Source organism: Somniosus microcephalus, chromosome 3, assembly GCF_052327205.1.
Source record: "Somniosus microcephalus isolate GS21.2 chromosome 3, FLI_Smic_1.0, whole genome shotgun sequence".
NCBI lineage: Eukaryota > Metazoa > Chordata > Chondrichthyes > Squaliformes > Somniosidae > Somniosus > Somniosus microcephalus.
In genome coordinates, this window is record NC_140989.1 from 59,591,358 (window position 1) to 59,735,536 (window position 144,179).

General features: G+C 47.3%; 1 long non-coding RNA gene across 1 annotated transcript; it reads left to right on the forward strand.

The window, feature by feature from the left end:
• The first annotated feature begins 46,490 nt into the window (after positions 1-46,490).
• Positions 46,491-106,579, forward strand: LOC147121089 (uncharacterized). Its single transcript, XR_015076443.1, has 3 exons — positions 46,491-46,631; positions 89,573-89,671; positions 105,013-106,579. It is a non-coding gene; the product is annotated as an uncharacterized LOC147121089 (long non-coding RNA).
• Positions 106,580-144,179: the final 37,600 nt, after the last annotated feature.

Sequence of the window (144,179 nt, forward strand, 5' to 3'; positions counted from 1 at the left end):
CACCAATGGGTGAACGATTATAATCATGGATACTCAAGAGGGCGGAATTGGGGAGCGCAGATATCTCGGGGGGTTGTGGGGCTGAAGGAGATTACAGAGATAGGAAGGGGCAAGGCCATGGAGGGATTTGAAAACAAGGATGAGAATTTTGAAATCGAGGCATTGCTTAACTGGGAGCCAATATAGGTCAGCGAGCACAGGGGTGATGGGCGAACGGGACTTGGTGCAAGTTAGGACACGGGCAGCCAAGTTTTAGATGACCTCAAGTTTACATAGGGCAGAATGTGGGAGGCCAGCCAGGAGTGCATTGGAATAGACAAGTCTAGAGGTAACAAAGGCATGGATGAGGTTTTCAGCCGCGGATGAGCTGAGGCAAGGGCGGAGACGGGCGATGTTACGGAGGTGCAAATAGGCGGTCTTTGTTATGTTGTGGATATGTGGTCGGAAGCTCATTTCAGGGTCAAATATGATACTAAGGTTGCGAACAGTGTGGTTCAGCCTCAGACAGATGTTAGGGAGAGGGATGGAGTCAATGGCTAGGGAATGGAGTTTGTGGCGGGGACGGAAAACAACGGCTTCAGTCTTCCCAATATTTAATTAGATAAAATTTCTGCTCTTTCAGAACTGTATGTCGGGCAAGCAGTCTGAGAATTTAGAGACCGTGGAGCAGTCGAGAGAAGAGGTAGTGAGGTAGAGCTGGGTGTCGTCAGCATACATGTGGAAACTGACGCTGTGTTTTCGGATGATTTCGCCAAGAGGCAACATGTAGATGAGAAATAGGAGGTGGCCAAGGATAGATCCTTGGGGGACACCAGAGGCAACGATGTGGGAGCGGGAAGATAAGCCATTGCAGGTGATTCTCTGGCTATGATTAGATAGATACGAATGGAACCAGGCGAGTGCAGTCCACCCAGCTGGATGATGGTGGAGAGGCATTGGAGAAGGATGGAGTGGTCAACCGTGTCAAAGGCTGCAGACAAGTCAAGAAGGATGAGGAGGGATAGTTTACCTTTGTCACAGTCACAAAGGATGTAATTTGTGACTTTGATGAGAGCCGTTTCACTACTGTGGCAGGGGCAGAAGCCTGATTGGAGGGATTCAAACATGGAATTGCGGGAAAGATGGGCACGAATTTGGGAGGCAACAACACGTTCAAGGACTTTGGAGAGGAAAGGGAGTTTGGAGATGGGGTGGTAGTTTGCAAAGACTGAGGAACTATTACATATAAACTATTTCTTCTGGTGGAGGAATCCAGAACAAGAGGGCATAATCTTAAAATTACAGCTAGGCCATTTAGGAGTGAAATCAGGAAGCACATTTTCACACAAAGGGTAGTGTAAATCTGGAATTCTCTCCCTCAGAAGGCTGTGGATGCTGGGTCAAACTGAAATTTTCAAGTCAGGGATCGACAAATTTTTATTCGGTAAGTGTATCAAGAGGTATGGATCAAAGGCGGGAAATAGAGTTGAGGTACGGATCAGCCACGATTTCATTAAATGGTGGAACAGGTTTGAGGGGCTGAATGGCCGCCTCCTGTTCCTATGTTCCTATGTTGCATGGCACTGTGAGACCATAGAAAGAGGAAGGGAGAAAGAAAATAATCAATTCAGTACCGCCATCTTCCAACCACGAGGCCATGCACAGACACTGGAGACTCCTCGGTGGTATTTGACTCACTTCTCCATGGGGGATAGTTATGGAGAGATGCAGGTCTAACTCAATGAACTATTCTATGATGATTAAAGAGTGGTTTCACCCATGCAAATTAGCATATATAAAAACCAGAAGCATTTAAATGTGACATCAGAACTCATGTACATGTTAGGGTGAGGCAGGACATAATATCATATGACGCAAAAAGATTGCATGAGAGTTTGTATCTCTGCCTTCATAATCAATGACTGCTTTTGCCATGCGTGAATACATAAGAGATGGCATAACTGGCATAACTACAGATGCACTGTGACAGTAAGAGAAACACTTCCACAAGCTGAAATATATGCAGTTTCAATATTCTTCCACCCTTTAAATCTTTCTTTATCCACGAACGCAGTATAAAGCCTGCTTTATGATTCACAATATACAGCTTTAAAAAAAGACTCCTCTGTGATAAAACTGAACATCTGAAATATACTTTGCAGTGTGGTAACTGCTGTAAAAGTACATAATGACATTGAAAGATGTAAACTTTTATAAATTACAGTGAAATACATACATAGTTTGCCAAGTAATTTTATGCTTGGATCAGGATTTCCATATAATGGGAATGAGTGAAAGGGATGCATTGGAATTCTATGCTTGGATAAAGATTATGCTTGAATCGCATCGGCATCTATCCAGGTGCCTCTTTTTATTATTTTTTATTTTAACAGGTTTTTGGCCTGATGCAGGTGTTTTTCATTAGCGGTAGTTGACCCTTGGATTATTAACTTTCTGCTTTCCTCAAAAACCTGTACAAATATGGTCTGAAGCTGAATGGAGTTATTGTCATGCAATATTTGAAAGTGGGGCACATACACCCACTGGTATTATAAAATAAAATAACAAAGTATATATTGTAAATCAAATTGCTGAACAATGGCCAAAGTTCTCAGTTTTAAAGAAGTAAATGTGAAATTATTGGTTATCAAGAGAGTCGTTATACTTGACTTAATTTGTAAAATGTTTTTGCTACAACATTTAAATTTTTCTTATGAGGGGCTGGAAAACAAAGCAGAAACCAGCGTCAAAAGGCTTTAAACTCCATTTTAATGCAACAGTTCTCTATTCAAAAGATAGTCTTCAGATAGCGTTTAAAAGATATTCTTTAGTGAAAGAAAGTTCTTGACCATCCGTCTGCATTGGTATGTTTATATGTGAACTCTTTTTTTTGCCCCCTTTTTTGTCAGGCGCAACATCTGACACAAATTAATCTGCAGGCCCTCAGAGTTGGTTCCCATCCGCTGCTGCAAAGCATTAGAATTGCTGATGATGTTTTGGCCCTTCCCCCCTTGAGCAGCATAAAAGCAAGAGCCGAGCGGAATACTGAGGCTGCTTACTTTTTCTTCCTTCTATTATTCAGACTATTCACCCAGCAGTTCAATTGGTCTGAAAGACACAGGGGAGATTGAAAACTCTCCACATCACCATAAAGGCCTGAAATTAGTTAATTAATGTGAAGGCCCATTATGCATGTTTAACATATGAATGAGTGAGTGGGTTGACTTAGTTACAGAGCAGGAAAGAAGTGAGGATATTTGAGGTCTGCTCTGTAAGAGGAAAGGAATCTGGAACAATGAGGACATTTGTATGGGATTTGGGGAAGAATTTTAACAGAGCCCAGAGACTGAAATTAAATGAGGCATTAGAGAGTGCGAGTGGACTTGTGCGTAGATTGGCACCAACTGTAAAGCAACTCAGTTCAGTCTGCCAAATTTCCTTAGTATTTTTAGATTTAAATTGCTCCAGAAAAACATGTTAAATAGGGATAGCGATCTCTCCGCTGAAAATGGGAAAACGAATAATGGCTGCAAACCAATTTAGAAAAATAAAAAGCCCTCATTGTTTTAAACTATTCTGGCAGAGCTATTGGATATTATCTTCCAGAAAATCCTATACATTTTTTTTAACATTTCACAGATAAATTGCAACAATATTGACTGTTCTCCGGTTAGTCTATGGGGTTAGGCATTAATTGTACATTTTTCTGTCATCTGGCTCTCATGGTGAGTTGAAGATACCAATCTCTTTATTTCCTCTAGAACACCAGCTAACTTAGGAGTGTGGGACTTTTTAGTTACACAGCAAAACGACAGGCAAAACATTGTTTTTCTGTTTGGCTATTTTATGGTGCGGTCAGACTGCAGATCAGAGAAACCTGGAAGCTGGCCTCAGTCTAACTCTCAATGGGAAATATATTTTATCTGGTGGATTATGGGTGCTCGATCAGAGCTGATATGAGCCCTTCAGGTTGGCAACTTGCCGGTTCTGATTCGGACTGCTGGCAGTGCAATTTGTAGGTGTTTTCTTTGTCGAATTAAGAAAGAAAGACTTGCATTTATATAGCACCATTCACGACCTCAGGATGTCCCACAGCGCTTTACAGTCAATGAAGTATATTTTGATGTGTAGTCACTGTTGTAATGTAGGAAATGCGGCAACCAATTTGCGCACAGCAAGCTCCCACAAACAGCAATGTGATAATGACCAGATAATCTGGTTTTGGTTTATTAGTTGAGGGATGAATATTGACCAGGACACTGGGGATAACTCCCCTGCTCTTCTTCGAAATAGTGCCATGGGATCTTTTACGTCCACCTGAGAGAGCAGACAGGGCCACGGTTTACCGTCTCATCCGAAAGACGGCAGCTCCGACAGTGCAGCACTCCCTCAGCACTGCACTGGAGTGTCAGCCTAGCTTTTTGTGCTCAAGTTCCTGGGGTGGGACTTGAACCCACAACCTTCTGACTCAGAGGTGAGAGTGCTACCAACTAAGCCACAGCTGAACCACAGCTGAATCAGAATTGACATTTTTTAAAAATGTGTTCTCGGGCTATGGGCTGCATTTAATGGCCATTCTTACTTACCCTAAGGGTGGTGGTGGCCTTGAAACGCTGTAGTCCCACAAACAGCAATGACCAGGTAATCTGTTTTAGTGATGTTGGTTGAGGGATAAATATTGGCCAGGACACAGGGACAACTCTTCTGCTAATACTCCTTGAATTCACTGTTCACAGAATGTGCATTTCTACGTTGACCGAAACTCTAGAAAAGCTTAGCTGGTGATATTGTCAAGACTCTTTTTACTTTTTTAATACATGCCATAAATGGAAGGCACAATAAAATGTTTTGTGTGTTATGTTTAAATCGTGGATTGGTAACAGTTCTGCCTTTAGAACTGGACCGTCTTCATTACATCTGGGTGCCACAATTCCTGGTTTGACAAAAGGGCAGAAATAATGTGTTGTGCCTGGGTGGTGGGGGCTGAATTTGCTGCAAAACTCAGATCTGCTGGATTTCCACCCCAGGTAATTGTATAAATACGTGAAGGAGAAAGAAATTGCAGGGATATGGGGAAAGAGCGGGGGAGTGGGACTAACTGGATTGATCTTTGAAAGAGCCGGCGTAGACTTGATGGGCTGAATGGCCTCTTTCTGTGCTGTACTGTTCTTTGATTCCAAGATTCTATGAATGCTACTTTCAAATTTGGATCAGGTGGGCGGGCATCTGTAGGCAATTTAGGAGTGTGTCTGGGTGGCATTCCTGGGCTACCCCGGGGGTTTCACCCAGTACAACACCTGATAGACCCAGCTCCCCGGATCTCTTTATATTACAGTACTACTGCAAAAATCAGGGAAATTGTTGGGAAACATTATACCAATTGGGGAGAAAAAGGAGTCTTGACAATATCACCAGCTAAGCTTCTCTAGGCTCTTCTGGAGACCACGTAACTGATAAGTAGGGCCACTGGTTTATGGTGGCTGAATAATTCAGATTATATTCTTATTAGAGGATTCCATGATTTTTACAAGTGTCTTTCACAATTCCATTAATTTGTCTGTCTTACCTATAATATAGACAGGGACTCTATTTCCTATATTCAGGGCAGTGGTTTGCTGAAATAAGGTATGGGTGCACATTTACAATGTGTAAAATTGCATTTTTAATTGGATGCTTGGATAACGTTACCTGCCAGGGACTATATTTAGTAAAATAGAAGGCTTGCCCACATTAAAAGAAAGAAAGACGTGCATTTTTATAGCGCTTTTCATGTCCTCAGAATGTCCCAAAGCGTTTTACAGCCAATGAAGTACTTTTGAAGTGTAGTCACTGTTGTAATGTAGCAGCCAATTTGCGCACAGCAAGCTCCCACAAACAGCAACGTGATAATGACCAGATAATTTGTTTTAGTGATTTTGGTTGATGGGATCGTTTACGCCCACCTGAGAGGGAAGATGAAGCCTGCAAAAGACAACAACTCTGACAGTGCTGCACTCCCTCTTCTTCTTCTTCTTAGGCAGTCCCTCGGAACCGAGGATGACTTGCTTCCACATTAAAAATGAGTTCTCAGGTGACTGATGAGTCCAATGTGGGACCGACAGTCTCTGTCACAGGTGGGGCAGACGGTGGTTGAAGGGGCGGGTGGGTGGGGTGCTTGGGTTGACGTGCGCTCCTTGTGCTGCCTGCGCTTGGCTTCCGCTTGCTCCTGGCGAAGAGACTCGAGGTGTTTGGCGCCGTCCCGGATGCTTCTCCTCCACTTTGTACAGTCTTGGGCCAGGGATTCCCAGGTGCCGGTGGGGATGTTGCACTTTTTCAAGGAGGCTTTGAGGGTGTCTTTGAAGCGTTTCCTCTGCCCACCTGGGGCTCTCTTGCCGTGTCGGAGCTCCGAGTAGAGCGCTTGTTTTGGGAGTCTCGTATCGGGCATGTGGACGATGTGACCCGTACATCGGAGCTGATCGTGCGTGGCCAAAGCTTCGATGCTGGGACTGTTGGCCTGAGCGAGAGCACTGACGTTGGTGCGCCTATCCTGCTAATGGATTTGCAGGATCTTGCGGAGGCAGCGTTGGTGGAATCTCTCCAGTGCTTTGAGGTGACTGCTGTACATGGTCCATGTCTCTGATGCATACAGCAGGGTGGGTATTACTACTGCTCTGTAGACCATGAGCTTGGTGCCGGGTTTGAGGTCCTGGTCCTCAAACGCTGTCTTCCTCAGGCGACCGAAAGCTGCACTGGCACATTGAAGGCGGTGTTGGATTTCGTCATCGACATCTGCCCTTGTTGACAGTAGGCTCCCGAGGTATGGAAAGTGGTCCACGTTGTCTAAGGCCTTGTCATGGATTTTGATAATCGGGGGGCACAACTGTGTGGCGGGGGCAGGTTGGTAGAGGACCTTTGTCTTACAGATGTTTAGTGTAAGGCCCATGCTCTCGTATGCTTCGGTGAAGGTGTTAATGATGGTTTGGAATTCGACCTCCGAGTATGCGCAGACGCAAGCGTTGTCTGCATACTGTAATTCGACGACAGAGGAAGGGACGACCTTGGATCTGGACTGGAGGCGACGCAGGTCGAACAGTTTCCCGTTTGTTCTGTAAATTAGCTCCACTCCAGCGGGGAGCTTACTGAGGGTGAGATGGAGCATTGCACTCCCTCAGTACTGCACTGAAGAGTCAGTCAAGATTTTCTGCTCTAGTTTCTTGGGTGAGAATTAAACCCACAACTTTCTGACCCAGACGTGAGAGTGCTGCCTCTGAGCCACAGCTGACACCCTATGATCAGAAAAAAAAGCATAAAGAAGGTAAAACGTCACTGCTCGCGTGGTGGGGGCATGCAGTGTTAAAGACACACAGCTGCACAGAGGTCACAAAGGCTGGAGAGTGAATCCTGCCCATGTGCAAATGATTGAAATGCATCAATTGCTTAAAAATAAAATTGAGTTCCTCTTTAATACTGAGAAAGATGTTTCAGATTTGAAATATACTCAAAGGTGTAGTACATTATACGCCACGGAGTCCAAAGAAATGGATTCAAAAGGGGACAGCAAAATTGGAAATGCTGGAAATCCTAAATAGAAAAACAGAAGATGTTGAAAATACACTGCATGTCCATCAGCATCTGAGCCAGAATGTTAGGATTAATGTTTCTCATGGCCTCACTCATCAGAACTGTAAGGAGATCATTAAATAGTGATCACTGGAGGTGATTTTCTCTGTCCTTAGGTGTACGATTTCACTAGAGCTACCACCCAGAATAAATCTTCCTGCGTTTACTTATGATGTCACTACACGTAGCGACTAGAGGAAACCATCTCCAGAGGAATGGGTGATCTTTCCCTTTCCTGGCTCAGGGTACTGAAGCCAATTGTTGTACAGCTACCATTGTCCTGGCTGCAGTCAGCTAACCCAGCACAGACTAGGGCTTCAGCCTGGGATTTTTGTGGTCTGTAATGGCTCAGTACTGCACTGTGAAGTGCATTTACCCACTGACCAATCAATGCAGATAAGCATGCTTTAATGCGGCCTCACTAAAAGACAGGCCTCAGCATTTCAGTAGAGAGTAATTGTTATCAAGACCATTGTGTCAGCTGTGGCTCAGTGGGTAGCACACCCGCCTCTGAGTCAGAAGGTTGTGGGTTCATAGTCCCACTCCAGAGATTGAGCACATAAAGCTCAGCTGACACTCCAGTGCAGTGCTGACGGAGTGCTGCACTGTCGGATGTGCCATCTTTCATATGAGACCTTAAACTGAGGCCCCGTCTACTCTCTCGGGTGGACGTAAAAGATCCCCAGGCAATATTTTGAAGAAGAGCAGGGGAGTTATCCCCAGTGTCCTGGCCAATATTAATCCCTCAAACAACATAACAAAAACAGATTATCTGGTCATTATCACATTGCTGTTTGTGGAAGCTTGCTGTGCACAAATTGGCTGCTGCGTTTCCCACATTACAACAACAACTTGTATTTATATAGTGCCTTTAACATAGTAAAATGTCCCAAGGTGCTGAACAGGAGTATTATAAGACAAAAAATTTGGCACCGAACCACATAAGGATAAATTAGGGCAGGTGACCAAAAACTTAGTCAAAGAGGTATGTTTTAAGGAGCGTCTTAAAGGAAGAAAGAGAGGTAACAAGGCGGATAGGTTTAGGCAGGGAATTCCAGAGCTTAGGGCCTAGGCAACAGAAGGCACGGCCACCTAAGGTTGAGTGATTATAATCAGGGATGCTCAAGAAGGCAGGCAGATTACAACACTCCAAAAGTACTTCATTGGCTGTAGAGCGCTTTGGGACATCCGGTGGTCGTGAAAGGCGCTATATAAATGTAAATCTTTCTTTTCTTTCTTTCTCTCTTTCTTTCTTTCTTTCTTTCTTTCTTTCTTTCACGTAGAAAAACATTTCAATGCACTTCACAGAAAATAATTGGACAAAAATTGACACTGAACCAAAGAAGGAAATATTAGATGGGGTCATTGAAAGTTTGGTTAAAACGATGGTTTTCAAGGAATGTTTTAAAGGAAGAGAGGAAGGTAGATAGGCAGAGAGATTTAGGGAGGGAATTCCAGAGCATAGAGCCTAGGCAGCTGAAAGCACAGCCACCAATGGTGGGCCGAAAGGTGGAATGATGCGTAAGATATCCTTCTGTTCAAATCCCTCCATGACCTTGCTCCTCCCTATCTCTGTAACCTCTTCCTGCCCTACAATCCTCCAATTCTGGCTTCTTGTGCATCCCGGATTTCCTTCGCCTATCCATTGATGGCTGTGCCTTCATCTGTCTCAGCCCTAAGCTGCTGAATTCCCCCCTCAAACCTCTCCACCTCTCAACCTCACTCTCCTTCTTTAAGATGCTCCTTAGACCTACCTCTTTGTCCTAAAATCTCCTTACGTGGCTCGGTGTCAAATTAGTCTGATAACACTCCTGCAAAGTGCCTTGGGACATTTTACTATGTTAAAGGATTTCAATGTAAGCAAATGTGAGGATAGAACAGGGTACTTTCTAAATGGTGAAAAGCTAAAAACAATGGATATCCAAAGAGACTTGGGGGTCCAGGTACATAGATGTCATGAACAGGTACAGAAAATAATCAAAAAGGCTAATGGAATGCTGGCCTTTCTATTTAGAGGACTAGAGTACAAGGGGGTAGAAGTTATGCTGCAGCTGTACAAAACCCTGGTTAGACCACACCTGGAGCACTGTGAGCAGTTCTGGGCACCACACCTTAGGAAGGATATATTGGCCTTGGAGGGAGTGCAGCGTAGGTTTACCGGAATGATACCCGGACTTCAAGGGTTAAGTTACGAGGAGAGATTACACAAATTAAGGTTGTATTCCCTAGAACTTAGAAGGCTAAGTGTGATCTGATCAAAATTCTCAAGATACTAAAGGGAACAGATAGGGTAGATAGAGAGAAACTATTTCCGCTGGTTGGAGATTCTTAGACTAGGGGGCATAGTCTAAAAATTAGAGCCAGACCTTTCAGGAGTGAAATTAGGAAACACTTCTACACATAAAGGGTGGTAAAAGTTTGGAACTCTCTTCCACAACAGCAATTGATGCTAGATCAATTGTTAATTTTAAATCGGAGATTGATAGCTTTTTGTTAACCAAAGGTATTAAGGGATATGGGCCAAAGGCGGGTATATGGAGTTAGGTCGCAGATCAGCCATGATCTCATTGAATGGCAGAACAGGCTCGAGGGGCTGAATGGCCTCCTCCTGTTCCTATGTTCCTATAAATGCACGTTGCCATTGATATAAATGCAAGTTCTTTCTACCGACCATAGAGCACATATACCAGCAACGCTGTCTACGGAGGTCACGGTCGATCATCAAAGACCCTACCCACCCCAGCCACAGTCTGTTCGCCCTCCTACCATCTGGGAGACGCTACAGATGCATTCGCACCCGTACGACCAGATTTAAGAACAGCTTCTTTCCCAGGGCTGTCATCCTACTGAACTCCACAAATAAACTCTAAAGCCTGCACATCTGCCAATGCACTTTATTATGGTCATATTTATGTTAATATACTACAAGCCAAATGTATGTTGAATGTTTAAATGTCTTAATCCAAATGTACACTCTCGGGAGCCGCAAGCCTATATTTTGTTGTACTGCACTTGTGCACTAACAATGACAATAAAAGTTGATTTGATTTGATTGATTTGATGCTTGGCTATTATGCTGTCAAAGTTCAATAGTCTGCCAACACTCACTTTCCAGTTGAATGAGGACTGGAGAGCTACCACCTTAAAGGGAATTACCACCTGCACAAGTGAAGGGCTAAGGTGAGAAAATCAAAAGGAGGGTCCGAGGGCACAAAACAACAGCTTTGATTGAGAGATCAGTCCTAGTGAGTACTATTTACTGATCAAGTGATTACATGGGTGTGAATTCAATAGAATTTCACTTTATGCTGTGGTTTTTTGAAAAACGCTACCCGTCTTTTATTTAGCGACTTTAGAGTTGGAGCCCATTATGGAAATATTTCAGAGGTGTGAAATGCAATTCTGCTTTGTCATGTCAGAAATAACACTTACATCAGTTTTGCAAAATTATCTGTTGTACCCACAGAACAATGATAGCTTCCTTATCAGATCTGTATATATTGAAATGCGTAAATGCAAATAGGTTAACAGTCGACACCCAACGACAACCTACCTCAAACCCTTTTAAACTAGAGATTAGGTTTTATTATGAAAATGTCAGCAACTGTGAAGTCAACAAATTGAAGCCACAGTGGACGGAGTAGCTATTTTTTTGTTATATCCATGTTGTGTCCTCTACTGTATTTTGTCTCTAAAGTCACCTTTGGCCAGGAATTCATTGCAAACAGTCTGCAAAGGAAAAGCTTCCTTGAATGTCTATGCAAAAGAATGGGAGTTTCTCACTTTTGATTTATATATTTCTCCATCGCTCCAATTATCTCCCAGCTCTCCTTACTGCAGTATGATTCCATTGGCAGGATAGGCGCACTAACGTCAGTGTTCTCACTCAGGCCAACATCCCCAACATTGAAGCTTTGACCACGCTTGATCAGCTCCGATGGATGGGTCACATCGTCCGCATGCCCGATACGAGACTCCCAAAACAAGCGCTCTACACAGAGCTCCGACTCGGCAAGAGAGCCCCATGTGGGCAGAGGAAATGCTTAAAAGACACCCTCAAAGCCTCCTTGAAAAAGTACAACATTCCCACTGACACCTGGAAATCTCTGGCCCAAGACCGCACAAAGTGGAGGAGAAGCATCCGGGAAGGCGCTGAACACCTTGAGTCTCTTCGCCGGGAGCAAGCGGAAGCGAAGTGCAAGCAACGCAAGGAGCGGACGTCAACCCAAGCACCTCACCCACCCGCCCCTTCAATCACCATCTGCCCCACCTGTGACAGAGACTGTAGGTCTCGCATTGGACTCATCAGTCACCTGAGAACTAATTTTTAATGTGGAATCAAGTCATCCTCGGTTCCGAGGGACTGCCTAAGAGAGAGAGAGAAGATGATTCCAGAAGCACCAACTACATTCCAGTACCTCACCCCAATAGCCATTCTTCACACATGGGCCTTCACTGTACTATAGGAAGGTTTTGCAATGGTGACGATAACACAGAGATGACTTTGATCCTTTATTTACTCGTAGTCCACACACATGCACTTTCCAGCAGCAGTCAATGGGCAGTGATCAGGAATGGGAATCATGGCTGATTTCCCCCCGTGCTGTAGCCCATGGGCACTGAGGAAATTGCTGTGTTCGTACTGCCACCTCAGGTGCGAAAAAAGGAACTGCATTTATATACTGCCTTTCCTTCAAACTTTTCCTAGCCAAATCTCCCTCCAGGTTCCCTTCTGTCCTAGCTCTGCTCCTGCATAGTTTTCTAGTTTCTCTCCTATTTCCCCCTCCATGCTCCCCCCCCACCCCCTCCAACCCTTCCTCAGCTCATCCTGTCCATGAGACCCACCTCCTGCTCTCTTGACCACATTCCCACTAAATTGTGGACGACCCAACTTACCTTTCTAGTCCCCATACTAGCTGACATTGTAACTGGTTCACTCTCCTTGGGTATTGTCACCCTCCTTTTCAAAACTGCTGTCATCAGCTCCCTCTTCAAACGATCCTGTAAAGTCTGTGGGTTGTTTAGTTAATTAATACACAGACTACCAGAGTAACTTAAAACAGGACTTTACTATTCGAAGGTCAGGGCAAATCTGCCCAATAAATCCTGACACAGCACTTATATACCGGTGTGGTCACCGTCGGTATTACAGTATACAGAAGCCAACAAAGTAGTGCAACACCTAAAGTAGTTCTCTTAAAGGTGGACGGTTACATACAATAGTTCTCTTAAAGGTAGACGGGTACATACACTACAATCCTCCCTTTTTAGCTTACAACATACTGATTCCCCATTAAACATACATTATAACATATATACAACATTATGCAAGACAGTTCACAGATTCAGTCTCTCTGGAGGTTTCCGGACTCTGTCCGGATAACGCCTCAGTGGTGTCGTAACACCCGACGGGGTAGTAGGTGCTTCTGGCAAGGTCGATTCGGCTTGAAGGACAGTGTCAGGTTCATCTGATTCCAGTTATTACCAGATCGGAGGTAGGTGTTCTGGGTATCTCTGTCTCAACATTAACCGTGTAAGGTCGTGGAGTAGGTTGGCCATTTGTGGCTGACCCTATGATCTGGTCAACATGGTGCCTTATTATACTATCCCCAATGTCCACCGTATACATCAACGGCCCTAGCCTTTTTCCAATAGTTCCAGGCTGCCATTTCTCGGTACGGTAGTCCCGGGCCAAAACTTGTTGACCTATCTGAAAAGATCTAGTTGGCCTTTCATTCATGCCCTGGAATTGCCGGTTCTCTACGTCCCTTCTGACGTTTGGCTTAAGCAAATCCAGCCAGCATCTTAGTCGTCTATTAAAAAACATCATGGCGGGAGTTTGATTTGTGACCGCATGTGTTGCATTCCTGTACGCCAACAAGAAGCTATCCACCTTATGTTGTAAGTTAATGGCTTCATTACCCATGGCCTTTATGGCCTTCTTGAAGGCCTGGACAAACCTTTCAGCCAATCCATTGGAGGCGGGATGGTATGGGGCTGACGTGTAGTGCTTAACCCCATTGCTCTTTAAGAATTTCTTGAATTCTTCGGACACAAATTGCGGTCCATTATCAGAACAGATCTGTTCCGGCAGCCCATTCCTAGCAAACATGGTCCTTAACACTGTGATGGTTTTTTCCGTGGTGGTGGTGGACATCTTTATTACCTCCGGCCACTTGGAGTGTGCATCCACCGCTATTAGAAACATTGAGTCCATAAATGGACCAGCAAAGTCGATGTGTACCCTTTGCCAAGGAGATGAGGGCCACTCCCATGGATGCAGAGGAGCCTGTGGTGGCGCGTTTTGGACCTTCTGGCATCCTAGACAGCTCTTAGTGATTTCTTCAATGTCCCCATCAATGCCTGGCCACCACACAAACGCTCTTGCTAGGTTCTTCATTTTCACTCCACCCAGATGTCCCTCATGCAGCTCCTTTAACACCTTCTGTTGAAGTTTGGGTGGAATCACCACTCTAGATCCACACATCAGGGTTCCTCGACACACTGACAGCTGTTCTTTTCTCTGCGAAAATGCTGGCAGCGTTGGTTCGCCCTGTGCTGGCCATCCCTCCACCGTTAAATCATAGACTCGTGAGAGAGTCGGGTCATTTCTTGTTTCGTTTTCGATCATCGAATTTGTTACTGGTAGACATTCCACTATGGATGAGTGGAACATCTCTACCGGGTCCACTGTAGTCGCTTCTTCTACTATCAGCAATGGCAAGCGCGATAACCCATCAGCATTTCCATGCTGTTTGGACCTTTTGTATTCGATGTCATATTGGTGTGCCCCAAGTAACACGGACCACCTCTGTAACCTTTGCGTTGTCATGGTGGAAACGGCCTTGTTAGGGTTGAATATGGACACCAACGGCTGGTGGTCTGTCAGTAATGTGAACTTCTTGCCCTGCAGGTAATGATTGAATTTCTTTACGCCCCACACAAGGCTGAGGGCCTCCCTATCTATTTGAGCATAATTTCGCTCCGCGGAGGTCAATGATCGGGACGCGAATGCCACTGGCCTTTCCGAGCCATTTGGTAACTTGTGTGAAAGTACTGCTCCAATTCCATAGGGGGAAGCATCACAAGCTAGACGAAGAGGTAACGTTGGGTTGAAATGAGCCAACACTTCTTCAGAGGTAATCAACGCCTTGCTTCTGCGAAAGGCCTTTTTACATTCCTCACTCCACTTCCATGGTACTTCTTTCCGCAACAGAGCATTCAGCGGATGCAGCACCGTGGATAGATTCGGCAGAAACTTGTGATAATAATTAATCAACCCCAAGAATGATCTTAACTGTGATACGTTTTCTGGAGCGGGGGCCTTCACGACAGCTTCTATCTTGTCAGGTGACTTGTGCAGCCCCTCTCGGTCAATGACATGACCGCAGTACGAGATCCGTTTTTGGAAGAACTCACATTTCTTGCGATTAACTCGAAGGCCATATTCCTTCAACCTAGTGAGCACCAGTTTCAAATTTGTGAGGTGTTCTTCCTCGTCTTCTCCCGTAATCAGGATATCGTCTAAGTAACACTGTGTGCTTGGAATTCCTTGTAATACCTGCTCCATGGCCCTCTGCCAAATTGCTGGAGCCGAAGCTACCCCAAAAACCAGTCTATTATAACGATACAAGCCTCTGTGTGTGTTGATGGTGAGGTACTGACGCGACTCTTCCTCGACTTCCATTTGTAAGTATGCCTGTGCCAGGTCTATCTTGGTGAAGTGTTTCCCTCCAGCCAACGAAGCAAAGATATCTTCAATCCGCGGAAGCGGGTATTGTACCGTGTGAAGCACCGGATTCACCGTGATCTTGAAGTCTCCGCAGATGCGGACCTTCCCCGGTCCCCCTGGCTTGTTACTTGGTGAAGACTTCATGACGGGAACAATGGGCGTGGCCCACTCACTCCAGTCCACTTTTGACAGTACCCCTGATCGTTCAAGTTCTTCCAGTTCTGCCTCCACAGCAGGTCGTATCGCGTAAGGTACCGATCTGGCTTTGAAAAATTTTGGGCTTGCATGTTCTGCAATCTTAACCTTTGCTTTAATTCCTCGCAGTGTTCCCAGTCCTTGCTGGAATACCTCTTTAGCTTCGTCTAATATTCTGGACAACCGTTCAGGTTTGACATCTTCCTTTCCGGAATCTACCGTCATGGTGTTTAGTGAATGCCAGTCTATCTTTATTTTCCTGATCCTCTCCCGTCCCAGAAGTGGTGGACCTCCCTCAGGCAACACATACAGGTCCATCCTTTGGTGCTCTTTGTCCTTGTATCTCACCTTGACTTCTATCTTTCCGATGGGGTATACTTTGTGCCCCGTGTATGTCTTCAATACTAGTTCCGTATCCCGTAGGGGAATATGCTTGAATAACTTTTTATAATCATGCTTATTCATGACCGTCAACGCCGATCCGGTGTCCACTTCCATTTTCACTTGGACTTTTGCAATCTGTAGTGTGATCCAGATAGCTTGTCGGTCAGCTTCATTGCTCACATTGTGAATTCTCAGACTATCCAGTTCCTTGCAGTTGGAGTGTGAGTCCGAATTCTGTTCTTCCGGACTCTTCCTAGTCACCTCATGTACCTTTCTGTACCTCTTTTGTGGTGACTCATTATTGTTGGTCTTCTTTCCTGACCGGCATGCCTTAGCTATGTGACTGAGCTTGCCACATTTCCTACATTCCTGGTTTTTAAACCAGCATTGGTTCTGGTCGTGTATTGTCTTCCCACAATGATAGCATTTCGTTGTACCTGAAGTAATTTGCTGCACCCTGAGTGCCGCTGCCTTTAGCTGCATTTCCGCCGTTCCTTTCGCTGCGGCTTCGTTCGATGCAGCAATAAGGACAGCCTTCTCAAGTGTAAGATCGTTCTCTTCGAGCAGTCGTTTTTGTGTTTCTTCCTTTGACATTCCGCACACGAATTTGTCTCGCAATGCCTCTGTCAGATTCCCTCCAAACTGGCAGTGTTTCGCTAGTCTACGCAGTTCGACCAAGTATTCTGCGTTGCTTTCGTCTTTCCTTTGCGTTCTCGCATAGAATTTGAATCGTTCCGCCAACATCAACGGTGTGGGGTTCAAGTGATCCTTCAGAACAGTCACAATATCATCGAAAGTCTGATCCGCCGGTTTAGCTGGTGCTAGTAGATGCTTCAAGAGCCCGTATGTCTTCGCGCCCATCGAGTTTAGCAAGGTTATAGCTTTGTCATCTTCTTCTATTTTATTGGCCTCACAATAGATCTCAATGCGTTCCACATACGTGGCCCAGTCTTCTACCTCGGAATTAAAATCGTTGATGTTACCACGCTTAGGCATCTTCCTCTCTTCCTGATAACACCACGAATTATTTCTTTAAATTTTCTTTTAATTTTTTTTCCCCAAGATGGCGGTTCCCGCAAAAATGGCGGTTTCCCGTGCTTATCTTCTCTCCCCGCCCACTTCAATGGCAGTTTCCCGCTTCTGTCTTCTTCCCCGCCTAATGGCGGCTTCCCGCGTTTCTTCCCTAGCGGGAGGGGTACACTTTCCCCACGGGCGACCGCTGCTGGCTTTCAGGTTCACAGCCTGCGCGTCGGCTTCAGTGCTTTCCCTTTTCTCGGCAGGGCAACCGGCGCTGGGTACACCCCGTTGACGGCGAACAGTTTCAGCCGCTGGGCTGGCTCTCGCTCAGTTCCCCTTGCTCGGGCTCTGTCTCTCTCCCGCTCGCTCGGCTCTACCGGCGCTGGGTACCCCCCGTTGACGGCGAACAGTTTCAGCCGCTGGACTGGCTCTCGCTCAGTCTCCCTTGGTCGGCTCTGCCTCTCCCGCTCGCTCGGCTCCCAATCGCGCCTCCCAGCCCTCTCGCAGTCCGGAGCTTCCCTCCCCGGCTGCGGCTGAGTTTTTATATCTTCCTGCGCCTACGCTCCCGGTCGCAGCGCTTCGTGGCTTCGGTCGCTGCCCGGCCTTTTTCGCCGGTCGCGGTCTAGCTGTCTCATGACGCCGTTGCGTCCCCAGCCTGTCTGTACCGCGGCTTCCTTGCTCCACGCTGCCCCAGTCTCAGCGCCTCTGGGCCCGACTTCTGTCCGGCTCCTTTCCCCCTCGACCGTGGTCGAGTGCACCGCCCTTATCCTCCGGTTATTCTTTTTACTTTTCCCTTACTCACAGTCGCCGTGGCCGGCTTGCTTCTCGTGCTGATCGGCTCACTCCTCACCGTGGCAGAAGGGACAGTCAGTGCCTATTGCTGATGGAAGTCTTTGTCTCTGAATTCTTCCTCCTTTCCAGCTCTGCAGACTCGAGTTTTCTCCCAGCAGAATGACGAGGGCGGTTGCCTCTTCTCGACGCTCGTTAACTGCTTCGGAAGTATTGTTGCCGCAGGGTACGATCGGACTCGTCGCCACTGTAAAGTCTGTGGGTTGTTTAGTTAATTAATACACAGACTACCAGAGTAACTTAAAACAGGACTTTACTATTCGAAGGTCAGGGCGAATCTGCCCAATAAATCCTGACACAGCACTTATATACCGGTGTGGTCACCGTCGGTATTACAGTATACAGAAGCCAACAAAGTAGTGCAACACCTAAAGTAGTTCTCTTAAAGGTGGACGGTTATATACAATAGTTCTCTTAAAGGTAGACGGGTACATACACTACAGATCCAACCTAGATCCCTTGCATATTACCAACCCACCTCTGCTCTCTAAAGTGCTTGAATAAGTCGTTGCCTCCCAAAGCCATGCCCATTCTTCCCACAATCCATGTTTGAATTTCTCCAATCAGGTTTCTGCCCTGCCACAGTACTGAAACCATCTCTAATTAAAATCACAAATGACATCCTCTGTGATTTCGACCCATGGTGTATTTTCCCTGCTCATCTGCCATCATTAACCGGTCAGCCAAACCATTTTCTTCCTCCACCTCTCCTCCATTGTCCAGCTAAGTGGGACTACCCTTGCTTGGTTTCACTCTTACCTATTCAATCATAGCCACAGTATCCCCAGCAATGGCTTCTCTTCCTGCCTGCACACCATTACCGCTGGAGTCCCCCAAGGATCTATCTTGGCACCCTCCTCTTCCTCAGCTATATGCTGCCCCTTGGCAACATCATGTGAAGACACGGGGTCAGCTTCCACATATATGCTGATGAAACTCAGGTCTACCTCTCCAGCACCTCCCTTGACCCTACACTGCTTTTGTGCTGTCAGACTGCTTTTTAAACATTCATTTCAGGATGTGGGCATCGCTGGCAAGGACTGCATTTATTTCCTGTCCCTAGTTGCCCTTGAGAATGTGATAGTGGGCATTCTTCTAGCGGTTTCATACAACTGAATGGCTTACTAGACCACTTCAAAGGGCAGTTACGAGTCAATCATATTGGTGCGGAACTGCAGTCACATATAGGCCAGACTGGGTAAGGATGGCAGATTTCCTTCAGTAAAGGACATTAGAGACATAGCCCTGATATTTATGGGAAAGCAAGGAGGGAGCGGGGGCACGTGTCACAGAATCATAGAAATTTATGGCATAGAAGGGGGCCATTCGGCCCATTGTGTTTGCGTCGGTGGAAAAAGAGCTCTCAATAGCCTAATCCCACTTTCCAGCTTTTGCAGTTTACAGCACTTCAAGTGTATATCCAGTACTTTTTAAATGCTATGAGGGTTTCTGCCTCTACCACTCTTTCAGGCAGTGAGTTTCAAACCCCCACCACCCTCTGGGTGAAAAAAGTTCTCCTCAACTCCCCTCTTATCCTTCTACCAATTACTTTAAATCTGTGCCCCCTGGTTATTGACCTCTCTGCTAAGGGAAATAGGTACAGTTCTTCCTATCCACTCTACCTCGACCCCACATAATGTTATACACCTCCATTAAGTCTCCCCTCAGCCTCCTCTGTTCCAAAGAAAACAACCCCAGCTTATCCAATCTTTCCTCATAGCTAAAATTCTCCAGTCCTTGCAGCATCCTCATAAATCTCCTCTGTACGCTCTCTAGTGAAATCAGATCTTTCCTGTAATGTGGTGACCAGAACTGTATGCAGTACTCTAGCTGTGACCTAACTAGTGTTTTATACAGTTCTAGCATAACCCTCCTGCTCTTATATTCTGTGCCTCGGCTAATAAAGGAAAGTATCCTGTATGCCTTCTTAACCACCTTAACTACCTGTCCTGCTACCTTCAGGGATCTGTGGACAGGCACTCCAAGGTCCCTCTGTTCCTCAACATTTCTCAGTATCCTACCATTAATGTGTATTCCCTTGCCCTGTTAGCCCTCCCCAACTGCATTACCTCACACTTCTCCAGATTGAATTCCATTTGCCACTTTTCTGCCCACCTGACCAGTCCATTGAAACCTTCCTGCAGTCTCCAGCTATCTTCCTCACTATCAACCACATGGCCAATTTTCATAACATCTGCAAACTTGTTAATCGTGCCCCCTACATTGAAGTCTAAATCATTGATATATACAACAAAAAGCAAGGGACCTGGTACTGAGCCCTGTGGAGCCCCACTGGAAACAGCCTTCCAGTCACAAAAACACCCGTCGACCATTACCCTTTGCTTCCTGCCAATTTTGGATCCAACTTGCCAATTTTCCTTGGATCCCATGGGCTTTTACTTGTTTTAACCAACCTGCGATGTGGGACCTTGCCAAAGGCCTTGCTAAAATCCATGTCGACTACATCAAATGTGCTACTCTCATCAACCCTCCTCATTACCTCCTTCAGCGGCTAGGGAACCCTGAAAATACCGGGACCACCAACTCTGGCCTCTTTTCCCTTTGCGTCACATTGCTGGCTCTGCCTTGAGCTGTCTGGGCCCCATGCACTGGAATTTGTTCACTAAAATCTTTCGCCTTCCCATATCACGCTCCGTCTTTAAGACCATTCTTAAAACTTTTGATCAAGCTTTAAGTCACCCTTCCTAGTATCTCCTTCTCTGGCTTGACATCCATTTTGTTCTAATTATGTGTCTGTGAAGTGCCTTGGGACATTTTTCTACATTAAAGGCACATTATAAATACAAGTTGTTGTTGTTGTTTCACATCCTCAGGATATCACACAGCGCTTCAAGACCAAATAACAACATTTGAAGTATAATCTTTGCTGCTTCATAGGCAAACATAGCAGCCCACTGGGCGCAGCAAGGTCCCACGAACAGCATATCTGAGAATGGCATCTCTGACTATGCTGCAGTCGCTCGGTACTGCACTAGAGTGTCAACTTCGATTACAGCCATTAATACCCATGGGGGCTCTCCCAATCATATGCCGTAACTTCTGTGGAAGATGCAAAGAAACCCTAGAAAAATGGTGTAGCAGATGGGTTTCCACAGATCTTTTGCCAAAGTTACAACAGACGATCAGAAGAACACCCCCACCCCCACCCCCGGAAATTCAGCCCTTATTTGCACATGTCCTAGATTGCAGCCTGAAGCCACACTTTATAACTCAGAGGTGAAAGTGCTACCGAATGAGCCAAGCTGGCAATTGCAGCTAACTTAACAGGGATATATACCTGACAGGAGTGGCTCAGTTCTACACCAGGTGATGCACTTAACAACTGAGGCATAGGGGAAGCTCCTTTTATTTTTTTTAACTGGTTTGTTTTACAAGAACAGTCAAACCATCTGAAAGTAGTTAACTATTAAACCACTACAATGAGCTGTGATGGCAAAATCTGGCCTCAATCTGAGGGCTCTCTGGGACCAACTTGCTTTCTATTGGTGCTTTCAGTTACTCATGCTATCAGCTTTCGTTGTGGACTCTCTCCTGCTTTTTCAGTTCAGCCTCCAGGAATATTTTTACAAATTAGAATTAAAGTATAACATATTTTATAGAAACGCACCAAAAATCAATCTTTGACATGAATACATATACAGACGGCTTTGAAGGTTTTGACATCTAATATGACAAATGTCTTTAAGGAGGGTTTTATATTTTAAAAGCGCAGTGATGTGGTTATATTTCAGCTGTTACATTTTATTTATTTTCTTTTAATGTACGTTAATTTTGTTTTTGGAGTGCACCCCAGGCCATAAATCAAACAGTAGGTCAAAGGCCATTCCACAGTGCTTACAGACAATCAGGCTGTGCAATCCTCATGTGGTTTCTCCAGAAAGGCCAAGTTCCATGTGTAGGGCTCTTCTGCAAATAAAACCTCAACTCTAGGATGCGACTGAGAGCTGTGATTTGCACTCAAACGCTCCAGCCATTCACAAGACTACTCAGGAATGTGCACAGCTATAGCATCGGCTCCCTCCCCCGCCCACAATGCTCAACTTTCATTGTATAAGCTTCTTTTTACAGCCCTTCAGTATGTCACTTGTAAAAGAAAAGTAATTGAACACCACTTGGAAAAAGAAGGGTAAAAGGAAGTGGTGCATATTTCATAGGCTGATGGTTGTCAGATGTAGTCCAGTGCATAGTTCAACCATATGTATTGAAACACTGCAGTCTCAGCACTTTAACCAAAATGATTGCACAAACTCTTTCATGGGGTAGTTGCTGTCAAATCTGCTTAAATCTGAGGCACGCAAAACCTTTACAATTCCTTCTCGATTTCACAAATGTTATTGTTACTATTCTCTTATATGAAAATCTGGACATAATTATCTTTTAGATTTGTTTATCTCAACATATTTATTCAAGATATTTGACCGAGGTAAACAAATCAGAATGGGCACCTTTTATTGCATTGGATCCCTGGGTGCTGCGGCTCAATTAAAGGGATGGGTAGAGTCCACAGCAGCCTAGATTGTAGGTGGAAATTTAAAAAACCCCACAAATGCTGAATATCTGAAATAAAAATAAAAAATGCTGGAAATAAACAACAGGATCAGCCTGTATTTGTAAAGGGAAAAAGAAGATTCAGATTTTGGGTGTGTGCCCTTCATCAGAACTCGATTGTAGACGGGCTGTAGAAGGAACATCTTTATGAGGCAAATGGTCTTTTCTGGCTTCGTACCATTCTTATGTTTAGAGCAGCAATCTTGTCAGAACACCATATCTTCAAGTTCCCTTACATGTCGCACACTATTGTTGCCGGGCCAATCCTGACCTACCATCATTGTGGAAGTACCATCACCACAAGGACTGCAGTGGTTCAAGGAGAAGGTCCACCACCACCACCAACAACTAGGAATGGGCAGTAAATGTGGCCTTGTCCGCATCTCCCACATCCCAAGAACAAATGTTTAAAAAACGGTCTCAATTTTGTTCCCTCCGCTCTCGGATGTTCTGCCTCTTCTTGGTGGGGTACGAGACCTGCCTGCCCTCTGGTATCTTGCCCAAGCAGCCATTTTTCATGGATCAGGAGGGATAACCTTGCTTGATTTAGACTTCTCAGCTCAGGAACACTGAGACCAATTGTAGCACCCTACTGTTGCCCCAGTTGAGATTAGCTAATTAAGTGCAGGCCAGGGATTGAACCTAAGACCAGACCTTCCTGATCTCTATGGCTCAGTTCCACAAGGGATATGGGGATAGTGCAGGAAAGTAGAGTTGAGGTAGGAGATCAGCCCATGATCTTATTGAATGGCGGAGCAGGCTCGAGGGGCCGAATGGCCTACTCCTTTTTTAAATTTGCTTATGGGATCTGGGCGTCGCTGGCAAGGCCAGCATTTATTGCCCATCCCTAGTTGCCCTTGAGAAGGTGGTGGTGAGCTGTCTTCCTGAACCGCTGCAGTCCGTGTGGTGAAGGTACTCCTACAGTGCTGTTAGGTAGGGAGTCCCGGGATTTTGACCCAGCGACGATGAAGGATCGGCGATATACTTCTAAGCCAGGATGGTGTGTGCCTTGGAGGGGAACTTGGAGGCGGTAGTGTTCACATGCTTCTGCTGCCCTTGTCCTTCTAGGTGGAAGAAGTCGCAGGTTTGGGAGGTACTGCCGAAGAAGCCTTGGCGAGTTGCTGCAGTGCATCTTGTAGGTGGTACACACTGCAGCCATGGTACGCCAGTGGTGGAGGGAGTGAATGTTTGAGGTGGTGGATGGGGTGCCAATCAAACGGGCTGCTTTGTCCTGGATGTTGTTGAGCTTCTTGAGTGTTGTTGGAGCTGCACTCATCCAGGCAAGTGGAGAGTATTCCATCACACTCCTTACTTGTGCCTTGTAGATGGTGGAAAGGCTTTGGGGAGTCAAGAGGTGAGACACTCGCCACAGAATACCTAGCCTCTGACCTGCTCTTGTTGCCACAGCATTTATGTGGCTGGTCCAGTTAAGTTTTTGGTCAATGGTGACCCCCAGGATGTTGATGGTGGGGGATTCGGCAATGGTAATGCCATTGAATGTCAAGGGGAGGTGGTTAGACTCTCACTTGTTGGAGATAGTCATTGTCTGGCACTTCTGTGGTGTGAATGTTACCTGCCACTTATCAGCCCAAGCCTGAACGTCATCCAGGTCTTGTTGCATGCGGGCATGGACTGCTTCATTATCTGAGGATTTGTGAATGGTGCTGAACATTGTGCAGTCATCAGCGAACATCCCCATTTCTGACCTTATGTTGGAGGGAAGGTCATTGATGAAGCAGCTGAAGATGGTTGGGCCTTGGACATTGCCCTGAGAAACTCCTGCAGCAATGTCCTGGGGCTGTGATGAATGACCTTCAAACTCCACAACCATCTTCCTTTGTGCTAGGTATGACTCCAGCCAGTGGAGCGTTTCCCCCCCGATTACCATTTACTTCAGTTTTACTAGTGCTCCTTGATGCCATGCTCGGTCAAATGCTGCCTTGATGTCAAGGGCAGTCACTCTCACCTCACCTCTGAAATTCAGCTCCTTTGTCCATGTTTGGACCAAGGCTGTAATGAGGTCAGGAGTCGAGTGGTCTTGACGGAACCCATACTGGGCATCAGTGAGCAGGTTATTGGTTGAGTAAGTACCGCTTGATAGCACTGTCGATGACGCCTTCCATCACTTTGTTGATGATTGAGAGTAGACTGATGGGACGGTAATTGGCTGGATTGGATTTGTCCTGCTTTTTGTGGACAGGACATACCTGGGCAGTTTTCCACATTGTCGGATAGATGCCAGTGTTGTAGCTGTACTGGAACAGCTTGGCTAGAGGCGCAGCTAGTTCTGGAGCACAAGTCTTCAGCCCAACAGCCGGGATGTTGTTGGGGCCCATAGCCTTTGCTGTATCCAGTGCGTTCAGCCGTTTCTTGATATCAGGTGAAGTGAATTGAATTGGCTGAAGACTGGCTTCTGTGATGGTGGGGACCTCAGGAGGAGGCCAATATAGATCATCCACTCGGCACTTCTGGCTGAAGATTTTTGCAAACGCTTCAGCCTTGTCTTTTACACTCACGTGCTGGGCTCTGCCATTATTGAGGATGGGAATATTCATGGAGCCTCCTCTTCCCGTTAGTTGTTTGATGGTCCACCACCTTTCACGACTGGATGTGGCAGGACTGCAGGGCTTTGATCTGATCCGTTGATTGTGGGATCGCTTAGCCCTGTCTCTAGCATGTTGCTTCCACTTTTTACTGTAGCATGCACGTAGTCCTGTGTTGCAGCATCCCCAGGTTGGCACCTCATTTTTAGGTACGCCTGGTGCTGCTCCTGGCATACTCTTCTACACTCCTTATTGAACCAGGGTTGGTGGTAATGGTAGTGAGGGATATGCCGGGCCATGAGGTTACAGATTGTGGTGGAATACAATTCTGCTGATGGCCCACAGCGCCTCATGGATGTCCAGTTTTGAGCTGCTGGATCTATCCCATTTAGCACGGTGGTAGTGCCACGCAACACGATGGAGGGTGTCCTCAGTGTGAAGATGGGACTTTGTCTCCCCAATGACTGTGTGGTGGTTACTGCTGCCATGGACAGATGCATCTGCGACAGGTAGATTGGTGAGGACGAGGACAAGTAAGTTTTTCCCCTCGTGTTGGTTCTCTCACCACCTGTCGCAGGCCCAGACTTGCAGTTACGTCCTTCAGGACTCGGCCAGCAGTGGTGCTACCGAGCCACTCTTGGTGGTGGACATTGAAGTCCCCCACCCAGAGTCCATGGCTACGCTCATTGCTTCTGCCAAGTGGTGTTCAACATGGAGGAGCACTGATTCATCAGCTGAGGGAGGGCAGTTGGTGGTAATCAGCAGGAGGTGTCCTATGCCCATGTTTGACCTGAAGCCATGAGACCTGTGTCAATGTTGAGCCACTCTTCCTGACTGTATACCACTGATGCCGCCACCCCTGGTAGGTCTGTCCTACCGGTGGGACAGGATGGTGATGGAGGGGTTTGGGGAACATTGGCTGAAAGGTATGATTCTGGGAGTATGACTATGTCAGGCTGCACTCCCAAATTTGGCAGAAGTCCCCAGATGTTGGTGAGCAGGACTTTGCAGGGTGTGCCATTGCCATGTCCGTACCAAGTGATCCATCCAGTTTCATTCTTATTATGTTCCGTAGCAGTTAGTTACAACTCAGTGACTTGCTAGGCAGAGGGCAGTTAAGAGTCAAGTTGTGGGTTTAGAGTCACATATAGCCAGACCAGGTAAGGACAGCAAATTTTCCCTTCCTTTAAGGACATTACTAATACTAGCTTTATTTATTTAATTAACTGAATTTAAATTCCCCAGCTGCCATGGTGGGTTTTGAACTCAGGTCTCTGGAGCATTCGTCCAGGCCTCTGGATTACTAGCCCAGTGACATTACCACTATGCTGCCGTTCCCTGCTCCTCTTTTTTTATAGAAGATAGGAGCAGGAGTAGGCCATACGGCCCCTCGAGCCTGCTCCGCCATTTAATGAGATCATGGCTGATCATCCAAATTCAGTACCCTGTCCCTGCCTTCTCTCCATATCCCTTGATCCCTTTTGCCTTAAGAAATATATCCAACTCCTTCTTGAATATATTTAATGAATTGGCCTCTACTGCCTTCTGTGGTAGAGAATTCCACAGGTTCACCACTGTCTGGGTGAAGAAATTCCTCCTCATCTCTAAATGTCCTAAATGGCTTATCCCTTATCCTTAGACTGTGACCCCTGGTTCTGGGCTCCCCGGCCATCGGGAACATCCTTCCTGCATCTAGTCTGTCTAGTCCTGTTAGAATTTTATAAGTTTCAATGAGATCCCCTCTCATTCTTCTAAACTCCAGCGAGTATAAGCCCAATCGACCCAATCTCTCCTCATACATCATTCCTGCCATCCCAGGTATCAGTCTGGTGAATCTTCACTGCACTCCCGCCATGGCAAGAACATCCTTCCTCAGATAAGGTGACCAAAACTGCACACAATACTCAAGATGTGGTCTCACCAAGGCCCTGTACAACTCAGATTCATATTCAGATTCAGATTCAGATTAGATTTATTTGCCATATGTAACAAGTACAATTGAATGCTTGTTCCCCGTAGGGACGCGTCAGCTATACATACAGCGCCGCGTTCAGAATCAATACAATGGCTTCCCGTGGCAGTGGGAGCACAATGTCCCTCAGCCGCTCCGTCCTCCTCTTCACCGCGGCCTCCTCCTCACTGTTGCCGGCTCCACGTGCGGTGGCCTGCTTCTCCCGCTCTGGCCACCATGTCCGGCTCCCCTCCTCCCATCTGGACTGCGAGTTACCCGAAATGGAGCTGCCGGCCGACGTGCTGCAGCATGTCATGAGTCTGCTGCTACTGCTCGTTGCGCTGCGCTCCTCTGCCCAACTCGCCGAACACATCGTCGGAATGTGAATGCTCCAATGTGGCCTCCTCTTCACCGTCGCTGGCTCCACGCTCCACGGCCCGGGGCCTACTTCTCTCTCGTCACGGGTCCGGATCTGGCTGCCATGCTCGGCTCCCCTCCTCCCAGTCGTAATTCCTTCCCGCCGAGGAGCTGCCAGCCGATGTGCTCCAGCGGGTCGGCTTGGCTGCTGCTGCTGCTCACCGCGCTGCACTGCCTCTGCCCGACTCGCCGAGCACCTCGCTCCGGTTGCGGGAGCGAGCGGCGAGAGTTGGCCGCCCGAAACAGGGAGAGCGATCTCAGCACCGGACCGTCACGGCCGCCATCTTGACTGCAGCAAGACATCCTTGTTCCTGTGCTCAAACCCTCTCGCTACGAAGGCCAACATACCATTTGCCTTCTTAACCGCCTGCTGCACCTGCATACTTACCTTCAGCGACTGGTGCACAAGGACACCCAGGTCTCGTTGCACTTTTCAATTTCAATTTCAATTTCAGTTTTATTTGTCACATAACCAAATACAAGTGAAATCCAGTCAGTGAAATGCTTTTTTCTTAACGAGCCGAGCGCACCAAGCAGCAAAGGACACTTAGCTGCCTGGTACGCACGGAGCCCGCAAGGACGGCAGCCATCTTCATCGGCGCCATCACAATAGGGTCCGCTCTCGCCTCGCTCCACCTTTCCCGCACTCCTGCGCGACAATCTTCAGCCGCCGTGGTACCGACGTCCCGGGGCCTGCTTCTCCCTGGCTCTCCTTCCACCTGGTCTGACCTCCGAGCCTCCCGCGGTGTCTGACTTTTTCACATTCGCTTCCCCGTTTGGGACCCTCCGCAGCTTTTTCTTCTTGAGGATTTTCACGGCCCTCCTGCAGAAGGTCTCAGAGTCCAGCATCTCCTTGACTTTGCCGTAGGAGCCCTCGCCCAGGAGGTCGCCCATTAGGTACTTCCCGATGATTTCGGCCCTTTTCTTCCTCGGCTGGTAGATCACGTCGGTGGAGTCGATCCTGTGGATGAAAGTGTCCACTCCCATGAGGTCGTTGTCACTGATGTAGTCAATGACCTCGTCCATCTCGAGATAGTCTCTGACAGCCGCCAGGATCAGCTCGGATTCCTCGGGCTCCTTTGGCTGCTGTTGTTGCCGTTGCTCCGCTCCATGCAGCATCGCCTTCTCCTTCTCCCAATCTATTGCCATTCAGATAATAATCTGCCTTCCTGTTTTTGAAGCCAAAGTGGATAACCTCGCATTTATCCATGTTATATTGCATCTGCCATGCTTCTGCCCAATCACCCAACCTGTCCAAATCATACTGGAGTTTCTTGGCATCCTCCTCACAGCACACACGCCCACCCAGCTTTGTGTCGTCTGCAAACTTGGAGATATTACATCTAGTTCCCTCGTCCAGATCATTAATATATATTGTGAATAGTTGAGGTCCTAGGACCGATCCCTGCGATACCCCACTAGTCACTGCCTGCCACTCGGAAAAAGACCCATTTATTCCAACTCTTTGCTTTCTGTCTGCCAACCAATTCTCTATCCAAGTGAATACCTTGCCCCCAATCCCATGTGCCTTAACTTTACATGCTAATCTCTTATGCGGGACCTTATCGAAAGCCTTCTGAAAGTCCAAATACACCACATCCACTGATTCTCCCTTGTCTATTTTACCAGTTACATCCTCAAAAAATTCCAGTAGATTAGTCAAGCACGATTTACCTTTTGTAAATCCATGTTGACTTTGTCCAATCCTGTCACTGTTTTCCAAGTGCCCTGCTATTACATCTTTTATAATGGACTCTAGCATTTTCCCCACTACCGATGTCAGGCTTACGGTCTATAATTCCCCATTTTCTCTCTAACACCTTTTTTGAATAGTGGGGTAACATTAGCTACCCTCCAATCCATGGGTACTGATACAGAGTCTGTCGAATTTTGGAAGATGACCAGCAATGCATCTACTATTTCTAGGGCTACCTCCTTAAGTAGATTATCAGGCCCTGGGGATTTATCGGCCTTCAATCCCATCAATTTCCCCAACACCATTTTCCTACAAATACTGATTTCTTTCAGTTCCTCCCTCTCATTAGACCCTATGTTCCCCGACATCTCTGGGAGGTTATTTGTGTCCTCCTTTGTGAAGACAGAACCAAAGTATGTATTTAATTGGTCTGCCATTTCTTTGTTCCCCGTTATAAATTCCCCTGATTCTGACTGCAAGGGACCTACGCTTGACTTCACCAATCTTTTTCTCTTCACATATCTATAAAAGCTCTTACAATCAGTTTTTATGTTCCCTGCAAGCTTACTCTCATACTCTATTTTCCCCTTCTTAATTAATCCCTTTGTCCTCCTTTGTTGAATCCTAAACTGCTCCCAATCCTCAGGTTTACTGCTTTTTCTGGCCCATTTATATGTCCTCTCCTTGGATCTTATGCTATCCCTAATTTCCCTTGTTAGCCACGGTTGATAACTGCTGTGCCCTTATTGCACGCTTCTCTAATTTCCCTTTTAATGCCATCCCCAACCTCCACATTACTGTCTGGAGGTCTATATACCACTCCCACTAATGTTTTCTGCCCCTTGGTATTTCTCAGTTCAACCCATACAGATTCCACATCATCAGAGCTAATATCCTTCCTTACAATTGTGTTAATCCCCTCTTTAACCAGCAATGCTACCCCATCTCCTTTTCCTTTTTGCCTATCTTTCCTGAATATTGAATACCCCTGGATGTTGAGTTCCCAGCCTTGGCCACCCTGGAGCCATGTTTCCGTAATCCCAATCATATCATATTCGTTTACCTATATTTGCGTAGCTTATTCATCCACCTTATTACGAATGCTCCTCATATTAAGACACAAAGCCTTCAGGCTTGTTTTTTTAACGCTCTTAGACCTTTTAGAATTATTATTTACTGTGGCCATGTTTGATTTAAACCCTTGATTTCTCTGACTGCCACCTTTGTTTTTCTCCTTCCTGTCTTTTGCTTCTATCCTTGTTTCCCTTTCCTCTGTCTCCCTGCTCAGGTTCCCAACCCCCTTCCATTTTAGTTTAAACCCTCCCCCAGAGCACTAGCAAACACTCCCCCTAGGACATCGGTCCCAGTCCTGCTCAAGTGCAAACCGTTCAGTTTGTACTGGTCCCACCTCCCCCAGAACCGGTTCCAATGTCCCAGGAATTTGAATCCCTCCCCCTTGCACCATTCCTCTAGCCACGTATTCATCTGAAATAGCCTTCTATTTCTACTCTGACTAGCACGTGGCACTGATAGCAATCCTGAGATTACTACCTTTGTTCTTATGCTATCAGAATGAGCCATCAGGAGAGTACTTTGTAAGTTTTTTTTATTATGTTTCCATTTATGAAGGTGTAAAAGTGTCGAAAATTCAGGCCTTCGCCGATACTGAAGCCAATGTTGATGTGGTATCTGCCCTAGGGTTCCAAGGAAATACAGAATAGTTACAATTAGATGGTAACATCCCAGTAACCTCGACCTGACCAGGGGTTGACGTACTGAGCCGAACAGACCAGGCAGGTCCCATCATGTTACAGATAAAGCCCACAGTCTGCATGCTTTGGATAATGACAACTTCAAGGCAATGGCAAGAGAATGTCTTACTTTAGATCACATTAGACTGTAACCAGCATGATATTTGTTATTAATGCACTGCATAGCCTGAGAAAACCAATGAATAAAACTTAGCCTTTTAGCTAAATAAAATTAGTGACATCTGAAACCAATTTATTTCGATAGCACAAGAAAACTTACTGCTGTTAAATCTATTTTGTGTTTAATACTATAATAGTTTTTTTACTGTTAGAGAGGCACACAGAAATGTTAAGAGAAAAAGCATGTAGCTAAACCTGCATTTGGTCACAAAGTAGGGTCAAATGTTCAATCCAATAACATCCAATATGGTGGTTATTAGAGGTAGTGGGAAATTATGTCATGCATGAACTATGTGCCACAAAATTAAAACACGTGGCCGAGAACAGTTATCTGTGCATTTCAAATGAATACAGGATGCACTGTCTTATGAATAAGCTTTTGTAGCATGGTTGCTTCCAGTTAACCACATACCTGTCTCAACCTTATTTCTGATCCAAGAAAGAATAGAATACCAGTATATCAACTCACAGCCCATCCATTCCCATTGTAAGTAACTCCTGGTCTCATTATAAGGAAGTCTATACAAAATCCAGATCCACATGTTAAGTGTTCCCCAATTATATGACCAAATACTCAGTGCACTAAATACAACCAATCTGCTGACAAATGTTCAGAAGCTGCTCATTTTTGTGTCAAATATATATTCAGTACTTTCTGTGGTGTCTACTTTATTTTTAAATCACCGAATGAGGCAAATTCCTCAAATGGCTCCATGGGTTAAGATCACGTATGATGCTGAGACCAAGGGCTCGATTTTTATTTCCGAGGCGGGTTGGAGTCGGGTTGCGTGGTGGGCGGAATCCGGAGCCGCTTCCAGCGGGATCAGCTGCTAATGTCCGATTTTGATTTAATCAGCTTGTTGAGTTCATTGGGGTGCACTGGTCGGTCCAATGAGTGCGATTGGGTCGGCTGGCCGCCTCTGGTGACGTCATCATAGCAGCTGGTTTTAAAACTGCCATCCAGCCTGAGCCTTTCTCTTCTGGATTCTGATAGTCAGTGATATTGCTCCAACCACAATGACTTCTTCCAGAGGCAAGGCAGCTCTCGATTTAATGATGAGTCCCTCCATGCTCTTGTGGATGCTGTCAGAGGGCGCAGGGAGATTCTCTTCCCTCCGGATGGCCGGAGGAAGCCTCCTTAGCGACCAAGGCAGCCTGGCTGTGCATTGCTGAGGAGATCAGCGCTAGGCCCATTTGTTCACACTCATGGATCCAGTGCAGGAAACGGTTTAATGATCTTGTGCGAACATCAAAAGTGAGTATCCCATCACACTTACCTTCAATTTGCTTCCCTCCTCTTCTCATCACCAGCACTCGGTGTTATAAGCCTGCTCCTTCACATTCCACCTTACCCTTACTTCCCTTGCACCCTTACCTTTCCATCTCTGTCTCTGTACTGAATCACTTCAGCGTCCTGCCTATGCACCCCTCACACTCGCTCTCACTGTCATGCAGTGACAACAACTAACAACACACAGGGAGCTAGCTTCCTCTTGGCACCTCACCCCATCTTCGTCTCCCTCAAAGGTTCAATGGTAGGGATTCTTCACACTCACTCCATCACTGTGGTTGAAACTCTGCTTGTGTCCCTCCTTGCAGGAAAAGAAAGCCCACAATAAGAGGGAGAGAGCACAGACAGGAGGTGGTACACCAGCCCTAGCAACCTTGACAAGTGCTGAGGAGGCTGCACACGAAATTGTTGGAGGTGGCGAGGATCTGGAAGTGGGCGATGGAGAGATGGGCACACTAGAGGAAGCTGGTGACATAATAGAGTTTCATCCCTCTCATTGGCATTTAGTGATTGACTGCAATGGCATATGATGTTCATAGAGAATCATGTTGTATCATCTGCACAAAAGGCTGTGTCTGTTGCATCAATATCAGATGTCTAAATCATGCCTTTACTCCCCCACAGGACCATCGAACGCTCCCATCCCCACGATCCAGGACGAAGAGCCAGACAACTCCTCAGAGGAACCTGAAGCCTCTGAGGGACCAGCGTCACCAGGACTCAGCGCACCCAGCACCAGCGCAGCAATGCACACCTCGGTGGGGCCCTCGCGAGTTAGAGTAGTGTTGCCACCTGGTTTATCACAGCTCACAAGTGAGCATCAGCAGATGGTGGAGACAGCGATGGCAGTGGAGAGTCCTCCTCAGTGGTCGCAGGACTCTCCTAGCTCTGCTGAGCTGCATGCAGATGCTGTGCCTCTGGGGTCATCCAGAAAAAGAGCGTTTCGGGAAATACAGGAACAAGTGCAGGAGTCTCTGGAAGGGTTTGCCTGCAAGGTTAGTGCAAATGTGGATAGAATGAAGGAGTCCATCTGTAACATCAGCACTGCCATAGTGGAGGCAATGGCTCATGAACGCACCACCATGGATAGGATGGCAACCTCCATGGATAGGATGGCAACCTTCGTGGAAAGGCTGGCTGCCACCATGGAGAAAATAAGTTTCCAGAGTCAGGAAAACATGGTGAATGTTCAAAATAGAATGACATCTCTGGAGGAGCGATGGGCAGCTATTGAGCAGAGAGACCAGAGCTACCTGGTCTTCAATGTGATGAGGACTGCCACTGCAGAATTGGGTCCTCATGGCCCCCCTGATGTGCAACAAGGTGCTCTCCAGCCAGCCAGCACTGAGGTGTGGCTGACCCATGAGAGGGATGTTGTTGACAGGACACAAGGAAGTGTGGGCTCCTCTCAAAGCACTCTCACGACCATGCCACTGCAGAGCCCTCGGTCAGAGACCCACTTTGCTGAGACAACTGAGATGGCTGTTTCAGCCCCTGCACAGCCGCAGGAAGAGCAGACTGTTGAAGAGCCCTCCCAGACTCCCAAACCCAGAGGACGCCTGCCAAAGGCGTCTAAGCTGGCGCAGCATCCTAGTCAGCAAGGTGCCTCTATATCTGCTGAAGCCACAGGGGTAGCACCACGTAGAAGCACGTGTAAGAGAAAGATTAAGCACATATAGTCACAAGGGGACTCACGTGGGTGTTTTGTCTTTTTTTTCTGACTGTTATTGGTTTGTGATGCTTTTGTCATGTGGTAAAGAAAAATTATGGCAAACAGTGGATTGTGTGGCCTGTGTGTTATGGGAAATGGCAAAAGCGCATTGAGGGCTCAGGGCGACTTGCTTTTGTAATGATGATAGTAAAAGTGATAGGAAATAACAGGGTATAGCAGAGATTATGTATGGCGTTGGACTAATGTCGCCTGCAATTACAGAGCCATATGGTAGCCACCTATAGTTGAAGAGTAAGCTTATGCGAATGTGGCACAGCAGTGCGCATACCCTGCTTGACAGGCAGCAGTGAGCTGGAGGGATGCTGCATTGGTCACAACAGGGCACGCAAGGCGCCCCTCATCCTCCTCCTCCTCCTCTTCCCAGGAAGATCTGCGCTGAGTCATGTGGCTGCTACTCCAGAAGAGAGGACATAAATTTTTCTCATCCCATTGCTATAGATTTCATTTGAGTCAACAAGCTTGCAAGTGCACAGACGAAGTGGCCTGAAATTATTCCATTCAGGTCACACTGCAGGTGGGTGTCAGCTTGAACATTCACAAGGTCAGTAGGTGTGCAAAAAAATGCTGGAAATCTGAAATAAAAACATAAAATGCTGGAAATGCTCAGCAGGTCAGGCAGCATATGTAGAGAGAGAAACAGAGTTAACATTTCAGGTCGATGACCATTCTTCAGAACTGGAAAAAGTTGGAGATGGAACAGGTTTTTAAGCAAGTGTAGGGGCAGGGAAAGGGGAGAGGGGAGGAAAGAACAAAAGGGAAGGTCTGTGATAGGATGGAAGGCAGGAGAGATTAAGAGACAAAAGGGGTGATGGTGCAAGGCAAAAGGAGATGGTAATGGGACAAGTTAAGAAACAAAAGATGGCTCTAGATGAAGTGTAAATGGCAATGACAGAATGATCAACAGCTGCCATGTGAGAGAGAGAAAAAAATGGGAAAAAAAAGATAGGGGCAGATGTTCTGGTCTAAAATTGTTGAACTCGATGTTGAGTCCAGAAGGCTGTAAAGTGCCTAATCGGAAGATGAGGTGCAGTTCCTCGAGCTTACACTGAGCTTTATTGGAACAGTGCAAGAGGCCGAGGACGGTGAGGTCTGAGTGGGAGTGGAGCGGAGAATTAAAGTGACAGGTGACTGGAAGCTCGGGGTCACCCTTACAGACTGAACGGAGGTGTTCCACAAAGCGGTCACCCAATCTGCGTTTGGTCTCCCCAATGTAGAGGAGACCGCATCGTGAGCAGCGAATACAGTATACTAAATTGCAAGAAGTACAAGTAAATCATTGTTTCACCTGGAAGGAGTGTTTGGGGCCCTGGACAGTGGGATGGGAGGAGGTAAAAGAGCATGTGTTGCATCTCCTGTGCTTGCACGTGAAGGTGCCGGGTGAAGGGAAAGGGGTGTTGGGGGTGATAGAGGAGTGGACCAGGGTGTCGCGGAGGGAGCGGTCCCTTCGGAATGCTGAAAGGGGAGGTGAGGGGAAGATGTGTTTGGTGGTGGGTTCACACTGGAGGTGGTGGAAATGGCAGAGGATGATATGTTGAATGTGAAGGCTGGTGGGGTGAAAGGAGAGGACAAGGGGAACCCTATCATGGTTCCAGGAGGGAGGGGAATGGGTGAGAGCAGAAGTGCAGGAAATAGAACGGACACGGTCAAGGGCCGTGTCAACCACAGTAGAGGGGAATCCTCGGTTGAGGAAAAAGGGAGACATGTTGGAAGCACTAGTATGGAAGGTGGCATCATCAGAGCAGATGCGGCGGAGATGGAGAAACTGGGAGAATGGAATAGAGTCCTTACAGGAAGCAGGGTGGGAGAAAGTGTAGTCCAGGTAGCTGTGGGAGTCAGTGGGCTTATCGTGAATGTTTGTCAATAGCCTATCCCCAGAGATGGAGACAGAGAAGTCGAGGAAGGGAAGGGAAGAGTCGGAGATGGACCATGTGAAGGTGAGGGAAGGGTGGAAATTGGAAGCAAAGTGAATGAAATTTTCTAGTTCAGGGCGAGAGCAGGAAACGGCACCGATACAGTCATCAAAGAGGTGAGGGAGGGGACCTGAGTAGGACTGGAACAAAGAATGTTCCACATATCCCACGAAAAGGCAGGCACAGCTAGGACCCATGCGGGTTCACATAGCAACACCTTTAATTTGGAGGAAGTGAGTGGAGTCAAAGAAAAGTTGTTCAATGTGAGAACAAGTTCAGCCAGGTGAAGGAGGGTGGTGGTGGATGGGGACTGGTTGGGCCTCTGTTCAAGGACACTTCAAACTACCCTAGGTGCATGGGTGTGTATGTGTGCGGGCCAGCTATAATGCTCCCTGAGGACAAGTAGCTGCCAACAGTTACAATCTAGGCCGGCACATGAGGAACATTTCCCTGGTGGAGGAACTGGGCAGCTGCTTGTTTCAGTATGAGTCACCACCTTAAGGAGATGAGGCAGAAAACTGGGAGCGAATTTCTGCTGAATGAGTGATTAAAAGGGATGTGGTAAAAAGTTTTTTTGCAAATTTTTTATTTTTATCTGCAGTTTGTCAAACTCCTGATCCAAGCAGAATCTTGATTCAAGTATAACATTTCTTGGCAAAGTAGTTCTGTATTTATTAAGATCCAACTGTATAGTAATTGAGGAGGGATGAAAGGTTTGCACGAGGCACAGTCTAATTCTCTGGATAGAGATATTCTGGTACCTCACCAAAATGGTTATTATTCATGTGTGAGCAAGCTGGCAGGCCAACCAACAGCTGGGCTCGATACTGTCCTCACCTGAAATCTATATGTGCGTACTTCCAGCAGAAGTCACCAGATAATAGTGAGGTAAAAACAGAACATGCTGGAAATACTCAGCAGGTCAGGCAGCATCTGTGGAGAGAGAAACAGAGTTAACAGGCTGGATTTTCACTGAGGAGGCGGGAAGGAGGCAGGACTACAACTTTCAGGGTTGTAGTCCCGCCTCCATCGAGTTATAGCCAACCCACGCGATTTTAACTTGATTGACCTTGTTGAGCCCGCCCAGAGGGCTCAGTAGGCCAATTAAGGGCCACCCGGCAAGAGGTGACATCACAGATTGATATTTCATCAGTCAAGACCTTTTGACAGATGAAATATCAGCGTTTCACAGCTGTTTGAAGCTGTCAAACACTGACAATCTGTACTCTAAGTTAATTCCTTCCTCTCAGGATGATTTAGAGATCTCTCCGGAACAGAAAGCTGAATGCTGCAATTTTTGACAGATCGCGGCCATTCTGCTTTCTGCGCCGGTGAGATGAGGGACTCCCGAGACCTGAAGGAAGGAAGGCTGTAAAGGTAAGTAAAACTTCTTTAAACACTTTAAACACACCAAACACACTTACCTCTTCACTCATGCACCCATCACTTACCTGAACACCGGACATCTTGACCCCTCCAAGCCCTTCAGCCCGACAGTCCACCTCGCTAACTTGGCGTGGTTTGGAGCCATCGGGAATCCCACATTTCAACAATGAAAATAGGGATTAGGCTAAAAACTGCCTGTTAACTACCTGTTAACAGGCAGTTAATTGGCACTAATCCCCTTCCCGCCTCGGGGAGGCAGGTCCCAGTGCGGGTCGAGTACCCGCCTCCTTTGAAACTGGCATGGAGGCGGGTTGGGGGCGGTATGGGGTCGTGCCCCCCGATTTCGGGATTTTAACCCCCCACACGCCTCCAATCCCGCCTCCCCAGCCCAATGAAAATCCTGCCCAACGTTTCAGGTGGATGGCCTATCGTTGGAACAGTAGTGAGGATTGGGGATCCCTTCCTAGCCATGGGGTATTGGGACCATCTGTAGTGCCCCCACTGATGGTCTGGCTGAGATCAGCTAACCACAGTAAAGGAGGAGGAAGTAGAGAAATTGGATAGGATGAAAATAGATAAAGAGCAGGTACGTAAAAGGTTGGCAAAGCTCAAAGTAGAAAAGTTACACGGTCCAGATGCGATGCGTCCTCAGGGAAGTAAGGGTGGAAATTGCGGAAGCTCTGGCCACAATTTTCCAGTCCTCCTTAGCTATGGGAGTGGTGCCAGAGAACTGAAGGATTGCAAATGCTACACCCCTGTTTTTAACATGGGAGAGGAATAACCCCAGCATCTACAGGCCAGTCAGCTTAACGTCGGTGATGGGGAAGCATTTAGAAACAATAATCCGGGTCAAAATTAATTGGTGCTTGGAAAAATATGGGTTAATAAATGAAAGGCTTTGTTAAAGGCAAATCATGTTTGACTAACTTGATTTGAGTTATTTGCAGAATTAACGGAAAGGGTTGACGAGGGTAGTGCAGTTGATGTGTATATGGACTTTCAAAAGGCGTTTGATAAAGTACCACATAATAGACTTGTTAGCAAAATTGAAGCCCATGGGATTAAAGGGGCAGTTACTGCATGGATACAAAATTGGCTAAGGAATAGAAAGTACTGAGCGGATGTTTTTCAGACTGGAGGGAAGTGTACAGTGATGTCCCCCAGGGGTCTGTGTTGGAACAACTGCTCTTTTTGATATATATTAATGACCTGGACTTGGGTATTCAGAACATAATTTCAAAGTTTGCAGATGACACGGAAATGTAATAAAACTGTGAGGAAGATGCTAACAGATTCCAGGAGGACATAGACAGACCGGTGAAATGGGCAGACACATAGCAGATGAAATTTAATGCAGAGAAGTGTGAAGTCATTCATTTTGGTAGGAAGAAGGAGGAGAGGTAATATAAACTCAATTGTACCATTTTAAAGGAGGTGCAGTGACAGAGAGGCCTGCGGGTGTATGTACACAAATCTTTGAAAGTGGCAGGACAAGTTGAGAAGGCTGTTAAAAAAGCATACGGGATCTTTGGCTTTTGGAGTACTGTGACCAATTCTAGGCACCACACTTTAGGGAGGATGTCAAGGCCTTAGTGAGGGTGCAGAGGGGATTTACTAGAATGGTACAAGGGATGAAAGACTTCAGTTATGTGGACAGACCAGAGAAACTGGGGTTGTTCTCCTTAGAGCAGCGGGGTTCTGACGAAAGGTCATCGACCTGAAACGTTGGGGTCGATTTTCATTAAGCTGTCTGGAAGGAGGTGGGACTACAACTTTCGGGTTTTAGTCCCGCCTACATCGACGTCCGGCCAATCCACGCGATTTTCCCTTGATTGACCTTGTTGAGCCCGCCCAGCGGGCTCAGCAGGCCAATTAAGGGCCACCCGGCAACAGGTGACGTCACAGACTGAAATTTCATCTGTCAAGAGGTCTTGACAGATGAAATATCAATGTTTCACAGCTGCTTGAAGCTGTCAAACACTGACAGTCTGACTTCTACACAGACTCAGTTAGACCTGTCACCGGCAATGAAAGCTGAAGGCTGTTACTTTTGACAGCTCGCAGCCATTTTGCTTTCAGTGCCGGCTGAGTGATGGACTCCCGAAACCTAGAGGAAGAAAGGCTGTTAGGGTAAGTACAGGTAATTTAAACTTCTTTACACACTTTAGACACACCAAACACACTTACCTTTGCACTCATGCACCCATCACTCACCTGAACACCGATATCGCGATCCCTCCAAGTCCTTCAACCTGACGGCCCGCCTGCTCTAACCTGGTGTGGTTTGGAGCCGTCAGGAATCCCACACAACACCCCTCAAAATAGGGATTAGGCTAAAAACTGCCTGTTAACTACCTGTTAACAGGCAGTTAATTGGCACTAATCCCTTCCCGCCTTGGGTCGGCGGGTCCCAGTGCGGGGCGGGTACCCGCCTCCTGTGAAAGTTACGTGGAGGCGGGTTTTGGGCGGGATGGCGTCGGGACCCCTGAATTCGGGATTTCCCCCCCCCCCCCACACGCCTGAAACCCCGCCTGACGGCTCCAGGAAAGTCGACCCCGTTAACTCTGTTTCTCTCTCCGCAGATGCTGCCTAACCTGCTGAGTATTGCCAGCATTTTCTGTTCTTATTTCAGATTTCCAGCATCCACAGTATTTTGCTTTTGTGTTAAGGTTAAGGGGAGATTTGATAGAAGTGTTCAAAATCATGAAGGGTTTTGAAAGAGTAAATAAGGAGAAGCTGTTTCCAGCGGCAGTAGATTTGGTAACCAGAGGACACAGATTTAAGATAATTGGCAAAAGAACCAGAGGCAACATGAGAAAAATATTTGTTATGCAGTGAGTTGTTGTAATCTGGAATGCACTGCCTGAAAGGGTGGTGGATGCAGATTCAATAATAACTTTCAAAAGGGAATTGGATAAATACTTGAATGGGGGAGATTTGCAGGGCTGTGGGGAAAGGGCAGGGGAGTGGGACTAATTGGATAGCTTTTTCAAAGACACGATGGGTTGAATGGCCTCCTTCTGTGCTGTATCATTCTAAGATTCGATGATTCTATGAACCCATCAGAGTCCAGGGATCTAACCTGGGACCTTTGACCGTTGGAAAACTTCAGAATCAGCCTCTGATAACCAGGTATATGTGCACAAATCTACCAGCTGATATGCAGTAAATAATGCACACTATGTGTGCTTCTATGCATGTGAAGGATAAATGTAAATATGACATATAGGAGTTGCCCAGCTAAGAGCCAGCATGAGGAAGTAAAAGTTAGCCTCGGTTTTGTGCCCTCCAACACTGCTCACTATTATTCTGATTATGCTTCTGTGAAGCTCCTTGGGATCTTTCTCAATGTTAAGTGTGCTATATAAATACATATTATTGTTGTTGTTATCCAGTACACCCTTTACACCCCTGCTAGAAAGTGTCTGTACGTGTGGACTTAGGAAGAGAACAGGATCGGGCACAATTGTGATGTCCTGTGCAATTGAGTGGTACATTGACAATCATGGTCTAGGCTTAGACCTGAGTAGACCGGAGCAGTGACGGCAGTGAGGAGGCAGAGTATAAATTGAGCACGAGGCGCAGAGAGAGCGCAGACTAGAGCAGCGACGGCAGTGAGAAAGCAGAGTATAAATCGAGCAGGGGGCTCAGAGAGAGCACAGACTGGAGCAGTGGCGGCAGTGAGGAGGTAGTGTATAAATCGAGCAGGGGGCTCAGAGAGAGCACAGGCTGGAGCAGTGGCGGCAGTGAGGAGGCGGAGTGTAAATCGAATGGGAGGCCCAGAGAGAGCACAGACTGGAGCAGTGATGGCAGCGAGGAGGCGGAGTATAAATTGAGCGGGAGGCCCAGAGAGACTGTAGACTGGAGCAGTGGTGGCAGTGAGGAGGCGGAGTATAAATTGAGCGGGAGGCCCAGAGAGACTGTAGACTGGAGCAGTGGTGGCAGTGAGGAGGCGGACTATAAATTGAGCGGGAGGCCCAGAGAGACCGTAGACTGGAGCAGTGGTGGCAGTGAGGAGGCGGAGTATAAATTGAGCGGGAGGCCCAGAGAGACCGTAGACTGGAGCAGTGGTGGCAGTGAGGAGGCGGAGTGTAAATCGAACGGGAGGCCCAGAGAGAGCACAGACTGGAGCAGTGATGGCAGTGAGGAGGCGGAGTATAAATTGAGCGGGAGGCCCAGAGAGACTGTAGACTGGAGCAGTGGTGGCAGTGAGGAGGCGGAGTATAAATTGAGCGGGAGGCCCAGAGAGACCGTAGACTGGAGCAGTGGTGGCAGTGAGGAGGCGGAGTGTAAATCGAACGGGAGGCCCAGAGAGAGCACAGACTGGAGCAGTGATGGCAGTGAGGAGGCGGAGTATAAATTGAGCGGGAGGCCCAGAGAGACTGTAGACTGGAGCAGTGGTGGCAGTGAGGAGGCGGACTATAAATTGAGCGGGAGGCCCAGAGAGACCGTAGACTGGAGCAGTGGTGGCAGTGAGGAGGCGGACTATAAATTGAGCGGGAGGCCCAGAGAGACCGTAGACTGGAGCAGTGGTGGCAGTGAGGAGGCGGACTATAAATTGAGCGGGAGGCCCAGAGAGACCGTAGACTGGAGCAGTGGTGGCAGTGAGGAGGCGGAGTATAAATTGAGCGGGAGGCCCAGAGAGACTGTAGACTGGAGCAGTGGTGGCAGTGAGGAGGCGGAGTATAAATTGAGCGGGAGGCTCAGAGAGACCGTAGACTGGAGCAGTGGTGGCAGTGAGGAGGCGGAGTGTAAATCGAACGGGAGGCCCAGAGAGAGCACAGACTGGAGCAGTGATGGCAGCGAGGAGGCGGAGTATAAATTGAGCGGGAGGCCCAGAGAGACCGTAGACTGGAGCAGTGGTGGCAGTGAGGAGGCGGACTATAAATTGAACGGGAGGCTCAGAGAGACCGCAGACTGTGTAACATTTGCATACTGAATTATCATTGGCCCGCAGGCATCTGTAAGGAATACCTATTATATGCACATGTGATCACATGCTGAGTTGTCATTGGCCTGCAGGCATCTGTAAGGGGTCCTAACTCCATCTTGTCCCCACTGTGCTGTATGATTGAGATCACAGACCTGATGCTTCATAAAAGAGTTTAAACTGTAATACTCCGTTGTCCTGCAATTAATTTTTTTTGTACAAAGTGTGCAAAACAAGACAGACTGGAGCAGTGGCGACAGCGAGGAGACAGAGTATAAATTGAATGGGAGGCCCAGAGAGACCGCAGACTGGAGCAGTGGCGACAGTGAGGAGACAGAGTATAAATCGAGCAGGGGGCTCAGAGAGACCGCAGACTGGAGCAGTGGCGGCAGTGAGGAGACAGAGTATAAATCGAGCGGGAGGCCCAGAGAGACCGCAGACTGGAGCAGTGGCGGCAGTGAGGAGACAGAGTATAAATCGAGCGGGGGGGCTTAGAGAGAGCACAGACTGGAGCAGCGACAGCAGTGAGGAGGCAGAGTATAAATCGAGCGGGAGGCCCAGAGAGACCGCGGACTGGAGCAGTGGCGGCAGTGAGGAGGCAGAGTATAAATCGAGCGGGAGGCCCAGAGAGAGCACAGACTGGAGCAGCGACAGCAGTGAGGAGGCAGAGTATAAATCGAGCAGGAGGCCCAGAGAGACCGCGGACTGGAGCAGTGGCGGCAGTGAGGAGGCGGAGTATAAATCGAGCGGGAGGCCCAGAGAGACCGCAGACTAGAGCAGTGGCGGCAGTGAGGAGGCAGAGTATAAATCGAGCAGGAGGCCCAGAGAGACCGCAGACTGGAGCAGTGGCGGCAGTGAGGAGGCAGAGTATAAATCGAGCAGGAGGCCCAGAGAGAGCACAGACTGGAGCAGCGACAGCAGTGAGGAGGCAGAGTATAAATCGAGCAGGAGGCCCAGAGAGACCGCAGACTAGAGCAGTGGCGGCAGTGAGGAGGCGGAGTATAAATCGAGCGGGAGGCCCAGAGAGACCGCAGACTGGCGCAGTGGCGGCAGTGAGGAGGCAGAGTATAAATCGAGCAGGGGGCTCAGAGAGAGCACAGACTGGAGCAGTGGAGACAGTGAGGAGGCGGAGTATAAATCGAGCGGGAGGCCCAGAGAGACCGCAGACTGGAGCAGCGACAGCGGTGAGGAGACAGAGTATAAATCGAGCGGGAGGCCCAGAGAGACCACAGACTGGAGCAGTGGCGGCAGTGAGGAGACAGAATACCTCCAGTGAAAACAACAACAACAAAAGCAACAACTGCAAAACAGCTAAAATGATGTCACAACCAGGGAAGGAGCTGATTGGTGAGTAGCTGGTAAGTCTTTCTAGTTTGTTTTTAAGTTTTAAGTTTATGCCTGCTAAGTTAGTTAATAGTCTGTTAAGTAGAGGCATGGCAGGGCAGCTCAATCACACAGAATGCACATCCTGTGCCATGTGGGAAATCCAGGGCGCTTCCCATGTCCTGGGCAACCATGTGTGCAGGAAGTGTCGTCAGCTGGAGGAGCTCGAGCTCCGGGTTTCGGAGATTGAGTGGCAGCTGGTGTCACTGCGGTGCATCCGCGAGGCTGAGACCTTCGTGGATAGCATGTTTCAGGAAGTGGTCACCCCGCAGATAAGGAGTGTGCAGGCAGAGAGGGAATGGGTGACCACCAGGCAGAAGTGGAGGACCAGGCAGGTAGTGCAGGAGTCCCCTGAGTGCATCTCGCTCTCCAACCAGCATTCGGTTCTGAGTACTGATGGGGATGATGGTTCCTCTGGAGAGTACAGCCAGAGCCAAGTCTGCAGCACCACGGGTGGCTCAGCTGTACAGGGGGGGAGGAAGAAGAGTGGGAAAGCAATAGTGGTAGGGAATTCGATAGTTAGGGGAGCAGACAGGCGTTTCTGTGGCCGCAGACATGACTCCAGGATGGTATGTTGCCTCCCTGGTGCCAAGGTCAAGGTTCCCACCGAGCGGCTGCAGGACACTCTGAGGGGGGAGGGTGAACAGCCAGAGGTCGTGGTCCATATCAGTACCAACGACATAGGTAGAAAGAGGGATGAGGTCCTGCAGGCAGATTTCAGGGAGCTAGGAAAGAGATTAAAAAGCAGGACCTCAAAGGTAGTAAACTCTGGATTACTCCCAGTGCCACGAGCTAGTGAATATAAAACTAAGTTAGATGTTAGAAGGTATGTTTTTTCCAGAGAATAGTGGCTGCCAGCTCATGTGGTGAACGGCAATTCGCTGAATTCCTTCAAGCGAGAGCTTGACCTATTTGTTGCTTTGGCGGAGATCACCTCATAGAAGAGGTAGATACTGTTTTAACATTAATCAGGTCCAGGGTGGTCTCCTGGACTAGCTTCAATTGACCAAGGGTGTTAGAAAGAGATTCTCCAGGTTTTGTACCCTAATTCGCCTGGATTTTTATCTGTTTTTTTGTCTCATCCAGCAGATTGCATGACTTCTGGGTGGGGTGGAGAGTGTACGTATTGTGATGTACCAAGCATCGCAGTTTTGTGGGACAGGCTGGATGGACCAGTAGATTTCTTCCCTGTCCATCATTTTACATATGGTCTTATGTTCGTGTGTAACACCACAACAGTTTTTCTCCTGGATAATGAATGACTCAACCGATGACATTCTTTTTTATTCAATTATTTTCTCTCCTATTTTCTCTCCTCTCCTTGACTCCTTCAGCAAGTATTATGTCGCAGACAGCAACCGCTTTCTGGTACCTGCTTACCCAAGTGGCTACTATTCACGTGGGAGCTTTAATAGTGAGTGTTGGCAGGCTATCCAACTGCGGAGGGCATCACATCCATTCCTAATCCTGTCCTCACCCAGCATTTGCACGCGTGCACTTTCAGTAAGAGTCGCTGTATCTGGATTGGAACCCTGGATAGTTTTCCTTTCCCTAAACCATAGGTACTATAGCTAGTTGTAACACCCAGGCTGAGGCCAACTAGCGGAGCACTGGATCGCACTGGATGTCTTGATCTGTGCGTCTGAGACGTGGCCTTTTCCTGTAGCTGTCAGAATAGTTACACGCTCAGCATTTCTAATTAAAAATCCAAAAGCTGAAATCCTCCAATGGCTCAACAGCGTTATCCAGTGAGTAGCTGGATCATACAGACCAGGAAAGTTGCAGGTTTGTTCCTCGGTCTGTACTGATTTAACTGATTTCAGCCAGGGCAGCAATAGGGGTGCTACAATTGGCTTTTTGTTACTGCAAGAAGGAGGGGAAAATCAGCCAGTGTTTCCCCGCCTCCTGATTGCTATCCTGCAATCCTTGCTGGAAGTGCGCACGGCTGGACGTTGTATGAATGCAGGAATGGTCGACTGTGGCCATCTTGCCGCATTGACCGTTGAGACTCACACGAATAATGACCCCTTATGTAACCTATTGAAGGGCAGCTGGTTGCCCCAGAACCATTCTTTGTGTCCTTGTGCACCAGTCGCTGAAGGTAAGCATGCAGGTGCAGCAGCCGGTTAAGAAGGCAAATGGTATGTTGGCCTTCGTAGCGAGAGGGTTTGAGTATAGGAACAAGGGTGTCTTGCTGCAGTTGTACAGGGCCTTGGTGAGACCACATCTTGAGTATTGTGTGCAGTTTTGGTCGCCTTATCTGAGGAAGGATGTTCTTGCCATGGAAGGAGTTCAGCGAAGATTCACCAGACTGATACCTGGGATGGCAGGAATGACGTATGAGGAGAGATTGGGTCGATTGGGCTTGTACTCGCTGGAGTTTAGAAGAATGAGAGGGGATCTCATTGAAACTTATGAAATTTTAACAGGACTGGACAGACTAGATGCAGGAAGGATGTTCCCGATGGTCAGGGAGTCCAGAACCAGGGGTCACAGTCTAAGGATAAGGGGTAAGCCATTTAGGACAGAAATGAGGAGGAATTTCTTCACCCAGAGAGTGGTGAACCTGTGGAATACTCTACCACAGAAGGCAGTAGAGGCCAATTCATTAAATATATTCAAGAAGGAGTTGGATATATTTCTTAAGGCTAAAAGGATCAAGGGGTATGGGGAGAAAGCAGGGACCGGGTACTGAATTTGGATGATCAGCCATGATCGCATTGAATGGCGGAGCAGGCTCGAGGGGCCAAATGGCCTACTCCTGCTCCTATCTTCTATGTTTCTATGTTTCTATGTTTCATTCCTCAGCAAAGAGTCAACCCTGTCAGGAGAGAAAGGGAGTAAATTGGCACGAGAAAGAAAAAAATAAACAGCTTTATATCACTGATGTTAGGAGAAACAAAACTTTTCATCAGTCTGATCTAACAGGCAGGAAGGCTGCAGGCCTCACCCACAGCTGAAACATGGCAGTAATTTAACTCTGCGGCTATTGTCTGCAGTTAGGTTTGCTTATTGATGGTGTTTCCTCCACCATATGATTTCCTGCAGCAGGAAGTGATGTCAAAGTACAGACGGTGGTGGATGTTTACGAGTCAATGGGGTTGTTTTGAAATTTCAAAAGATGTTGTGAGCAATAGGTAAGTTGTACGTTTTAAAATATTAAATAGAAATGTTTCAGTCCTGGTATACAACAGAAGAAAATATAAATGGCTAGATTTACAGGGGTTAAAATCACTAGGAATCTTCTAAACGCTGCTGAAATTATTTTGAAATGAGAGGCCTGCCCAGCTCTCAATACAGTTGTTGGCAGCTTGCATGATTTGTAATTGTACGCAAAAGCACCATGTGTGATTTATCAGCCCTTTTGTCGTGTGTAAGTGAAGACTCCAGAGGGTACAGATGATGGATCCATAACCAACAGGGAATGTCAAATAGGTTGTCTAATTGGTGCTAGAGCTAAGACACAAGGAGTATGCTGAGCAACCAGCACAGGGTTGCACTCTGTGGGGGTCATTTGAACTTTTATTGGAATGACAAACGGGTGATCGTGAATCGGCTGCCTCTTTACACTTCACTTGAGGAAAAGAAAGCCGGGTGAGGTGTAAAGTGGGCTGCCCATTCGCTATCACCCATTTTTTGCCCGGCGATAAAAGTTAAAATTGCCCCGTCTGTTCAAACTTATGTGTTAATATTTAAATGGTATATTTCCCTATTCTCTATAAGCTCATAATTCTACATATAGTCTTAATAAAAAAATATAATTCATCAAATTGAAACTTCCATTTTCAATATACTGTTTAAATGCAGCATAAAATCTGAGAGGAAGTGTGTTATGAAGGTGGAACACAACACGAACTGATGCATCATAAAGTGCAACACCAGAGTTTTCATCATTTATAATCATATCAGAACCCCTCCCTATCTCTGTAATCTCCTCCAGCCCCACAAACCCCCCGAGATATCTGCGCTCCTCTAATTCTGCCCTCTTGAGCATCCCTGATTATAATCGCTCAACCTTTGGTGGCCATGCCTTCTGTTGCCTAGGCCCTAAGCTCTGGAATTCCCTGCCTAAACCTCGCCGCCTCTCGACCTCTCTTTCCTCCTTTAAGTTGCTACTAAAAACCTACCTCTTTGACCAAGCTTTTGGTCACCTGCCTTAATTTCTCCTTATGTGGCTCGGTGTCAAATTTTTTGTCTTATAATACTCCTGTGAAGTGCCTTGGGATGATTTATTACATTAAAGGCACTATATAAATACAAGTTGTTGTTGTTCTCTAAATCATACCCCACAGAGTGCGTTGTAGTCTGTACGGTTGTGTCCCAGTACACACAGGGGCAAGTTCCAGCAGGAGACCTTTTAGACTCTTCCAGCAGCTCTATGTGTAAATGCATTGCATCGTGCAATATATAATTGAGGTCCAAGGCTTGATTCCTTATCTATACCATGTTAGGTGGAAGGCTGCTACAATTCTAATCAATATTCCCAAGCTTAGGAGAGGAAAAATTAGACAAGGTTCCTGCTTCTGATTAATACTCAGTGAACCCTGCTGGAAAGTGGCCCGACTGTGGAAGAGAAGAGGATTGGGTTTTTCCGCGATGTCCTAATATCAACCATTCACCAGCTAGGCTCAAACATGAAGAGTAGCCACTTGGGTGAAGTACTCGAGGGTTGGCAGCGTGCGTGGAATTGTCTGCCAACATGAATCCATGCCTTCAGAAGAGGATGGGTAAACCAGAAGGAATGTTGGTTAAAAAGAAAAATAAACTTGTATCCTCGTTGGGTCTCCATGCCATGTTTGGGAGTTTTCTAATTGCTGCTTGAAAGAGTTGAGTCCACGATTAGTTACTCAGCTGAGCCTGCGTTTTCCACAAGTCAGGAAGCTAGCATGATGCATTCTACAGCTTTGTGATAATGTATTGTTAAATATAGGGGCATGCAATAGGAAGTGCGAACTGGGAACTATATTGCCACGTGCATGGAATTAGCACATAAGGCAAAGATTGCCATAAGTAAAGAAAGAAAGAAAGACTGACATTTATATAGCACCTTTCATGACCTCAGGACATCCCAAAGCGCTTTACAGCCAATTAAGTACTTTTGATGTGTAGTCACTGTCGTAATGTAGGAGACATGGTAGTCAATTTGCGCACAGCAAGCTCCCACAAACAGCAATGGGATAATGACCAGATAATCTGTTTTAGTGATGTTTGGTTGAGGGATAAAAATTGACCAGGACACCGGGGATAACTTCCATGCTCTTCTTCGAAATAGTGCCATGGGATCTTTTATGCGGGGCCTCGGTTTGACACCTCATCCAAAAAGACAGCACGTCTGACAGTGCAGCACTCCCTTAACACTGCACTGGAGTGTCAGCTTAGATTTTGTGCTCAAGTCTGTGGAGTGGGACTTGAACCCGCACCTTCTGACTCAGATACAAGAGTGCTACCAACTGAGCAATGGCTCAGTAAATATTGCATAGAAGAGCTATGTGTCATACTTAAAAGTAATAAAACTTCAGACTGCCACTTTTGGCATCAACACTCAAAACTGCTAGTTTTTTTTCTCATTTTGGCAATAACAGCAAAATAAACTAGTTTTATTCTAAACATTCTCTTATTCAAAGGTGCTGAGAAGTTGGAGTTTGCTGCTGTTAAAAAATGCTAAGAACAAGGATTTTACTGATTCTTTCAGTTTACAAAGGCCTTAGACATTGCTTACAGCATTTATCTCTTTAATATTTCAAGAAAAGTTAGCATTAAAAAGGACCCTGAATGACTGGTACAGTGCTACAACTTGGTCACCTCATGTATCCATTCTCTTCTTACTTGGCATCTTTTTCTCATCTCTGAAGTATCTTGGCATATTATGGCCTAGAATTCGGCCACACAGTTCATGCACTAAACTACCTCCAATATGGCGGTCAGGAAGGGTACATTTATTACCAGCCAGAAGTGTGCCACCTGCCCTATTGGTAAAGGCCAAAAAATTGTCGTGCGGTGCCCATGCCTGAAATAGGCATTAGCCTCTTTGCACATGCAAATAAGAGACTTAAATGAGGCATTGTACTTGGCGGGTTGTATTCACCAGCACATTGGGCCTTTCTGACTTCCTGTGAAACTCAGAGCACCATTGTGTTGGCACTTTTGAGTTACTTTACGCATCAAGTACATGGTGAGCCCAGATATTCTGGAACACCTGGCAAGTGCTGTTAGTAAAGTTTATTCACATGTTGCACTTACCTATTATTTCATTATCTGTCATGATGGACTCTCAATTGCCTACCACTCGGCCTAAACTGCACTATTGATGTGCACAACCATTTCACAGTGTCCAGTTGATTTGGCGGTGTTATCTTGACTATGGGTGTTACACTGGAGCTAGCACAATGCAAATCCATCATGTTGCGTAGGGTTTGTTCCTGTCGGCACAGTTAAGAGTATTACTGTGAACTGCTCCAATCACTTGTTTTCTAAACAAACTGCCTGGCGGGATACAATCCATACTGACCAGGAGCATCTTGGGTTTGATAGTGGCAGAAAAGCTGCTGCACTTTGACTTCAATGTGCCTAGGCTAGGGAACGGAAAATCACCCAGGATCTCCACTCTTGATCAGTTTTTAGTAAACCCTTCTGCAAAGTGCATTGATGCCTTCCATGAAGACGAGCAAGCTGACATTTACTTGGGTAGAATTTCTGCTTGGCCAGTCCCGATCGTAGGCTGTAATTTCGGCGGATGATTGGCTAAAATGCCAGAGAAATGGCGCAAGTGCTGGTTAGTGTGTTTCTCTGGCGTTTTCGCTGATCATCTGTCGAAGTTATGGCAGAAAGTCCAGGTGACTGTTTATGCTCATATATAAAGAATGGCAACTTTGGAACTGCAGGGTGTCTCACGCCCATGGGACTGTACCTCAGCAGGAGTCACTCTTTGCAAAAGAGGTTGAAGGGAGGAAAGGGGTGTAAAACTGACAAAAAAGAGCCTGGGAATTTCCCCAGCTGCACTTGCTCTGCTGCCATAGCTTTAGAAATGAGCCAGGGTTTGTACTGTCCAGTGCATGTGCATGGACATTAATACCCCTGCAAACGGCTACAGTCTTGTCCACAGCAGGCCACGACTCCGATGGTGATGATGCTATGGAAACAGGGAGTAAGTCGTCTTACTTTTCAAAAACGTTTCTGGCCTATACTGGTCTTTGGTGCTGAAAAACTGCACAAAGCTAGGCCACGAGCAATATACATTATTTCAAGTGTTAAAATGACTGAATACCGCCGACAGTGAATTTAAATATGTAAATCTAGGCCTTGCCACCCAGACCAGAAAGCAGTTGGGATTAAGACCATACCTTTTTATTTTGGTGGACAGTGAGCTCTCTGCCACTCATCCAAAAGTAGGCCTTTTAAAGTAAGCTCAGCTGTACCTGATTAAGTTTTTTTTGCTGTAGTGTTCCCAACCTGGTTCTCATTTAGTAAGTGTTCCGGCACAGGAAATTACATAATGGCCTTTGATGCGAGCTGAGATGTACCTGATTGGATTCTCCTGCAGTAGTGTTCCCAAAGCTGGTTCTCATTTAGAAAGTGTTCTGGGATAGCAAACCACATCATGGCCTTTGACATGAGCTGAGATGTACGTGACTGAATTTTCTTTCTATAACGTTTCTAAACTTGTTCCTGGTTTATCAAGTGATTTAAGGCAGAGAATAAAAGATATGCTGTAAATTATGAAATGATGTAATGATAGCTTCTTCAATGCAGGGTTAATTCTACAGGTGAAACACAATATGATTCAAATAATTGGGTTAGTGGAATTTGCAAGTGGAAAACACATTCAGAAAATTTCCTGTGCAGATTTTTACTTACGTAGTACATTATATTCCACTTTCATTAAATTTTGTTAACTATGTAAAATAAACTTACTTATTCGTAGCGGAGCCTTGGCTTGCTATAGCAACCAGCTTTTCTGAAATAGGACAGTCATTAAGCATAAGTTGCTATAGCTGCAGCTTGTGCTCACTAGTGCTGAAGAAAAGAGTTTGAATTTTTGTTTCAATTATCAATAGTTCATGGAAAAGTATGTGGATAATTCCATTCTTTGTACGAGAGATAACAACTGTCTATTACATGGACATGATCGCATGTGTTGTATAAAGTGCTTCTATTGGGAGGTTTGAGAATTCAGTCATTAGTAAAATTATTCCCAGAAAATGCCATGACCTACAGCTCCTAGATAGCGACAGGAAAAAAAGCCTGAAATAATTTAAGAAACAGCTGGATGCCTTGATGGGAGACTAGGCTCTTTGTGTATGGATGCCAGGATGGGGCAAATGACCTTCCTTATCCATATGTATGTATTTTGTGATCTGAAGGTCAAAATATGTCTGGGTTTCTGATACAACAACAACATGCATTTATATAGCTTCTTTAAATAGAAGCATTAAAAAAATGGAAGTTGAGCCAAAGAAGGAGTTATGAGGAGTGGTGACAAAAACCTTGGTCAAAGAGGTGGGCTTTAAAGAGGGTCTTAAAGGAAGAGAGGGAGGTCAAAATGCAGAAGGGTTTAGGGATAGAACTGCAGAACTTGAGGCCAATGCGGCTGAAGGCATGGCTGCCAATAGTGGGGTGAAGGGAGGGGGGATGCATAAGAGGGTGGTATTGTGCTTAATGGCATTTCAAGGGATTTTTGAGCTGGGAGATTACTTGCTTCTGTCTTGTTTTGCCCTATTCGTCCGGATTAAGCTCTTACAGTTTATCATGGGTGACAAGTTTGCTTCATTGCTTTGCATGGAGGATGAGTTGGAGAAAGAGGAGCAGCAGCAGCAGCCTCAACAACCAGGACAAGCAGCAGGCGGGCCTGTTAGAAGACAGCAGGTGAGGGGGGCTGCTCATAGAAGAGCTTACCCAGCCCACAGGGCCTATTGGACAAGCATGACTTTCCATGATACGACTGAGGAGCACTGCATTAGGAGGCTGCACTTCACCAGGCAGGTTGTCACTGATCTATACAGCCTCCTGCAACAGGACAAGCTGCCTGCTGGCCCAAGTGTGCCAGTGGCTGTCAAAGCCACCACTGCTCTTAAACTTTCTGCCTCAAGCTCCTTCCAGTTTTTTACAGTGGACATCACCCACGCCACCCAGTCTGCAATGTGCAGCTTCATCAAACAAGCCACTAATGCCCTAATTGTAGGGGAAAACCAATACATCATCTTACCCATGGACACCAATATGTAAAATCAGAGAGCTCTAAAATGGCTGGCTTTCCTTGTATCCAGGGTATTATAGACTACACTCATGTAGCCATCAAGTTATTAGAAGACAAGTCAACAGCCAGAAGATCTATTACTCAGTGTGTGACCACTGCAGAAGGATAATGCAAGTCTGTGCCAATTTCGCAGGCAGCTGACACAATGCCTTCATCCGGCGAAACTCATCCATCCCACACTATTCCCTCCTTCCAGGAACATAAGAGAATCTAGGAGGAAGTAAAGGTCCAGATGCCTGGATAGGCCTCAGAGCTCCCTACATGTCCCACACAATGTACGTTGCATCTTTGTAGTGTACTGCATGCAGCACAACATGGCAATACAGAGAGGATTGCAATTGGAGGAGTCAGAGCAAGAGGAAGAGTCATTATCTGATGAGGAAGACTTGGATGAAGGTGAGGGAGAAGCAAAAGAATCACAATGCATTGCAGCCAAACCGGCCAGGGGTCAGTTGATAGAACAATGCTTTCAATGACCTGCTCATTCCCCTCTCCTGAAAAGTTACATAAAGCCCCGCTGCATTAACAATCCTTGTCTCCCCATTAATCAACAACATAAATAACAACAACTTGTATTTATATAGCGCCTTTAATGTAGTAAAACGTCCCAAGGCACTCCACAGGGGTATTATAAAACAAAAAATTTGACACCAAACCACATAAGGAGAAATTAGGGCAGATGACCAAAAGCTTTTTTTTAATTTGTTCATAGGATGTGGGCATCACCGGCAAGGCCAACATATATTGCTCATTCCTAGTTGCCCTTGAGAAGGTGGTGGTGAGCCACCTTCTTGAACTGCTGTAGTCCGTGTGGAGAAGGAACTCCCACAGTGCTGTTAGGGAGGGAGTACCAGGATTTTGACCCAGCGACGATGAAGGAACGATAATATACTTCCAAGTTAGGATGGTGTGTGACTTGGAGGGGAACTTGGAGGTGGTGGTGTTCCCATGCGCCTGCTGCCCTTGTCCTTCTAGGTGGAAGAGGTCGTGGGTTTGGGAGGTGCTGCCGAAGAAGCCTTGGTGAGTTACTGCAGTGCATCTTGTAGATGGTACACACTGCAGCCATGGTACGCCGGTGGTGGAAGGAGTGAATGTTTAAGGTGGTGGATGGGGTGCCAATCAAGTGGGCGGCTTTGTCTTGGATGATGTCGCGCTTCTTGAGTGTTGTTGGAGCTGCACTCATCCAGGCAAGTGGAGAGTATTCCATCACACTCCTGACTTGTGCCTAGTAGATGGTGGAAAAGCTTTGGGGAGTCAGGAGGTGAGACACTGCCTCAGAATACCCAGCCTCTGACCTGCTCTTGTTGCCACAGTATTTATGTGGCTGGTCCAGTTAAGTTTCTGGTTAATGGTGACCCCCAGGATACCGATGGTGGAGGATTCAGCGATGGTAATGCCATTGAATGTTTATTGGAGATAGTCATTGCCTGGCACTTGTGTGGCGCGAATGTTACCTGCCACTTATCAGCCAAAGCCTGAATGTCATCCAGGTTTTGCTGCATGTGGGCATGGACTGCTTCATTATCTGAGGAGTTGCGAATGGCACTGAACACTGTGCAGTCATTAATGAAAATCCCCATTTCTGACCTTATGTTGGAGCGAAGGTCATTGATGAAGCAGCTGAAGATGGTTAGGCCTAGGACACTGCCCTGAGGAACTCCTGCAGCGATGTCCTGGGGCTGTGATGATTGACCTCCAACCACCACAACCATCTTCCTTTTTGTTAGGTATGACTCAGGCCAGTGGAGAGTTTGCCCCCCAATTCCCATTGACTTCAGTTTTACTAGGGCTCCTTGATGCCACACTCGGTCAAATGCTGCCTTGATGTCAAGGGCAGTCACTCACACCTCACCTCTGGAATTCAGATCTTTTGTCCATGTTTGGACCAAGGCTGTAATGAAGTCTGGAGTCGAGTGGTCCTGGCAGAACCCAAACTGGGCATCAGTAAGCAGGTTATTGGTGAGTAAGTGCCGCTTGATAGCACTGTCGATGTCACCTTCCATCACTTTGCTGATGATTGAGAGTAGACTGATGGGGTGGTAATTGGCCGGTTTGGATTTGTCCTGCTTTTTGTGGACAGGACATACCTGGGCAGTTTTCCACATTGTCAGATTGATGTCAGTGTTATAGCTGTCCTAGAACAGCTTGGTTAGAGGCATGGCTAATTCTGAAGCACAAGTCTTCAGCACGACAGTCGGGATGTTGTCAGGGCCCACAGCCTTTGCTGTATGCAGTACACTCAGCCGTTTCTTGATATCATGTGGAGTGAATCGAATTGGCTGAAGACTGGCTTCTGTGGTGGTGGGGACCTCAGGAGAAGGCCAATATGGATCATCCACTCGGCATTTCTGGCTGAAGATGGTTGCAAATGCTTCAGCCTTGTCTTCTACACTCACAGAATCACAGAATCACAGAATCCCCACAGTGCAGATAGAGGCCATTTCGGCCCATCGAGCCTGCACCGACACATATCCCACCCTATCCCCGTAACCCCACGTATTTAATCCCCTAACACTAAGGGTCAATTTATCATAGCCAAATCAACCTAACCCGCACATCTTTGGACTGTGGGAGGAAACCGGAGCACCCGGAGAAAACCCACGCAGACACAGGGAGAATGTGCAAACTCCACACAGACAGTCGCCCGAGGCCAGATTTGAACCCGGGTCCCTGGCGCTGTGAGGCAACAGTGCTAACCACTATGCCACTGTGCGTGCTGGGCTCCACCATTATTGAGGATAGGGATATTCATGGAGCTTCCTCCTCCCGTTAGTTGTTTAATAATCCACCACCATTCACAACTGGATGTGGCAGGACTGCAGAGCTTTGATCTGATCCGTTGATTGTGGGAACGCCTAGCTCTGTCTATAACATGCTGCTTCCACTTTTTAGCATGCACGTAGTCCTGTGTTGCAGCTTACCCAGGCTGACACAGCATTGTTAGGTGTGCCTGGTGCTGCTCCTGGCATGCTCTTCTACACTCCTTATTGAACCAGGGTTGGTCCCCTGCCTTGATGGTAATGGTAGAGTGAGGGATATGCCGGGCCATGAGGTTACAGATTGTGCTGGAATACAATTCTGCTGCTGCTGATGCTCCTCATGGATGCCCAGTTTTGAGCTGCTAGATCTGTTCTGAATCTATCCCATTTAGCACGGTGGTAGTGCCACACAACACAATGGAGGTTATGGGGCTGGAGGAGATTACAGAGATAGGGAGGGGTGAGACCATGAAGGGATTTGAAAACAAGGATGAGAATTTTGAAATCGAGGCGTTGCTTAACCGGGAGCCAATGTAGGTCAGCAAACACAGGGGTGATGGGTGAACGGGACTTGGTGCGAGTTAGGACACGGGCAAGCGAGTTTTGAATGACCTCAAGTTTACGTAGGGTAGAACGTGGGAGGCCAGCCAGGAGTGCGTTGGAATAGTCAAGTCTAGAGGTAACAAAGGCATGGATGAGGGTTTCAGCAGCGGATGAGCTGAGGCAATGGTGGAGACGGGCGATGTTATGGAGGTGGAAATAGGCATTCTTAGTTATGCTAAGTGGCTAGGGAACAGAGTTTGTGGCGGGGGTCAAAAACAATTGCTTCGGTCTTCGCAATATTTAATTGGAGAAAATTTCTGCTCATCCAGAACTGGATGTCAGACAAGCAGTCTGACATTTTAATGGCTGTGGAGGGGTCGAGAGAAGTGGTGGTGAGGTAGAGCTGGGTATCATCAGCGTACATGTGGAAACTGACACTATGTTTTTGGATGATGTCGCCAAGGAGCAGCATGTAGATGAGAAATAGGAGGGTGCCAAGGATAGATTCTTCAGGGACACCAGAGGTAACAATGCGGGAGCGGGAAGAGAAGCTGTTGTAGGTGATTCTCTGGCTACGATTAGATAGATAAGAATGGAACCAGGCGAGGGCAGTCCCACCCAGCTGGACAACGGTGGAGAGGCGTTGGAGGAGGATGGAGTGGTCAACCATGTCAAAGGCTGCAGACAAGTCAAGTACGAGGAGGGATAGTTTACCTTTGTCACAGTCACATAGGATGCCATTTGTGACTTTGATGAGAGCTGTTTCAGTACTGTGGCAAGGGTGGAAACCTGATTAGAGGGATTCAAACATGGAGTTTCAGGAAAGATGGGCATTGATTTGGGAGGTGACAACACATTTAAGGTCTTTGGAGAGGAAAGGGTGGTTGGAGATGGGACGGTAGTTTGCAAGGACGGACAGTCAACGCTTGATTTTTTGAGGAGAGGGGTGATGATGGCAGATTTGAGGGAGAGGGCGACAGTACCTGAGGAGAGAGAACCGTTACCAGTATCAGCTAACATGGGAGCCAGAAAAAGAAGTTGGATGTTCAGCATTTTGGTGAGAATAGGGTCGAGGGAGCAGGCAGTGGGTCTTATGGACAAGATGAGCGCGGAGATGTCGTGAGGGGAGATCGGGGAGAAACTGGAGAACGATGCGAGTTCAGAGCTAGGGCAGGGGGGAACCTGAGAGTAAGTTTGGCCCGGTGGACTAGGGGAAGGAAGGCAAGTGGCAGAGGCAGCTGAACGGAGAGACAAAGAAGTCTATGAGCTCCTCACACTTGTTGTCGGAGGTGAGGGTGGAGGAGACAGGGGAGAGGGGTTTAAGTAGATGGGTTAGCAATAGAGAATAGAAGCTGGGGTTTATCTTTGCATTCCAGAATGATTCTGGAATAGTGAGCAATTTTGGCAGATGAGAGCAGGACCCAATAATGCTTTATGTGGTCCAGCCAAATCTGGCGGTGAATGGCTAAACCAATTGTCCGTCATATCCGTTCAAGTCTGTGTTCCTTGGACTTAAGGGAGCGAAGATGAGGGCCGTACCAGGGGGAACAGTCAGAGTGAGAGAGAGTAAGGCCTAGAAATTCAGTGGGCTGCGCCACCCGTTAGCAGCTTAGGAGGGCACTTAGTGGGTTGGATGCCACTGCCCACTCCTCCCGCTAAATTTAGCGGTGCGCTAATGGCGGTGCTAGCCATTAGCGCTGCGCCGCGACCGATGACGTCATCGGTGTGCACATCGTCCCGCTACCGCCCTGATCGCGAAAATTAGTAGCGCCCCCTGCTTTAACGCTGGTCGCTATTTGCGACTGGTTCAGGGGGGCCTACCTGCGGCGGTAGAGGCGCTGAGGTGCGGGGTGGCCATTTTTTTGCTGGCCGCCTGCCAGCACCTCTCTGCGCTGCCATTCCCGGCCTCCTGCGCCCCCCCCCCCCCCGTGGAGTGCCGGCTGTGTCCCAAGAGCCCGGCACTTCTCCTTGGTGCCGGGCTCTTTTGCCGGCACTTGCGATCGTTGCCCGCACTGCAGCAGGCCCCTCCCCTTTAAGAAGGGGAGGAAGGCCTGCAGTACCGCAGCGCGCCATGCCGCAGCGTGTGGCGCTGCGGCATGTTGCGCTGCAATCTTCAGCTGCAGCGCCCCAAGAGGGATGCGGGGCGCCTCCAGTAGCGCCGCGCTTCCCTCTGGGGCGCTCAAACTGAATTTGCGGCGGGTGGCCGCGACTACTTCCGGGGCGGTACTTCTGGCACCCAGGTAAAGCTGGTGCCCCAAATGGGGCGCCACTGAATTTCTAGGCCTAATTGTTTTAATAGGGACTAGGGCATCAAAAATGGTGGCGAGGGTGTGGTTGAGCATTCCTGTGTTAAAGAACATTGAAACCATTCAGTCAACTTTTATATGAATGACAGACTGACAATGCAGACTCAGAAGCTGCTATGCAAAGATCCTGCAGACCAAAGTGCCAAATGTGGGCAAGCAGACTGCAGGAGATGAGTGGTGCCTTGAAAACCTTTATCTATTCGATGCACCAGTCTCTCCAAGGTAGAACCCAGAGTCTGGAAGGCAGCCATCGAAGCTTCCGCCATAGCTACAAAGGCTGGTAACATCGAGGGCTCGGCTGTGGCATCCCTGGAGCTGGCCATATGCGCCAAGGTAGAAAGCAGAGTGGTGATGCCATGTGAGATAATAGCACACAAGCTGGAGGTGGACTCCTCCAGAATTACAGCCATGCTGCTGAAATTCCTTGACAGGCCTTCAAATGCCTTGTATAATTGCTTGTGTGAGGCAAACAGTTTTCTTTTCAAAGCTGGACCCCTGAAGGCTGCATCTCTGCCCATCTTATCAGAGCTGGTACAGGACCTCATCCTCCAGCGAGCTAACTCCTGGGCTGTCCTTGCCACCACTATCTGCCCCTGCTCATTAATGCTGGGTGTGTCACCACATGCAGACCCCTGTAATTCAATCTCTAACCCACTCAGGGTGGCAATTTCTGTGCTGATTCTTGGGAGGGATGATGGTGTCTCGTCAGAAGGATTGTTCTCCTCCAAGGTGTCTACTTCTGGAGGCTTTTGCTGCTGGAGAAGGATCTAGAGGAGAAAAAACAGGGACAAAAGCGAGCCAGCACATTGGCTTCACAATGCAGCTTGAAGTTGTCAAACTGACTGAATGTGCGTTCATCTGAGGTACATGAAGGGATACTAGTAGTAGTCAGAAACCCTGTTCAGATAAACCCACAGCCTCAAAATCTCCAGTGTAGACAGCTCTTGAGGGGCCACTTGTCTAAAGAGCCTGCTGCTCCAGCTCGGACAAGATCATAATGCTGGGTGTTCCTCCCTCCACCTCCTGGTCTTACTCCTCTCCCTGGTGTTGTATGCCGCTTTTTTACTGCAGAAAGAGAGAGCGAGAGTTAGTGAGTGGCTACTGAAATGGAGAGCGCACTGCTTGTTGTGCATATGCTTATAGAGAAAAGATGCAAGTTGCAAGCAGTATGGGGAAGTGTTGAATGGAAAGCAAGTGGCTGGAGTGTGAAGTGAGGAAGGAATCATCAGAGGAGTTCCTTGTGCTGAAATAGCCCCCATGTGATAAGATAATGCAGACAGTGGCTGCTGTGAAGGCAACAAGCAAGAGGTGAGTGTGTGTTTGGACTGAGATGCGAGGTGGTATAGCGTGCCCATGTGATGGGTGGTGAAGGATGTGATGTAGGGGAGGGAATTGTTCAGAGTGGGGAAGAGGAAGGAAAGACTGTCGCCAACTGTTATTGAGAGAGATGAAGAAATGAAGAGCTGTACTCACCATTGATGCTCTTGTCAGCTCATTGCAATGTTCCCTGCATTGAACCCAGGCCCTGTGGGTGATGCACCTGGAACTGGCAATCTCAGCCACTGCTCAACAGGCCTGGTGAATGTTCATTTTCGGTATCTTCCTGCCAATGATAGGGAAGAGAACTTCCCTTCTCGCCTTCACTTTTTTGGCTAGGACCTCCAGGGAGATTTCAGAAACCTGGTGCTTGCTTAATTGGAGGTAACCTTGTGACATGGGTTGTTAATTGATTGGGAGGTTGGAGACAGAGTAGGGATAAAGAGAATGTTCGCTGATTTGCGGTATTTGACAAGTGGATCTGTACTGGGACCTCAGATTTTTACCATACATATATTAAGGATTTGGATAAATGAATAGAGAATTGTATATCCAAGTTTGCAGATGACACAGTGAGTGTGTGGAGGGGAGAAAGAAGTTACAAAGGGACGTAGACAGACTAAATAACTGGGCAAAACTATGGCAGATGTAGTTCAATGTGGGCAAGTGCGGGATCATCCACTTTGGATCTAAGAAAGACAAATCGGAATATTTTCATTCTGGTGAGAGATTAGGGGCTGTGGAGGAGTGAAAGGATTTAGGTGTCCATGTGCAGAAATCACTAAAAGCTAATGCACAGGTACAAAAATTAATCAAATAGGCTAATGAAACTATTGGCCTTTATCTCAAGGGAACTAGAATTCAAAAGTGAGGAAGAGATGCCTCAGTTGTACAGAGCTTTAGTCAGACCTCAACTAGTGTACTGCATTTAATCTGAGGTAATGCATCTTAGGAAAGACATAGCGGCCTTTGTAGAGAAACAGTGCAGATTCAAAAGAATTATACCAGAGCTGAAAGGGTTAAATTATGAGGACATGTTGCATACACTTGGTTTGCATTCCCTTGAGTTTAGAAGGTTATGGGGTGATCTAATCGAGATATTTAAAATGATAAAGGGGGTTGATAGGGTAGATACAGCCAAACTATTTCCTCTGGTGGGGGAATCCAGAACAAGAGGCCACAATCTAAAAATTAGAGCTCGGCCATTTATGAGTGAAATCAGGAAGCACCTTTTCACACAAAGAGCAGTGGAAATCTCAAAATTGTTCCCCCCAAATAGCTGTGAGTGCTGGGTCAATTGAAAGTTTTAAGACTGAGATTGCTAGATTTTTGTTAGCTAAGGGTATGTAGGTTTATGGAATAAAGACAGGTGAGTCGGAGTACAACAACAACAACAACAACAACTTGTATTATATAGCACCTTTAATGTAGTAAAACGTCCCAAGGCGCTTCACAGGTGTATTTAAAAGACAAAATATTTGACGCCGAGCCACATAAGGAGAAATTAGGGCAGGTGACCAAAAGCTTGGTCAAAGAGGCAGGCTTTAAGGAGCGTCTTAAAGGAGGAAAGAGAAGTAGAGAGACGGAGAGGTTTAGGGAGGGAATTCCAGAGCTTAGGGCCTAGGCAACAGAAGGCACGGCCACCAATGGATGAGCAATTATAACCAGGGATGCTCAAGAGGGCAGAATTAGAGGAGCGCAGATATCTCGGGGGGTTGTGGGGCTGGAGGATATTAGAGATAGGGAGGGGCGAGACCCTGGAGGGATTTGAAAACAAGGTTAAGAATTTTGAAATCGAGGCGTTGCTTAACCGGGAGCCAATGTAGGTCAGCGAGCACAGGGGTGATGGGTGAACGGGACTTGGTGCGAGTTAGGACACGGGCATCCGAGTTTTGGATGACCTCAAGTTTATGTAGGGTAGAATGTGGGAGGCCAGCCAGGAGTGCGTTGGAATAGTCAAGTCTAAAGGTAACAAAGGCATGGATGAGGGTTTCAGCAGGGGATGAGCTGAGGCAAGGGCAGAGGCGGGCGATGTTACGGAGGTGGAAATAGACGTTCTTAGTTATGCTGCGGATATGTGGTCGGAAGCTCATTTCAGGGTCAAATATGACACCAAGGTTGCGAACAGTGTGGTTCAGCCTCAGACAGATGTTAGGGAGAGGGATGGAGTCAATGGCTAGGGAACGGAGTTTGTGGCGGGGACCGAAAACAATGGCTTCGGTCTTCCCAATATTTAATTGGAGAAAGTGTCTGCTCATCCAGAACTGGATGTCGGACAAGCAGTCAGACAATTTAGAGACCGTGGAAGGATTGAGAGAAGTGGTGGTGAGGTAGAGCTCGGTGTTGTCAGCGTACATGTGGAAACTGATGATGTGTTTTCAGATGATGTCACCAAGGGGCAGCATGTAGATGAGAAATAGGAGGGGGCCAAGGATAGATCCTTGGGGGACACCAGAGATAACAATGTGGGAGCAGGAAGAGAAGCCATTGCCAGTGATTCTCTGGCTATGATTAGATAGATAAGAATGGAACCAGGCGAGTGCAGTCCCACCCAGCTGGACGACGGTGGAGAAGCGTTGGAGAAGGATGGAGTGGTCAACCGTGTCAAAGGCTGCAGACATGTCAAGAAGGATGAGGAGGGATACTTTATCTTTGTCACAGTCACAAAGGATGTCATTTGTGACTTTGATGAGAGCTGTTTTGGTACTGTGGCAGTGGGCAAACCTGATTGGAGGGATTCAAACATGGAATTGCAGATTAGCCATGATCTAATTGAATGGCAGAACAGGCCCGAGGGGCTGAATGGCCTACTTCTCTTCATATGCTTCTATGGTCATTGCTGCATAAAATCTTCTTGCAGCCGTATCACAGACCAGTCTGGCAGCAGTGAACCCAACTTCCCTTTAAGAGGTGCATTCCCGCTTTAAGTCGGCCTCTGGAGGCTTGCCGGAAATTACCCACTGAAAATGGGAGGGCTTCCCGTTCCTGACGTGATCCGGTGGTAAACCTGCCAGCCAAATTTAAATGAGCCCCGGTAGTTAAAATACCCGAAGCCTGAAATTTAGGCCAGCGAAAGCATTTCGTCTCTCGCCTGCCTGAAACCTGCTCTGGATTAAAATGACCCCATCGGATAAGGTTTAGCATTTTTTTGAAGCTTGGACCTGATTTTGAATTTGACAAAGCTAAGACGGGTGGGGTCGGGGGGTGGGGGCTGCGGTAAAGCAAACCTTAAAATTGGAAGCACGACACTACCTTGTTTGATATTGTGCAAATTTTTTTTAAAAAACAACAAAACAGCAGATCCCTTCATCCTCTTGTTTTCATCCTGCTTTTTTTTACACACAAGTGACCGACACGTTTGCAGATTGATTATAATACAAGCAGTAAAAGTTTAGCTTTTCTGAAAGCATGCTGTGCGACAGAATCAATTCCCACCACCGGAGATCCGCCTCCCCCTTCCAAGACAAAAGATAAAGTATTGTTCCGAAGTTAAGCGGGTGTTAAAATGCGCATTGGTTAGCAGGAGCGCTCCATGTGAGGAGACCCCGCAGGGATACTGGGGGGGGCGGGGGGCAGAGCGGGGGGGGGGGGGCTTTTGGCAGCACTGATGTGAACCTGCACTTTTACTTGCGGCCAAATTAGCTACAGTTGCACAAGTTCAGACTGCTTCACAGAGGGAAAAAACCAAACTCCATTCACAAACCACTAATTAAAAAGCTTTCACTGCTGCTTCATCACTGCAACAAAGGTTATGGCGGTTTCTGAAGAAATTTCCCTTTTCATCAGGCTCCTCACACACACACACATACACACACACACACACAAACACAAAAGCATAAAATTCCCATGCTGCCTATTTTCAAGTGACTCTACAAGTGTGTTTCACAATGAAAGTAACGATTTCCATGACAGTCTCAGCAATGACAAGCTTCAAAAATGAATTGCAGTGAGATTATTGGCCATGACAGGTGAACAACACACCACCCCCTCCTTCCATCTCTTCACATCTTAACTGCTAAATACTTTATGTTTCGGTGTCTTAGAAATGATTTCTCGAAAGAAGTGAATGAATTTTACACTTTTTATGTTTCATTGTGATGCAAATGCAAAGTTGGAACAGACAGACCAACATCTTAGGAAAAGTAATATGCAATTTACAACGTTTCAATCTGCCAGATCTGCGGGGGTTTACAGAGAAATTGTGAGAGTAGCCTTTACATCAGTGGACTTACCAAAAAAAGGCAGACTCACCAAATATCAATGAGACTCACTAAACATCAGGGAGACTTACCAAACATCAGGAAGACACATCAAGCAGACTCATGAAACATCAGCTAGACTCATCACACATCAGGGAGATTCCTTAGTGTCAGATAGGCTCACCAAACATCAACAAGACTAACCAAACACGAGGGCAACTCACCATGCACCACAGAGTTGGAAGAATCTTAATAAATATCTGGTTTGGAACAGGATTAAGCATTAGGACATTACATACAGATAGAAATAAGTGAATAGTGTATCAACCTTGATATCTCTTGAGTGGCTAAGACTATGGAATTTTTATGTTAAGGAAGACAGAGAGAAGGAGAAACTTATTTATATAAATGATTGTGAATTCACTATTGAAGATAGTGGCCTAGAAATTGGGTTGGGGCACCAAAGTGGCGCAAAAGTCACCTGAGCGCAGGATTTAGCGCAGCGTTCGAGGCTTTAGCGATCGTCAGATATTCAGTTTCATTGCTCCTCGAGGGACACGGGGCGAGGCTCGAGGCGCTCCGCGTCCCTCTTAGGGCGCTGAAACTGAATATCGCAGCGCAACGTGCTGCAGCGCCACACGCTGCGGCACGGCACGCTGCGGTACTGCAGGCCTTCCTCCCACTGTTAAGGGGGAGGTGCCTGCAACAGCGCGATCCCCGCTCGCGAGTGCCGGCAAATGAGCCCGGCACCAAGGAGAAGTGCCGGGCTCTCGGGAAACAGCCGGCAATGCCGCGGGGGGGGTGGTTAGGAGGCCGGGGACGGAGGTGCTGGCAGGCGGCCGCCGAAAAAGGCAGCCGCCCCGCACCTCCACCTTAACTTGCGCCGCTGCCGGCACAGTAAGGCCCCGTGAACCGGGCGCGGGTAGTGTAAGATTCGCAATTTTCAGCAAAAATCACGCAAGAAAACTGGATAAAATAAGACTGTTTATTGACCAAAGTAAGCTTGCATAGAAAAACCTTTGATAAAAGGGCATACAAAATGGCCGCCAGGCCCCGTGATCAGTTCCTGAACCATTTTATTTCTGTTACAGCAAGCCAGACAGGCTTGTGGGTTGAAGACAGTAAGCCCGCGAAAGCCAGTATCTGGGAACTGAAACTCAGAGAAACAGCATACATATTCAATGGATTCTAAGTACAGGATGGGGCCCATCAAGATATGGGCAGACAATGCAAAAACACTTATACCCATTTATTGTACAAAGGAAAAACCGTTTAGCAGCCATCAAGGAAAATCTCCGGACCGATCAATATGCGAACCGAGCCACGGTGACAATGCAAAAGACATTGAAAGACATTATCGGCCAGGAAGGCCAGTTTAAGTTATCACCGGCTCCGTTACAAGACAAAGCGCCCCTGCAGAGATTTCTGCCCGCCAAAATTAATACAAAGACAGGACTATGATTTGGCGGGAGATAAGACTGTCCCAAAAGAGTATAACTATGGATTGATAGTCCATCTAAGTTACTTCGGACTTCGGGTTACTTGAGCAACTTCGCTTGACTGAACGACGGCTGCTTCTTCTTCTTGGACGACTTCAGACTTTTCTTCAAGGACTTCGCCTACAAGGAACGAACGAAGGACGGACGGTGCCAGGGTCGGCGCCTCTTCCACTTCGGCAGATGTAGAATCGATGAAAACGTTTTCGTCTTTTTAAAGACGGACGGTTTCGGTAAAAAGACAACGTGGTCGGGGTTCAGCCAAGCAAGGCTTGGACACGACGAGAAGACGACGAGGGTGACCCGGGTACTGAGGTCGGGAGATCATCGACGACCCAGGCCGACGGAGAAGAAACCCTCTGGAAAACCGACGATCCAGGCCAGAGAGAGGACATTCCGGGCCTGACACTTCCGTGTCTCAACATCCCATTGGGTTGTTGTTCTACTCCATGAACAAAAATCCACGACAGACTTAGTGGATCTCAACCTTGACGAGCGCTCATCGAGGCTGTGTCTACCCCACCGCCTCGAGGGAGAGAAAACATCAACTGCGCCAGAAGCTTCCAAATCCACGTGACGACGGAAAGCGGTGCCAAAAGGCTGCGAACCCCCTTCTTCGCGATTTCGAGAGTGGTGAGCATGATCCAGGTTCCCCAGGTCGAAACTTAGTTTAGGTATAGGGGAGGGAGTTAAGGGTAATTCGTAATGTGTTTCCCCTTTTACGATGTGCCGTGTGTTCCCCATTTCCATAGAGTCAAGTTCATAAATTTGTGCATGATTGTAGTTACTTTAATCTGTGCCTATGACATGTATTTTGTAATGCTTCAAACTGTTTAAAAATAAAAGCATCCATTTTGTGCTATTCAACCTGGTCTATTGAGTTCTTTCTCTGCACTACTGTTCTCTGCATCTAAGTCCAAGGTCTAGAACCGTAGGGGGAGTGGGTCGAACCACTCAAGGGTAATTATTGCACGAAACCTGGCAGGAGACCAGAACGAGCAAGAGAAACCCCCTACAGTAGCGAATGGCGCAACTGCGGCATTCGCAACCAAATATCGCGAACGGGGCACGAATGGGGCGCTGCGCACACCGATGACGTCATTGGTGGTGGCACAGCGCAAATGCCTAATGCCACCATTAGCGCCCCTGCTGAATATCGCGGGAGACGCAGCCAGTGGCGCTACAGCCACTGACTGCCTCTTTAGGCGCTAACAGGTGGCGCTACTCACCCAATTTCTCCCCCAGTGATTGAAGGTGAAACCATGTCAACGCTTAAGAATAGGCTAGAGAGGTGGTTAAAGGAAAGGAAAATAAAGAGAACTATCATCTATCTATCCATCTATCTATCTATCTATCTATCTATCTATCTATCTATCTATCTATCTATCTATGACAGACAGTTACTTCAAAATCCATCCAAACATCCTACAAAAATATCTGACTTAACCGAAGGATAGTTTACAGTAGAACTCTTCCGTGACGTAGTTACGCATTGAAAAGTTTTTTTTAAAAGGATGATTTTAACACAATCTGCTACTATAGTCGATTGATGTATCAAAGAACTGTGCCACACAGTGGTGGATGTTGGTTCTTATCCTTTAGTCCTCATATGATGAGTTCTCAGTCTTCATCAGATTGTCAAGGAAAGACAGCAAGCTGAGGCAATAAATGGGGAAGGAAAATCAATCCGAGAGTCCTCGCCTTGTGCCCCCTTACACTTACACAGTACCATGGGAAAAGAGTATGGAGTCGTGTATAAAATAGGGAGACCCAAATGGAGTAGGGATGTGGGAAACTTATTTTTTTAAATTAGTATGGGTCTGTCTGAAATGGCACAGATTTACTTAGACCTGCTTGCTTTATAATAGCAAACTGGGCACAACATAAATGCTGCCTTCCTGATGAAGGCTCATAGGCCATTTCTTTGTACATCCAGTGAGTGTATCTTCCTTCACATGAAAGTTTGCACCATTTGCCAAGTCTAAAACCAAGCACAGAATTGGGACAGAGGCTGAGACCGTGGCTTGAGTTCTGATGTCTGCTTTGAAAATATTAATAACTAATGCCTTCACATTATGAGAAACAGAAGCAAATCGGGAAAAAAAACAGACTATTAAAACATGTACTTTTGCTATTTGCTTTATATTTTAGAAATTTCAGTACAGCCAACTCAAAAAGCAGAATGTCTGGTGTTAAACTGAAATGGGTAGCAACTCAACAAGTGGTTTGAAAGCCTAAAAATCTGAGAAGTGCATTACTCTTTTATTCCTGTGTAAGTTTGCAAGGCATTGTGGGATGCTCAGAGTCGTTGTTTTTCTGAAACCCCACTGAATTGTCTCAAATGACAGGGATTTTTTTTCTTGGTTATAATGAGGGTCAAAGGGTTTTAACAGTGAAATGAAGGTTTGACCCTTGGATTGAGGGTCACTTAGCATTCCTTATATAGTCCCTTTCAGAACTTACACATGCAGAGATTGGTTTCACACAAATTTTTCTGTTTAAAAATGAGCATAAAGCAAACAAGAAAGTTTTTTTTTAAATTCTGGTTTTGTTCAAACAAGTTCCTATCCTATTTCAGCCTGAGAACTAGTCTGGAGGGAAACACAGTATAAAAACAAAGCATAATGTTGCTGCTCTAACACAATGTTGTGATGTGGCTATATTCAAGAGCAACTTTCTGGATGAGGCACAAAGTGCAAGGGGGAAGGGAAATGGAGAGACATTGTAAAGCTTTGTCTCCTTTAAGATTTTATTGTCTTCTCAATCTGTTAGTTCATTGAATATCAACAAAAGCGAACACACAAAAGAATACAGGAAGGCTTTGAATTGAAGTTGGACTTTTTGAAAAAAAGTGGGAACTTGGAGGAGATTGATTGGGGAAGAGTAAAAACCACAAGAACTCCAGAACTGTGAAAGTTGAGCATTGTGTTTCCTAATACAATGATCTGTAAATTATTTTTTCTCCCTTTAGGTGTAAAACACAGAGGTAAAGGACACAGGTGGTTCCTGAGCAGGGCAGCTTCATGTTAACACACTTTGATGACACACTTGAAAAAAAATAAGATTATTTTTTACTCGTGCTGGCTATAAATACTTGATCTTGACCTAAGATTGCGAGCTTTGTCTGCATGCCACATCAGTAACTCTGTAATCTCACAACAGGAACATCTTTACCACTTTCCAGTGGTCATTGGAAACTTGCTTTTGCAGCCTTTACGGAGCCGTATTTTGCTTACTCTGTTTAACAATTTTCTATATCTGCTACAGTCAAAGAGGTCAGCGAGATGGTTGACTCCCTTCCTGAACTGTAAAAGGCAAAGAGGGCAATGTGGGTCTTAAAAGGGCATCTTCATGAATAAAGGTTTGGCAATTTTTTGCAAGAACATGATGTAGTGAGTTAATTTTCTTTAAGTCACATGGAAATGTATCATTGTGTCGGTTGTGAGTGGCACCATTATGAAACTGACAGTGCGCCTCTGCACCCTCCCCAGTGCTTTACAACCAAATGAAGTACTTTTGATGTGTAGTCACTGTTGCCATGTAGAAAATAGCAAGATTTATTTCCCGCCAAAAATTCTGACTAGTGCTTCTTCATTGAGTCTGCTGGGTAGGGCAATAGCAGCTGAGCCATACATTGCAAAAAGGCCCCAGGTTCAGTCCCCAGTCTCAACGGGTGAGGTCAGAACTGTGATGCCCCTAGCAATTGAATGACTGCCAGCACTCATTGTCTAGGTTCAAACGTGAAGATGGCTAGTTGGGTGAAGCACTTAAGGGGACCTTCACTTGCGGAACTATACCCCAGGAAGGAAATGACACACCTTTATAAGAGGAGGAGGTGGGAGAATATTAGCAGAGAAAGGAGTCGGGAAAGAAAGCTTCCTTAAAAATAAATGAGAAATGAATGGAATTTTCTGTGCTTGCCTACAAAATAACAATGATTACACATCAGAAATAGCTCATTGGCTGCAAAGTCCTTTGAGATATCCTGAGGACTCGAAACATGTTACATAAATGCGATAGCAAAATACTGCAGATGTTGGAAATCCGAAATAACAACAGAAAATGCTGGAAAAGCTCAGCAGGTTGTGGAGAGAAATTTGAGTTGACGTTTCGGGTCGAACCCTTCTTTTTGTTCATTCGCATATGTCTCGCCTACAGTGTGTATGCACAGGGTGTTGGTGTGCTATTATGTGTGGGAGAGTGTGTGAATGTGCAGTTACTTGTATTGGTATATTTGTTTGGGTGTATCTGGATGGATGTTTACAACCATGTGTTTGAGTGTGAAAATGCAATGTTTTCTGTATGCTGTAGTGGATGTCATTTTAACGTCCTCGTCTAGCCCTGTTGTAGCCTGCACGGCTGTGGAATAATGAGTCTAATCCCAGTCACAGGCTGCTACAGTTCAGTGAAGCAGGGTGGCCCCCTGCAGCACCACAAACCCCACACACCAAGAAAAGCACTTTTACTTCCCGAGTGCCTGTGTCATCAGTAATCCTGGCAGCACAAGCCCAGTGTAATGAGAGGAAGGGGATTTACAATCTAAAGAAGCTTTACCTGATGTAGCCCGTGAGTTGCTCGTAAACAACAATGCACTTAACTGCTTCTATAAAAGGTTTAAGCTATACTAAACCTCATTTATGCAGGTGCCATGTCTGGTGAATGTTTTGAACAGCACAGTAAAGGCAATGTATACATTCTCATATCAGTCGAGAATTATTTTTTCCTGCAGTTTGTAATGGAAAATAACCCTGTAACAATGAGATCCTACAACACAGAAGCCTTGTTCTTTTTGGTCAATGTTTGTTTGATAACGCTCCCGTGAAGCACCTTGAGACAATTTACTATGTTAAAGGCGCTATATAAATGCAAGCTGTTGTTGTTGGTGTTCTGTAAGGTCTTAGTCATGCACTGCTATTTTAATAAAAACAACCCATGTCGTGAAATGCACTGGCGAAGCTATTTATTAAAAATGTAATGAGCCTTCATTTCTGTCCTAGCTGAGATCAGCGAACTCACTCTGTGCTGAGTTAGCTGATCGCACCCTGGCAGAAGTAGAAGCAGTACAACTGATGACAGCAATCCTGGGCTAGAGAGTCAAAGATTCAGCCAGGGTTCTTGCCCCTGATCACGATCCAGTGGAAACCACATACTTGTGGATGTCTACTGGGGACAAAATTGGAGCTTGACTCAAACGCACACTGCCCAGACCCATTAAGAATGGCTAATTGGGTTGGGTACTGGAGGGTCAACAGCTGCTGTGGGTCTGTGCCTCACCATGAGGCACCATCTTCAGGCGAGGAGTAAGAAAACTCGGGGAAAAATGTAAATAATTGCTTTCCTCCAAATAGTATTATTAATAATGTATGCAATCAGGATTTGCAGATTGTGAGGATAATTATAAATAGGAGTGATCAAATATTGCATAGGACATGATTTCTGAGCTGCTGGGCCTTTGACATATACCATGCAAAGCAATTGGTCAAAGAAAATTAACTATCCAAGGTTCAAACAGCACCTGAACCCCTCAAATTGGATTCCTGTCTTGTTACTTACTGTTAGCTCGCCAGTATCCTGAAAGATAGTTTCAGAACTCTGTCAGATATTGAAAAATATTCTCAAATATTGTTTGTCATCCAAGGTAGGGAGTGCGGTTAATTATGAAAAGGACTTCAAAAAGATATAGGCAGGTTGGTGGATTGGGCAGGTCATAAATTTAAAGTGGAGAAGTGAGGGGCAATACACTTTGGGAGGGAAAATGAGAGGAAATATATACTAAATGGTAAAAGTTTAAAAGGAGTAGAGGAGCAGAGAGACTTACAGGCAAAAATTCATTCACGCACCCTTTGGGGCACTACTGGAAGCACTCCCCCTCCCTCTTGGGGCATTCACAGGGAATATTGCATCGCTACATGCTGCAGCTCCATGCGCGCCGGCACGTCACACGGTACTGCAGGCCTCTGTCCCCTTATTAAAGGGGAGGGGCCTTGCGCAGCACGCACCAGGGCCCAGTTGGGCCACCAGGGATCGGGGAGCCGGCAAAAGAGCCCGGCACTCAAGAGGAGTGCCAGGCTGACAGATCGCGGCTGGCACCCCGCGAGGGGAACGGCAGAGGAGGCAGGGGACGGCAGAGGGGGCAGATGCTGGAAGGCAAAAAAAATTGCTGCCCGGCACCTCCCCTTTAATTATCGCCGCTCCGGCCGCACGTATGCCCCCCCTGACCCTGTCGGACATAGCGCCCAGCGGTAAGTCAGGGGGCGCGACCAAAGTTTGCGGCCAGGGTGTGAGGGGGGCGCTACCGGCAACCGCCACCGCTAACCTCTGCTGAATTTCACGGGAGGCGTTAGTGATGCCACGCCCGGGCGCTAGAATTTTGCCCCCTTAGGATTTCAGATCTTTCAGTGGGAGCACAAGTTGACTGAGCTGTAACAAAAGCATACGGTATCTTAGGTATTAGAAAAATGGCATCACATAGAAAAGCAAGGAGGCTAGAGGAACTGGAGCTCTTTTCATTAGAACAAAGAAGGTCCAGAGGAGATCTGTTAGAGATATTCAAAATTTTGAGGGATTTTGATAAGGTATATAGGAAAAATAATTTTGACTAGTCGGTGAGTTGGTAACTAGAGGGCATAAATTTAAGATCATCACAAGAAAAATGAAGGGAGAGGTTAGGAGATTTTTTAATGCAGATGTTAGGACATGGAATCCCCTATCAGAAACATTACTGGAAGCAGAATCCATCATAGCTTTTAAAGGGAAGTAGATATACTTTTGAAAATTAAAAAAAAATAAAAGGGTAGGAGTAAAGGGCAGAGGAATAGGACCAAATAAATAGTTCTTTCAGGGAACTGACACAAGTGTGATGGCCTCCTTTTATGCTGTAACAGTCTATGATTATAAGTAGAGAGATCAATGTGAATTTCTGGATTTCAATCTAGAAACTCATAAAAGTATTAAGAAATAATGAATGACAGAATGAAAGAAAGAAAGAAAGAACTTGCATTTATATATAAAAACAAGAACACTTGCTTTAGAGAGCAGCAGCCAGATAATCACTTCTCAAAGATGGCTGAATAAAATGTGAGTTTGCTCAATTTGTATTTTATTTTACTTTTGAGAAGTTGTAGAAGCATGATTTTTATGCAAAGATTTTATGAAGCTGAGGTAAACGGTTCAAAGATTGGATGTAACAAGTGTCTGCATTGTCTACAGCTTTTCTGCATTTTACTGAACGATCCCAATTTGGGATTCGGGATGATTATTATGCAGAGATGCTATCCCCATGGTAACAACTTGGACTGTTCTAAGATGTTACCATAATCACACTCCTCTCTTGCCCCCACTGCAGGACACAGAGCCTGTACATATCGATTCCCCAACTCTCCTCCTCCTGATACTCCATTTCACTGCACTTCGGAAAAAAATAATTGTGTAAAATACTTTGAGATGCATCAAACCGAAAGAAGAATATAAACGAAAGTACTGTTGTTATAGTATTGCTCCCTTGAATTATTCAACTGATTCCTTTTATAAGCACATAAGATTTTCTAACAAAATAAACTTGCTCTTGTCAGTGAATTCCCATGCTATCTTTAATATTGATCCAAATCTTCATACACATGAGTAAACTACTGTCAAGACACTTGCCTTTAATAACTTGTGGAGCATAGTACAGTAAGTATCAAAAATCAAATGAAAGTTTACTGGACAATTAACAGTTACAAGTATCTCTTGCAACACAAAAGGGTTTCAGATCACTTCAAACGTTGAAGCCTGTAACTCAAGAAAGAAAAATATAAGCTCTTTCTAAGTGAAACATCTTGCTGTGGAGGGGGCATCATTCTGCTCTTGGGGAGATTTTGGTTGGGGTCAATTTATGGAACAGTCTTTTCACAGAAAACTTCATTTCACAGTTGCCACATTGGTCACCAACAATGATTGTATTGTGATTCATGGAGATCTTTTGTGTTTTTAAAAAAATAAAGATTTAAGAAAAGGTTTATTTAATCTCTGAGAAGATCAATAATGTGATGATCCCAGTGCATCATCTGTCTCAATACTGAGCATCGCTGTTCACAAACCCAGTAAAGGACACAATAGTCACTTTACCAGGATGACGATGCACAGTACAGTATTTTTCCCCAATTCTCTTCCCTTTTCTCTCTTGAAAGTGGGGAGATAATGTTCAATAAATGCCAGCAGTCTTCTTGGTACCTTGTCCAATTGGTCATTTTTGTTTTGTCAACCTACTGAATATTGGGACTCTTTAACTGTGGAGGGCCTCACTCAACATCCATATTTGTACACTTTCCAGCATGAATCACCAGACAGCAATCAGCATTGCGAACCCATGCCTAGTTTTCCTCTTCCCTAGCACAGGGGTGCTGAGCCAATGGGAGCACCATTACTGCTCAACAAACCGAGCGATTACTCAGTGCAAATCAGGATTGGCGTTGGAACATTTCTGGCCTGTACGGATTAGGACCACACCGCTTACCTACTGAGCTCTTACATTGTTCTTTTAGTAGTGCCTGGTCCTTGCTCCCCATGGCAACATAGTTGAACTGAAACTGTATTTCACCACTCCATGGCACCCACATGTTGGAGACCTAATGCACTCCTTCACCAGAATCGGAAGAAACAGCTGGTGCGTATTAAATAAATTGCATCAATAAATGAATGGAAAAGCACTGAGACTCTGAAGGTAACAGAAAGCATGGGTTAAAGGTTTCCATTGTACCAGACTCGTGTGGAGTGGAATCACCAGCACCGACTAGCTGGGACGAATAGCCTGTTTCTGTGCTGTATATTCTGTGTAATTGCCTTAATGTGCTCCTACCAGCCAGTACCACAATCTGATTGGCTAAAATTTGTTTCAATTCATAGCTTGTGGTTATTATCAGGCCTTAAACAGAAAATAGTCCTTGGGATGAATTTTATCTCTCCCCGCTTGAGGTGGTGGGGTGGAAGGCAAATAGAGCGGGCGAGCAATTAAAATGGAGCAGCTCCATTTCCCGCTCTGTTCCTGTTGGTATTGGCAGCGAAGTCATGACGTCAATAGGACCCCGATGGTATTATAAATGGGGCCTAAGCGGGGAAGCTGCTGTGGCTTCCCCACCGGGCAGAAGCAAGTTAGCAGCCCATGGGAAGAACGAAGCAGCCCTCCAGGTGAGCCTCCCCAGCCCCGGCTTCATCCTTCCCTCCATGCCACTCAACAGCAAGTAGGCGGGAGTCCAAGGGTCATCCAATATTCCTCTGCCCACTGCCGCTCTGTGCCTTGTCCCCGCTTGGAACAGGAGGAAAGTGGTCCAGTTGCATTTAAATAAGGCCAGGAGTTACAATACCCCGGGCCTAGGGCTGCCAATCCTCCAGGATTGTCCTGGCGTCTCCAGGAATGAAACAGTAATCTCCTGGACACTGCTTCCAGCAACCCTGGAGAAGAATTATTGGGGCATTAACAAAAATGTCTTTTTCTTCAATTTCTTTGAACACTTTCATTGATTAGTTATTAAAATATTGGTTGATGGGGGGAAAGGCTGATTGACAGTCAAGAGCCATCCAATCGGGTAACGAAGATTCTGTTCGCTTTCCATTGGGTGTGGGAAGGAGGTGCACTGCGAGGTAGATCGTGTCGGGTGAACAATGGCGGGAGCGTGGGGGCAGGGCATTTGGAAGTGGGAGGGTCATGTGATGATACCTTCAGGAATAGAGCTGGTAGCAGGAATGGAACCAGAGTTGGTAACCCTGCCCGGGCCTGAACCTTAGATTCTTAGCCCAGTGAGTTGGTTTCGCACTCGCTCCTTCTCCCGCCCACCCGAAACCCACACAGCATTCAAATTGAACCCCTTGTCTTTGCTCCATGTTCACAAAAGCACATTTTCCAACCAGGATTACTGGATACGAATTCAAAGCCCCGATTTTAACTCCCTATGGGAGCTGTGCAGGCAGGGGCCGAGGCGGACAAGAAACCATCTGGCTCTCCGCAGCATGAGGCCTGGGAGATTTTAACCCTCGGGTCTCACCTGTATGGGCCCCCATCAGCCTTCCGCCCACACCCGGTGGAAAGTGCTAACTGCCCCGTGGGCGTTAGCGGGATTTTGAGAGGAAGGACACCGCCACCGGGGATCCGAAGGAACGGTCCCTGGCAATTGTGTAAGTGGTTCGGTGGGGAACCGGGAGGGCCTCGTGGTCAGGGAGAGGGGGAGGGAAGTCCAGGGCAGAGGAGGCCCAGGGTTTCCTTGTGGGACCCGAAGAGTCCTCCGGCTCCTCCTGGCCCACAAGGAAACAACAAATAACTTGCCTTTCTGGGCCTCTTCTGGCCACCAGGTTAGCCTGGTGGGGAAGCCGTGATAGCAGTAAGGCCCCGCTGATGTTATCGGAGCCCAATCTGCGTTTATAAAGGAAAATCTGCTTTCCAATGGCTGTCCAGCTTGCCTGCTCAAAAGAGCAGATTAAAATGGCAGCCTATGGGAAGGCAGCAGGACCAGGGGGGAAGGGGGGGTGGGGTTTGGGGGCCGGCGGGGGGGGGAGTTGGTGGAGCCATTTTAACTGCCCTCCCTCCAGCTACGCTTCAGAAGTAATCCACTGGTGCAATGTGCTTTGGGAGCTCTTGAAGACATTGTAAAATCACATATGAAATGAAGTTTCTTTCCTCTTTCTGAATCAGCAAAAGTAAACAATGTGGCAAGAATGAAAAACCACCTTTATAGAAAACTTGCAAAACTTTCTGAAGAAGTTACACAGGGTTGTGCAGCAAGGTTTGTTGTGTAGGTTTCTATATATTATCAAAATAACGTGGGTACTTCCTCATCCTGTTTACGGTTAGCCAAAAATTGCAGGGGGAATACCTGGGGAAACGGTTAATGGTCTCAATAGGTGTAATTTACTAAAAGGGAAATTTGCTGCGCTGTTAAACCCAAGAATACCAGATTGCTAGAGAACCGTTGGGTAAGATTGTGTCTACATCACTGGACATGTTACACTGAATGCCAATGACACAAAGATAGGCGGCATTGTAGGCAGTGTAGATGAATGCATAAAATTACAAAGGGATATCGACAGATTAAGTGAATGGGCAAAACTGTGGCAAATGGAGCTCAATGTCGGCAAATGTGAGGTCATCCACTTTGGACCTAAAAAGGATAGAACAGGGTACTTTCTAAAAGCTAAAAAGCTAAAAGCACTGGAGGTCCAAAGAGACTTAGGGGGTCCAGCTACATAGATCATTAAAATGTCATGAACAGGTACAGAAAATAATCAAATAGGCTAATGGAATGCTGGCCTTTATAACTAGAGGACTAGAATACAAGGGGTAGAAGTTATGCTGCAGCTGTACAAAACCCTGGTTAGACCACACCCGGAGTACTGTGAGCAGTTCTGGGCACCACACCTTAGGAAGGATATATTGGCCTTGGAGGGAGAACAGCGTAGATTTACCAGAATAATACCCGGACTCCAAGGGTTAAGTTACGAGGAGAGATTACACAAATTAGGGTTGTATTCCCTAAAGTTTAGAAGGTTAAGGGGTGATTTGATCGAAGTTTTCAAGATATTAAAGGGAACAGATAGAGAGAAACTATTTCCACTGGTTGGGGATTCTAGGACTAGGGGACATGGTCTAAAAATTAGAACCAGATCTTTCAGGAGTGAAATTAGGAAACACGTCTATACACAAAGGCCTAGAAATTGAGTGGGGTTAGCGCCCAATTAGCGGCGCTGGAGGGCATTGCGCTGGAATTATAGCCGTTTCTGAAATTGACTTGGGCCTTACCATCGGCGTTAGCCGGTAGCGCTGCGCCGGCACCGATGACGTCATCGGTGTGCGCAGCGTCCCGGTTGCCGTGGTAACCCGGCCCCAAGCCCAAATTCAGTTGCGCCCGCCTCGCCCGTGGCAGGCGCAACCAACGATTGTGGAAAGGGTTCTTACACGCCTTTGCGCCGGCGCATAAAGGTGGAGCGGCGGTCGGCCGCGTTCCCGGCGGCCGCCTGCCCGCACCTCCCTTCCCGGACTCCTGCATCACCCCCCCCGCGGCCCTGATGTGTGTGTGCTGCGAGCCCGGCACTTCCCCGAGGTGCCGGGCTCAGATGTCGGGGGAATCCGCCGGTCAGTTGTCGGCTGCAGGCAGCTCCTCCTTAACAGAAGGAGGAGGCCTGCAGTTCCCCAGCCTGCCGCACCGCATCGGGTGCCGCAGCAGGGGATTAGCGCCGGAAAACCCAATTGAACGTCCGTTTTGAGGCGCTAAAACCCTCCTTTAGTGCCCGCCGCCGTCTGGGCCCGGCGCAACCGAATTTTCGTCGGGCGCTGCCGCATTACCGCTGGCGCAAAATTTCTGGCGCTACAGCCCTGGCGAACCCACAACCCAATTTCTAGGCCAAAGGGTGGTTGAAGTTTGGAACTTTCTTCTGCAAATGGCAATTGATGCTAGATTCCTACATTACAACAGTGACTCCACTTCAAAAGTTCTTCATTGGCTGTAAAGCGCTTTGAGACGTCCGGTAGTCGTGAAAGGCGCTATATAAATTCACGTCTTTCTTTCTTTTAGATCAATTGTTACTGTTAAATCAGAGATTGATAGATTTGCTAACCAAAGGTATAAAGGGATATGGGCCAAAGGCGGGTAAATGGAGTTAGGTCACAGGTCAGCCATGATCTCATTGAATGACGGAACAGGCTCGAGGGGCTAAATGGCTGACTCCTGTTCCTATGTTCACTGAAAACATGGTGGGTAAGATAAACAAGTTTACCACTTCTCCACACTGGCACGGCTTATTCTGTGAAATAGTTCAGATTTAATAAAGACTGTGCTGCTTGGTCAAGTTTAGGGAGTGTCAGTTCCAGCACCCGTGCCAATCCAAGTGAAGGATATCAGGATCGACTTTCAATTTGCCAGACAGGCATAAAACTGATGTTGCGGATTGGCCGCCCATTGTAGAGACCGTCTGATTTTTATTTCCATTGATTCCTATGGAACTGACAATCTCGGTGGCTTCCAAAAAGGGTGGCCGACGACATCGCCAGATTTAGGCCTGGGTGGCCAGTAAAAAATCAGGCAGCATCTGTGGGGAGAGAAGCAGAGTTAACGTTTCAGGTTGATGACCTTTCTCTCTCTGCAGGTACTGCCTGATCTGCTGAGTGCTTCCAACATTTTCTCTTTTTATCTCCGATTCCCAGCATCTGCCGTATTTTGCTTTTTGGGTTAGCTGATCACAACCTGGGCAGCGATAGGGTTGCTCAAATTGGTCTCAGTCTCTCCCCTCCCCCCAAATTAAGGAGGGGAAACTGACCACAATTCCCAGGCCTGCATACTATCCAGTAACGCCTGCGGAAAGTGCACATGTATAGGTGTCGGCTGAGGACAGTATTGGGCTCAACTGTGATGTCGCCCCCACACTCAGTCACTGTCAAGGCTCACACTTGAAGAAATCCCCGCTTAGATATTTACTGGACCGTGTTTGCAGCCTATGTCTCCATACCCTAACATGGAATTAACACCTTTGGGAAAGGAGGAGGGAAAATTAGTGAGAAGAAAAGAAGTAGAATCATATAGAATCTCGCAGCACAGAAGGAGGTCATTCGGCCCATCCTGTCTGTACCGGCTCTTTGAAAGAGCTGTCCAATTAGCCCCACTCCCACACTCTTTGTCCGTAGCCTTGCAAATTGTTCCTTTTCAAGTATACGTTCAATTCCCTTTTGAAAGTTACAATTGAATCTGCTTCCACCATCCTTTCAGTCAATGCCTTCCAGATCATAACAACTTGCTGCATGAAAAAAAATTCTCATCATCTCCCTTCTGGTTCCTTTGTCAATTGACTTAAACCTGTGTCCTCTGGTTACTGGCCCTCCTGCCAGTGGAAACAGTTTCTCTTTATTTACTCTATCAAAACCTTTCATAATTTTGAACACTTCTATTAAATCTCCCCTTAACTTTCTCTGTCCTGAGCAGAACATCCCCAGCTTCTCTACTCTCTCCACGTAACCAAAGTCCCTCACCCTCAAAGTAATTTGAAAAGAATTTAAAACAACTATACATGGGCAAGTAGCAACACTACAGTTGCGTGAAATAAAAACTTTTCTTTGTGCCCCAACAATCAGTCCTGGGAAATCGCTGCGCAAATAAGTAGCAGCAAAAACAGTGGGAATGGGAGGGTTTCAGCTATTTACACTAACAACGTCTTTCTGTTGTCTCTTTCTTCACTTTCAGTGCTCTCTCTGTTTACAGTGGACCTGAAGCAGGAGTTGGGATTGAGATTCAGACGCTCACCTCGGACATTTGCATCTGATAATTCTAAGGCAAAGAAATTGCCACATTTACAGTCCAAAGCTGGTGCTGTTTTCTACAGTTAAGCTGGTGGCTGATTGGTGCTGTAAATGGCCTCTGAGGTCACTCAAGCAGAAGCAGCCCTGTTGACAAACAAGCGTCACCCTCCCTCCCCCATATGATTCCAACACATTATACCCTGTTGATTCAGATAAAAGATGGAGGGAAACAGTGAAACACTGCATGAAATTGCCCTCAGATTGTTATACTACCCATCAGTCTTTATTGTCTCTTTCTTCTCCTGTGGAGTGAATCTGCAGTGGCTGGGGTTAAATAGCAATTCTTTGTCTGACAACAATGGCATAGATTGACAGGTCTAGTTAAATGATTTACCAGTGAGTGTTAGCCTTTCACTAAAATTCAGGAGAGAGGGAACAGGATGTGAAGAGCTGAAACGGATAGCCCGGGGATTGCCGTACATGAAGAGAATAACAAAAAAAAAGCACTTAAAAGCCCCGATGGCTCAGAGTGTTTACACAGTGAGTAACTGAACTGTACTGGCCAGAAAGATCCAAGGTTCAAGTCCCAGTCTGTACTGAGTCAGATGATAGCAGCCTGGACAGGGCAGTAACACCTAGGTTTAGGAAGGAGGCCATTGGTCATTGGGTTCTGCTCCTGATCACTATCCAACAATCCCTGCTGGCAATGTATGTCTGTGTGACATTGAGTAAAAACAGGATTGAACTCTGCTGTGAAGCCTCCTATATTAAGTTTAGCCAGCTCATACGCACCATGAAAGCTCACACACGAGTAATGGCTACTGGTGCTGTGGGGTAAACATTTTTGGCGAGGGAGGGGGAAAACATAAGTATTGGAGAAGTAAGTTCCTCTGTAAAAAGAAATGACTATGGAATATTGAGAAAGAACCACAATTTTTATTAGATTGAATTAAAGAGCAAATAATGGGATCTCCATATGACTTAGACAACGAGCAGCTTGGAGAAGATTCCCAGAGGACAACGACATACCATGGAACTAGGTCCCATCGTGGAAGCAACATCAGACGAGGAGAAAATTGGCAAGGAATAAAAGACTTTTAAAAAAGCAAAAAAATGGTATCATTGTTCCAAAGTGGCAGTCTTTCATATGCGAAACCTGACAGAGAATGTTGACAGGCTTTTCAACTATGGGGTCATGATAGATGATTGTAAATAAGTCCATACCTGATGTTCGCACATGCACACTCTCCAAAAAGGATTCCTGGCTCATTTTCCTTCACTACCTCAGGGGCAGTGCGACCAGTTGTAGCACCCCAAACTGGTGCCCTAGCTGAGATTAGCTGATTCACCACAGACTGGGATTGGATCTGGACTTTCCTGCTATCTACTTCGGGTGATAGTCTACCCACAGTGTACATCTCACCCATGTAAAATGGGTGTATGAACCAAGTAGGCTTCTTGAAGAGATGAGTTTCAGTTACTGGTAAAAGTCTTTAGCCTTTAAGACTTTAGTTCAGCCCGTGGGCTGGGAGCGGAATTCAGGTGGAGTTGTGGTGGCGTGGGGGGGCAGGGGTGGTTAGAATTTTGGGACAGAACCTGGATATGATGGATTCCCACCCCATTTTGTTTAAATTGAAAAGTTGGACCAGGGAAATGACGAATTTGCCCATCCCCATACATCCCGGTAACTTTTTAGGGCACATTCCTGGGCTACCCTGGTAATTCCACCCAGCACACCACTGTTCTGTCCAGCGATTCCTTCCATTGTGGACCTACATTGAAACCTACAGTACAGAAGCTAATCAGCAATTGATCCCAGAAGGGTTGATTGTCATTGGAAGAGGTGCCACAAAGCACTTGCTAAAAAAAACCCAACTTTTTTACCTGTTTTTCTTTGGTGCAATAACATACGGACAATGACAGACAGGAAAAGACCTTTTGGTACATCCAGCCTGTCTCACACGATTGTGAAACCTAATGACTTAAGATTATCTTCTTCCCTCAGCCCTCACAATAATATCATCAACAACTTGCATTTATATAGCACGCTTAACAGAAAAATGTCCCAACGTCATGTGGGGAGGGAGTTGTTGCGAGCAGTGGGAGAGGGGGTGAAAGGATTGTTTTCAGGTGTTGTTGAGAGACATGGAGAGATAAAGAGCTGTACTCACACTTGTTGCTCTTGTGAGGTCATTGCACCTTTGCCTACATTAAACCCAGGTTCTGGATGTGATGTCAGTGGCACTGACCCTGTCAGCCACCTCTGTCCAGGCTTACTGGGGATGCTCGTGCGGGTACTGGGGAACAGTGCCTCCTTCTTTGCCTTAACCTCCTCCACCAGGACCTTCTGGGAAGCGTCTGGAAACCTGGGGGGTGGTGGGGAAGGGGGCGGCAGACCTGCGGCTCATCACCATGATGAGAATTCTGTCCATGTTTTTGTCTTTCAGATGCGACGTTAAACTGAGGCCCCATCTGCCCTCTCGTGTGGATGTAAAAGATCCTATGGCACTATTTCAAAGAAGAGCAGGGGAGTTATCCCCGGTGTCATGGCCAATATTTCAACCCTCAACCAACAGAACAAAAATAGATTATCTGGTCATTTTCACATTGCTGTTTGTGGGAGCTTGCTGTGTGCAAATTGGCTGCTGCGTTTCCTACATTACAACAGTGACTACACATCAAAAAGTACTTCATTGGCCGTAAAATGCTTTGAGACGTCCGGTGGTCGTGAAAGGAGCTATGTAAATGCAAGTCTTTCTTTTCTTTCTTTCACGTTGTCCCAACATAGCAGGAAAGCAGGAAATGCAACCTTGATTTCAGAGGCGCACTCCTGCCTTAAATAGGCCTGCTAGAAATCGCGCAGAGAAAATGGGCGAACTACCCATTTCCCGACACAATCGGGTGAACACCTCATCAATCATATTACAATGGGTTGTGGGAAATATAATCACCTGAGACTCATGCCGGTGACATCACGGGGGTTTGACGCTTGCCCTGCCAAATTCCCACCCTGAGTTAAAATCGGGGCTTCTGTCTCTGGTTCCAGCAGATCTCCTTGGCATCTCTTCATTCATCTTGTACCACTTCAACCCATGATTTAAAGTAATACCCCTCCCTATTATTAAATTGTTGTTCACTGCCACAAGACTCAGTCAGATGCCTTGTAGGCCCTAAGCTTTGGTGAAAATTTGCATTGGCAGAGCCCCTTTTCATATCCCTTCTTCTCTAATGATCTTTCTATTCTGGTGAACTCTTGCAAATAGTTTACGTACAGTCAGTATTCTGGTGATTATTTGGCTGCTTTTGTTTGAACATAAACATTTCCCTACATCGTTTGATGCCAAAAAATAGAACAAGACCCAAAATGCAACAGAGGAGAAAAAAAGCACAAAAAATGCTTTTAAAATAAACAAAATCTCAAACAGCTTCTGGTCTTTTGCACATGGAACTTCCTGTTAAATCCTGTGTGTGGGCTGAATGCGCAGCACAATCCTGGAAATCGTGCAAAGACTGATTTAAGTACAACTTCCATAGCATTGATTATGCTAAGTTCTGTACTAGAACACGTTAGATCTTTAACCAAAACACCATTCGAAAAATACCGTGCATCGATGCTCACCCAATTTCGTGACCCTTGCACCCACGTTCCAGCTTATGGGTCTGATCCCGCCAGCCAGAAAATCTGCTCTTGTGCTTTTTGATAGTTTGTATTGCTTGTCACAGAGTAGACAGTAAGTATAAAAAACATTCAAGGTCACACTTTCCCTGTTATATCATGGCTGATAGTTTAACTTACTTTAAATGTAGATTAAAATACAAATGTAGCATTTCTAACCTTTCCCCCAGTATAGTTCGCCTTACTTTAAATGTGGATTAAAATGCAAATGTAACATTTCTAACCTTTCCCCCAGTATCTGTAAACACATTATGCAACTATTTCTGACGCTGGTTATGGATTCCAGCTGCGCACATTGACCAAATTTAAGTAAACCTTACTTATGCCAAACCGACAAAGAATTCACACCATCTAAACTTCCAACAACACCTTTCAGACCAAATAAAACATTCCTTTACTGAATTGAAATAAACAGCAAGCAGACTTCCAGTGTATATCTATCATCACTTTACTCAGTGTGGTGTTCTGGCAGTAACAGCATACCATACACGACAGCAGTTAAGTTCACTACTTCACCAAAAGAATATTTCAAGTACACCATAGCCATGCTCAACACAAGCATTGGAAACAAATGTTAAATATAAAATAACATGCAAGATAAAGCACAAAATGAAGCAATCTTGCTATGTTTGGAGTTTGAATGTGCCAACATTTTCTTTTCTCTCTTTCAGTTCCTTTAAGGGCCTTCTGCTTTTGGCTCCAAAGCCTAGGCCTCTGGCTGAGGTAATGTAACATTTATGTGAAGCAGCTGTTCAGAAGAGGAAGCACATTGCGAGTTGAAATAAAGACAGAGGTGCAGAACTGCATTTCAGCAGGGGGCAAATGATTGCAGCCCTACATCCTGTTTATGACCAGACATGGGAGTGATAGAGTGATAACCATACAGGAAAAGGGATACGCACCATACACTTCTGTGAAATGCGTAATGCATTATCATTGATTTGTCGCTATCGGTCTAAGCTACCTATTTTTATCCACACTACACTAATAACTGTCAGCGTTGCACAGTGCCATTAAGCACATTGGCCTTAAGCACTGAGCCACTTCAGACCTTGAGGCATTTAAATATTTCTTCACCTGCAGATGAATTTGTTTCAAATCCATAGGAAGCCTGTGGTGTAAGCTGCTTTTATATTGTGCATGACCAGTGCTAATGCTGCCGGCTCCTGGTGCGTGGGTCTTGCATGGCCAGTGTAGGGTTGCCAACTCTGATTGGACGTATTCCTGGAGGGTTCCTCACATGACCTTCCGCTTCCAACTGCCTTGCCCAGTCAAACAACCTTTTTTCCCCATCTCCAATATTTTTTATAACTAATAAATGAAAGTGTTGAAAGAAAATGAATAAAACACACACTTCTTTTATAAAAAAAATTTCTGGATTGCTTGCAGCACTGCCCTGGAGATTAATCTTCAATTCCTGGAGACTCCAGGCCAATCCTGGAAGGCTGGCGACCCTAAGCCAGTGTCACCCCCTGAAGCAAACTTGTTGGAATTGCAAAAGCTGGCAGCCAGGAAGATTCATTGGGGGATCGAAGTTCAACATAGCTGCGGCCGATGACAAATTTAGTAGTGGGAAGGCCTGCGGCCAATTTGCACATGCGCCCGGGTCATTGCTAAATTCGGCTGGGCCTTTTTTTTTTAGGCGGCCATGGAGGCCCCCCTGAAGTGAGCGCAGGCCTAATTTCCGATATTGTGGTAAGCCTCCTGTGCCCAATTCCGGGCCCATTCCCGAAATTGGGGAAAAGTAGCGCTTCATTGGGGCACCCAATTGTGATGATGTGGCCCAAGGATCAAATTAGCATGGTACTTGGCCTCTCCATTCTGGCACACTTTGGCCACCCGCCACACGATCTCACCTGGATTTGGGCGCTAATGAATTTAGGCCCCATTGTTTTTTTTAACTGGGTCTTCACGGCAAATTCAACAAGATTTCTTTGGGGTTATAGTCGGCTGCATGAGTCCCACATGTCGACAGCACCAGTACAGCCTTTAACCCATTGTAAAAGTGGTTATAGCGTGCAGCTGAACTTGCCCCCTTACTATTCACGGTACATGGAGATAAATTCCACACAGCCTCTGTGGTTTGGGTAGGCCAGGATAAAATGATACATTGGTATATGCTGAGCTAGTAAACTTTTTATTCAGTGCCAGCTGATACAGAGGTTACAGTTTATTAATGTTGCAATACTACTAAATTGTGTGAGTCATCAGCATTATTTGCTGCCAAATAAAACTGATTTTTTTTGGTGCCTTACTGCCCAGAATTAAATGCAAATAATCTAATTAAACTTGAACACCAGGGCCTAGTAGTGAAACCAAAAATGTCTAGTTCTCTTACACCTTACTTATAACAGTAAATGGCAGACAAATCAATCCATGATTCATTTCTGATTCAATGTAAATTACGTGATTTCAAACATTGGCTTTAGTGAAACTCACTTTATTGGTGAGTTTCCGAAAGTCTGCAGTCAAAGAAGAAAAAATATTTTTCTCACATCATTCTCCCTACTCTTCTGAAGGTGGTGACTCGTGGGGTAAAGCTCCACAGGTCTGGCAGCCCTTCAATAACTCAGCAAAGTGGCCGTTCTTCATGTGTGAGTCTCAGCGGCCTTGTGGAAGGTATGACAGCAGAACCCAATCCCACCCTCACCTGTTGGCTACAAATAAGCACTTTCCGTCAAGTCGCTGGATAGCATCTTTGGCTTGCTTTTAACCTTGTAACCCAGGGATGCTGAGACCAATTGTAGATGCCCTGTCAGATCACTGAACTCAGCACAATGATAAAACCTGATCTGTATGCCTTAGTATTAATTCACATGATACACTGATCAATTACTTCATTGGACAGCTGGACAGAGTGAGGCCAATTTTGCTTTCCTAGCACCACCATTCGCAATGAGAAAGAACTGACTGCGACAACCGGACAACATGCATTCTGCAAGATACCTGCCTACCACTTGTCTGAAACCCTCTCACTCCTGGCTGTACTATAATCAATTTTTTTTTGGAATATCTACCTGTAGCCTGAACCCACTATATAATCACTAGAATATAACCAGTGCGTGCGTGTGTGTGGATAAATTCTTCAATGTGATTGGCTGCTTAGCCTGCTTGGTGACATCACTGTTGCTGGATGCTGGAGATCCCCTAACTTTGGCGCCAGAATCAAATTAACGTTGGGGAGATGAAATCGACGCCACAGAGATCTTTGTGGGCAGCGAGCGCCGTCACTTCGCCGCTGACCGCAAAATATTATTGCTTCACTGTGCATGCAATGTGGTGGTAATGAGTTCCACAATTATGATGCTTCTGCACTCTTTAACTACAAATGAAAAAATATTCTATTCCCGGCTGAAATTGTATCATTTATACTAAGCAGCACAAGTTATAACAGTGAAGAGGTTAAAGGGACAAGATAAAGGCTGGCCGGTTTTCAGTGTGTGAGCAGCGGTATGATTTCTACTGCTTTGGTTCCATGGAATTTTTGAGGGTGATTTTAACCCTACCAGTCGACGGACTTCAGGCAGATTGGCAGTTAAATTCACCCAGGTCACGTACCCGTCCTGGAAACACTGGGAGGCGACCTCCCATGATGTTCAGCTGCTCAACTGAGCAGGCAGCAAGGACACCCATCCAAAGTCTGATCGAGAACTTCTAACGTGATTAGGATGGGCAAGTCAGAAAGCCAGGAGAAACTCTACTTACATAAGTTAATTCATACAGGTATCACATTTTTTATAAGTATTGTCGAGTCAATGAGCAGCAGCGTCGAATACTCTTGATTTTGCACGGTTGGGTTTGTATCTCACAAAGAACTTCTATACCCCTGCGACACGATTGTAGATCCATGAAAAACGGAGTCTCTGATTCTGCCGCTGAGATAAAAAGGAGCCAGATTATGTAGTGTAAATACCGGGAGATGCCAATCTCCTGAATCTGACCAAAACAAGCATCAGTGTAAAAGTAGCTTAACGGCGTTAAGCATTTGATTTACAACTAATTGAGCAGTGTTTCCAGGACCAATGCCATATCCCTCTCCCTCCATTGGACGGGAATTTATTCCATTGCCACGACAGTCTCTCCATCAAACACCTTCTCCTGACAGACCAAGCAGGTTGGGTGATTTGTTTTTAGGCCACTGCCAAGTTTTCAGTCCAAGGGTTGTCTGTCACAACTTGCTCGAGCCAACTAGATGAGCTTCAGTCAGGTCTCACTTAGATTGTTGGATGGAGTTATGAGGAAATAAGATATTCTGAGAGAAAACAAAATGGATGTCATTTACTTGATCAACTCATTACGCCACTCCATGCGGTGTCCAACTGTACAACTGTGTTGAAAGAGGGAGCTTTGAAAAGTCAATAGCCCAGATCACCTGGTGGGGAGGGAGACAAATGTAATTGTACAATGCAGTTACAGGAACTGGTCTACAGTGTATTCTAAAAATCTGAGTCAGACTGGGAGAGCATAAAGAGTCAAGTGATTAAATAGGACCAATAAAAACAGAAAATGTCTATCGGCATCTGTAAAGAGAAAGGACAGGCTTTGGGCAGGAATTTAACTCAGGAGTCGGGTTGGAGGCGGGACTACAACTTTCGGGGTTGTAGTCCCGCCTCCATCGAGATGCGGCCAATCCACGCGATTTTAACTTGATTGACCTTGTTGAGCCCACCCAGCGGGCTCAGCAGGCCAATTAAGGGCCACCTGGCAACAGGTGACGTCACAGACTGAAATTTCATCTGTCAAGAGGTTTTGACATGAAATATCAGCGTTTCACAGCTGTTTGAAGCTGTCAAACACTGACAGTCTTACTTCTAACCTGAGTCCTTCTCCACAGACTCAGTTAGAAATCTCTCCTGCACAGAAAACTGCAGGCTGTTACTTTTGACAGTTCGCAGCCATTCTGCTTTCTGTGCCGGTGAGATGAGGGACTCCCGGGACCTAAAGGAAGCAAGGCTGAAAAGGTAAGAAAAGGTAATTTACACTTCTTTAATCACTTTAGACACACCAAACACACTTACTTTTGCACTCATGCACACATCACTCACCTGAACTCTGACATCTCGACCCCGCCAAGTCCTTCAACCCGACGGCCCGCCTCCTCTAACTTGGCGTGGTTTGGAACCGTCGGGAATCCCACACTTCAAGCTCTAAAATAGGGATTAGGCTAAAAACTGCCTGTTAACTACCTGTTGGCACTAATCCCTTCCCGCCTCGGGTAGGCGGGTCCCAGTGCGGGGCGGGTACCCGCCTCCTTTGAAACTGGCATGGAGGTGGGTTTGGGTGCGGGATGGGGTCGGGACCCCTGATTTCAGGATTTTAACCACCCCCCGCCTCAAATCCCGACTTCGCGGCACACTGAAAATCCTGCCCTTCGTCTGAACTGGAAACTGGAAGATAACATGTTCCTGTATTGCTTCCAAGTTCTTCTCTGTCAAGCAGAGAAATGATCCAGAAGCATTTATTGTAAAACATTCTGGCTCCTATTTGAACTGCCATCTTTGAGACTCTTCAACGTGGCTGTTGTTTGTATATGGAAACTTCGGTTTAAACCTCAGTTCTGAAGTGGGGATAAACATTTGAACCAAAAGAAACCGAGACTCACCATTAAACTGGAACTGGCAGCACTTGTAGTGCAAATGTGTGCAACACTACCTAATTAACATTTATTTTGAATGTGGTATTTGTGCAAAGAAGGTGCAGAGTCTAGTTGAACTTCCCCTCATCGAGATAAGTGATATTGAAAAGAGTGAAAATGTGGGATTTTTTTGGTTGCCCAATTAGCAGAGTTGTTGCATCGAAGATGCAGACTATGATGGTGCTGTAACACATGGCTGAATGTGCTGGATGGAGGAAATGTGAGTAATGTTTCCCTGTGGCTGCAAGTGCAACTGAGGCTCATCGCAAGTGATGCAAGCAATTATGCCGATGTGGGACTTTGACAGCTGTAGAATTCGACTCGTGTTACCTACAGACCCGATTCTAGTAATTTACAGCATTGTTGGTTGCCTTGATTGTTGATAAAGGCGAAACCCGTGTTTTATCACCATAGTTTTTGTTTCAGGTACAGGGTTTTCCCCTCATGTGAATATAGTGCGTATCAGTTAAAGGGCACTGTCATCAAAACCTCTTATTGTTCATAAACGGGGAAAGCATTTCGTGTGTAGAAGTATGGTAGGTCACTCTTAAGAAAATAATTTGTTTATCATAAAATGTTTCCTTTTTTAATATTGATCGAGGGCAATACGTTAATTTTTAACACTTGTACTTTGGAACAGAGTGAAGCTTCCTCTAAACTACCACAACACAGCAAGTGAAATAAACTCCACTGAGCAGCGTGACACTTCCATCATCAACTGCTCGTGCGGCCCGTGAAGGTGATTTTTCATTGAGAATGTGTTTACACTCTGCCAACGGCAGCAGGCTGTAGTACTCCTCGGGGCAATGGCATCTCCCTCTTCCTTTATTTTGCAGGGCATTTCTCCAATTTCCACAGGTAGTTTCTTCATCAAACACCATTTCCTGACCGGCAAAGCAGGCGGGTGATTTGCTCTTCAACCACTGCCAATGGAGCCCCTTGGAGGTGTATATACGTGATTCAGGTTCTGGTCTGTGCTTTCATCCCTTATCTTTACCTGATGCAGATTCAGTGACCCATTACATTACAATATTGTTGCTAATGGCAGCCCCCCACTCCCCTTCTTATTTTTCTGGCTGTAATTTAAATGAAGCAGGAAACTCAAGAGATGGTTTTCTTATCTGCAGCATCAGCTTAACTCAACCAGGGTGGTGATAGGGGCACTCCAGGTTGCTGCAGAATCTCTGAATTAAAGAGCGGAAACAACAACAACTTGTATTATATTGCGCCTTTAACATAGTAAAACATCCCAAGGCGCTTCACAGGAGTATTATAAAACCAAAGATTTGACACTGAGCCACATAAGGAGAAGTTAGGGCAGGTATCCAAAAGCTTGGTCAAAGAAGTAAGTTTTAAGGAGCGTCTTAAAGGAGGAAAGAGAGATAGAGAAGTCGGAGAGATTTAGGCAGGGAATTCCAGAGCTTAGGGCCTAGGCAACAGAAGGCACGGCCACCAATAGTTGAGCGATTATAATCAGGGATGCTCAAGAGGGCAGGATTAGAGGAGCGCAGATATCTCGGGAGCTTGTAGGGCTGGAGGAGATTACAGAGATATGGAGGGGCAAGGCCAGGGAGGGATTTGAAATCAAGGATGAGAATTTTGAAATCGAGGCATTGCTTAACCAGGAGACAATGTAGGTCAGTGAGCACAGGGGTGATGGATGAATGGGACTTTGTGAGATAGGACACGGGCAGCCGAGTTTTGGACGACATTAAGTTTACGTAGGGTAGAATGTGGGAGGCCAGCCAGGAGTGCGTTGGAATAGTCAAGTCTAGAGGTAACAAAGGCATGGATGAGGATACAGCAGCGGATGAGCTGAGGCAAGAGGAGAGACGAGTTATGTTACAGAGGTGGAAATAGGCGGTCTTTGTTATACCGCAGATATGTGATCGGAGCTCATTTCAAGGTCAAATATGACACCAAGGTTACGAACAGTGCGATTCATCCTCAAACAGATGTTAGGGAGAGAGATGGAGTCAGTGGCTAGGGAACGGAGTTTGTGGCGGGGACCAAAAACAATGGCTTCGGTCTTCCCAATATTTAATTGGAGAAAATTTCTCCTCATCCAGAACTGGATGTCGGACAAGCAGTCTGAGAATTTAGAGACCGTGGAGGGGTTGAGAGAAGAAGTAGTGAGGTAGAGCTGGGTATCATCAGCGTACATGTGGAAACTGATGCTGCATTTTCTGATGATGTCACCAAGGGGCAACATGTAGATGAGAAATGGGAGGGGGCCAAGGATAGATCCTTGAGGGACACCAGAGGTAACGATGCGGGAGCGGGAAGAGAAGCCGTTGCAGGTGATTCCCTGACTACAATTAGATAGATAAGAATGGAACCGGCGAGTGCAGTCCCACCCAGCTGGATGATGGTGGAGGGGCGTTGGAGGAGGTTGGAGTGGTCAACCGTGTCAAAGGCTGCAGACAGGTCGAGAAGGACGAGGAGGGATAGCTTACCTTTGTCAGAGTCACAAAGGATGTCATTTGTGACTTCGATGAGAGCCGTTTTGGTACTGTGGCAAGGGCGGAAACCTGATTGGAGGGATTCAAACATGGAGTTGCGGGAAAGATGGGCACGGATTTTGGAGGCGACAACACATTCAAGGATTTTGGAGAGGAAAGGGAGGTTGGAGATGGGGCGGTAGAAAGGAATCAACAGGTTCAACAGAAGAGGGGAGAACTGGTGACAGAAAATATATAATAATGGTATTTTTTAGAGTTTTCTGTACCCTTGTATCAATGCTTTTTGCTTTTTCTGACCTGTACAGACATTCCCCAGCTCAATAGTAAAAGTCGGAGGCACTGGTCTAGATTCATGACTTTCGATGTATCACATATGTGCAATTGTTTGTCTGTTGCTGCCAGTGTAATGTAAATGGCGAAGGATTCAACAGCACCAGCCATTTTATAATATGAAGGGGCTATCAGGTGGCTCAGCTGCTATCAGGAATTGACTGGGTGGGGAGCTGCAGGAAAGTACCTGTGCCCTACTGCTCCTTGACAAGGAACTAATGTACCACACCATAGGGCTGCACTAATCCCTATACAAAGTAATATGTTTGCCTGAGGTGAACAATTGGACAAAGGCATTGTTTTGTTCTCTGTGGGGATGGGGGTGGCGATGGTGTTTCCGTTAAGACCGTTGTATTGTACTCATTAAGTAGCTACATAAAACTCGGGTTGTATTGAAATACATCACACCACTGTAAAGTGACAGAAAACCCACAGACATTTTTTCTATCTATTCCCCAACTGTTTTTGTTCTGGTCAATGGAAAATGTCCTCTAAGGAATTATAAAGTGTCCATTTGTGCCCAGATTGCATAATTTCTTGCCTCGTTTTGTATTGCGTATTTTTCTATTTCTACCAGAACAACCCACATTATAATCATGTTAAAACAGCTGGTCTAGTAAGTATGGATGAATAGTCGCTGTGAAACAAATATTGCTGAACAATGTCTTGCGGTGAGCAAATTATTCACTAAATAGGAATCTACTGTACTAACACATTCCAAAATGGTTTACTCTTGTGAGGGCTGCAACAGCATTTCTGTGGCAAATCGAAAGATGTACCAATTCTACAACTTTTTTGTTTATTCAGAAAATACCAGTAAGAACAATTAAATATAGTATTTACATTGGGATTTGGGAATTGCGGGATTGGGGAGGGGGGCAGAGTGGTGGAGGTGGTGCGGCGGCAGGGGGCGGGGGAAAGAGTAGTGTGGTAAAATGCTGTCCCTCCAGTATGTTACTCCAACAATTAAAATGTAGTAAATCCAGTATGTTACCCCCTTTCATTGGGAACATTGCTACCAATTTCCCATTCCCCAGTATAGTTCATCCCTCAGCATGATGTACCCTCACAAGTAAAAGGAAAGAAATGCCTCACTGTCTTGTTTTGCACACTTTGTACAAAAATAATAAATTGCAGGACAACGGAGTATTACAGTTTAACTCTTTATTTAAGCAATAGGTCTGTGAACTTACTCATACAGCACAGTGGGGACAAGATGGCATTAGGACCCCTAGCCTGGGTCTTCAAAACAATAGTAGTCCTTACAGATGCCTGCAGGCCAATGACAACTCAGCATGTGATCACATGTGAATATAATAGGTATTCCTTACAGATGCCTGCGTGCCAATGATAATTCAATATGCAAATGTTACATCCCCTTTTAAAAGAAAAATGTTATGCATTACTTTTAAACCTTTCTTCTACATAATGTTCTCGGTAGCATAAACATATAAGTAAACTCAGCATTTAACTATCACTGAAAACATCTCAACATTTCAATAACGATGTACAGTTTTTTTTTTAAGGGCAGCGATCCGCCTACACCCTTTGACAGTTCACAAGTCAAGGATAACTCTAGGCTTGACCTCTCGTCCCGACCTTGTGTGGTATGGAACTAAGCATGCTCCTGAATCGGTCAACAAATCAGGTTCAGGTTTAGGTTCAGGTAAGTATGATGTGTTTTGTGTATTGCTCTGTTCATCACACTCTGTTGAACTGATCCTCTCGTCGGAATGACGGTGTTGTTCCTTGGTGTTCAGGAGGTGCCTGCGATTGTGACGGTACACCTGTCCTTCTGGGGTGCGGACGTGATACGATCGCTCAGTGTCAGCTGGCTGGATGACGACTGCTGGTTTCCAGTAGTCATGCTCCTGGATTCTGACGGATTCTCCATTGTGCAGCGGCGGCAGTAGTCTAGCTGACCTGTCATAGTATGTCTTTTGGTGTTGCTGTCTCTGTACACGTTTTGCATGCACTTGCTTGCAGCTGACGACCTCTGGCTGCAGCTGCTGGTTGGTGCTTGGAAGGATTGAGCGAAGTCTGCGGCTCATCAACAGCTGTGCTGGTGACTTGAAGTTGTCAACCGGAGTGTTGCGGTACTCAAGGAGACTGATGTAAGGGTCTCTTTTGTCCGCTTTGGCTTTGTCCATGAGTATTTTTGCAAACTGGACAGTTTTTTCAGCAAGGCCATTACTTTGAGGGTAATCTGGGCTTGATGTGACATGTGTGAAATCCCATGCCTTGGCAAACGACTCGAACTCTTTTGATTTGTATTGGGGGCCATTGTCTGAGACTAAAGTCTCTACCATGCCATGCCTGGCAAAGGCTGCCTTTAGCTTGTGGATCGCAGCTGCAGATGTGGTGCTGTGAAGCTTGTCCAGTTCAAAAAATCTGCTGTAGTAATCAACAGTCACTATGTAGTCCTCGTTGTTCCATGTGAACAGATCCGTTGCCGCGACCTGCCAGGGTCTGTCTGGGATACGGTGAGGTATCATGGGCTCTTTGACATTTGATGGGCGGCGTTCTAGACAAATGGAACATTTTCCGACAATGTCCTCAATGTGTTTGCACATTCCGGGCCAAAACATAATGTCATGTGCTCTTTGTTTGCATTTTTCCATGCCCATATGTCCAGCATGAATTTTTTCAACATTTCTTCTCTGAGGCTGGTAGGAATGATGATTTTCTCCCCTCTGAAGACGATTCTGTTGATTTGTGACAGTTCGTCTTTGTGGTTCCAGAATTCAGATATGCTCTGAGGGCATTTCCTCCTTTCCTCACGCCATCCTTCATGTATGACTTTGCTCAGCAGTGTGAGTTGGGCATCTTTCTCTCTTTCTGCTCGGATCTCCTTCAGTTTTGAGTCACTCACAGGTAAGCTGTTGTACACCACGTGCACCTGCACATCCATGCCTTCACTGAGGCTGCTGTCCTGGTAGCTAAGAGACTTTCTGGAGAGCGTGTCTGCGACAGGAATATTTTTGCCTGGACGGTGAATGATTGTGAAGTTGTGCTTCTGTAGCTGAAGGATCATTCTCTGTAGCCTTGGTGGGGCTGTGGCTAGTGGTTTCCTCATGATTGACTCGAGGGGCTTGTGATCGGATTCCACAATGACTTGTCGGCCATAGACATACTGGTGGAAACGCTTACATCCAAACAGAATTGCATATAGCTCTTTCTCGATTTGAGCATAGTTGATTTCACTGTCTGTGAGAGATCTGGAAGCGTAGACGATGGACTTTCCTTCTTGCAGTAATACTGCACCTAGTCCGTACTTTGACACGTCCACTTGTAGTCTGAGCTCTTTGTTGGGGTCAAAGTAGGCAAGAACTGGTCCTGGTTCTCTGGTGATTAGGTCTTTCATTTTCAGAAATGCTGTGTCATGTTTGTCCCACAGGAACTCATTGGATTGTTTGAGCAACTGACGCATGGGTGCGTTGATTTCGGAAAGGCTCGGGGCAAACTTGGCTAAGTAGTTAACCATGCCTAGTACTGTCTCTAGCTCTGCGCGATTCTTCGGCGGCTCCATCTTCTTGATGGTGGAGATTTTCTCTGGATCCGGCTTAATGCCAGCAGTTGAGAGGCGATGCCTGAAATAACTGATCTCGGTGGATCCGATTATGCTTTTCTCGGGGTTGAGCCGGATACCTTTCTCCCGTGATCATTGTAGCATCGCACGGAGGTTCCTGTCATGTTCCTCTCTATTCCTGCCATAGATGAGGATGTCATCTACGATTGCGACTACTCCATCGAGGCCTTCATAGGTTTCGTCAATCTTCCGCTGGAATTCATCCTGAGCTGAGATAAGACCAAATGGTAAACGCAGAAATCGGTAGCGTCCAAATGGCGTGTTGAACGTTGTTAGCTTAGATGACTCTTCCGTGAGCTTGATAGTTCAGTATCCTGATCGTGCGTCCATTACGCTGAAGTAACGTGCTCCCATTAGCTTGGGTGTGATGTCATCTAGCGTTGGTAGAGGGTAGTGAGGGCGTTTGATAGCCTTGTTCAAATCTCTGGGGTCGAGACAGACTCTGAGCTTGCCTGTACGTGGTTTCTCAACCACTACTAATGCGTTGACCCACTCTGTCGGTTCTGTTTCCCGGACGATGATTTCTGTATTCTCCATGCTCTGAAGCTCCTCCTTCAAGTGACTATGTAGAGCAAGGGTATCCTTCTCGGTGGGCAAACCACAGGGGTTGCTGCTGGGTCAAGGTGAATAGTGCATTCACCTGGGAATAGTCCGATTCCTTTGAAAATGTCAGCAAACTCCTCCATGACTGTCTGCTTCTCAACTGGTGCTGTCAATGATAGCACTAGCTTGACGAGGTCCATGTCTAAACATGCCTTTAGATCTAGCACTGGAGGTGCTCGAGTGTCAACAATGTAAAAGTCCAACATCATGTCGCTTTCTTTGTACTTGCATTTCATCATGCATGTACCTTTTACAACGAGCTGCTCACCCCCATAGCCGGTCAGTCTGCGTGAGGTGGGCTGTAGCTCACACTCATCCTTCAAGCTGTGATACTCACTCAGAGGAATTACATTAACCTGAGCTCCAGTGTCTAGTTTAAACTTAAGCTCTTTGCCCTGTTTTCCTATCTCAATCTCAATATCGGCAAAGGCTTGCTCAGTCTCTGAAATCTGTTTTGTCTGTGACACAGAATCAATAAACAGTTCCTCTGCATTTGGCTCTCTATCTGGCATTTGGCTGTCACTCACTGTGTGTACCGTTAATCCAAAAACAGTCCTGCAAAGTTTAGCAAAGTGGTTCCCTTTACCACATTTAGCACATTGTCTTCCTTTGGCAGGGCAGTACTCCTTTTCCCCATGCATCTTGTTTCCACAATACCCACAGTTTTTGAAGCGTTTTATGTCTGTGTCACTCATTTTTAGAACTCTCTCTGTTCTTTCTGTTCTGAAACACGCTCTCTGGGCAGTGTTCTTTGGTGTGTGTCTATTAACTGCATGCACTGTCTGTTCACACGAGCTGCTCGTGGCGCCGGTTATGGTTTTCAACTGTGCTTGGGCTATCTCGTGCGATCTAGCTATGTCCATAGATTTGTCCAGCTTTAGCCCGGACCCAACATTCAAAAGTTTCTCTCTCACTTTAGCTGAATGTATTCCAAACACGATGCGGTCTCTGACCATCTCATCTTTATCTGCATATTCGCAGTCTTTTACCAGCAGTTTTAACTCAGTCACGAACTGTTCAAACGACTCACTAGCTCCTTGTACTTTCTCCTGAAACTTGTACCTAGCGAATATCGTATTTGTCTTGGGCATCACATATGATTCAAAACTGTCAAAATAACTTTTCAGTACCTTTGCTTCATCCGCAGTGAGAGACCATGTGTTAAAAATGTCTCTCCCTTTTTGTCCGATCCACAGGAGTAGGTAGCTGCATCTTTCTTCCTCCCCTTTGCTTTTCAACGGACCCGAGAACATAAATTCCACGTGTTGCTTGAACTTGCACCATTCCCCAACTAAGTTCAAAGATTCCCAATTCATTCGAGGTAAGGGAGCTCCAACGATGTCCATTTTCAATCCCTGTTCTGACACCGTGTCTTGTTTTGCACACTTTGTACAAAAATAATAAATTGCAGGACAACGGAGTATTGCAGTTTAACTCTTTATTTAAGCAATAGGTCTGTGAACTTACTCATACAGCACAGTGGGGACAAGATGGCGTTAGGACCCCTGGCCTGGGTCTTCAAAACAATAGTAGTCCTTACAGATGCCTGCAGGCCAATGACAACTCAGCATGTGATCACATGTGAATATAATAGGTATTCCTTACAGATGCCTGCGTGCTAATGATAATTCAGTATGCAAATGTTACACTCACTTCCCTTAGGGTTCCATTGGCGAGTGTACTAGTGTGGTTCTCAGCCACATAGACCAAGAAGATCCCAGGTTAGACCCCAACCTGTGCTGAGATAACTGATCCCAGCGAGGGAACTAGTAGGTGCACTGTGGCTAATGCCTGTGGAACCATACCTTTGCATATGTCCGGAGAGGAAAGGTGAAAATGTAAGCGGGTGGAAATCCCTTTAGGCCTGTTTTTGAGCCTGAAATGGGCAATGCGGGTAGAGCACGCGCCCCAACCAAGAGACTCGAGGCTGCCCTGAAAGTGGGCCTCAGGCCGTGTAATATTATTTGGGTGTGGCGTACCGATCACAGAAAGGACACAATCCGTTTTCCGGTCCGTAGACTATAAATCAGGCGTCATGCCTTTAAGAAGGATCACACCTTTAAGAAACTTGATCTGCAACATAGTTAAGCCCAGAGCGGGGGAGGAGCAGTCGAAGCTGTGCACTGATGAAAGGCAGTCGTACTTTGTGTAGTCTCTAACTCAATTTTGTGTTCAGCATGCAGCCTCAACAATTAAACCTTTTCTGTTGAACCTCTCCGAGTTCAGTATTTTTTGCTAGGAGTACGTAGACTCCTACATTGGTGACCCCGATGCTCAGGACGACTCCTAAGCGTAACCATGGCTGACACAAACGCAGTTTCTGTGAAGCTGCCGGAGTTCTGGGAGAACCTGGCCACGGCCTGGTTCCTTCAAGCCGAATCGCAATTCCGACTCCGCAGCATCACCGCCGACACAACGTGATGGCCGACTTCCTATCCCGCCCCGCCATCCACGGCGCCCACCTGGCAGTGGACTATACTCAACTGGCAGCGGAGCAACGCACCGACCCCAATCTGCTCTCCGCGCCCACAACCCTCCCAGGGCTGCGACTGACCGACGTCGCCTGTGGCCCGTCCGCCGTCACAGTCAAATGCGACACCTCCTTGGCGCCACCCCACCCCGTAGTCCCGGCGTCCTGGCGAAAACGGGTGTTCGACATCGTCCACGGCCTCTCACACCCCAGCACCCGCGCGTCCGTTAGACTGGTGGCCAACCGATTTGTCTGGCATGGCCTGCGCAAAGATGTGCGCGTCTGGTCCAGATCCTGCATAGCTTGCCAGCGTGCCAAAATCCACCAGCACGTCAAAGCCCCACTCGAGGAGTTCACCGTGCCAGAAAGAAGGTTCGACCACGTCCACATTGACCTCGTCGGCCCCCTGCCGCCATCACAAGGTCACACGCACCTGCTGACAATCGTGGACCGTACCACCCGCTGGCCCAAGGACATTCCACTGACGTGCACCACCACTGCCGACATCGCGAGGGCGTTCATCGGTACCTGGGTCGCTCGGTTCGGCGTCCCCTCCGACATGACGTCGGATAGAGGCCCGCAGTTCACCTCTGATCTGTGGGCCGCCATCGCCCGAAACCTCGGGGTGGCTGTTCACCGCACCACGGCTTACCACCCCTAAGCCAACGGACTGTGCGAGCGATTCCACAGGTCCATGAAGGCGTCCCTCCACGCCAGCCTCGAGGACGAGACTTGGATCGACCACCTCCCATGGGTGCTACTCGGCCTACGCTCTGCGGTCAAGGAAGACCTGCAAGCTTCGGCGGCGGAACTCGTGTACGGCCAGCCGCTGCGCGTACCCGGAGAGTTCCTGCCCACCGCCACGACCCCCTGGTCGGCTGACCAGCAACGCCGCGCTTTCGCCAACCGAGCACAACAGTTCGCTTCGGTACCCACCGGCCGGCACGGTGAAGCAGCAACCCGTGTACCACCTAGCCTGCACATGGCCAAATTTGTTTTCGTGCACCATGACGCCCACCGAGGACCTCTACGGCCCCCATACGATGGACCCTACAAGGTACTCCAGAGGGGGAACAAGTTCTTCCTCCTCGAAGTGGGCGGCAGAACTGACAAGGTGTCGGTCGACCGGCTCAAGCTGGCGCACCTAGAGCCCGACGAACCCGTTCAAGTGGGCCAACCCCCACCGCGGGGCAGACCGCCTAAGAGCCCGATGCATCCGACCGCCCCGCTCCCGACACCAACCGCCAAGAGCCGTTCCGGCCGTGCCATCAAGCCGCCATGCCGGTTTGTACACTCCCTACTAGCGGATTCTGGGGGGAGCTGTGTGGCGTACCGATCACAGAAAGGACACAATCCGCTTTCCGGTCCGTAGACTATAAATCAGGCGTCATGCCTTTAAGAAGGATCACACCTTTAAGAAACTCGATTTGCAACATAGTTAAGCCCAGAGCGGGGGAGGAGCAGTCGAAGCTGTGCACTGATGAAAGGCAGTCGTACTTTATGTAGTCTCTGACTCCATTTTGTGTTCAGCATGCAGCCTCAACAATTAAACCTTTTCTGTTGAACCTCTCCGAGTTCAGTATTTTTTGCTAGGCGTACGTAGACTCCTACATGGGTACCTTTTTTAAGAAGATGAATATTCAGCCGTTTCCCTCGCTGCCAGTGGCCCTGGGTAGGGCCAATCAGGAGTACTGTGTAGTCGGGGGAGCACTTCTGTTCCTCCTGGCTCCACAGGAATGATTTTTGAAGTTTTAAAATAAAGACCTGCTCTCTGTCAACAGCTGCTGCCTAGGCCAAAGCGGCTGCTGAAGAATCCTGAAGGAAGCAGACCCAGCTCTGGGTCCGGCTCCTGTTCCTCTCATCTCTAGCCAATTTCCCAGGGGGGCCTAAAACAGGTCCTAGTTCTCGAGTTTAATAGGGAATGTTGGGTGGTAAGGCGCAATTATGAAATTGAGAATAATAGTTGGTAAAATCAGTTATAAAGCTGCAATTACATTAAGGAACTCAGGATATGGGTGTGAGTTAAAAACTTGTGATTTAATTGAAGAGATCTAAGGATATCAGATGTTATCAGACCTCTCCCGAAATCCACCACAACTGATTTGTAGCCTTTATCTCATACCCAGGAATGTTATTTTACATAATGTTGTCTATGGTATATTTTTATTTTCTTGCTATTATGATAAGTAAGTGCTGAAGGTGATGACAAAATGGAGGCAACACAACATAGGTGAAAAAAAATAGCCTTGAAGGCATATGTTATCACATGATGAGTAATGGAGTAATAGAATATTGTAGGAATGGCTAGATTCCTAACTAAAGGACTGAGGTCGAGTCAGTCTATCAAACAAACGATGTTTAATACTAATCAACAGAGTTTAAAATGAAAACACAGGAGAACTACATTACAGGTCTGTACTCTTTGCTGGCTCACGGGGACTGGCTAGGGCGGCTCCCCAGCCTGACGTCATGACGTCATCACGTTTTCCCACCGCTGGAGGATCACGTGATCAACGTGATGACGTCATCGCGTTTGGTCTCATTCTTAAAGGGACCGCGCTATGTACATGCAATGATATGAACAAAGATACAGATTCATTCTGTAGCTAATAATTTGTTAAAGATAATTATGTACAATAGATCAGAGTCCCCTGGTGGCTCCGCCACAATATATATTTTAAAGTGGTTCACCAGTTTTCAAACCATTCAGTATGTTAGAAAGTATTTCACCATCATACAATTTTACGATGCCAGCAACCACAAAAATTGACATTTGTGTCCAATAGCGCAGGCCAGATACTCTGTTTGCTCCTGTGGTGATTGACGATGTTTTTATTTTTCTTCCATTTGCTAAAACTGCCTTCCAGGAATCCTGATGTGCCAAGATAACTATTCTGCAATTCACGTGCAGCACAAATAAACCGAGGAGATTTAAATATCTTGATAAATAGGGAAACCATTTAATACCCTCCGAGATCTCTGTGCTCCTCCAATTCTGGCCTCTTGCGCATTCCCGATTTTAATCACTCCACTATTGGTGGCCGTGCCTTCAGCTGCCTGGGCCCTAAACCTCTCTGACTCTCTACCTCTCTTTCCTCTTTTAAGACATTCCTTAAAAATTACCACTTTGACTAAGTTTTTTGGTCACCTGTCCTAATGTCTCCTTATAGGGCTTGGTGTCAAATTTTTGTTTTATAATGCTCCTGTGATGCACCTTGGGATGTTTTACTACATCAAAAGGCACTATATAAATGCGAGTTATTGTTGTAATTTAAAGCTTTTGTTACCTGAAAGGTGGGGGGCAGGGTGGGGGGGCTGGGAGTAGAGAAGAGCCAAATGTATTATTTTCATTGTGATGAGGTCACATGCAAATTGTGTCATTGCAACAGGTTTTTGTCAAGCAAGCATAAGAAGCTTTTTTAATATTAATAGGAACTGAGTAAAGTAAATATAGTCATCTATACCATTGGGAAAATATAACAGTCACATTCCTGTTCTGTTTCTTAACTTCATAATAGAAATCAAAGTTTTACCAAATTTCCAAAAATTCTATCAGGACCCATCAAAGGATACCCTACTTGCTATAAGTGTCAGTATTGGCTCAGTGGTAGGACTTTCATTACTGAGTCAGAAGCTAGTGGGTTGAAGCCCCATTCCAGAGATCTGTGCACATAATCTAGGTTTGTCCAGTACTGAGAGAACAGTGCACTGTTGGAGGTGTCGTTAAAGATGAGACGTTAAAGCAACGTTTTTAAAACAAGTCTTTCTTCTCAGGTGGACATATAAGATCCCATGGAGCTATTCAAAGAATAGCGGGGGTGGCGGGGAGGGGTTGTTCTGGCCAATATTTATCCGCCAATCAGCATCTCAAACAGATTATCTGGTCAGTTATATCATTGCTGTTTGTGGGAGCTTGCTGTGCGCAAGTTGGCTGCTGCATTTCATACATTACAACAGTGATTACACTATAAAAGTATTTCATTGGCTGTATAGCACTTTGGGACATTCTGAGGTTGTGAAAGGCGCCATATAAATGCCTTTTGCATTGATAATAAATATAACATAAATGCAGTTTTTCTTTGTTCTTTATAAGCTTAAGCAGCAAAGTGTACATCATTCTACCTATATATACTATACCCATGGACAGGAAATTAGCTGGCTGGACTTAAATGAGGCTTGGGAGTTAAATTAACCCAGATCTAATTTTTTGAAGCAGCGGGTGAGTTTCCAACTCCCCTCATCACCCACCCACCCACCCAATACCCACCACAAATTCAAATCGGGCTTTAGTTTAAATTGGAATCTGAAATTAATTTGCTGTATTTCAAATCCTTCCCCTTATCTTCAGAAATCTATAGAATAATTTTAGATAGAGAAGGGCCACAAAAGTTGAGTATTAATTTCTTTCAGATATCCTCAAGTAATACAAGACAGCAAACGAGTTGTTTATGTACTCTCTCCCGATGTTCCCTGTGGTTCCACTGAATAACTCAAATAACATGGAATGCTTCATTTTCAGTTTTGCTTCCTCCTAATTTTGTTACACATTAGCCACGAGAAATTAAGCTTTATTTCATACATGTTAATGGGATTAGGACCATTCTCTATGAGTCTCCTCATTGCACCAGTGGATAACATTCTGATTTTGATTTACTTGCACTAGAACATTGTGCAGCATCATTTAACATTGGGTTTCAATCAAACTTCAGACAAAACTAATATTTCCTGCTGGAGAGGGCCAATTGTGTGCAGTTTGGCTCAGGCTATCAACAACCTCTGAAGAAAACTGCCATGGTCGTCTTATCTTTGGGGGATATTTTTACTAATTTTTTTAATATACTTTTACTCTTCTCTGCTGAAGGGCGGACTTGTGTTGGCGTACAGTTTCAAAGGTGTTGGCAACTCCACTGTACGTCTTCGTGAGCCTGAACAGTGAGTGTCAGCAAGCTAGTGAACCGTGGAAAGCATCACAGCTCTGCCCAATTCGATGCTCTCCTCATATCAGTGCACATATTTTTCAGCAGCAGTCACTGAGAAGCATTGGTGGCCTATTCCTGTTTTTATGTTCAGGACAGAGAGAAAAATGGAAAAACATAAATCTGCTAACTCATTCAAAGCAGCCAAGTGCATTTCTCTAGCATTGGAACATTTTTTTAAAAAATAACAGATGCGTCTGTTAAAATATTAAATGAATTGCCTCTGTTCAAGGCAACTCTAAGAGCCACCAAAAGAGACTGCCATTTTGCTGGCACATGCACAGGCAGCCCTGTGGTAGCAAGGACAAACATTGCCATCAGTCGGAGCGACTGCCATCTTTCTCGGCCCATGGATGGACTGAGCGGTCAGATTGCCTTTATAGACCAATCATACATGCAAGCAATGGTGAGAGAATGTGGACCCCTTTTAATATTTTTTGGCATGAGCTATGTCCCCATCTCCTCTTCTTCAAGCCTTGAATTGTCCCTGATATTTTCCCCAGCACTTTGTTTGTGATCTGCGGCCAGCTATATGTTTATTTTTAAAGTTGCTGGCCTATACAGACTTCTCCAGCTTTTGAGGCAGGCCACGTGACCATAAAATAAAGTCTGAAAATGTAGTTTCTAAATAACTGTGTATGGGGAAGCTGTTGCTTCAGTTCTGTGAAATCCATCCTGCAATATAAAGGGAGTGATTGCACAGAATCAGCAGCCATGACCTAAATTCCAGAACCACTTCTAGAAGCAGCTCTTTAATATAAACGGGCATGCGACTGGCTAACTGGGCACAGACCAGGGGTGAAACCTGGCACTTTCTTGGCCTTGTATGGCTCAGAATCACACAGTATAGTGCATTTATTCACTGAGCCAGCCCTTTTTTTTAGCCATACTTGCTCAAACCATACAACCTTAATGATTCAATAATTGTTAAACCATACTGACGAACAAGATTCTCATTTTTCCATGAAAAAACAGATGCGATCCTGGATCCTGCATTTAAAAATGGAATTTGGTTTATTCTGTCACTATGAACCAGTAGTCCAGCTGATGAATTATTTGTTCTTATTCTCTTTTATGTATAAAGTCCAAATTCTCACCCCTAAAGTAACTTCCTCCTTCACTGTAGCCCTCTATGCTAACCATCCCATGATGCTCTTTGCTTATGCCAAGCAGTTAACCTATTATATTATACACTATCTTGCACCAAAGTGAGATCCAATCACTTCAAGAGGTTTACATTCATCACCTCCCCATTTCACCTTGCTTCTTTTCCAGCTCTCAGCCCATGCACTATATGCACAAGCCCCATACATCTCCTTCTCAACACACACTCACTAACTCTCACCCTCTCTTTCTGCACAACAAGACATTGATGTTACAACAAAACTTTGCATGGAGTCCCCAACAACATTGCCCTCACACAGGCGAAGCGGGAAGGACTGGAGATCCCTGGCCCAGACAGGGTCACGAGCATTGGGCCAGGAGAGGCTGGTGGCATACCCAAGCAGAGTGTCTGCATATTACTTTATCCCAACATTCAACGCAACACAGATGCGGCAAACTTCGAGCTGCATTCTCCAGCCTGTTACTTGATCGTGTACAGCTTCTCACTCGCGTCCTAACTCCTTCTCCCTTCTCTCTTTCTTCTAGGGCCTTCTCAACAACAAGAGGCTCCTGCAGAAGAACAGACCTTGGAAGAGGACAATCACTCTGAGGATGCACCATCAGGCATTCCACCCCTCTCAGGCACCAGCTCAGACATTGGCAGTCCACGTGGGATACATAGAGAGATAGAGAGGTCTGCATTTGGAGAAACACCCAACAATCCGTAGGATGTTAGCTCATCTGCACATTGGTCTCCCCCTCAACCAATACCCGGCATGGTGCCTGCAAGTTGGCTGCTGGCAGAGCAATCTGGTCCAGCTGACTTAGAGTCATAGAATCATAGAATGATACAACACAGGTGTAGGCCATTCAGCTCATCGTGCCTGTGCCAGCTCTTTGTTAGAGCTATCCAATTAGTCCCACTTCCCTGCTCTTTCCCCACAGCCATGCAAATGTCTCCTTTTCAAGTATATATCCAATTCCCCATTTGAAAGTTACCGTTGAACCTGCTTCCACCACCTTTTCAGGTAGTGCATTCCAGATCACAACTCGCTGAGTAAAAATATTTCTCCTGTGTAAGTTCTCAGGACAGGGTGTGAGAAGCTCTGCAGAATCGCTGAGCTGTGAGCTGATCCCTGACACCTCTTGCTGCAAAGCGCTGATGTGCCCCCTCCTTTCTCTGCTGCTTCCTCTCCATCCCCCAGCTCTTCCTTGTTTGACAATGACTGCTGCAGCTGCTCTTGAGAGCGGCACTTTGACCTTTTAATTAGGACCCCGCTTGCCTGGGGCGGGCGCCTGACACGCAGCCACAAGCAGCTCGGTTAAAATTGGTGGGGGGCAGGAACAGTGCCACAGATGCGACTTAAACCCCCTTCCCTGCACTGTTCCCGCCTGGCACGCGGGGTGGGGGGGCGGGGTAATAATTGGCTCTAAACATTCTGATTCGAATCAAAAAAGCTTGAACTTTCTTAAAAGTTTGAATAACCTCCTGAAGCAGCACGCCACTAGAATGCTAAGTCAACTTGGAAATACCCTTCTTACTTTGGGCTTAAAAAGAAAATCTACCCTGAGGGAAAGTCTGTCAATATCCACGGCGAAAACTAAACTTCGAACAGCAGGGAGGACGGGAGGCAGCTTGCAAATGTTGCTGATGCTTTATAAAGAAAAGCTAAAAGATGTAAAACACCACGAGCGGATCACAAAGGATACTGTAAACGGTGTTGTCTAAGGGTACACAGAAAGTATTTGACAGTCCCTTTTGAATAGTGATCTACTCCTGAGCTTCGTCTCTGGCTCTATGCTGTGGCAGCTGAGCGACGGTATGGTTATGTTTGCCAATGCTTTGGAATGTGTGGAGAATGTGCCAAACAAAATGATTTCCTTCAGTGTACATTAAGAGCTCCAAGACCTTTTTATTTTCAACTCACGTAACTAAACCAGCTTGTGTCCAACCACCAGAAAACAACTTGCAGCACTTAAAATGCCCAATTACCTCTCCTTTTATATTGCTAACATCTGACTTTTTAATTTTTAGCAGAGGATAAACTTTATTCTGTTAACATTATTCTGTTAATAAAGAATGCTTCCCATTAAGGCCTGCATTGTTATAGCACTTGCTGCAAGTCAGAACTCCAGACTTATTTGTAGTTTAAGTCATCTCGAAGAACACGTGTCCATTTAAAGAGTGTTCTGGCAGTTTCTGTATCTTGTGGTTTTACACTATAGGTGATTATTTATGAATAGAAACAACTTCAATCATTATTAACAATCTATGTCATTAGCATTCCATGTGGCGCGTGAGAAAAAGACTGATGTCAACGACAAAAGCATTCGCTTATCTAGGAAGAATAAAGTAATCCCCAGATTTAATTCTGAATATAATTATTACTCAGGGATCGAGTGGATACGGACACCATCCTTTCAATGTTGTCACTTGGGTTCAAATCCAAAGTGAATGGGTCATAGGTCATTTCTCCAATGGGTGTTAGGGTTCAAAGTGAATGGGTCGTAGGTCATTTCTCCAATGGGTGTTAGGGTTCAAAGTGAATGGGTCGTAGGTCATTTCTCCAATGCGTGTTAGGGTTCAAAGTGAAACTTAAAAAAAATTGGACGGTCTAAATCTAGTTCCCAAGAGATGTACTAAACTGGCAGCACAGAAATGCTGATAATTCCCCCTGAAGTAGGCAATTTCACCCAGTAGCAATAGGGATGGCAGTTATGGGAAATGGATATATTGTGGCGACACGCCACCATTGGACATAATCCGCTCACGGCGGCACGGACAGTTTACGCAGGCGCACTGCCGGCAGCAGCCGCCCCCAGCCGGGGGCCCTTTCCTCCGGCAACTTGTTTCCCACAGGGACAGGCTGCCGGGGGCACTTCCTGTCTGGGGAGTATTTAAGTGGTTGCGCGGGCTTTTCAAGCTCTCTCTTTGCCATGATGTAGATTAAAGCAATTGTGTTTCACCAACTCTGGTCTCGACTCCCACGTTTGCCGCGGTATCTCAACAATATCACACTAGTGCAGTAAAGGGTAACTTTTATTTTGATAATTTCTTGTAACTGGGAATATCACTGTGATGTTACAAAAAGCAAAAGGATGTCGAGAGGCACATCTAACCAATGTTAACAGTTGTACATTTGGAAAGGGGGAATTGTGGCGTGACAGTGTAGAGTTATATAAAATGACTTCATATTAATCCTAGAAACACATGAATAAATTCAAGATGAACAAATGTTGAGGGTGATTTTAACCCTACCCAGTGGGCAGTTAAAATCCCCCAGGTCAGTTACTCACCCTGAAGCCTCTGGGAGCTGACCTGTTGGGATTTTACCACAGGCAGCAAGGACACCCATCCAAGGTCGGTGGGGCCTTTTTTTTAGCGTATGCTCATTGGGTCCTGATGACATTAGCGGGATTCGACTGCAATTTTTACCAGTAGGCCTGAGCGGGAAACGGCAGTGAGTTTCCCACCAGACCTACCCAGCAAGAAACTGGATTGGGGTCAGCAGTGGTTAGTTAAATTATTGTTTTATTTCCTTGTGGGGCCAGGAGGAGCAGGAGTACTCCTCTAGGCCCCACAAGGAAATCATAGGCCTCACTTGCTGCGATCTTGCCCACCCCCCACCGATCGTGGGGACCCCCACAGGAAGGCTGGGCAGCCAATCCCACAGACTTACCTACTTACCTGCTCTTGGCGGGTGGCCTCTGGGCTGTGCAAATTTGTGGCACTTCCTGTCGACTTCACGCCCCAAACGGGTGGGAAGTCGGCCGGCAGCATTACATGAGGCCCGGGAGTTCAAATACAATGGGCTCATTTTTGCTGCAATGGGTGAGTTTTGAACTGAGATCAAAAACTGGCCCCCAGTTACGATTGGAGCCCTTTGTTTATTCGATCTCACTAGCAAGGTTGTAATTATTGCCTATTCCTAGTTGCCATAAGGAAGTAGTGGTGGCCTTGCTTCTTGAATTATTTTTACTACAGTGTGGTTTGCTAGCTCGTGCCAGAGGCAGTCACAGGTAGGGCATGTTAGAAACCTGACTAGATGACCAGAGTAGCAGATATCTTTTCCTAAAGGACATTAGTGAACTAGTTGGATTCATATGACAACCCAGTAGTTGTCATGGTCACATTCAGTTTCACAACGTTGCCTTGGTAGGATATAAATCCACCACCGCTTGGTTACTAGTCTACTGCCATCTTCTTCTTCTCTTCTTAGGCAGTCCCTTGGAACAGAGGATGACTTGCTTCCACATTAAAAATGAGTTCTCAGGTGACCGATGAGTCCAATGCGGGGCCTACAGTCTCTGTCACAGGTGGGACAGACGGTGGTTGAAAGGGCAGGTGGGTGGGGTGCTTGGGTTGACGTGCGCTCCTTGCGCCTGTCTTCCGCTTGCTCCCGGCGAAGAGACTCAAGGTGTTCGGCGCCTTCCCGGGTGCTTCTCCTCCACTTTGTGCGGTTTTGAGCCAGGGATTCCCAGGTGTCGGTGGGGATGTTGCACTTTTTCAAGGAGGCTTTGAGGGTGTCCTTGAAGCGTTTCCTCTGCCCACCTGGGGCTCTCTTGCCGTGTCGGAGCTCCGAGTAGAACGCTTGTTTTGGGAGTCTCGTATCGGGCATGTGGACAATGTGACCCGTCCATCGGAGCTGATCGAGTGTGGTCAAAGCTTCGATGCTGGGGATGTTGGCCTGAGCGAGAACACTGATGTTGGTGCGCCTATCCTGCCAATGGATTTGCAGAATCTTGCAGAGGCAGCGTTGATATAACTATTACACTACCACACTACCATAACTATTACACTACCACACTACCATAACTATTACACTACCACACCCAATACATGTGAGCTTGGTATCAGAAATATTGGAGAAAAGGAAAGACACAGATTACTTCATGCTTTTATGTAGAACAATTGAAGAGGGTCAGCTAACTTACAATATACTTCTGTATTACACTCATACATAAGAAATTGATTCACAAGTTAACTTTGAAGATTTAATTTTGAAATATTCCCCCAGAAAATAACACAATGTGCCAGATACTTTGCTTTTATACACTGGCAAAAGAAATGTTTTGTCTCCATTACTTTCTGTGCTTATTGTTAAGGCACCTTTACACTATAACACCCATGATTTCTGTGTGTTGCTCTCCTCTTGTTTGTCTTTCTTCCTGCCACAGATGGCAATTAAAGGCCGCATGGAAGGTGGGCACTCACAGTTAATGAATAGAAAGATGTAAACCTGGCCCCATGCATTTAGATTCAAGTACAGCCCTTACAGTAGTCCATGGTATCTACAAAAAAGATGGATCTATGCTGCAATTAGGCCTCTGAACTTTTCCCACTTTATATAACCGAGTGTTGTCACAGTGGGAGAACTTTGCACTTGCCATCGAAGGCACTCTATCAACATAAAAGTGCCTTTAAGTAGTGCATGCATTCAGGTATTGATGAATCAACCAGATCCATTCTTGTTTGATAATCCTCTTTAACACAGCCTTAGTGATGAAGCCAAGGATACAGATTTGAAAGCTTTTTTTCTCACACTGCATATCCTGTTTGAGAAGCTGAAGGGCAATTCAATCTCCTCTTCTGAAGTGCATATGGCTTAAGTGCATAAAATTAAAGTCTTCAAACAAATTCCTGTATAGGTCCACGTTCTCTGTTCTCCCTCAGTGTATGCTAAATATACATGTTGCTTAAAGAGAGAGTCAGAAAACACTAGGATCAATTTTCACATTTCACATTGATTTTTATTTTGGTTAAGCAGTAAGTGCTGATGACATTTTCAAGCGTAAAGAGGTTACAATCTGAGGGGAACAACTGAATTAGCATATACTCAGCTAAAGCTGGAGCACGCTGGGTCACTGAAAGTGCTGGCTATCAGTACCAAATGATTTAATTCAGCTCCTTTTCACTGCAGGAATAGATAAACCCTCTAAACCAGCACCCCAAATAATGTCATGTGGACTCTCCAAACGATCATTTTTCAAAAATAAATCAACAGAGACAGACAGAAAAAAACCTGTTTGCGGTTTCTGTTTCCTTCTCCAATTATCTCCTCTCTCCTGAGAGGGGTAAATCATGGGAAGGGTATGGGATTATCAACAGCAGAACTCGAGTAAACATCACCAACTGGTCACTCTCCATATTCTGGCAAAAGGTCATCGACCTGAAACGTTAACTCTGTTTCTCTCTCCACAGATGCTGCCTGACCTGCTGAGTATTTCCAGCATTTTCTATTTTTACTCCATATTTGAGCCTGGCTAGTGAGCATCCACAGTCGATGTGAACACAGGGACCATTATGTGGCTCAGTTAGTAGCACACTCGCTTCTCAGTCAGAAACATCATGGGTTCAAGTCCCACTCCAGGGTGCTGCACTGTTGGAGGTGCCATCTTTCAGATGAGACGTTAAACTGAGATCCCGTCTGCTTTCTCAGGTGGATGTAAACGATCCCATGGCACTATTTCGAAAAAGAACAGGGGAGTTATCCCTGGTGTCCTGGCCAATATTTATCCATCTATCAACATAACAAAAACAGTTTATCTGGTCATTATCACATTGCTGTTTGTGGGAGCTTGCTGTGTGCAAATTGGTTGCCATGTTTCCCACATTACAACAGTGACTACACTCCAAAAGTACTTCATTGGCTATAAAGCGCTTTGAGATGTCCGGTGGTCATGAAAGGAGCTATATAAATGTAAGGCTTTCTTTCTATTATAACCAACCCTGATCCAATTATTTTAAGGCATGGAGATACATGCACTTCTAGCTATGGTTAATGAATAATGATTAGCAGGGGTAAACCTTGTTTGATTTTCCATCCCTGGCATAGACACACCAGGGCTGACTGCTCCTCCATAGCTACATCAGCTGAAATCAGTGAACTCACTACACAGTAAATGGGTCATTCTGTGAGTCCAGGCTCCCAGTGGGCAGCTGCGTTTGCTAGGAGTATGGGTCCGAGAGAGGGCAACATCGCCATAGTTACAGTTATCTGATCCCGCTGCCTGTGAACGCGACTTTCCGCTTAGAGTGCGGGATGGTGGAATCACCCCTTAAGCGTTCAACTTTTGACCTTCTTGGTCTGTTGACTTAATAGCCCATCAAAAAGAAAGACTTGCATTTATACAGCACCTATTACGACCTCAGGACGTCCCAAAGCGCTTTACAGCCAATAAAGTACTTTTGAAGTGCAGTCACTGTTGTAATGTAGGAAATACGGCAGCCAATTTTGCGCACAGCAAGCTCCCACAAACAGCGATGTTGATTGAGGGATAACTATTGGTCAGGTCTCCGGGGATAACACCCCTGCTCTTCTTCGAAATAGTGGCATGAGATCTTTTACGTCCACCTGAGAGAGCAGACGGGGCCTTGGTTTAACATCTCATCCGAAAAATCAAGCAACCCACTGAACTATCGGGAGGGGGTGGAAATGTTCTAGATGTTTTGGTTAATTGTAATTCTTTGTAACTGGTGTGGGTGGGGGGGGGATCTGTGAGGTTCTCTCTTTAAATCTGTACATTTGTAAGTTATGAATATTTATGAATGAATGGGTACTTTGATAAGTTATACCTAATACCTTTATGGGGTTTGTTGACATTTCTTAAACACATTAGGGCTCCATTTTGAAATTTTCGTCCACTGTTGCACAATGAAATTCTGCACAACATACTGTCACAAATTGCATTTTAAGAAATAGTGCGTAAAAGCATATGACATAAGATCCCAGATGGCTCAGTCTTATGCGGTATTAAAATTTGAAAGCTTTCTTCCCACTCACTGCATATCCTGTTTGAGAAGCCGAAGGGCAATTCGATCTCCTCTTCTGAAGTACATGTGGCTCAAGTGCATAAAATTAAAGTCTTCAAACAAATTCCTGTATAGTTCCACTTTCTCAGTTCTCCCTCAGTGTATGTTCTGCTTAAAGAGGAAGTCAGAAAGCACCGGGATCGATTTTAGTACTTCCCATTGATTTCTTCAATAAAATGTTTGTGTAAAAGTGACTTCTGAATGCATTGTCAGAGGAATGACTTGGGAGATTTACAAATTGAGGTGATAACTAACTTAGCATACACCCAACTAAAGCTGGAGCACCCCTAGTTCAATGATAGTGCTAATTGATATCAGTTCAGCTCCTTTTCACTGAGGGAATCAGTAAACACTCCAAACCAGGATCTCAAGAAATGTCATCGGGCAGAACTCGTGAGATGACAACACACCAAAAGAAATTCAGCGGAACAGGACACAAAATGCTTTGTGTACATCGGCATCTGAATCCCTTTGCTCCTCCACAGTTCCTTGTTTCTCACCATTAAGAAAATCTTCCGATTTGTCTTTCTTGGATCCATAGTGGGTGACATCACACTTCGTCACATTTGAACTCCATCTACCACAGTTTTTCCCACTCACTTAGTCTGTCTATGTCCCTTTGTAACCTCGTGCTCCCACCTTATAGTGCCTCCTAACCAGTCATCTGCCAACTTGGGTATATAATTCCCTGTTTCTTCATCCGCATCATGGACATACATAGTGAAAAGCTGAGGCCCAGTGCTGATCCCTGGGGAACAGTTTACTGCGATCAATTAATTTCTCATCCCCGAAGTTTGCCTTACTTAAGTTTAAAACAAAAGAAAAATACTGCGGGTGCTGGAGGTCTGAAATAAAAACAGAAAAACAGAAAATGATGCAAAGCACCCATCATGTCAGGCAGCATCTGTGGAGAGAGAAACAGAGTTAACGGCCGGAATTTTCCCTTAAAGAAAAGGTGGGTTTGGAGCGTGCGGGCAGTTGAATCGTTAAAAATAGGATTCCTGACCTGATCCCGCCTCCAACCCGCCCACTTCTGGTTTTGCCGGAGGCGGAACGGGGGGCAGGCGGCCAACCTGCTCCCAGGGGGCATTACCTCAATTTAAATATTGTAATGAGGCTGGAAGCCTCTATTATCCCCTCCATTTTGAATTCAACTGCCTGTGGACGAGTTTCACACAATTCGTGAAACCCGGCAGTTAAATTGAGGTGGGGGCTGCTGCAACCAGAAGGTAAGTGGCTTTATACCTACCTCCTGGATCCAGGGTCCCTACCAAACCCACCCCCCGCGATTGGAGACCCCCTCACGAGGCCTCCGATCACCCCCCCAGGCCTCCTCCTCCCAACGATGATGCTGAGGCCAGCCACGATCTTCCGGTGGCCGGCCCCAATCCTCCGGCCCCGCTGCTGATCCTCCAACCCCCCATGGGGCCTCCGATCCCTGGCCGAACCCCCTCCCCCGTGATCCCGACCCCCCCATTGCTTGCCGATCCCCGATCCCCTGCCTATCCTGCAACACCCCCCCGCTGATCCTCTCTCCTCCCTCCCAATTGTCGACCCCCACCCAATTGCCAACCGCCGCCGATCCTCTCTCCCCCCTCCCGATTGACAACCCCCTCCCAATTGACGACCTCCGCCGATCCTCTCTACCTCCTCCCAATTGACAAACCCCTCCCGATTGACAACCCGCCCCCGCCGATCCCTGACCCTGTAATATCTCCAAGTTTGTAGAAGACACAAAGCTGGGTGGGCGTGTGTGCTGTGAGGAGGATGCCGAGAAACTCCAGGATGACTTGGACAGGTTGGGTGATTGGACAGAAGCATGGCAGATGCAATATAACATGGATAAATGTGAGGTTATCCACTTTGGTGTCAAAAACAGGAAGGCAGATTATTATCTGAATGGCAATAGATTGGGAGAAGAGGAAGTGCAACGAGACCTGGGTGTCCTTGTGCACCAGTCGTTGAAGGTAAGCATGCAGGTGCAGCAGGCGGTTAAGAAGGCAAATGGTATGTTGGCCTTCGTAGCGAGAGGGTTTGAGTACAGAAACAAGGATGTCTTGCCGCAGTTGTACAGGGCCTTGGTGAGACCACATCTTGAGTATTGTGAGCAGTTTTGGCCGCCTTATCTGAGGAAGGATGTTCTTGCCATGGAAGGAGTTCAGCGAAGATTCACCAGGCTGATACCTGGGATGGCAGGAATGACGTATGAGGAGAGATTGGGTCGATTGGGCTTATACTCGCTGGAGTTTAGAAGAATGAGAGGGGATCTCATTGAAACTTATAAAATTCTGACAGGACTGGACAGACTAGATGCAGGAAGGATGTTTCCGATGGTCGGGGAGTCCAGAACCAGGGGTCACAGTCTAAGGATAATGGGTAAGCCATTTAGGACAGAGATGAGGAGGAATTTCTTCACCCAGAGAGTGGTGAACCTGTGGAATTCTCTACCACAGAAGGCATTAGAGGCCAATTCATTAAATATTTTCAAGAAGGGGTTGGATATATTTCTTAAGGCTAAAGGGATCAAGGGGTATGGGGCAAAAGCAGGGACAGGGTACTGAATTTGGATGATCAGCCATGATTGCATTGAATGACGGAGCAGGCTCGAGGGGCTGAATGGCCTACTCCTGCTCCTATCTTCTATGTTTCTATGACCCCCCCTCCCTTGATCCATGCCCTGGACTGACCCCTCACAACTGAAGCTTGAGAGGCTGGCTGGCTGAGGGCGGGAAACCGAGGCCTCACATTCAAATTAGGCCCTGCCGGTAAAGCCCCCAACCTGCCATCCCGAAGAAAATTCCGGCCAATGTTTCAGGTCGAAGGCCTTTCATCCAGCAGAAGATCATCGACCTTAAATTTAATACCTTGATTTGTGACTCCCCTTCTCCCTCTCAAACTTAACGGCCCAAAAATCGCTGTGGCAGGCCAACGAACGGCGGCCACTGTTAGATAGACTTGCCTTTGCCCGTTTAATGTCGATGATATTTTGCCCTGCAGGTTGCTGTAAATGGGAGATGGAAACGGAGTGGCGCCCTCTACAGGGCATCTGGGATCGGAGTGAACAGGGAAAGCAACTGGGTGTCTCCTTAACCAATCAGATTGAAGAATTGTGAAATGAACAGCGCAAGGTCTGATCAAGGAAGTGTAAGTTAGTATGGTGAATTCAATGTCAAGTCAGGTACTGAAAGAGAAATAAAGAGAGGAAAAGAAAGGTTGAATTCAGAGAGAAAGAAGACAGAAAGAAAAAGTTGAAAAAAAAACAAAATCTCCAATAACAATTAAAAGCTGAAGGAATGAGACTCCACACTTGTAATCATTCATTTTCAGTGCCAGAGAGGTTGACTGGCAGTAATTAACACATCACATCATTAAAAGGGTATTAGACTTGAAATTACTTGGCTTAACTTTCTGTGGCGAGTTTAATTCGTATCTACCATGCAAATACAGGAACTTCACGCCGCTCAATACATTTGAATGGGGAGTCAGACAGCGAGAAGTTGTTTTCACAAAGCTAACGGTGGAGCAGCGTATCTCTGACAGCAACTTTTCGATTTCAGCATTTAATCACACATCTGCCCTCGCCTGAAGTTGCTGTGGCATCTGCACATAAAGAACGGTGAGCGCTATTATCCTCACTGTTAGTCTGACAGCAATTTTTGGGCCAATATCAAATTCAATCATATTCACAAGGGCCCTGAAATTAGGATCGGGAGCTTGCCGCGCGTGCAAGCCCCCGATCTGCACTCACCCTGCGTGCCGACATCTGAAGCCCGGGCCTGCTTGCATTTCCTGTCACTGGCCCGGTTCAGATGTCGGCGCGCTGTGCTTACCTGATCCAGCGGCGTAGTTAGTGCGATGTGCCGGCTGGGATCAGGTGAGCACTGCGCAGCCAATCAGGGGAGGGGAAACTCATTCATGAGTTTGACAGTAAGAGCTGTCAAACTCATGAAAAGTATGGGCTGCCAAAACACTACTTTAACTTTAAATAAAATTTTAAAAAACATCCCACTGATTATATTAACTATAAATAAGTTTTTAAAAATGTTTTAAACAATTAATCAATTTTTTGTAAAAAATAATTTTTTTTTAAATAGGGTCTAAAACTAAACTTACCTTACTGTAAATTCTTTAAAAATAACAAACCTGTGGAAAAAAAGTTCTACATTGTACTAAAAGCCCACTTACCTGTAAAACTAAATACTTACGTCTGGTTTTTCCACGCGTAAAAACCGGAGGCCTTCACGCTCGGGCAACTCTGAAAAAAAAAAGGAATTTCACTGCGCACGCGCTGCCTGTGCAGTCGCGCGCGTACTGCCTCTTAACCCCTTGGGTCAGAGGACAGGAAATGCCGGTTTTCAGCGCATGCGCTGTGCATGCTGAAAACAGGCAATTCCTCCGGGCACACGCGTGAGTACCCCATCCTTACTCACGCGTTGTGCCCGGAATTACTGGGCCAACATGTTCTCTTATTGCCAGATTGTTGATTAATTCTGGTGCATTAGTCTTCACTAACTCTAGTATGGCCTATTCCCTTGTCGTTTCTAAAACGTATAGCTCTTGAAAACTGTCCCGAATAGATTCTAGAAATTCATTGGCCTAGAAATTGGGTTGGTAGCGCCGGCGCTGAGCGCCTAAAGAGACCTAGAATTGGGGCAAAGCCCTATGTTGGGGCGAGCGCTATGAAGATAGCGCCAACTCAGATATTGACTATACATTTAGCGCCTGCGCTAAGTGTTTGCGCGCGCCCGCGAGCGCCAGCAGCTCATGACGTCATTTCAGTGTGCAATGCCTTTTAGGAGCACCTGAGCGCATATTGGGTGGCGCCCGGAGCCTTAGCACCCAGCGCTATTAGTGACAGTTCGAGGGAGGGCTAACAGGCCCTTCTCGGAGTAGGGGGGCGCTATTTAAAGGGGACAGCTCTAGTGCAGAATCTTCTGCCACTTGGCCTGCTCATTGCGATTGCTGCTAGAGAGAGTTGGCGAGCTAATGTGGAGCGGAGTTCTGGGAATTTAGCTTTACAGTACTTGGGAGCTTCAACCCTGTCCGAAGCACTTGCAGCACTACACGTAAAAGACTTTTGACCAACTGGCATCGGAATGGGAGCTTGTTTGGAGGGCGACGGCCTCATCGCCCAACACTGTGAAGGGGCAGAGAGACGGCGGGAGAGAGGGCCGGGATTGGCCAGAATGAGGAGGGGCAATGGAGGTCGGCCAATCCTACGGGATGCTGCGAGGGTCTTTAGGCAGCAGGTGACAAGCCTTGACATGTCGGAGGAGCAGTGTTTGCGAAGGCTCCGAATCTGGAGGGACATTGTTACTGATCTGTGCCACCTGCTTGGTCAGCATCTGCAGCCACGTGAACGCTGCAGAACCTCTCTGTCCGTTATGGCTAAACTGACTGATGGCCTCCATTTTTATGCCAACGGATCCTTTCAGTCAGCCATTGGGGACAATGCGACTGTCGCTCAGGCTGCAGTCCGCTGTTGCATCCGGCAAGTGACAGATGCCCTTTATAGGCGAACGTGTCAATTCATTACCTTCCCTAGGACCCTGCACAAGCAGGCGGAGGAGGAGGAGGAGGAGGAGGAAGAGCAGGCGGAGGAGGAGGAGGAGGAGGAGGAAGATGGAAGGGATGCTGAAAGTGGAAGGTCCAGACGTCAGAGGCTCCTCTGGACTCGTGTCGACACCCCTGTGGCGGAATGATGAGAGTCTTAACTCATGCGCACTTTGGATGTTTGAGGGCCTCTGAATGCCAGCATCACTGAAAGTAGTCACATGCACCATGCAACATTGAAACTTCTGTTTATTGACACAAAAGTCTTTCATTACAGCTAAACAACGTAATGTGAGAACAAACCATAACTTTCAAAATAACTGTTACCTGTTCGGCCAAGCCGCAAAACTCAACAAACCTCAGCAAATATAACAGCAGGTGAGGGTGTCCTTGAATTTGGACAAACAAACATCTCAGCACCTCCCTCTACAACTGGCCCCTTGAGGGAGAACGACTTCTCTTCTGCGCCCGGCCCCTTCCCTCCCTGCTGCTCCTATGTAATTGGACCCCAGTGGCGGGCTCAAGGCTGGGGGACGCCTCCTGACTGTCTGGAAGTGCAGAAGCCCCTGAGGGACATAGAAACATAGAAGATAGGAGCAGGAGTAGGCCATTCAGCCCTTCGAGCCTGCTCCGCCATTCAACGAGATCATGGCTGATCATCCAAACCCTAGCGCCCGGTCCCTACACCGACAGCCATCCCACCCAAGCCCTATCCCCGTAACCCCACGTATTTAATCCCCCCTAACACTAAGGGTCAATTTTTTTTATCATGGCCAATCAACCTAACCCGCACATCTTTGGACTGTGGGAGGAAACCGGAGCACCCGGAGGAAACCCACACAAACACGGGGAGAATGTGCAAACTCCACACAGACAGTCACCCGAGGCCGGATTTGAACCCGGGTCCCTGGCGCTGTGAGGCAACAGTGCTAACCACTATGCCACCGTGCTGCCCGACCTCTGGGCTTGGAGGGTGTGGACGCAGGATGCTTGCTGGGACCATGGCTGGAAGCAGTGTGGCCTGCAGGTGGTGGCAGCTGCAATGCAGGCGTCCCAGCGCTGGCATGTGCAATGCTCTCCTGCCGAGAGAGGACACCTGCACCATGGTTGGACGACACACTGGCTATCTGAGGGGAGCGGCTCGGCTCATCCGCCACAATCGCATGCTCCACTGATTCCTGGCCTTGTACGGGAGTGGAAGGGCCCGGGGTGATCCTATCTGATGCAGAGAGGGTGGCTGCAGTGAGAGATCGCGTTGCGTCAATCTGGCTGTGGAGGAGCCCAGCAAGTGACTGCGTGGCAACAGTGAGGACCTGTGTGCCAGGTGCCAGTGCTTTGGAGAAGGCCTGGACAGTTCTTCCCATGGCTTCGGACAAGGCAGGTGCCGACCGCTCCACTGCCTCGGACAAGCCCTGCACAGACCTTTCCAGGGATTGTCCGAAGCCCTGAACAGTGCTTTCCATTGCCGACTCAAAGCCGTGGACAGTCCTCTCCATTGTTGGGCCGAAGCCCTGGATAGTCCTGTCCATTGTGGCCCCGAAGCCCTGGATAGACCTGTCCATTGTTTCCCCGAACACCTGGAGAGTCCTCTCCATTGTTGCCCCAAAGCCCTGCAGAGTCCTCTCCATTGTTGCCCCGAAGTCCAACATACTCCTAGCCAATGAATCTATTGACTCAGGCATCTTCTCCACTGCAGCCATCAGCTCCGTGTGTCTGACCCGGGCCTGTTTGCTCATCTCAGCCAGGCGACGGACCTCATCTGCACTCTGTGCAGCAGTCATGACGACCTGCCTTGCCCTGCGGGGAGACGGGGGCCGAATTTGCCTATCCCCCGTGCGTTGCTGCATGCCGCTTGGTCCGGCAACTGGTTCATCCTCAGAGCACCCCCCCCTCCCCTCCAGGGGACTACTATCCCCAGTCTGCAGATGTCTCAGCTCCCCGGATTCTGCAGCGGCTGGTCTGGATTCCTCCTGGTCCTCGCCTCCGGTGGCACTGGCACTGGCAGCTTCAGCGCGTTGAGCCCGAGTTGGTGCTGCTTCATCTGAAAGTGGGAGGTGGAAGAGAGGCTTTAGCAAAAGGACAGCTTTGCTGAAAGGCATGCCAGATTGCGGCAAGGCTCTGACATGGCTGCACACTGAGGATGCATGCTGGCGGGGGGACCAAGTGGAAGGCAACAGGTGAAAAAGGTGAGAGTCTTACCCTCGCTGTCGGTAATGGGGTCGGCAGATGCAGTGGTCACAGGACCAGGCAGACGTCCTCCAAGTATCTGGTGCACTCTCTCCTCCAGATCCGTGAGAGCGACCACTTGTGCAGGTCCGCCACCGGTTCGACGCTGCTCCTTTCGAATCATCGCCAGCTTGGACTGCAGGGGAAAGAAGGGGAGGTTCTGTTACACGATGCCTTGAGACCTCATCGCATGCCCCCCATGGTGCAAGAGCCCTTACATGAGGCCTTGAGACCTCATCGCATGCCCCCCATGGTGCAAGAGCCCTTACATGAGGCCTTGAGACATCTGTCCATGTGTGTGCCCAGAAAGGGCCATGGGTGCATACTGACAGATGGCCATTGGCGCATCATTGCAGCAGGGTGCCCGAAGTCAGCTGCAGATGGAGGGAAGCACAATTTTGGTAAACCATCACTTACCCTAACGATCCGTGTGAGGTCGTTGAATTTCTTCCTGCACTGAACAGGGGTCCTGGTCGCCATGCTGCTGGAGTTCACCCTCACAGCAACCTCCCTCCAAGATCGTCGATAAGCCTTCTGATTCGGCCTCTTGCCATTATCCAGATACAGGACCTCTCGACGGTGTTCAACTGCAGCCACCAAGTGGTCCAGAGCCTCAGTGCTGAAGCGCTCTGCTCTCTGCCTAACCTTCTCCATGATGAACAAGTTTGTACCGCCAGACAAGGGCGAGCGCCGAATCTGAGGCGTTGGGTGTGGAAGCTCAGGCTGACTGACCCACCCCTTTAAGAGCCGGCCAGCGCCTGGAGGTCTCGTGCTTTCCCGTAATTGAGTTCACTTGCGCTGCGCCCGTCCGCGTCGATATGGAGTAGCGCCTGACCTTTTGCGCCTTAAGAGCACCGTGCAACGGCTGATTTAGTGCCTCAATCCCCTTTGGGGGCGATGCAACCCAATATCGCGCCAGGCGGCGATAAGTTTTGTCTGGCTATAAACTTTGCGCATCGCCAGTTCTAACGCCTCAAGCGGGGCTATACCCAATTTCTAGGCCATTGCCTTTACAACTTGAGTGGTTCCGCTTCTGTAGACCATGTCTTCAAAAGAAACTATCACCTGACTAAGGAAACCCTATAATCGCCTATTCTTGGTACCTGCACGGTTTCCCCCATGGGTAACCACTCACTCCCCAGTGCTTTGTAGTCACTCATAGTTACCCTCTCTGCGTCACCCTTTTTGTTCACATCTTCTTCTTCTTAGGCAGTCCCTCGGAACCGAGGATGACTTGCTTCCACATTAAAAATGAGTTCTCAGGTGACTGATGAGTCCAATGCGGGACCTACAGTCTCTGTCACAGGTGGGGCAGACGGTGGTTGAAGGGGTGGGTGGGCGGTGACATAATAAAACTCACTACGCACTTGGTTTGAGCATAAAGCAAGGCTTTAATCAACTTATTTCAGAACATGGAGGTCTAGTTGTATCCACTAGCTCCCTTGTCTTTACAAAATGTCCCTGGCATGCTGGGGCCAATGCCCGAGTATTTATACTCCTTGGACGGTGCCACCAGCTGGCCGTCCAGTGTTATTTCATAGGTAGCTTCTCGATGATGAGATTTATGACAGGTGGTGTGCTTGGTTTGACGTGCGCTCCTTGCGCTGCCTGCGCTTGGCTTCCGCTTGCTCCCGGCGAAGAGACTCGAGGTGTTCGGCGCCTTCCCGGATGCTTTTCCTCCACTTTGTGCGGTCTTGGGCCAGGGATTCCCAGGTGTCGGTGGGGATGTTACATTTTTTCAAGGAGGCTTTGAGGGTGTCCTTGAAGCGTTTCCTCTGCCCACCTGGGGCTCTCTTGCCATGTCGGAGTTCTGAGTAGAGCACTTGTTTTGGGAGTCTCGTATCAGGCATGCGGACGATGTGACCCGTCCATCGGAGCTGATTGAGCGTGGTCAAAGCTTCGATGCTGGGGATGTTGGCCTGAGCAAGAACACTGTTCACATCACTGGCCTGATCCTACCACACCTAGTTATATATTCAACAACAACAACTTGTATTTATATAGTACCTTTAACGTAAGAAAACATCCCAAGGCGCTTCACAGGAGAGCAATAAAACAAGATTTGACACCGAGCCACATAAGGAGATATTAGGGCATATGACCAAAAGCTTGGTCAAAGAGGTAGGTTTTAAGGATTGTCTTTAAGGTGGAAAGAGATGAAGAGATGCAGAGAGGTTTAGGGGGGGAATTACAGAGCTTAGGGCCTTGGCAGCTGAAGGCACGGCCACCAATGGTGGAGTGAATAAAATTGGGGATGCTTAAGAGGCCAGAATTGGAAGAGCGCAGATATTTCAGAGGGTTGTGGGGCTGGAGGAGATTACAGAGTAGGATGGGACGAGGCCATGGAGGGATTTGAAAACAAGGATAAGAGTTTTTAAATCGAGTCGTTGCTTAACCGAGAACCAATGTAGGTCAGCGAGCACAGGGATGATGGGTGAACGGGACTTGGGGTGAGTTAGGACACGGGCAGCAGAGCTTTGGATGACCTCAAAGTTACGTAGGGTAGAACATGGGAGGTCGGCCAGGAGTGCATTGGAATAGTCAAGTCTAGAGGTAACAAAGGCATGGATGAGGGTTTCAGCAGCAGATGAGCTGAGGCAAGGGTGGAGTTGGGTGATGTTATGGAGGTGGAAGTAGGCAGTCTTAGTGATGGCACCGATATGTGGTCAGAAGCTCATCTTGGGTTCAAATATGACAAGGTTCCGTACAACAGAAAATGCTGGAAAAACTCAGCAGGCCAGGCAACATCCGTGGAGAGAAAATAGAGTCAACGTTTCAGGGTAAACCCTTTGTCAAGACTGGAAAAGCACAGGAAATGAAATAGATTAAGAGGCCAGGATGGGAGAGAACAAAAGAGAAGTGAAGAGACATTAAGAGGTATTCAAAATGAGACGAGATGGTGATAGGACTAGTGGAGACAAAAGACGGCTCTAGATTAGGTGTGAAATGCGCTGGCAGAATGGGAGACAGCTGCCATGTGGGAGAGAGAAAAAAAGGGGGGGAAGGGCCAAAACAAAGGTGTGGATAAAAAATAAGTAAAAATGTAATGGGGGCTGAGGTTATGATCTGAAATTGTTGAACTCGATATTGAGTCCGGAAGGCTGTAAAGTGCCTAATCGGAAGATGAGGTGCTGTTCCTCGAGCTTACGCTGAGCTTCTGTGGAACAATGCAAGAGCCCAAGTACAGTGAGGTCTGAGTGGGAATGGGGCGGTGAATTAAACTGACAGGCGACCGGAAGCTCAGGGTCATCCTTACGGACTGAACGGAGGTGTTCCGCAAAGCGGTCACCCAATCTGCGTTTGGTCTCCCCAATGTAGAGGAGACCACAGCGTGAGCAGCGAATACAGTATACTAGATTGCAAGAAGTACAAGTAAATCGCTGTTTCACCTGGAAGGGGTGTTTGGGGCCCTGGACAGTGGGAAGGGGGGAGGTATAAGGGCAGGTGTTGCATCTCCTGCGCTTGCACGGGAAGGTGCCGGGCGAAGGGGAAGGGGTGCTGAGGGTGATAGGTGAGTGGACTAGGGTGTCTCGGAGGGAGCGGTCCCTACGGTATGCTGAAAGGGGAGGGGAGGGGAAGATGCGTTTGGTGGTGGGATCACTTTGGAGGTGGCGGAATTGGCGGAGGATGATCCGTTGAATGTGGAGGCTGGTGGGGTGAAAGGTGAGGACAAGGGGAACCCTATCTTGGTTCCGGGAGGGAGGGGCAGGGGTGAGGGCAGAAGTGTGGGAGATAGAACGGACACGGTCGAGGGCCATGTCAACCACGGTAGAGGGGAATCCTCGGTTGAGGAAAAAGGAAGAAATGTCGGAAGCACTGGTGTGGAAGGTGGCATCGTCGGAGCAGATGTGGCAGAGACGGAGAAACTGGGAGAATGGAATAGAGTCTTTACAGGAGGCGGGGTGGGAGGAAGTGTCATCCAGGTAACTGTGGGAGTCAGTGGGCTTGTAGTGAATGTTAGTCAATAACCTATCCCCAGAGATGGAGACGGAGAAGTCGAGGAAGGGAAGGGAAGAGTTGGAGATGGACCATGTGAAGATGAGGGAAGGGTGGAAATTGGAGGCAAAGTGAATGAAATTGTCTAGTTCAGGGCGAGAGCAGGAAACGGCATCAATACAGTCATCAATGTACCGGAAAAAGAGGTGAGGGAGGGGACCCAAGTAGGACTGGAACAAAGAGTGTTCCACATATCCCACGAAAAGGCAGGCATAGCTAGGACCCATGCGGGTACCCATAGCAACACCTTTGATTTGGAGGAAATGAGTGGAGTCAAAGGAGAAGTTGTTCAATGTGAGAACAAGTTCAGCCAGACGGAGGAGGGTGGTGGTGGATGGGGACTGGTTGGGCCTCTGTTCAAGGAAGAAGCGGAGCGCCCTCAGGCCATCCTGGTGGGGGATGGAGGTGTAGAGGGATTGTACGTCCATGGTGAAAAGGAGGCGGTTGGGGCCAGGAAACTGGAAACTGTTAAAGTGGTGGAGGGCGTCCGAAGAGTCACGGATGTAGGTGGGAAGAGACTGGACAAGGGGAGAAAAGATAGAGTCGAGATAGGAAGAGATAAGTTCGGTGGGGCAAGAACAGGCTGAAACGATGGGTCTACCAGGGCAGTCCTGTTTGTGGATCTTGGGAAGGAGGTAGAAGCGGGCTGTGCGGGGTTGGGGAACTATGAGGTTGGTGGCTGCAGGGGGAAGATCTCCAGAGGAGACGAGGTCAGTGACAGTCTTGGAAACGGTGGTTTGATGTTCGGTAGTGGGGTCATGCTCCAGGTGGATGTAGGAGGAGGTGTCGGAGAGTTGGTGTTCAGCTTCCGCTAGGTAGAGGGTTCCGAACAGTCTGATTCAGCCTCAGACAGTTCAAACCCAATGGAAATTATTTTAAACTATTGTTTATTAAATTATTATTTATATTCTGATTCTGGATTTATTCACCAATGAAACAATAGTGCTAATAGCCCTTGTCAAAACTCAAAAAATGGACAAACCAGCAAATTAGAAATATAAATGCAAATTGGACAGCGTTGCCTGAAATCAAATGCTGGATTGCAATGGTTCAGGGTCCTCATGTAGCCCACAGGCCGCAGTTTGAAAACCTCTGGGCTGTGTAACTATAGAGACTATTATAAGCAAGCCTGACCTTACCCTTATACGGTAACTAGACATGTGCACTTCTAAAAGCAGTCACTGGATAATGATCGAGTGTGACTTCTATTCAACCTTTCCTTTCCTTTGCCTAGGGTCACTATTGCTAACTTCCATGACCCCTACACCACACTGCTAACCACAGTTGAGATCAGCCAACTCACCACACAGTAGCTGTCGAAGCTGGGATCTTTCTAAACTGCATGGTTCAATGCTACACAGAACAGTCCAGAGAGGTCCCAGGCTTGATCCGTGGTCTGTGACGAATTAGCTGATCTCAGTCAGGGCAGAGGTGGTGGCACTAAATTTGGTTTTAGAGCCCTCAGGCTAACAAGGAGAAACAATTCAACTAATGTTCCTGCCCCAATCAGTGGGTTCTGCTGAAAAGTGTACATGTGTTGGGTAAACCCAGGATCCGGTTTGGCTTGTGATACCCCACAATTGCATTATATTGCAAATATTCCTATGCATATGGCTCAGTACCACATCACATTATTTGCTCAACTACTGTCCCAAGAGCAGGAAGGTGCCAGGTTTGATTCCTAATAAGGAGTTGATAGAGTTGACAGAGAGAAACTATTTCCTCTGGTGAGAGAATCCAGAACAAGGGGCCATAACCTTAAAATTAGAGCTGGGCCATTCAGGGGTGATGGCAGGAAGCAGTTCTTCACACAGCGGGTAGTGGAAATCTGGGACCAGCGTCAGCTGTGGCTGAATGGGTAGCACACTCGCCTCTGAGTCAGAAGGTTGTGGGCTCAAACCCCACTGTCATGAACTTGAACACAAAAATCTAGGCTGACACTCCAGGGCAGTGCTGAGAGAGGTGCCATCTTTCAGATGAGACGTTAAACCGAGGGTCTGTCTGCTCTCTCGGGTGGATGTGAAAGATCCCAGGGCACTATTTTGAAGAAGAGCAGGGGAATTATCTCTAGTGTCCTGGCCAATATTTATCCCTCAATCAACATAACAAAAACAGATTATCTGGTCATTATCACAAGCTCTTTAAGGAAGCTTGCAGTGCCCAAATTGGCTGCTGTGTTTCCCACATTTCAAAAGTGACTACATTCCAAAAAGTACTTCATTGGCTGTAAAGCGCTTTGAGATGTCCGGTGGTCATGAAAGGTGCTATATAAATGCAAGTCTTTCTTTCAAAAAGCTGTTGAGACTAGGTCAATTGAAAATTTTAAAATTGAGATTGATTGATTTTTGTTAGGCAAGAATATTAAGGGTTTCAGAACCAAGGTGGGTAGATGGAGTTAAGATACGGATCGCCATGATCTAATTGAGTGGCAGAACAGGCTCAAGGAGCTGTATGGCCTACTCCTGTTTCTACGTCCCTATGTTCCTTCCTATGATCTGTGCTGAGCTAACTGGTCTCAGCCAGAGCAGAAGTGGGAGTAGTAAAAGTAGCCCAAGTGCCAGCTAGGCTAGGGAGAAGGAAAAAAAGACAGTAAAGTCCCTGTCCCAATCATTATCGAGTCAGTGACCACCCACTCCTTCCAAAGTTAGAAAGTATGCATTTGTTGGGTGGGCCCAGGATTTGTCTTTCTTGTAATGCCCTCCACAGATGCATAGGCATGCTAATGTCCAAGGTTGACAACCAACCACACACTTCACTTACTCACTGAGCGGTTAGGAGAACTTCAAGACTTTAAGGGGGAAAAATTGACATCGACAGAAACCCACCGGTGTCACTGCGGCCTCGGGTTCCTTGTCCTCGGCTTATTCCTCTTCTGTTTCTTCCTCTTCCTTCTGTGAGCGGATGCTGTAAATCTGAAATTACAACATAAAAATTCTGGAAATACTCAGCTGGTCAGGCAGCATCTCGACCTGAGACGTGAAATCTGTTTCTCTCTCCACGGATGTTGCCTGACCTGCTGAGTATTTGCAGCATTTTCTGTTTTCTCGGAGGCCTTCCTTTACCATCCGATGCCTTGAAAGCATCCAGCAGCACTCCCTACACACTTAAAAAAACTTGTAATGTAGGAATAATCAAATTCCTATCTAGAGATTGAGTTCGACGCAGGCAATCAATCAAAAAGGTTTTTAATGTCAAACTAACGAGTTTAAACAGATTGATGCAAGAGAACTATGAATACAGGTCTTAACCGGTCGGAGGCTCCATGAGGACTGCTAGGGTGGTCCTGTGGATGGCGTCATGACGTCATCACGTTTTTCCCACGTTTGGGTGATCACGTGATTAGCGGCATGACGTCATCGCGTTTGCCCGCGCTCTTAAAGGGACCGCGCACTGTACATGCAAACAGTATATACAATGGTACAGATTTAGTCTGTAGCTAACACATCGTTAAAGGGAATTATGTACAGTTGTTCAGAGTCCCTCAGTGGCTCTGCCACAGGCACCCCCCCAGAATTGTCTTTAACGGAAAAAGTCAAACGGTGAGGGGGTCTGACAAGCCTGTCAGAACGACTCCTGTATTCCCGAAGCGGAAGCTGTTGGATGGCGGGCGGTCTGGCGGGTGGTTGCACTTGTTCTGGCGTGATGACGGTGGGCGGCCGACCTCGTCTCGGTGGCTGTGCGGTCTCGACGGGACGGTCAAGGTCCAGGAGTGCTGGCTTCAAACGGTCGACCGAAATGTGGTCCGGTTTACCACCGACATCCACCTTGAAGGTTTTGTCTCCTGCCTCTAACACGTGGAAAGGACCAGTGTATGGGAACTTGAGCGGATCCCGGTGAGCATCGTGGTGGATGAACACGTAGTCGGCTTGTTTCAGCTCCACTGGAACGTGAGAGCCCTGAAACCCATGATGCGATGTAGGAACCGGTGCGAAACATCTGGCTGCTTCCTGGTGGCTGATAAGCTGGCGTGAGGCGGACCATGGCCCCGTTGGTGTTGGCAGGAAATCCCCTGGCACTCGCAGCGGCTGACCATAAACGAGCTCTGCCGCGGAAGAGTGAAGATCTTCCTTGGGGGTCGTGCGAAGGCCCAACATGACCCACGGCAGCTTGTCTGCCCATCCAGCGTCTTGGAGGCTGGCCCTCAGTGCGCATAGACCGTTCGCTTGTGGGTGGTAGGCTGTGGTGCGGTGTAACTTGACACCGAGTCATTGAGCCATCGCATTCCAGAGTTCGGAGGAAAACTGCGGTCCCCGGTCCGAAGAGATGTCAGCAGGCACTCCAAAATGAATGACCCATGAAGAGATGAACGCCCTGGCCACGTCCGCCGAAGTAGTAGATGACAGGGGAACCGCCTCCGGCCATCTGGTGGTGCGATCTACTATGGTCAGGATGGGCGTAAAACCATGGGAAGGTGGAAGTGGTCCTACCAGGTCCACATTAACATGGTCAAACCATCGCTCAGGCACTGCAAAGGTGGCCAATGGAACCTTGATGTGGCACTGTACCTTGGGCTTTTGGCAGACCACGCAGGTGTTGGCCCAGTCGCGCACATCTTTATGCATGCCCCGCCAAACGAACTTAGATGACATTAGCTTCTGAGAAGCCGTCATTCCTGGGTGTGACAACCCATGTATGGTGTCAAACACCATGTGGCGCCAAGCGACCGGCACAATAGGGCGAGGGTCCCGAACGGAGATGTCACACTGCAACGTGGTACCAGCCGAATGAAACCTGATGTCGGCCAACTGGAGGCTAGTGGTGTTGGTGCGGTAAGTCTGCACTTCTGGGTCTGAGACTTGGTCTGCTGCCATGAGGGTGTAGTCGATGCCCAGCTGGACCACATGCACGGTCGCACGGGAGAGGCAATCTGCCACCAGGTTGTCTTTACCGGCCACGTGCTGAATATCTGTGGTAAATTTGGAGATGTGTCAGCTGACGTTGTTGTCGAGATTATTATGTCCGTGTATAATTGAGACACGGACTGCAGGAGTTGATTATAGCAAGTCTTTACTGAATGGAGACAACCTGGAAACTGAAACTACAGAAGCCTGCTAGGGCCTTTTATACAGGGGTGGTCACTGCCGGTACTGCAGTCTGAGACCAGTTATTCCCTTAAAGGTACATACACAACAATTCCTCCCCTTTTAGATAAACAGTACATAACATTCATTTAACAACTAAATAATAACTAATTACAATTACAATTACGGTTGCTAGATACATTGGTTGAAGTTAAGCAATTATAAGTTCAGTCTTTGAGGAGGCTTCCTGATTCTGTCTGGATAACACCTCTTTGGGATATCAGGTTCTTCTGGCAAGGTTGAGTCAGGATCAATGTCCTTGTTTGGTTCGTCTGCTTCCAATATCACCGATGCTGCGGTAGATGCAATTGGTACTTCGGTTTCATCGCCAGGTGTATCAGATCGTGGTGTGGAGTTGACGTTTTCCAGTGACTCTAGAATCTGGTCAGCATGGCGTCTTACAATGCTCTCTCCAACATCCACGGTATACATTAGAGGTCCTTGCCGTGTACAGATCGTTCCTGGCTGCCATTTCTCTGTGCGGTAGTCCCGGTCCAAAATTGGTTGACCTATCTTAAAACTCCTGGTCGGCCTTTCATTCATATTCTGAAACTGCCTGTTCTCCACATCTCTTCTGACGTTTGGCTTAACCAAATCCAAGCGGCACCGTAGTCTTCGATTGAAGAACATCATGGCTGGAGTTTGGTTGGTAACCGCATGTGTCGCATTCCGGTAGGCAAACAAGAAGTTATGCACCTTGTGTTGTAGGGGTATATCTTCATTACACATTGCCTTGATAGCCTTCTTGAATGTTTGAACAAACCTCTCGGCCAATCCATTAGTGGCTGGATGATATGGGGCGGATGTGTAATGCTTAACACCATTGTTCTTTAAGAACCTCCGGAACTCTTCAGACACAAACTGTGGTCCATTGTCAGAGCAAATCTGTTCAGGCAGCCCATTCCTGGTGAATATGGTTCGTAAGACTGTGATAGTTTTTTCTGTGGTGGTTGAGGATATTTTTATTACCTCTGGCCACTTTGAATGTGCATCCACCGCAATTAAAAACATTGAGTCCATAAAGGGACCAGCAAAATCAATGTGCACCCTTTGCCATGGAGATGAGGGCCACTCCCATGGATGTAGAGTGGCTTGTGGTGGGACGTTTTGGACCTTCTGCCATCCTGTACAGTTCTTGCTCATCTCTTCGATTTCTCTATCGATTCCCGGCCACCACACAAATGCTCTGGCTAAGTTCTTCATTTTTACCCCTCCCAGATGACCCTCATGAAGCTCATTGAGCACTCTATCCTTCAATTTGGGTGGAATTACTACTCTGGATCCACACATCAAGATTCCTCTGCACACTGACAGCTGTTCTCTTCTCGGCGAGAATGCTGGCAGCAGTGGTTCGCCATGAGCTGGCCATCCCTTCCCCGTTAAATCATAGACCCAGGAGAGTGTCGGGTCATTTCGTGTTTCCTTTTCTATGTTTGCATTCGTCACAGGGAGACATTCGACTATAGTCGAGTGGAATAACTTCACTGGATCCACTGCCAGTTCTTCTTCCACCGTCGGCAACGGTAGGCGCGACAATCCATCAGCTTTCCCATGCTGTTTAGTTCCTTTGTACTCGATGTCATATTGGTGTGCCCCTAGGAAAAGGGAACACCTCTGCAGCCGTTGTGCCGTCATTATCGGTACGCCCTTCTGAAGGTTGAAAATGGAGACGAGAGGTTGATGATCAGTTAGTAGAGTAAATTTCTGACCGTGCAGGTAGTGATTGAACTTCTTCACCCCCCACACCAGGCTGAGGGCCTCTCTGTCAATCTGGGCGTAGTTACGCTCGGCTGAAGTTAACGAGCGTGACGCAAAAGCTATCAGCCTCTCTGAACCATCAAGGAATTTATGTGACAGTGCCGCCCCAATGCCGTAGGGAGACGCATCACATGCCAGTCTTATCGGTAGTGATGGGTTGTAGTGAGCCAATACTTCTCTTGAAGTGATTAGGTCCTTACTCTTCCGAAAGGCCCGCTTACATTCATCGCTCCATTTCCATGCTACTCCCGTTCGTAGTAGGGCGTTCAGTGGATGCAGAACTGTGGACAAATTTGGCAAAAACTTATGGTAGTAATTCACCAATCCGAGGAATGACCTCAGTTGCGACACATTTTCAGGCGCTGGAGCCTTAACTAGCGCTTCAATTTTGTCAGTGGACTTATGCAACCCCTCTTCATCAATCACGTGGCCACAATACGATATCTGTTTCTTAAAAAACTCGCACTTGGGGCGATTGGCTCGTAGCCCATGTTCACATAGTCTAGTGAGCACCTGCTCTAGGTTGGCAAGGTGTTCACTGTCATCTTCACCTGTCACTAGGATGTCATCCAAGTAACACTGAGTTCCCGGAATCCCTTGCAGGACTTGTTCCATCGCTCTTTGCCATATCGCTGGAGCTGATGCTACTCCGAACACCAGTCGATTATACTGGTAAAGACCTTTTTGAGTGTTTATCGTGAGCTACTTCCTAGAGGATTCTTCAACCTCCCTCTGCAAATATGCTTGTGCTCGGTCAATTTTTGTAAAACGCTTCCCTCCAGATAGTGAGGCGAAGATATCTTCTATCCTTGGAAGGGGATATTGTACTGTGTGAAGGACTGGGTTCACCGTCACCTTGAAGTCCCCACAGAGGCGAACCTTCCTTGGCTCCTCAGACTTAGGGCTAGATTTTCAGTTGCTTGCGCCAGCAGTTAGCGCCTTAAGAGAAGTGATTTCCGGGCGCTATGCGTGTAGCGCCCGGGCGCAGCGCAGTTTGCGCCCCGCCCCAAATTAAGTTGCCCGTTAGCGCCGGCGCAAAGTTTAGCGCCCGCCCGGATGCGCGCGCAGAAAATGACGTCACATCCTCGTGCAACGCCCTTTGGCCGCCCCGATTGCAAACTTCAGTCGGACCGCCCCATTGTGCGGCGGGCGGCCGGAGCGTTTGGAAAAAGGAACGCAACACAACCAGCGCGGGCCCCGGGGGGCGCTAATTAAAGGGAACGTCCTCTCCAGTATAAAGGCCATCCTTTTTTCTGAAATCAGTCTTGTGCAACGCATTTCTGGAGACACAACAAGGAGGATAGCTAACTGGTTTCAAGCAGCAAGAGCCAGGTATTTTTGGACTCAGGCAATAGCGCTGCAAGTGGCCATTTGGAAATTAGACTGTTTGCCAGGATTTGATGGGGGTTGCATGGGGTGCCAACGCGGAGCTGCAGCTCCATGTCCGTAGGGCTCGCAGACGCATTGTGAGAGGGGCAGCCCTGGCTAGAGGCAGAGGGGGCTACAGGCGTCGGCCACGTAGGCCTTACCCAGTCAGGCTATACCGCCAGCAGCGCTCCTACCTAAACATGAGTGCCGCGCGATGTGTTAAAAGGCTCCGATTCCGAAAGGGGGTGATTGCAGAGATCTGCCACCTGCTTCGCCGAGATCTGCGGCCAAAGCTCAGGTGCAGGACGTCTCTGTCGGTGGAAGTGAAGGTGACGGTGGCATTGAACTTCTATGCCACCGGCTCCTTCCAATACGCTGCTGGGGACATAGCAAACATCTCCCAGTACGGCGCGCATCGCTGCATCCGCCAGGTGACCGAAGCACTGTTCAGAAGGAGAAGCCAATTCATCTCCTTCCCCATGGCCCTGGAGAGCCAGCATCAGCGCGCATTGGGATTTGCCAGACTCGGGGAATTCCCCTTGGTGCAGGGCGCCATTGACTGTACGCATGTGGCTTTGCGGGCCCCTCTGGAGCATGGCGAGCAGTATCGCAACAGGAAGGGCTACCATTCTCTGAATGTGCAGCTGGTCTGTGACCACAAGCAGCGCATCATGGCAGTCAATGCCAGCTTCCCAGGCAGCAGCCACGATGCCTTTATCCTGCGGCAGAGTACTGTGCATGACATGTTCCAGGCACAGCCTCCCCCAAGAGGATGGCTACTCGGGGACAAAGGCTATCCTTTGTGCACCTGGCTCATGACCCCGCTCCGCGCGCCCAGGACCGCTGCTGAAGAGGCCTACAACGAGAGCCATCAAACCACCCGCAACATCATCGAGCTAACTATTGGGGTCCTCAAGCAGCGGTTCCGCTGCCTTGATCGCTCCGGAGGAGCTCTCCAGTATTCGCCGGACCGGGTCTCCCAATTTGTGGTGGTTTGCTGCATGCTACACAACCTGGCTATCCGCAGGACTCAGGCACTGCCACCTGACGTTGGACCAGCACCTCAGGAGGAGGAGCAGGAGGAGCATGAGGAGGAGGAGGAGGAGGAGGAGGAGGAGCAGGAGTACATTCCCAGGAGGGAGCGACCAGGGCCAAGGGCCGCACGACGCCACCTTATTACACGGTACTTCTAAGCCCCCTGTCAGGGAATGGCCAGGGGCCATGAGGGAAGATGAATGCAGCCGCTCCGCAAGCCCTCAGCCGGCGAAGCCAACAAACACTAAGAAGAACAACCATGGAGACTGCATGAATAAAGATAATTTTTTATTAAACAAAAATGAAAAGCCCTTCCCACATGAATCCCCAAAAAAATAAACGGGCCCCACAAAAAGCCCAACAAACGACTCACTCCCACAAACTGGGGAGGAGCCACTCCACCTTTATTGAAACCGGGCCTCAACGTCGGCCTAACGCAAAAAAAAAGCCCTCCAAAAGCACAACCATGGGCAAAATAAAGATGGCCACCGCCATATTAAAGGAAAGCTGGCCACACCCTCTACTGAGTGGCCCGCGAGGGCGAGACCTTGGCCAGCATTTTGCCTCCCCTGCCCTGCCTGCTGCTCCTTTGCAAGCTCTGCCCAGTGGCTGCTGCGAGGCTGGGGGAAGGCGCCTGAGGCTCAGATGCCCTTCCGCCAGATGCCGCTGGGGGGCGGCCTACACGGCGTTTGGGCCTCGAGGGGCCGTCTCCTGAGTGGCGCACCTGAGCCTGGCCACCATCAGCTGCAGCCGCTTGCCCTTGACGCCCCAGAGGGGGAATGGCGGCGACGGATGGCGCAATGTGGGCCAGCTGGCGTCTGGGATGCGCTGGCTGGTGCTGTGGCGCGGTGGCACTCGGCCGGGCCCGCACTGCAGGATCCGCAGCAATCAGCCGACGGGCGGCTTGCTGGGATGGTCCAGCGCGGCGCCTGCCCTGGCGATGCCTGCCTGAGACAGCGCGTGTGGCAGCAGTGAGTGGCCCTGTGGTCCTGGTGTGCGCGCGCATCACATCCGCCAGGGTCTTGACGGCATCAGTTAGCATGCGGCCAGTCGCGGCAGTTGCTGCCCCGAACTCGCGCACACTGGTCGCCAGCGACTCGATGGCCTCAGGCATGCGCCCCACCACGCTCATGAGCTCCGTGTGGCGCCGGTCCGAGTCGTCGGCCATCTGATCGAGCTTCCGCACCTCCTCCGAAGTGAAGGTGTCCGGACTGGAGTCGCGACTCTCCCGCTGGGGAGGAGGGGGCCGAACTAGGGGACCCTTGCCGCGTTGGTGACGGCGAGTGTGCCGAGCAGCAGCACTCCCCTCTGATCCTTCCCCCCTTTGGGGGGAAGGCCGCGGGCCACGCGCACGGCTGCTGGGTGGCTGGACGCCACTGGTCCCAGAAGCTGCATTGCCCTGCGACAGTTCCTCCAGGCACTCGTCCAGTGAGGAGGTGTCGAGCATTTCCTCCTCTCCTGCGGGACGTGACTGTTCCCCCGAAGGTCCGGCTTGCTCCTCCTCCTCCTCCTGGTTGGAGGTGCTGTCACTGGCAGCCTCAGGGTCCTGGTCGTCACCAGCTGAAAGCAGGAATGCACAAGAGTAGCTTCAGAGTGAGGAGACGGCGTCAGCGAGGGAGTTAGGACTGGTGGGATTCAGCGCATTGGTGGGACAGTGGCAAAGGAGGTAGCTCGGATGGGCCAGTGCGACGCGAGAGGGCCAAAAGGCGAGGTCCTTACCATTGCCGGGCAGTGGAGGGTCGGATACACCGCACGCTGTGGGGACAATCACACGTGCTCCCATGAGCACACACACGCGCTCCTCCAGCCGAGTGAGCTTCTGCAGCTTGGCGCGGCCACCCCTGGCACGGGCCTGGCGATTAAACGCTACTTTAGCCTGCAAGAGAAAGGACGGGCTGTAAGTGCGCAGTGAAGCCCTGATGTAGTGTGCACTGCCTCCCATGGTGGAATAGCTTGGACAGAGTGAAGCCCTGATGTAATGTGCACTGCCTCCCATGGTGGAATAGCTTGGACAGAGTGAAGCCCTGATGTAGTGTGCACTGCCTCCCATGGTGGAATAGCTTGGACAGAGTGAAGCCCTGATGTACTGTCCACTGCCTCCCATGGTGGAATAGCTTGGCCAAAGTGTAGAGTGCCGAATGGCCATTTGATGCTCATGACTGTCCCAATGCTGCTGGCTGAGGGCTGGCCAAAAGGACTTTCAGGTCCCTTTGCCCATCATGTCAGGTGTTCATGCAAGAATGAGGAGGAGACTGGAAAGGCTACTTACCCTCACAATCCTGGTCAGATCGTTGTATTTCTTACGGCATTGTGTGTGGGTCCTGGGGGCCTCGCCGGTGAACGTCACCCTCTGGGCGATCTGCTTCCAGGCTTTGGTGTAGTCGTGGTGGGTTGGATTCCTCCCACTGTCTGGAAACAAGATCTTGCGCCTCACCTCCAGAGCTGTGACCATTATGTCCAGATCACCCTCTGAGAAGCGCAGGGCACGCTGACGGGCCTTCTCTGGCGTTGCCATGACTCCCTGGGGCTGAGCAGTAGTGTTGAGGCCTCTTTGCAAGGCTGCAGTGTGCAGGGCGTGGCAGCAGACCAATTCGTCCCTTCCCCCTTTAAGAGCTGGTCGGCACCACGGGGTCTGCTGTCAGTGCAAAAATGACCGCACCCGTGCTGCGCCCCGCCTGGGCGCTATCCCTCTGGACCGCCGGCTTAGCGCCTAAAGAGAGTAGTGGAACGCCTCTTTTAGCGCTCCACCAACCTCTTAGGGCGAAGCCACTGAATTCCCGGCAACGGGGCGCTACTTTGGGGCGGGCGCTAACTTCGGGCGGGCGCTAAGGTTAGCGCCCCAAAACTGCCTATACTGAAAATCTAGCCCTTATTGTTTAACGTTTTCTTCATGACAGGAACGATGGGTGTCGCCCACTCGCTTCAGTCTACCTTAGATAACACGCCTGCATTCTCCAGATTCTCCAGCTCTGCCTCGACGGCTGGGCGAATTGCATATGGTACCGGTCTTGCTTTGAAAAACTTGGGAATTGCATTCTCCTCTATTTTTATCGAGGCGGTTACGCCTTTAAGAGTGCCCAGTTCTTGTTGAAATACCTCTTTGACGTCAGCTAAGATTGTTGACAATCGTCCAGGAGTGACGTCGTCATCCTTTTTACCAGCCACCGTCAATGCCTGAATGGAGTGCCAGTCTAAACTTATCTTTCTGATCCATTCACGTCCCAATAACGGTGGTCCACCATCTTGCAGAATGTAGAGATACAATTTCTGTATTTTCTTGCCGTTGTATTCGACAGGCACCCTTATTTTTCCTCTGGGGTATACTTTTTGCCCCGTATACGTCCTCAAGACAATGGATGTCTCTCTCAAGGGTATGTGTGAGAATAGCCGCTCGTAGTCTCGTCGATTCATGACGGTTAGAGCTGATCCTCTAACCAATTCCATTTTGACTTGGGACCCTGCTATCATGAGGGTGACCCAAATGGTTCGGTGATCCTCTTTTGTGATTATGTTGTGAAGTTTGAGACAGCTTAGTCTCTTGTTCCCGGATTCACTATCGCTCATCTGGTCTTCGGAACTACTGTCCGTCATCTTTTGTACTTTCCTGTACGGTTCCTTAGTAGACTTTTTGTTGTCGTTGGTCTTCTTCCCAGACCTGCAAACTCGTGCAATGTGTCCCATCTTTCCGCATTGCCTGCATATTTTGTCCTTGGACCAGCAGTCCTTCTGGTCATGGTTTGTTCTGCCGCAGCGATAACATTTTGCAAATCCCCGTGTCATTTCGTGGGTGCCGTATTCCTGTGGCTTTTGTTGTATTTTCGCAGCTCCCCTTGCTGCTGCTTCGTACGATACTGCCACGCTGAAAGCCTTATCTAGCGTCAGCTCTTTCTCTGAGAGTAACCTCTTCTGGGTTCCTTCACTCAGGAGTCCACAGACAAATTTGTCCCGTAAGGTATCTGCCAGTCCTGCTCCGAACTGGCAGTGCTTTGATAGCTTGCGTAGTTCCATAAGGTAATCAGAATTGCTCTCATTTTTATGCTGATTTCTCCTGTGGAATTTAAATCTTTCTGCTATCAGCAGCGGTGTAGGATTTAGGTGTTCCTGTAGGATAGCAACAATTTCGTTAAAACTCTTTGCCTTCGGTTTGGCTGGAGTAATCAGGTCCCGCAATAGGCCGTACGTTCTTGCGCCCATTAAATTTAGCAATACCGATGCCTTTTTCTCATCGGCTATTTCGTTTGCCTCGCAATATACCTCGACTCTTTCCACATACGTGGTCCAGTCTTCTATTGCATTATCGAAGGCAGTGATATCGCCAGTCTTTGGCATCTTGAAAATCTAAGATGGCGCCTCCCGCGCTTTGCCTTCGTCTCCGATGGATCAAAATGGCGCCTCCCGTGCTTTTCCTTCTTCCCCGCCGAGTTAAGATGGCGCCTCCCGCCCTTTCCCGCCGCTGCCGCTGCTCTCCGCGGTATTTTAATTTTCTATCGCGCTTCAATATTTGCTCCGTTAATTGAAGAACCGTTCCCGTCGTGGAGTGGACCCTCTGGGACACTTCCCTCCCTCTTCTTAGGTCCGAACGCTGCCCGGCTTCGAAGCACCGGCCGTGCCCTGTGTGCTCCACCCTCTCTCTCTCTCCTTGCTTCCCGACTCGCTGCCCAGCCCCGTTGCAGAGCCACCCGATCGAGCCCCAGCCCGCCGCAGCCCAGGAAGAATCAGTGCACTACCTGCCACCAGCCCGACCAGCTGGGAAACCACAGACTGGAGAACCAAGCCTGGCTCTCGACAGTCTCTCCTGCACTCCCTGACTCGATGATTTGGAGGGCGGTTGGCCACGGTCGATGTCCGTTTCTCGAGTTTCTTTGGATTATTATTTTTTTTTCTTTCTTCTGGCTTCGACCTTCAATAACGTCGTCTGAGGTGCTGCCGAGTTGCAGGTAAGTTCGTTTCTTACTCGTCGCCAGTATTATGTCCGTGTATAATTGAGACACGTACTGCAGGAGTTGATTATAACAAGTCTTTACTGAATGGAGACAACCTGGAACCTGAAACTACAGAAGCCTGCTAGGGCCTTTTATACAGGGGTGGTCACTGCCGGTACTGCAGTCTGAGACCAGTTATTCCCTTAAAGGTACATACACAACAGAGATGACCATGGTTCGGCGGTCTTGGCCATGGCAAAGGTCAGTGGCTTATGGTCGACGAAGGCGGTGAATGGACGTCCTTCCAAAAAGAACCAGAAATGGCGGATGGCCAGAAAAAGGGCTAGTAACTCCCTGTCGAAACTACTGTACGCCCGCTCGTTACGCCGCAGTTGACGGCTGAAGAATGCCAACGGCTGCCACGTCCCGTTCACCCACTGCTCCTGAACGGCGCCGATTGCGTAATCTGATGCGTCGGTGGTGAGGGCGATGGTGGCTCCTGGTAGCGGGTGCGCCAGCATGGTTGCGTTGGCTAAGGCGCTCTTGGTGTCGGTGAATGCCCGGTCCATGTCACCCATCCAGCCTACCGGATCCTTGCCAGACTTGCCCTTGAGGGCCTCGTACAGGGGCTGCATGAGCAGTGCTGCCTTAGGCCCGAAATGATGGTAAAAGTTTACCATGCCGAGGAATACCTGCAGGGCCTTTACGTTCTGCGGGCGTGGAAAGGATGTCACCGCCTCCACCTTCGCTTGCAAAGGAACCGCTCCCTCTGCGGTAATGCGATGTCCCAGGAAATCAATTTGATGCAGACCAAACTGACACTTGGCTGGGTTGATACTCAGGCCGTGTTGGCTGAGGCATCGAAAGAGGGTGCGTAGATGAAAGATGTGTTCCTCCTTATTAGGACTGGCGATGAGAATATCATCTAAGTAGACGAAAAGGAACTTGAGGTCCCGCAACACGGAGTCCATGAGGCGCTGGAAAGCCTGGGCGGCGTTCTTCAACCCAAACGGCATCCTTAAAAATTCGAAAAGACCGAAAGGGGTGATGACTGCGGTCTTCTGGACATCTTGCGGGTGCACTGGGACCTGGTGGTAGCCTCGGACAAGGTCAACCTTGGAAAAAACGGTGTTTCTTGCCAAATGGGCAGAGAAATCCTGAATGTGGGGGATCGGGTATCGATATGGAGTGGTGGCGTCGTTTAGGCGCCGATAGTCGCCGCAGGGCCGCCATCCGCCGCCAGGTTTCAGTACGATGTGAAGAGGCGAAGACCAGGGACTATTCAACCTGCGAATAATCCCTAAGCGTTCCATTGTTGCGAACTCCGCCTTCGCGACCACTAGCTTGCCAGATTCGAGGCGCCGGGCCCGCGCGTGGACTGGGGGGCCGGTGTTCCACACCATGTTTCGTGGCCGTGGAGGAGAACGTGGACCTGGTCAGGTCTGGAAAGTCGCCTAGCAGGCGAGCGAACTCATTCGGAGTCGGGAAAGCACAGGAGACGGTGCGCGACATGGTGTTACTATGGTGGCAAGGGATAGAGTGAAACGTGACCGCATTGATCAGCTGTCGGTTCCTTACATCGACCAGGAGGCAGTTGGCGCACAAGAAATCTGCACCGAGAATGGCTTGCAAAACCTTGGCTGTAACGAATTCCCAGAAAAACCGCTGGCCGCCGAAGCACACCTGGACCCGCCGTCTGCCGAAGGTCCGAATAGCTCCGCCATTAGCCGCTTCAAGGGGGAGGCCGTGCATCCCAGCCTGTACATCAAGAGCTGACGCGGGTAGAATGCTGCACTGCGCTCCGGTGTCGCACAGGAACCGACGACTGGAGAGGGTATCTGTGATGAAGAGCAGCTTGCCTGCATTGCCGATTGCCATCGCGGCCGCGGGGCACCCGTTAGACCCGTTCTTCATTGGACAGAGTTGTTGTTTTTTTTTTGAGAGAAGCTGCACGGAGGGCGGCAACATCTCACCTTCACGCCAAACCGCACGTGGTAGAAGCACAGCCCCGCAGGCTGAGGAGCTGGGGCGGCATCTGTGGGGGATGGGCGCCTCGTGGCAGTGCAGTACTGTTGCGTAACAGCGAATATTTTGTCTGCCTTGGCAGCGAGCGCTGCGCAGTCTTCGACCTCGGATCTCGCCAAGGCCGCTTGCACTTGCTACAGTAATTGGCTGAGGAATAACTCTCTGAAGAGAAAGCATTCCGGTTCGGAGCCGAGGAGTGTGAGCATTTGGCTCATCATCTCGGAAGGTTTGGAGTCCCTGATCCCGGGCATAGCGAGCAGCCGACGGGCGCGCTCTGATTTCGTGAGCCCGAAAACCTGTAGCAACCGCGCCTTGAGGGTCTCATACTTGCGGTCCACTGGGGGGTTCCCGAGAAGACTGACGATCCGCGAGGCGGGAGAGCCGTTGAGTGCGGAGACCACGTATAAGTATCGGGTCTGATCCTCAACGATGCCTCTCAGGGCGAATTGGGCTTCAACTTGGATGAACCACGAGGTCGCTTGTTGCTCCCAGAACTGCGGCAGCTTCAACGAAACTACGTTTGCCTCCATGCTGTGTTCCTTTTGTGAAATCCGTTCACAAAAGTCGGGGTCACCAATGTAGGAATAATCAAATTCCTATCTAGAGATTGAGTTCAACGCAGGCAATCAATCAAAAAGGTTTTTAATGTCAAACTAACGAGTTTAAACAGATTGATGCAAGAGAACTATGAATACAGGTCTTAACAGGTCGGAGGCTCCACGAGGACTGCCAGGGCGGTCCCGTGGATGGCGTCATGACGTCATCACGTTTTTCCCACGTTTGGGTGATCACATGATTAGCGGCATGACGTCATCGCATTTGCCCGCGCTCTTAAAGGGACCGCGCACTGTAGATGCAAACAGTATATACAATGGTACAGATTTAGTCTGTAGCTAACACATCATTAAAGGGAATTATGTACAGTTGTTCAGAATCCCTCAGTGGCTCTGCCACAGTAACATCTATTGCAGCAAGCTACTACTTCAATAAAATTTAAAAAAATTCAAAAGATGAAATGCAAACTTACCTGAAAGATGTGTGTGTCCCTTTAAGAGATGCTGACAGCGCCCCTGTCAGTCTGCTTGCACGCTAGGTTTATCAGGTGAGCTTAGGACCCAGCGTTGAACTCAGCACTAGGATCTAAGTTCACAGTGGGGACGTTAATTGACGTCACCACTCAGCCATTTTCTTTTTCAGGGTGCTAATTAAGAGTGGCAGTGCTACCGGGACGTCAAAAATGGAGGATGCCACGGGACCCGCCACCAGCTGGCAGAAGAGTGGCAGCTGCCGGCTACCGACCAAGGAGCACATATACCAGAAGCGCTGTTTGCGGAGGTCACGGTCCATCATCAAAGACCCTACCCACCCCAGCCACAGTCTGTTCGCCCTCCTGCCATCTGGGAGACGCTACAGATGCATTCGCACCCGTACGACCAGATTTAGGAACAGCTTCTTTCCCAGGGCTGTCATCCTACTGAACTCCACAAATAAACTCTAAAGCCTTCACATCTGCCAATGCACTTTATTATGGTTATGTTTATGTTAATGTATTACAAGCCAAATGTATGTTGAATGTTTAAATGTCTTAATCTAAATGTACACTCTCGGGAGCCGCAAGCCTACATTTCGTTGTACTGCACTTGTGCACTAACAATGACAATAAAGTTGATTATGATTATGATGATTATGATTAACACCGTGCAAAGGGTGGCGCTAAGGTAGGGAATTTCTCTTCCTAAGCCTTTACACTTCACACTCAAAAAAAACTATGAATTATAAAGAGACCTGGATTTTCCTCCACTATATTTCCCAAAATCAGGTGGCATAGTGATAATGGAGGAAGGAATATAGGGTGGGGTGGCCCAATGCTAGCTCCCCACTCCTGAAGTCACTGCCAGGAATTTTCCTCAACACCCCTCCCACCGCCCCCCTCCAGCAGGGAACTGATCCTTGACTATGCGCTGCACTGAAATGATGATGAGGAGTAAGGCGAGTGAAACTGCCTAATTTCCCTGTCTCCTGCCTAAAGCACCACCAACCCCAGATACCAACAGAAGAGGGTTGGTGGTAAATGATGCGGCAATAGGGGGAAAGCCCACCGATAGCCCTTTTGGAGAGAAGGGGCTCTGTAGTGGTCACCTCTCCCTCGCTCCTGCTCCTGCACCTGGTCTGGGAGGAGACTTCCTTCAGTCAGATTCTTCTCCTGAATCTTTTGCAAAAAACCTCCAATCTGCTTCCACCCCCTTTAACGCTGCGTCCCCCTAATCCAGCATTTCATTCCCTTGCACTGGTCGGCTCCTTCTGGTCACCTGCCCTAATTTATCCTTATGTGGATCGGTTTCAAATTTGTTGTCTTAAAATACTCCTGTGCGGCGCCTTGGGACGTTTCACTACATTAAAGGCACTATATAAATACAAGTTGTTGTTGTTGTGTACAGTAGTGAAACCACCCTGACCCCCCCCCAGCCCTTACATTTTTAATGAGCCCCATTCCAAAAAACTGGCTTGGGTTATGGCAGGGTCAGACGGTGGGCAGAAGCACCGCCACGACCCACTTCCAACGACAAGACTGCCTCAGAGGAAAATCCAGTTCATTGTCTTTGTGAGAAAGTGTTCAGTAAATGTTTTATTCATTTGGGATAAAGTGCTATGCATCCTTTTCAGTTATATGATGCACACAATGATATATTTTAAAGTAATATATGTCTTTATATAATATTTCTAGAAAGGACCAGAAAAGAAGGTTTTTGCCAAACTCTTTTTCACGCAGACCCTTTTATTTTCTACACAAAACCTTTTTGTAACTCTAATTCCATCTTTGGTTTAAAGAAAAAAGACTACATAAAACTTGAGACTTTGTTCTGCAGGATGCTGCTGTGACAAAAGAAATATGTTGCCAAAATCTGCAGATATTTGACCTCTTTAATTATGTCTTTTGACAAGGTCAAAGCTGAACTTCTTTCTACCACATAAGATCAGCTCTGCCTTTTATAACGTCTGACACTGGGAGAGGACCTTTGAGATGTTAAGACACCGCTGCAGGCTGACAACTGAATGTATATACCTTCGCCGCAGCACCTTCATTCTTTTGAGGTCTTTTTTGGACTGGCTGGAAGAGCTCCTTACAAGCTCTGTAAGTTTATATTTACACAGTGGTGAAATCCTATGTGCTGCATGAGATGCTTATCCTGCTTAGCATTCTGATCTTATCTGGAACTTTAGGGCATTTCGTGACCTTTCTTACCATCACCAGCTGTTTCAGAAATCACAGTTTTCACAATTCAAACAGAGCAAAGTATTCCGTTTACTATCAAATACTGGACACCTGTGAGAAAGTATTGCCCAAACTTAAATCCAAGATTTGAAAGCTAGGACTTTTTTTTGTTGAGCAGAATGGTGTGTCTCACAATACAATAAGCAATGCATCTACTAGCTGGAGAGTCAGGGAGATTTCTGGCAGAATAGTTCAAAATATTCTGGGGTAGAGTTTCCGCTCTGGGCCCAATCAGGAAATTGCGCTCAAAATTGTGCTGGTTATATTACAATTCAAGTTACCGATAAAAATCATTTGCACAATCACAAACGTAAAATCTGCAATGAACCAGCACAATTGGGCAGCGTAATGGAACGTAATTGTTTCTTTGGCCTTTTTTTCCCATTAGAAAGTATTCCTTGAGGTATTTAAGAGTGGCAACCTGGTGCAATTTTATTAATACAGCTGAAAATGGGTTTATCACCAAAAATAAGCATTGTTAGTATGTCCAGTCCTCCACCTGTGAGTAACCTAATTTAAAATCACTGTAAATGACTATTAAAAACTGTAATGAACAATTTAAGTTTCATTGGTGTACACTAGTCAGTGTCTTAGTAATTAAATATGCGTAATTTGAAGAGCCTTCCCGAACCAGCGCAATTGGTGGAATCTCGCAATGTCGA